Here is a 144,179-nt window from a genome sequence, read left to right as displayed (position 1 = left end):
GCGCTGCTGTGTGACATGGCTAAACAACGTTGACAAATCCAATACCTCTCACAGGCGAGCTTGTCTCTATATTTTTCCATCTTAGAGATATGTTTAGTGAAGATGTAGATAGTATCACTTAAATTGCCAGGTGACGAGTCAGGTATCATCAAGGGAGGTCAAGGCAGCAGCCTTGTAGAAATTATGATAATTTCCATATCATTAACAGACTGGTTGATGTAGTGACGACAGCTGCTGTAAGTCAGATTGGTAGCATGAGCCCTGACAAGAAGCGCTCTATAGTTCTCCACGCTCAATAACACTAGTTCTTCAACAGAATAATACTGTGCCAGCCCATTCGGGTCGCCAGCTGCAGGTGCATTGAGCCGCCGATCTACCTTACCAGCATACACGCTCACACGTTTATGAAGGGCGGGTGAGAGACTTCCCTTCCCCGATGGCGGCCGTTACATTTGCCCCCTCAGTCCTCCTAGTTTTGTATGCACCGTAGCTGAGGTAGGTAGGCATGTTCCCGCTGACCGATGTTCAGCAGTCAGCACTGAGGCTGGGTGTACCCGAGAACATGGCCAATCACTGTGTTACTTCATGCTCTTCCCATCACACGCAGCACCAGTGATGGCCTTGCTTGTGAAGTTGAAGAGAGCAGTTGTTTTGTCTCAGCCTCCCCAGCACAGGACGCGTGCTTCCAGGTCCTGCACGAGTGGCTGTTTTTTGTTTCTCTTTCTCTTTGATTCTCTCTCTCCTACCCACGCACACATTTGCGCTCTTGTTTCTCACTTTTCTGTCTCTCAGCCCCTGGCCTCATTCCCTATTTTTTTCCAATACTGAAAAAGCACCGTTGACAAGGCAGCGACGGTTTCTGTTAAAGTATTTATGGCCATTTGGGGAAAGTCACGCTCCCAAAAATCAAAACTCAACCTATAACAAACTATTAGGGATGGACAGGCTGGTGGCATTTAAAAGCAAACCGCCTGCAAACCGGGAAATGATCCAGTGCGAGTTCACATAGAAATAGTAGTGGCTGTTGTTGACCCTGTTCTGTGGCCTTTCTCCCAAGAATAGTGAGACGTCACGCCATCCATTTTATGGCGCAGTTTTACAAATACATCTGTTCTTGGTGTACAATGCATCCTTTGCAGTGATATGTGTTTCGCCACCTAGTCACATGCTTGGAAACCCACAGGGCCTATTCAGTCTTTCATCCCACCGAGGTCTAAAGAATGAGTAACCGCGCATTTTTTTTTTTCCTTTGGATGAGGGCTTGTAAAGTCCTTAGGATTTAGGAGAGCACTTTAAGAACCGATTTGGGGCGATGTGAGTGACTTGCGGGCACCGTGACCCTGTTACTGTTTCCGGAGCGGAGATTAGAACCATGCTTCATCACTCAGGCTGGGTAAAGACCAGGGCGGCCCGGCGAAGACAATAGGAGCATTGCCTGATCAAGAGGATGTGGGTAACTTTAGCTAATTGAAGAAGCAAGGAAGGCTGAACAAGGGCAGGCTCTAGCTGGCGAGCGGCGTACCATACAGAGCTGTGCATATACGGTCAGTGCTGGTAACTGTCGGATTGAACTCTCCAGACCAGAGACCACCACCACTGTGCGACGCCCGCCAACTGTTTGTAAATGTGAAGGCAAACATTCATCATGTCATGATTAATTGATTTGGTGCCGGGGCCAGCCCAGGGCGGAAACACTTACCTCCTGCAGTTGGTGGCAGTGGCATAAACAGGCTATCCAATTAAATTATGGCCGCTCCGGTCTGCTCCTCTCGCCAATAAAGCAGAATTAGCACGGCTGCAACGCATTCAGAACTCGGCCGCCAGAGCTGTGGTTGGCCTCCCACGCAGGTGCTCTGCCAGAGCTACTATACGTAATTTGCACTGGCTGCCAATTGAATCCCGAATTCATTTCAAAACCCTTACCACTGCATTCAAAATTCTTAACTCAGACTGCCCTGAACTCCTACGCCCGCTCCTTGTACCTTACACTCCTCAGCGTACCTTACGCTCACTGGGGCAACACCTTGTGACGGTCCCCCGACCCAGGCTCTGTAGAATGGGCGGACGTTCCTTCAAAGTCTTGGGGGCAAGACTTTGGAACTCTCTGCCTCTACAAATCCGCACTATAACCAACTTGACTGCCTTTCGAAAAGAACTAAAAACTCACCTCTTTTCCCTCTTCTAGTCCTCTGTTGGCTATCCCCCTCCACCCCTCAGGTACTGGTTAGGTCAGCGCCGGGACGCTCCGTTGCTGGGGCAGCTGTTTGCGCTTTAACAATTGGATAACATAACATAACATAACTTGTGATGCTGCAGCCTGTAGGGCACCAGTCACGCACAGTTTTAATTGCCCAATGCGCAATTGCGCATGCGGGAATTACATTAGCCGCACCCTAGAGAGGCGCGTAGACGCGCCGGAGGAGGAGATCAAGGCATAATTCTGCGCGCTGCGCACAGGCACGCACCTCCTCCTCCTCCTGAAACATTTGTTTAGGTTGCACTGCTTACACGGGTCAATCAGGCTTGCTGCTGTATTCACTCAGGCCTGTGCACTGCAGCTTGGAACTTGGAACACTTGGAAAGCCTGAGACTGTGAGAGTCTCAGACACGAGTCACACGACACCTAGTGACTGACGTGAGTAACGCTGTGACGGTCGGACCGAAAATCGCCCCCCCCAGCCACAAAACCGGCCCCCTATTTGAAAACCGGCCCCCACCCCTTCCAGCCGACCGGGGGATTGCCCGGTGCCCAAAAGCACCAGTCCGGGCCTGAGCACATCCGGTCAGGGACAGACTGGGAACTCAAAGCAGCCCTGGCAATTTTGTTGTACTAGCACCTGGTGGGAGATAGGGGGTGGTTGCAAGTGTGATGCACTGCTGCTTTTGTTACTAGGGCTGGATATTGCAGCACTGTTGCAAAACTGGCCCCCAGTACCAAAACCAGGGCCCACTGCTGCAAAACCAGCCCCCACCCTTCCAGCCTCCTGGGGAAATGCCCGATGCCTGGTAGCGCCAGTCCGGCCCTGCATCCATTTATTTAACACGGGCCACCCTACTGGATTAGATCCAGCCCATCTCCTCCCAGAAGAACAGACCGATGGGGTCCTGCACCGAAGACCTCCAGAGTAAATTTTTAGAAGGCCTTCCTGGTCTATGTATCCCCTCAGTAGGGCCACTTGAGGACCCCACTGTTGTGTTTTCTATGGTTCTTGGTTTTGCGACCTACCTCGCGCTGTCCCCTCGCTCAGGGTTCTATGACACTCCCCTTTTCTATTATAAAACCTTGGGCGAGGGTGGCAGTTGGAGGGCAGTTGGAGGAAGACTGCTGTTCTTACGAGATGCCTATGAGTGTCAGGGCTTACGCTTCAATCTCCCCATTGCGCAGGCATCGGTGCCTGCGCCGGCGCTTGGCAGCTGTTTGTGTGCCAGCGCAGGGGAGAGCACAGGAATGTGACATATTATTGTAAATATGTCACATTCCTTTGCTCTGAAAGTACCGCCGCATGGGGCCACGCTGTGGCACCTTCTTGTAGATCTGCCCGTAGTTTTCTGTTTGGGAATGGGCCCCAGGTCTGCAGGGAGAGGTGAATATGATTTGACAGCCCCCCGAATACCTAGGTGTCAGAAGTCAAATACTCCCAGTGCGGTGTGGTTTATACCCACCTCCCCCACCAATTCCCCCAGAGGGATTTGCTTTCTTCATTATGTCATTTCTATATGACATATGATAACTCATTTTAAAGAGCATAGTACTCACTAATTACCTAAACCAATTACATCTTAGGGTATATACCTATAGGGCTTAACAATATTTGGTTCAGTGCATAAGATGTGATAGTGATAGAGTGTATTCCTACTGAGAAATACATTTGCAAATTGTATTCTGACATCCTAATAATGTGTGTGAATCGCTAACGCCTTTACGCTGAGTCCCGCCTTAAATCTGTAAGAGATGTGATTGACATGCCACCCTACCGTGCAATGGGTCACCAAGCCACCAACTCTAGTGACAGGTTCCTAAGGGCTCTCACCTAGCAATTGGTTACAAAGCACTGTGCCCAACCTCGTGCTGCCTTCCCAACATTGCCAGGCACTATAACCAGGCACAACAATGATACAATCCTGTCTCTACTAATGAGGGGGGAATGGCCATCCTCCAGCCTGACAGCCATGCCTTTTCCAGTGACATTCCAACCAATGGTGGCTGTCGTGGACCATAACAACATATGCAGGGGACTTTTGTATAACTCAGCAGATCAGAGAACAAATGTATGATAAGGTTCTCAGTTACAAACTATACTGTTTGAAATTCTTATACTTTTCAATCTGATTTTATTTTGGTATGATCATGACTATTCTAATCCATATGTTCTTACAGGTTAGGATACAATAAGTAAACAATAATTATCTATCGTGTTTATACTTATCTGAGGGTGCGAAACGAGGTAGCTCCTTCTTATTTGCTGCAAGTTCTCTGGTAGGTCTGGTGCCCTACAAATGCTCTTCTTTCTGTGTCTATAGCCAGTATGTTACCAATACTTCACAATTTTTTACCTTGTTAGTGATGACATTGCATGTAAGAACTTCGGAAGTGTTTACATCGAGGGTAAGATTTCAGTACTTTACATTGCAGCACTTTACTTCACTAGAAAGTTAGTACTTACTTTGCAGGACTTTGCAGAACTTTACTTCACTGGCTACTTCACAGAGCTGGAACAGTACGAGGAACATGCAAAAGCCTTGTCACAAGATTTAATTGTGAAGAAATACCCCAGTCATCTAATATGGAAATCGAAAAAAAGAGCAGCTAACAATAGAGAAGCTCTTTTGGAAAAGACAAAAAAACAGATACAAACCAGAGACTCACATTTGTGAATACCTTCTCTAGCTTTTCGAATTCAGTTAAGAAAAGCATTAATAAACATTGGCAGTTTTTGAATTCAGCAGACAGTATACTTCCCCGTCCTTTGTTCGCATACAAACGGAGTGCTAACTTGAAGGACAAATTAGTTCATACACGACCACAATTAACAAGACATATCAGGCCACAGACAACGTTATGGAATCTTCCCCCTGTGGTGGGGCACTTCCCTTGTGGGACTTGTACAGTCTGCTCTCAGACAGAAAAAACTCTAGAGATTGACATTGGAACTACACGACCATGGAAAATCAACAAACACACCAATTGCGACAGCGAGCGACTGATCTACCTACTATGGTGTCCATGCATGCTCCGCTACGCGGGGATGACCAAAAGAAAGATAAAAACTCGTATACAAGAGCATAGGAGTACTATTAGATGTGGTAAACGCTCCACGAAAATGACCAATCATTTCCTGGACAAAGGCCACCTAGACACAGATTTACGCTGGGTGGTCCTGGAACAGCCATGGATTCCAGCACACCTGTCGGATCCATCCAAGTTCTTGTTCCGTAAGGAACAACAGTGGGTCTACAGACTGAAAACAGACAGAATAGGCCTAAATGACGAAATTCCCTGGGCATCACTGTAGAGCCAATTATTGGACAAAAATAGCACCAATGGATAAAAGAATACCACCTCAACATATATCGTTAGAGTGACTATATAGTCCTGTCCCTATGAGTCTGAATATCTGTTGAAATATACTTTATACAACCCTGCAGATCCCTGAGTACTTTGATGACAGAAGGTATCCATAGTGGAATATCATTTGCACTTGGGTTATGAGAGGAGCGATACATCCTTTCTTTTTTTAAAAGCTTTGGTGTCCTGTTGTAGTTTTTGAGCAAACAGCCACTTGGGAGATACTATTACCGATGTATGTACCTTTTAAGATTACAGGTCACCGTAAGTTTACAAGTAGCGGGAAAGACCCGTATGCAGCTCAGACGGGTTTAGAGACAGTGTACCTTTCCACACGCATGCGCCTGATAATAACTTACAAAAAACACAGTTGATGGACAGAATGCAGAACAATGTCTTACATTCACCCCAGTACAAAGATCTGGGCCTAAATCCATCGTTTTTTTGCACTCCACACCACCCTAGGTCAGACAATGGCTATATGCAAATCAGCCTTGACCCTGTGCCTCATGGGAACAGTCCAGCCCGAACTACCAAGCCATGTCTTTCCCAGACCGGAATCAAGCATCCAAGGACCGGTTTCTGGCTATCAGCCTTCTTCAGCCTGGATAGCTTGACCCCAGTGATGTGGTGAGCCTGGGACTCACGTCTGAGCATACCCAGCCCACTCGGGGTGAAAATTGCAAAAAACACAGTTGATGGACAGAATGCAGAACAATGTCTTACATTCACCCCAGTACAAAGATCTGGGCCTAAATCCAGCGTTTTTTTTGCACTCCACACCACCCTAGGTCAGACAATGGCTATATGAAAATCAGCCTTGACCGTGTGCCTCGTGGGAACAGTCCAGCCCGAACTACCAAGCCATGTCTTTCCCAGACCGGAATCAAGCATCCAAGGACTGGTTTCTGGCTATCAACCTTCTTCAGCCTGGATAGCTTGACCCCAGTGATGTGGAGAGCCTGGGACTCACGTCTGAGCATACCCAGCCCACTCGGGGTGAAAATTGCAAAAAACACAGTTGATGGACAGAATGCAGAACAATGTCTTACATTCACCCCAGTGCAAAGATCTGGGCCTAAATCCATCGTTTTTTTGCACTCCACACCACCCTAGGTCAGACAATGGCTATATGCAAATCAGCCTTGACCCTGTGCCTCATGGGAACAGTCCAGCCCAAACTACCAAGCCATGTCTTTCCCAGACCGGAATCAAGCATCCAAGGACCGGTTTCTGGCTATCAGCCTTCTTCAGCCTGGATAGCTTGACCCCAGTGATGTGGAGAGCCTGGGACTCACGTCTGAGCATACCCAGCCCACTCGGGGTGAAAATTGCAAAAAACACAGTTGATGGACAGAATGCAGAACAATGTCTTAAATTCACCCCAGTACAAAGATCTGGGCCTAAATCCATCATTTTTTTGCACTCCACACCACCCTAGGTCAGACTATGGCCAAATACAAATCAGCCTTGACCCTGTGCCTCATGGGAACAGCCCAGCCCGATGGGGATCCTGAACCTATTTTTCACAGTACCACTTCGTCCTAAGTGATTTTGCAGGAGAAACCCACTTAATTGACTTTAGAATCAAAAATAATTATTTTAATGTTTTTTTATTTTTCTAATTGGATTGCTAGGGCCTTGTGTAGACCCCATTCCATATAGTTTTCAATAAGGTCCCACCTGGTAAGTAAACATTAGGCACAATGGGGTTGGTTAAAATCTCGACCTGGCAGTCATCCCAGCCCGGAGGATCATGGATTTCAGGGTGTTGTGCAAAGCAATGGAAATGAGCTACAGGGTGACAGCTATAAAGGAGGATCTGCAGAGGTTCTACAGCTCCTATGGGAAAGAGAGACAAGGGTTAGGTTGGGCCTTAGGCCCAAAGATGGTGGCAGCAATAGTAGTACCAGGAACAAGGAGGAATCCTTTCACCCTAAAATCCCCAAAAGGACTGTCCCTAAGTTTTGTGATGGTGATGATATTGACAAGTGGTTTGCAGCCTGTGAAAGGGCCTAGAGAACGAAGCGAATAAAACACCATCACTTTGGGAGTTATTCTCAATGAAGGGCAAAGATAATCTTCTGACCCTTAATGAGGAGATATCTGAGTCCTATCAGCATATGAAGGAGTACTTGATAGAAGGATTTAGATTCACAACAGAAGAGTAAAGGGTAATGTTTAGAGACACCCATAAAGGTCAAAACCAGACATGAGTGGACTTTGTGGACTCTTCATTCACAACACTAGATGGCTGGATCTAAGGCAATGAGGTAGGCACTTATGATAGGCTGTATAATTTAAATATGAAGGAGTACATTTTAACTAATTGTACCACAGAGAAATTGCATTAGCATTTGGTGGATTCTAAGTTGTCTTCTTCCAGAGAGCTGGGTAAGATAGCTGACAAATGGGTCAGAACCAGGGTGTCCAGAAAGACTCATGGTGGGAGTGACGAGAAAAAAGTGTTTACAGACTTCCCAGCAGGGAAAGGAGGTGTGCAACAAAGAAGATAAATAGAAGGATTTCTTCAAAAGCCCTCAAAATAGTTCTCAGGATGGTGGGCCCGAGACTTCTCCCAGTCCAAGGGCAAAAGGTACTAGGGTAGAAACTGGGATCCAGCAAAGGCTTCTGGTTTATGTCATGAGTGTCATCAGCCAGGGCATAAGAAAGGAGATGCAGTATGTTCCACAAAGTACCCCAATGGTGGACAGTCCAAGGGATTGGCTAACATAGGTAGAAGTACACTCTGGAGAGGCCAGAGGTCACACAGAGGCTACTTTAGTTTCCCTGGCTGGGGTGGATTTTGAAGCCCTGGCTATCTTGCCTCCAAGCTTGAAGAAGAATATTCAAAGGTCAAAGATGAATGGCACTGAGGTAGAGACTTTGAGGGATACAGGTACCAGTGTCACTATGGTGGTAGCTAGAGGTAGTTTCCCCAGAACAAATATTGCCTGGTGTCAGTCACCAGGTTACCAGCACTGACAACGAGATTAACTTTGCGAGTGTCTAATGGACACGTGGCTAAATACTAGTTCAGGACAAGATTTTGAAATTGCAATGGCCGATGGCTATTCAATTTCTCAGCTAGATACAGTTGGAAGTGTCGGCAACTAACAAGTGTAGGAGGCGTGACTATCACTTATCTCTTTAAGTTTCTATACTCCATTCAGCATTCAGAGAAGCTGGGACAGGCCAAGGGACTTGCATTTTTACTTGAAATAGTTGATAATTTTTCCCCCTCTGGAACTCTCACCTATCCCACCAAAGGGTTACCCTCAGTTCATTGATGTTTTATATAATGTTATTACTACTCTCTTTTTACAATATCATTTTCCAATTTTATGGTGCTGGAAGTCTGTAATTTACATGTAGATGATCCTCACTGTATAGCTGCTGGGCATCTGATTGAAGCTGTGTCTGATTTTCAACTACTACAAAAAGTTAATGGCCTTCGCACAAGGGTGGGCACACTTTAGATTTTATTTATTCTAATCTCTTGTCATTAGAGGTGGGTCACCCATTGCCATTAGTTTGGTCAGAACACTTCTTAGTACCCTTTTACTTAAAGTCTTCCCCGACCTTAATGTCTACGAACAAGCAGTTAGTCATGTATGCGTCCTTGGCACCCCATCTCATAATCAGATCTGTACAAATATGTTTGAAAGTTACAGTGAATTGTTCAGGGTGAATTTATGAAGCAGTTAAAGCGTTTGATTCAGACCTGATGCCCCTGAGGGTAAGTTGACATATAAAGCCATCCTCAAACAGTTTAGGAAAAATATCAAGAGAACAAAAGCTTATATGTTTTCAAAACAAATTGCAGAAGCAGAAAATGTACTTAGAACTATTTCTAAAATAGTAAAAAAGAAAAGAATGCTGTTTCTGGCAAACAATTTATTTAATAATTTTACCAGTTTGTCTAGAACCTGTCGACCTCCATGAGAAAGTTGATAATATTTACTCTAAGTTTAAAACGTTAAGAAGTAAGAGTCGCTTAAGATAATGCAAGCACCAAATCCTCATTGTAATGACTCTTTGTCACTACCTTTGAGAAGATATGTTTAACTGTTTCAGAAGAGATTATTCAAAAAGTTAGATCTGGCTTCCTGTTGGACGTTTGTCCTCCATGCAATTTGTTGCGGTCTGTTAACTCTTTGTTTCATCTGTTTTTGGATTCTAGCTCTGATCCGTAGGCAGGAAAAAGGCAATAGTGGTGCCACTTCTAAAAGAAACTAATCTCCCTTTGATAAGCCCTGGTAACTATAGACCTATCTCTTTCCTTCCTGCCCTTGGGAAAATGTTAGAGTCATTGGTTAGCTGTCTGATTACTAGATATATTGAAGATACCAACTTTCTTCACCCATCACAATCCGGCTTTCACACCAGCTTCAGCATGGAATCAGCCCTTTTAGAGGTAAAAGATTTTATCAGAACCAAACTTGATCTAGAAAAAATCTCTAGTAGTACTCCTCAACTTGTCCGCCACTTTTGATACGGTGTCATAAGACATCTTATTGCAGCTGTTTGAAAAGGCTGGCATTGTTGGCTCTGCCTGGAATTGGCTAAAATCCTGTGTCTCCAAACTAAAAACAAGAGATTTATCTACCTACTTACACCTCCTGTTATAGGGAGTAGAGATGTGGTGTTCCGCAGGGGTCAGCCCTTAACCCTACACTGTTTAATATTTATAGGACCCACTCGCCCCTATCGTACACTTGTTGGGCTTTAATCACGTGTCCTACGCAGATGACACTCAGCTGATGTTTGCTTTCAATCAACTGGATGACTCAACCTCAGCTAACTTTCAGTTCGGCTTCTGGCAGTAGCAGTTTGGATGCCTTTGCCTCTACTCTGATAAACCTGAAATACTGGTTTTTGGCGCCTCTTCTACTCTTGATATGACCAGAATATGGCCACAGAGTTTGGCAACCCTCCTTCTCCTACATCAGTTGCAAAATATCTTGGGCTGAAAATTGATATGGCCCTTTTATTTAACTTCCACGTTAAGTCGACTGCTGGTGTTTGTTTTTCTCCACTGAAATCTGTGGGAAAGACTTTAAAATTCCTGTCAGAGGCTACTCGGAAAGATATTGTCTATGCATTGATTACATCAAGATTGGACTATGCCAATGTCCCTTTCCTTGGGGCATTGTTGAAGATGATTAATAGACTACAACTAGTAAAGAATGTGGTCTGAAAGTATTACATAGGCTACCGATTAGCCAAAGAATAAAGATTAAAGCCCTCATCACCTAAAGGACAATACAGCAGATGGGCCCAGCCTATATCCAGGACAAAATCAAAAAGTACAGACCCTCTAGGGGCTTTAGATCTTTGAGCCAAAACATTTTATGCATTCCTGGGATGCATAAAGCGAGAGATGGTGGTAGCTCTTTTTCCTTTCTGGCTCCCAACTTGTGAAATTCACTTTCACAACATATTTGCTGTGTTTTTTCTGTAAATTTTTAAGGCTCATTTGAAGACAGACCTTCTTTAAGAAGTATAATCAGACCTTTTGTTATTCAGAGACCCTTATGTTTAGTTTGGGGAATTAGGACCCTACTTCCAATATCAACTAGTGCCAGGACGCTCCCATTGGGGCAGCTGCTGCTCTTTATGACTTTGGTTCATTCATTCATTCAACTTCTGGAAGAGCACTTCACCGTAGGATGACACCTGGTGGCCAACAGAGCTAAGGCCGACATCCACTCCCACTAACCACATCAAAAACCTTTGGATCATCATCAAAAGCAAACTGAACATGACTGCTCTAATCAAAACTGGCATCGCCTCATGCTTCTATACCTTGAAGATACTGAGGAAGATTTTCATCAGCACTTGAAAAACTATCATGCATGCCCTGGCCACAAAAAAGCTGAACTAAAGGATTACCTTCTATGTTAAGATCAACAAAAAACTCACCAGAAGTCTGCAGACCATTCAGTACTCGACAGACAGAATCACTCTCAAAATCCCATGCTGCACTCACATCACGCCAGCCCTGGAGGAGCTCCACTGGCTCCCAATTAACAAACGAGCACTATTCAAACTCCTTAACCATCCTTTCAAGGCACTATATAATACTGGTAGGCAAAAGAGAGGCCCTTAAAATCAAATAGGAGAAGGCAAAATCCCAGGGATCGCGAAGTTCAAAGCAACAGAGCATGTCAACTCCACTTGTTTTACATGGCTATTAATTCATGACTCAGACATTCTCCAATTTTATTTATTATGTCAATTGCTTTTTAGGGCTCGCGAAGCGAAAAGCCCTCTTACTAGTTTTTCATAATATAACTTTAATTTCACTATTGTACAACAAACAAAAATACATAACCTTATTTCATATCAAAGTACTATTAATTTCCAGATTTTATTAGTTAGGAAGAAACACATGCACTTTTTGAATTCCGCAGGAGCTGAAGACCTGACTTTTTGAATAGTCCCACTAGGCCCTAGGTGTGCCTAGACTCACACCTGCTCCGTGCCAGGACACCCTTCGGGTGATAATGCCCCCCAAAAAACCTGAAAACCATAACAAAAAAACCATAACAGAGTGCATGATATATAAAAGTAGAAAATGTAAACGTTTAATGTTAAACATGTTCTTACTGTAACTAGCAACTCAAAACTATGTTCAGTGTAGCAGGGTTGGCTGATCCATAGGAAAGCATTGTGATACAATATTAAGTTTAATAAATGTTAGCTCCACCTAGGAAAGAACGTTAAATTGAAATATTTGACTTTTTGAAACATTTATTTGAAGCCTAATTCACTGGTGAAGTCAAATTTGTAAAACAATATTTAGGAAAGATTGCTTTTAAAAAGTAATCATAGTCATATAAACTTTATTCGATCTTTGAATAAAAATCATAAAAGTGTGCAGATGATACACAATTCATGAGCATCCATAAAAATACACACACTTCAATAACACATAGTACAGTAGATAAAACCATCAGTATAGTTATTAAAAGATAACCTGGAGAGAAATAGCTATTAGGAAGAAGGGGTCCCAAGAATTAATCTAAAGCAATTATTTTGATCCACAGAGTTTTATTCAAAATGGGATCCAGTGTCATAACTACACGTAGCAAAGCAAACAGTCAACTGTATTCATGGTCATACAGTGCCCCAGGAAGGAGAGGGAAGTGATCGTGAGAAGGTAGGGGAGTGGTGGGATGGCGTGACAGTAAAATCAACAGTTCAAAATATTGTTATGCTATGAATCACATAGCAGTAGGTGCCACAGGCTTATGGCAACATTATGTATAAACAGGCATACGACACATAATACAATATAAATGCAATTTTTCGCATGTGTGGTTGCCGTAATTGAAAAAGCCGTCGACGTTTCGACCCTCTGAGATTGCAGGAAGATTTAACCTTGCTGCGGGGTCTTCATCAGGACCAAGGAAGGGGCAGGGGACCTAGTAAACGAGTATAATTAACTTAGATTAGAGGGGTATAGCTTCAACCTCTATTTATCACATAGGTAGGAACGAGCGTGCATTTCAATCAACATTCTAAAACAGACTTGCGTGCATGTAAATCAACATTGTAACCAACTGTTAAATAAGAATGTAAATCAGAGCAATTGAATAAAATAAAATTAATTAGCGTAGAATTAAATTGGCACATTATTACCAAGGTCTGGGTGCCTGTGTGGGAAACTGGCGCAGTACAGGGCGGACAACCATTCGCCTGATAGAGATACACTCGATTGCCAAAATGAAGAAACATAAGAATGACCACGAAGGTCCCAAAGAGCCTAAAATTAGTTTTTTACGGTGGCTAACATTCTATGAACGTGAGACAAAGAGTAGTATAAAATTAGATAAATAACGGACATACCACATGGTCCGTAGTTTGCAATGTGGTCTTGTAGGTACTTAGAACATGGGGAGGTCTTAGTCAGCATCTAAAGCAATTGGTAGTATCAATTAGAAACGGGCTTGGGTGGTGGTGACAGAATACATCATAGAGATAAAACGGGAAGCTTACCGAAACACGGCATTGTGCCGGTAATCATTATTCAGTAAAGCAAATTGCGCGGGGAGATTAATCCACAGTCGAGCTGGGGAGACAAAGCATTAGGATCATAAGGCATCTGTTCACTGAACGGATTATATGTGGCAGAGGACAGAGCGAAACGGGGGATGGTACTTACTCGGTAACATTAGTTCACGGAGCTCCGTACGCTGGAGAGAAATAGCAGCATCACAAAATATACAAATAGAGGAGCGTTGCAAAGAGTTCACATGGAAGAAGTGATACTTCAAGCTATCAGGGGATTTAATGTCTCGAGCTAACCACTCCTGCCAAAAACGATGACACATAACAACAGATTTTGGGAAAAGTTAAAAGTTAAAAGCTGCAAATATACAAACACATGTCTAACCTGTCTAAACTCTGTCGATGTCAAGAGAGGCCTTATACATTTATGGCAAAGAGAATTTAATCTGTGGCATATACACGGTGTCTCGAACTGAGACCTTACCACACATACAGCAGGTAGATCAGACTTTTTATACAAGCACCATGTGCAAACATCAGCTGATGGAATTTTCCAAATATGAAATAAGTCAACAATCGGCAATGACGGTTAGATATTTCCATGTGAAGATAAGGTTCAATTCCACTCACTGACTTCAGCATAATATACTGGCGCATTGACTGCTTGGTTAATGCAGAAGTCTCCCACTCTGCTGCCACCCTAGATGGACATCATATAGTGCAGCCGTGGTATGTGAAGCATGTTATCCAACTCAGACAGTCACTGATAATTAGCCTATTTAACTTTAGCTCCTCCTTCAGCCAGACTGTGCCCCAGAATATAAGAGGGCAAATGCGTATAAAGTCTGATATTTATCCTATACCCAGTTCTTCAGGTGCTATCTCTGAGGGAGTGCCCTGAACAGCACTCAAGACTTTACTTCCTGAATCAGAGCAATGGAAGCATATCCCCAAATTTTGCATATCTCCAAATGTGGCTATAGTAATGAACTTCACTTTGAAAACATCTAAGAATATCTTGATAGGCTTTTGTCCCACCAAGCACACAAACCTCCTCTCCTCCCAGGCACCATCATTGCAAGAGGTCTGAATCAAAATCCTTAACTGTTTGTATTTTAGAGTACTGCTGAGATGTATCCTCATTGATTAAAGGATTGATGTTTACATTGGGTACCCGATGCGGAACAAATCTAGAAGCATTTGCATTCAAATGAGGCAAAGGGGCCTATGGAGCTTGCATTACCTTGGTTTGGGGCACATTTACATTTTGTACTCCCTGCCTCTATATTTGCTGTGCTGAAACATGTAATTATTTTAAGATTATACAAATCCACCATTCTGTACCTGATTCCCATTTGCCAAGTTACTAGTATTGAGACAACCTTCCTGCTTCCAATGCCCCAACTTGCCACAAACGTGGCAACAATTAGATTTCTTCAAAGTAGGCACATCAATCCCTGTACTCGGATCAATTGGTACAATAGGACCTCTATTTTATTGTTGAAATCCATTTCCAACTTGAATCACAGGAACTCTCTGCTGATAAACTCCCTGTATGGGACCAGTATTCCCAACAAACAGCTGATTTACACCTCGCTTTAGCTTTCGTTTGTGCCATCATAAATTTGTCTTTCAATTTCTTATATTTCATTTCCGATTCGTATTTACAATATTTTGTATATCTCAATATTTCATCAATTGGTTTACTTTGTCAACAAATGAAATACTGTTGAATCATCAAACTAATCTCAGGTTTCAATCAATGCACAAACCTGTACACAAGATGTCCGTATCTTTAGTCTCAATAGCCCCTGTCCCACTATACTGCTCAAATGCCTGCAAAGATCTCTCATAATAGGCATGTATTGATTCCTTGTACTCTTGAGTTGTTCTTTGAATCTTGGCAAAATCAATATCTTTAAGAGATATTTTTGATTTTAAAAATGTAATGACCTTATGATATTTTCTCATCACCCCTAGTGACGGAGCCTTTGATATGGGATGTCTCATAGGCTCCTTCTCAGGCGATTCCACAGCAATTTTGCATTCGACCCACAAGTTACCTGGAACCACAATTTGAAATAAGGCATTCAAATCTATCCGTAGAACCTTTCATATCTTTACAAACTGTCTGTACAAGTCCACTGGGCTTTCTCTCAATTTCAGAAAATCATTTGAGAATGACCCAATATCGATTCTGCTCCAATGAATAGCCACATAACTTCCACCAGGCACTTCCCTCATTGGAAGCATATGTATATCCTCATACTTTTCCTCTGCTCCCGCTGGAGGTAGCTGTAGCCGTACTTTCATAGGTTCCTTTTCCTTTGCTCACCTGCCTTCCCGTTTATCCAGCTCATTCCACTTCCAAACATAGACAGTTAATTCCTTGGTCTCTAATTTAAGTCCTGAAGGTGTCATGTAGAGAGATCCCGATCAATATAGCTTAAACAGTAACTTCTCTGTAAGGTTTTAGATTTCTGTAAGTCAATTTCATATCTGTGAGCCGATTCAGACAACCTTTCATGAGCCTGTCATGCACGTCTACTAATATTCTTACAATGAACAATAGTTCCTCACCCCATATTGGGACATGTCAAGATTACCAAGTATCATTTTGTCTTCTTCAAGTTTCAATCTGGCCACATCTTCTGTCTTCTCCCACATTGGGGTTTGAATACTTCTTCCACTTGGCCTAGGATTCTCACTACCAGTTGGGGTGCCTGTACCTTTGAACCAATTATCGAGTTTTTGAGCAGTAAGACCAGGTTGTTCTACAGGGGTATTAAGAATTATCTCTCAACTTTGAGAACCATGATTTGCATCAGGTGGTAAGTTCAAGAGAGACACGTCGAAATTTGGCGAACCCATAGGTATTACAATATTGGGGTTATTGTGATTCACACATGGAAGCACATTCGTGTTAGGTATGACAAAGTGTGGCAATCTTTGGGAAGACCTTCCAGTTGGGTCGAACCATGTCTGATTTAATGTAGGGTCTGCACTTGCAGCACATAGAGTATTTCCTAGTTCGGGACCAAATGATTTTGAGGAATTGGTCTCATTGTCGAGTCCACAGGATTACTTTCTGAGGTACTGATCCCAGTAGGAACAGTCAAAGTATGTGTAGTATTCCCAGCCAATCCAGGTTTATATAAAGGAACTACGAGACCAATTGTAACCGGAATGGTCAATGCATCTGGGGCGTTTAGAGCAGTCAAATTTAGAGGAACTGTCACCCAAGAAGTCTCTCTTATTGAATAAGAACTTTGTGCCGTAGGCACATCAAAAGTCCCACCGGTATGCACATTGCTCACGCCTCCAATTTGGGTCTTATTATATAGAGGTAGACAGTTTAATAATTTGTTTATAAATTCTTCACTTGAATCGGTATCAATACACTCAGCTGCATGCTCCACCTCATCTGTCTCTTTGTACTTTTTCTTATCCTTTCATTTACTTTTCCCACTTGTTATTGCAGGGTACAGTCTTGCTCCCTCGACCATGTCAGTTCTCCATGTTTTCTGTTCTGCATCCCACCTAGCATCCACATTAGTGCATATGGCTTTCTTGAACCTTCCTTGAAATTTCTCTCTCTGCCTAAGGTGAACTGTATGTTCCAAGGCATTAAGTGACTCATATTGTGTAGGTCTTGGAGGCGGTTTCATGTCATAAAATGCCCTCTGCAATTGCTCAATGATTCTCAAATTAAATGTGCCATAACAGAGAACCATCAAAGGGCCATCTTTCTCAGTGATTTTATGCCATTGATCAAGCCAAATACATATATGAAGACCCACATTTATTGGCATATAATGACCAGGTATATCTATGGGTCGCACTTCTTCCTCATTTCTAACAGGTACAGTCACATCTCCCTTCATTACACTTTGTAGTACTTTAAAGAATTTCTTTGAACAAAAATATGCAAAATTCAAAAATGACTTTTTGTTTAAACCAGGAAACGATTTTTCACATACAATTTTCTATTTGGCTATCACAACCAATACTGGCCCAGCTCTCCTTGCCTTAGCCAACCAGTACCAGCATGGCTCTGTACTAACCGACCAATACCAGTGCAGCACTTGGTGACGTCAAGCTCACTCTTTGCAGCAACTCACCCTCCATTACAATTCTTCAAAAACACACTCTTAACAATTTACGCACAAAACAAATGCAAGCAATTTCAACAACTAACTTGGTCTGCTACGGTAATGATATTAAAGATATTCATACACACAAGAAGCAGTACAGAATAACACCTTTCGACCTACACTGACATTCACTTCAAATGAAAACTCTACCACTGGGGTCTCCGTTGGATAGATACAGTTCCTCCCTGTGCATTGAGATTCACTATACCAACCACACTCACAATCATGCAAAGATAAAGTCCCTATTTCAGTTGTGCTGTGGGTGACGTCTCATGACTATCACTACAACACAGTGGAAAATTACACCACAAATGCAAGCAATTTCAACAACTAACTTGTTCTGCTACGGTAATGATATTAAAGATATTCATACACACAAAAAGCAGTACAGAATAACAACTTTCGACCTACACCGACATTCACTTCAAATGAAACCTCGACCACTGGGGTCTCCGTTGGATAGATACAGTTCCTCCCTGTGCACTGAGATTCACTATACCAACCACACTCACAATCATGCAAAGATAAAGTCCCTATTTTAGTTGTGCTGTGGGTGACGTCTCATGACTATCACTACAAAGTGGAAAATTACACCACAGTGTCTTCTACACTGATAACTTATATCTCATCTATCATGGGATCTTAGGCCACGTCGGACCTGATGACAAATTAAATTTCTCTGCATTAAGCACCACATTCAAACAACAACTTAAAAAGTCTCCACAAAACTCAACACAGTCATTGTAAAACGCAGCAAACCAAGCATAAGCAATTCCAATGGGCAACCCTGTTAATAGTCATTCCTGAGCCAAACATGGGAACAGTATTGCCTTGGTTAAATGCGATTATTTGTAACATTGATAAATGGACACTTTCAGTTGATGCTCAGACTCTCCATGTTCCTTGTCAAGGTCCTTTTCTCAGGATCTCTCTTTCTCTCTCTCTATCACTAGTACAGTGTTGTATCTGTTCTCAAATTAACAAACTATTTGAATGTCCATCAAGGAAAAGACACGCAAGCAGAATATGGAAAACAGTATTTTATGAAAAAGAAATACGGGGCTAGTCATGGCAAGTGAAGGTATTAAATCAAGGGGGGGGACATTTAATATGCATGTGCACATTCAACCACAAAAGGATAAGTGCAGTCAGTACCTTAGATTCATGTTATGGTTTCACAAATGGAAACTAACTTTGAGTACACATCTTCCAATATGACTAATAACTACATTATAAGTGCACAGATGAAACATTGGTGCACACAATGCATAAATCTTTTTTGTTTCTAAAGTAAATTAATGTTATGTGTGAGGCTGGTTTCTATCACATTTCTAAGACAAAAAGTCATTTTAAGACTGTTAAGGCACACAGTCAGCGACGGCTCGTGGAGGGAGTTACGGTGGGGCAGGAGGGTGGGGAGGGGGAGGGGCAGGGCGGAGGTTGCTAAAAACCGGCATATGGATAATTGCAGGTAAGTAAACAATTTAATTAATAAAACGAATTTCGTAGTGCGCCTTGCATCGCAAAATGCAATGCAGTGCGAGCTACGAAATTCGTTTTATTAATTAAATTGTTTACTTACCTGCAATTATCCATATGCCGGTTTTTAGCAACCTCCGCCCTGCCCCTCCCCCTCCCCACCCTCCTGCCCCACCGTAACTCCCTCCACGAGCCGTCGCTGCACAGTGTATATGTGACTCTCTAATCCTACAGTGAATGCCCTTCAATTGTGATGTCAAGTGCAACACTTTATATTAATGTGTTAGGACACAGAGAGTTCATGTGCTAAATGCACGTATATATTGCAAATTTGGGACGTGTAAGGTTGGTGCCCAAATTATGTTGCTCCACATTCAAAAGGTACCTTGGAGGCCACAATCAGAGTGCTTCAGTCACCTTATCAAACCCTCATCCGTTGAGTGCCTCGAGAGACCTCATTCGGACAATATGCTTGTGTCTACAAAAAAGCCAGGTCTGGTGGCTTAGTGGACTAATGCGTCCACTGTAGGGGCCCGTGTTCAACCTCATTGTCACAGGTTAAAATACAGGTTGGTGTACTCAGCCTTTCATCCTTCTAAGGTCGATAAATGGGTACCATTGAGTTGTGTAACAATAAACATATGTTATTAAGCACCAAGATATCCTTGGATGAACGTGCGCTTTACAAATACACATGTTATGTGACATCACAATTGTAATTTAGTATTCTATATATGCATCATGTTCAGCCTTACACTAAAATGTTTTTTGTGGGGGGGTGGTTATTGTCACATGTCTAGGCATGGACAACCTCTGTGTATTGTTATTTTTCCCTCACACCCATTTCCTTGTTTAGTAAATCAGGCATTTTTTATTAAAGATCCCATCAAGGCCTCTTCCCCAGTAACAGAGTTGGGATCCTGAAGGATATCCCCCAGGGCAGACTGTGTTTTAGGATTTTTTTAAACGTAGGATATTTTCATAGGTTCTGGAAGACCCTGGTGGCTCTGTGTGTCCTCTCAGCAGAATTTCTTCTTTCTACCTGACTTTTCAAGGCAGCACACTCTCAGCATTACAGATTGCTCTGACCAGCCATCCAATCAACATCCAGCCATTTAGAAAATCACAACAGTAGTGCACAGCAGTCAGACAACATACTGAAGAATGTAGTTTGGAAATGGAGCACTCATGTACCCTCTAAAACAGCAAAACTGAATCATGTCAATGAACTGGTAAGCACTACAGGAAATAAATAAACTGAGCTCTCAAGTTTCTTCCTTGTGTCTTAGTCAAACAAAAACAGACTGATCAGTATGAAAATGTCCATAACCACTACAATCAACTAATTGGAGGTAACTTGGATGTCCAACACTTTTGCCATTGCCCTTGCTTCTTGGATGGTCAGACCTAAAACTTTACTCTTATGTTTCATCACATGTTTCATCACAGCTTGAGCTACGGCCATGAATCAATCCCAACTTTCCATTACTTTTCATTGAACCCAAGCCCTTGTCACAACACATCTGATTCACACATTTTCATGAATCTGTGTGTCTGCACCTGAGCCTGTGAGCTGCCTGACTGAACCCTTTCTGTGCCCAGCTACTCGTATTTTGAACAACCTCTTATCTTTACCACCCTGAACGAGACAAGCAAGAAAGCCCCTTTACTGATATTTAAATCATCAGCTGTCACCACCCACGTCCAAACAATAATCATGGGTTCAAGGAAAATTTCTTTATTGGTTTCCAAGTTCCTACCTATTACCCCATGTTATTTAAATTCTACTTTTGACCATATTTATAACAATATTCTCAAACCTACTCTTTGTATTGTGTACTGCCTGCCTGTATTATGCTACAATTGTACGCATCACTCTTGCTGACTTCTGATGTAAGATTGTGTGACAGTGAAAGTATTAATAAAAACAAAATGTAATTAGTTGGGTGTAGGTATTGAAGCAACGGATAGGTTTTACTCTCCTTAACAAATTGTTCAAGAGAAAGGTTTAGCCTCATTCTCAGTAGGAGGGTTTCCAGAGGCTAGGAGCACTGATTTTCAGAGTTTGACTCCTGCCACTTTTTTGTTTGTTTTCTAGGGCTGAAATATCACTGATTTGCTAGTATCCAATCAAAGAAGGGGTATGAAGATAGCCAGAGAAGGACATTTTGTCAGATTGATCATCTGATTTGCTAAGACTAATTGCTTTATAACTCACTAAGGGTGAGATGTAGGTGGCCTAATACCGAGCGGTTCTGCTTTACCGACCGGTATTTGGCTGAGAGCAATGTAGCTGAGTTTAAACCTATTTGCAAAATAAGGAATCGCAAAATTGCGATTCCTTATTTTCCTCTTACATTTAAGGAATCGGAAATTGCAATTCCTTAAATGCAATGTAAGTAGCACAAAATAAATGCACTTCGGCCTTAAGGAATTGCTAATTACCACCAACTTCAAGTTGGTGGTAATTAGCGATTTCCTTTGAAAAAACACTTTTTTGCTTTTTTAAAAGTGCCATGTGGCGCACATCCATGCCCTTAGGGCATGCATGTGCGCCACATGTGCACTCATGTACATTTCAGGGGTGCAACAGAGTGTCCTTTTGACACCCTGGCACCCTTGAAATAGCTCCCGCTATTTGCGATTCCTTAATACCGAATCGCATATAGTGAATATATTCCCATTCATTCCTATGGGCCTCCTAGCCCATTGGCATGAATAAGTAGGTATTCCTTATTAACGAATCTCAATTAGCGATTCGTTATTAAGTAATATTAAGGAATCACTAATATTTTAGCGATTCCTACCTACATTTAATTTTGCGAGTCCTTAATAGCAAACCACTAAAATTCGCTATTTAAGTACTCACAAATTTGAATTTACCTACATCTGGCCCTAAGTGTATTTTACACCGAATGTGACCCTGAAGGGGAAGCCAGAGTAGTTCCCTGAAAGTGGGGTGGAATGTGTGCTTTAACCTAATTTGTGCCATAATAGTGGCGCAGGCATCAGTGAATAAGACTGCCTTTAGTGTGGCATCGTAGAGTCTGTTGTAATGATCAGAAACTCCTTTCCTCAAAAATGTGAAATATGACCAAGGAATATATGACGGATGGAAGCTAGATGCTGCAAGATGCTGCTGGATCTTGCAAAGAAGCCCCAAAGACCCAACAGGAACCAGGATATGTGTGAATTTTTGCTAATATGATCTTTGAAGAGAGTAATAGAAACGAAGGGGCCTATTCACAAAATGCACTTTGTAATACAGTTAATAGTACTACAGTAGTATTATACATTCATTACAAAATGCAGTTCACAAGCTTCCATGAAGAGACCTCTGCCTCTCTTACCTTTTCTACGCGGTGGTCACCGCCATTTGTGCGGCGATCTCTGCTCAGATAGATATATCTCTCAGTAGTAAATATGGGAGGAACCACGTGGACTGGCTAGAAAATGTGGAATGCCTACTACTGAAAGGGAAGGGGTTGGCGAATAAGGGGCTTAGGGAAGGGAAAGGAGGAGATTAGGGAGAGATATACAAAAACAAATACCCAGCCACAAAAGAGTAAACCCATTGCTATTCAGAACTGCACTTTTAAAGTAACTAAAGCCAAAAGGGACCGAAAGCAGTACTAAACGTACTTCAGACCAACCTTTGAGTAAGTCCAGCACCACACGTGTACTGTCTGCAAAACATTCCCACAGGAAATAATGGAGGTTTTGACTTAAAGTAACACCCCATAGGAAATAATGATAAGGAAAATAAATAATTTAGATTTCAAATTACAAATATATATTCAATTTAAAGTTATAATTTCAAATTAAATAAATTAATAGTTACATATTATTCAAAACTAAATACACTCGTTAAAGTTTTAATAAAACAACATTAGATAAAATGTTTAAATACTAAGGGCCTGATTCTGATGTGGTTAGGAAGGCCTCCTAACGACATTTGCTCCGTCCAAATCGGATTGGGATCGTGTCTGTCCGACTGACTCGGAAAGGTTCGACCGACCGAGTATGATGCGAGTTAGGCGTTAGGAATATCCCAATCCGATCCCGATGGCATTTGGAATGACCGAACCATATGGAGCAGAATCATACATCTCTATGGGCCACATTTCGGAATGACCAAGTCTAATGCTGGATTTGGAAGCCTTTCCGAATTGTGCCCTCCCACTTGAATCAGCAGTCGGAATAAGACTTTGGGGGCCCGTAGTGGACCCCATGCACCCGGAGCCTTCCCAATCGGGACCACGGGGGTACCCATGTGTCCCCCCTCACCAGCCATGCACAGTGTGGCTGGCCCCTGGGAGTGCCCGCCACAGGGTGTTCTATTTTTCCCAGCCACCTCTTTCTTCAATGGGAGCCTATGCATTCGGTCAGAAGAAAGGCTCTCTTTGAAGTCATTGGGAGGCCAACCAAATTGTATCTGGAAGCATCCGGATGCATCGTACTCGGTCGGTTGGACTCTCCCGATCTGATTCGGTCAGAAACCATTCCCAAACCCATTCGGTCGGGAAGCTTTTCAAACCACATCAAAATCGGGTCCTAAATAATAATGAAACATAAAAATGATGGTAAAATTAGAATTTTTTACAGTTATTTTAAATAATATTTATAAATTAAATTATTCACTTATTTATTTAATTATTTACTAAACATTTAATTTGACGGGTTCATGTGGTGTAACTTTAAATTTTTTCATTCTAGGTTAATAATAATTCTTTTAAGTCATTTTGTATTTTTGTTTTACATTAAAATATTGTTAATATTTTTGTAATAATTATTCAATTTTAGTACTTTTTCCTATGCTTACCATAGGGAAATCTCTGCACTGGTGGCAGAGACCTCGGCCTACATGTAAAAAATTACTAGTAGTAACTTTTCTTTCATGTGCACGTTTTGGTGTGTTTACATGTACGTATTGGTTATGTACTGGTGCATGAAAAACTTCTAGTTGGCCCACATAAAGTTTCAGCATAAAAGTGAAAGTTATTTATGAGAGCATGGATTCCTGGGGAACTCCATGATAATGATAGTGGATGAGACCTGGAAATCTCCATTCACATGTATTGATGACCTAACTAGAGAAATGCACAGAACCATTGCAAAACTCCCTCATTTTTTCCAATTTTGGCATAGAGGGGGTCTGTGCAGGGGTGTAACAAAAGCCCCCACAGCCTCTACGGTGCGGGGGGGGGGGACACCCAGGCTTAACATTACTGGAGGGGCCCCCCTTAGCCCCTACTGATGTGAGTGTGAGGAGCCTCTACAGGATTTCTTGCAGTGGGGGCCTTCATATTTTTGTTATGTCATTGGGTTTGTGTGAGCTTGGTGATCTAAGATTTGGAGCTCCGAGCACAAGTGAAGAAAGATGAGCAGGTGGTGTCTCCTCTACCTGTCAAAAAGGATCTTGAGGGATGCTGTTTTTACTACTGGACTGAGTTTAGAACTTTGATTGGTAGTCAAGCAGCAGGTCTTTACATCGAGATTCATTTTTCTCTCTCTATAATCTTCATTCAGGAGGGGGGGAGTGATGGCACAGTAGATGGAAATTTAGTTGTTGTCTAGTGGATATTTCTTCAGAAGTTGGAGTGTTTGTTTGATGGTTCAGTGGGTTGCTGTTGATAGAATGCGATTGTGCTCTTCCATTTGTAGGGGTGCATTATAATCATGAGTAGTTTGCACCTACACATTTTTCCTTTTATTGTATGACATGTGGTTATGAGAATGTGTTATGTAATAACGTGTAAGTGAAGTGATAGAAATATTGCCGTACAACTTGGAGAAATTAACATTGTAATCGTGTGCTATTTGATGAAGTTTTAATGTTTTGAGTTTTAGATATCACTAACGAGAATTAATTCATTTTCATATAACACATTGATTTAAACGTGCACAGTAATAATGATCATGTATATGTATGCTTAATGAAGTTTCATGTTATTTCTTATGTTAACCGATTTCTGTAGGCCTCATGTGGCTTTCTCCTGGCTCTCGAGATGTTTTTTTTAGTAGGATTCATGTGTATGCAGAATCTGTTCTTTCTCACATTTCTGTTGCAGGTGGAGAAATTCATCTTTGTTAGTTAGAATAACACTTCTGTTTTAGGAGTTAGGCCCAGGGAGGAGAGGATACATTTGAACAAGCGGTATTGTTTTTATTTATTTATTTTATTTATAGCATGGAAAATTACCTACTAGGAGGTGTCCAGATGGATTGGATGATAGCATGATGTGATGATGGGTTTGTCCTACGATTTTTGTTTTGGGGTTAGGGATAGAGTCTGGGGAACTTCGGCCAGGTCTGGAGAGTAGAAAGCATCTTAGAAAGAGCTTGGTAGCTTTATGCTACTTGACCCACTCAACGTGAGTGTACTTCTTAGGAAGTCGCAACATGTTGACACCTTTTTCTGTGCTTGCCTGTGAAATGCTAAGTAGGGATGTCATGATAGTGGTAGTGTAGGGACAGACTAATGATTTTTACTTACGAACCTCCAATGAAGAGAGCTATTGATGTTGACGCAGTAATTTTCGGTGTCACTTTATTGGAATTGGTCATCTTGGGTGTCTTGAGGTGGTCTTTTGTTGAAACATGGCGGCGGGCTGACACCGATCGCGGGAGCTCCAGGGCAGAGACGAGAGAAGAGGAGACAGAGAGGTGTACAACCAGATAAAATTATGTGGACTACATGCAGCGCGAAGTGCACAGACATAGCGCTAAGATTTAAAAATAAACAAAACTTTTACATAGATTTGAGAAGGTGTGAAGTGAGTACCGTTCTCCAGTTCCCATGAGTTTAGCGGCAGAGACAGGATATGGAGCGTGGTGCTGAGCAGCTGGGTTACTGCGCAAGACTAGAGCGGTGTTTGTGGCGGTTGGCTTCCGGGTTGATAGAGGAAGTGGGGTGAGATTGAGACCCGAGACACAGGGAAAAGATGCTGTGAAAGACGCTGAGATATCATCAGAGATCCGTAGAGACAACAGTCGAGACAAAGCTACATCTATATTTGTTTTACAAAACTTACAGAGTGTGCCCTCCCACTGGTGGCAGGCTATTGGGAGTAGAGGCGAGAAGGCAGAGACTATACAGGCACCAAGGGGGGGCCCAGAGAGTGAGGAGGTCGATGGAAGAGGTGTCCCCTAGTGTTGCTGAGTCGAGTCAGGCCACGATTCTAGATGTAGGGGGAGTGGTATTGCAGTTCCCCACTACAGTGGAAAGAGTGTAGGAGTGTAAATGAATTTCTCCCCAGTAACCCCCCATAAGCGAGCAGGGGCTGGGGCCATTGGAGCAAGCAACGGTAAGCATATCATTAGCACCGAAGGCTCAAGTGAGGAGCCGGTACCAGCTGAGATCACACCGGACGGGAGAAAAAAAGGCAAAGGCTGGAAAGGAGGGGTGACTGGGTACCAGTCTTCTGGGGAGGCTATTGTTGTTTCTCCAGTCACACCTAAAAAGGCCTCAGAAAACCCTGGCGGTGTGGCAGAAGGAGGTGCGAGCTCTAATGAAACCACCTCCATCTTTGAAATCATACTTTCCCTCTCCCCCTGAGAGTGCAAACTGGAAAGCCCTATGCCCCCCCCCCCCGACGCCCGTCACCAGTATCCCCCTACCTGCACCCTGCTAGCGCCCATATGCTTCCCTCCCACAGTTTTGTCCCCCCCCGTTCTCTGGTAGCACCACTATGCGAACTGTACAGACCCCGATCCTACGCCCTCGAGGCGGGAACTCACATGCCCACTGTTATTCTCCGTCCCCTTGACGACATACGTTTACTGTATCCCAGCCTGCAGACATATTTGCTCGATCTGTGCTGTTTAATGGAGGAAATACCTAATCGTACCAGTTATATAAAACAAGAAAACGTTGCACGCCTAGCTGATCGTGGCTGAATGTTGACGCCACGTCAGCAGATGATTTACACTGTACCCATATACTATGATGCAACAATAAAAAAAAAAAAATAAAAAAAAAATCTTTGAAGTCATACTTCAAAATTATGTAGCATGTTGCAAGCTCACAAACTAAGGGGAAGAAAGCCCTGATGCATATTAACCCAGCTCCTCTCCCTGTGGAGAATAGATTTTCTGCCTGTTCTAGAGGAAACATTTGAAGATATTGTGAAACGTAGCTGCACTTTGGAAGGGGAGGTTGAAACACTGTCAGCAACTGTTTTGGAAAATTCTAAAGATATAGAATGGTTAGAGAAAGAAAATAGAATATTACAAGAATATTTAGAAAGATTAGAAACAAAATCTCGTCTCAATAATCTAAGGTTTTTAAAAATCCCAGAGGGGGCTGAGAAGAGAGATGTCAAGACCTTTATGAATACCCTTTTAAGAGAAATTTTGCCTGAAAGATTGGACATTGAATGGGAGAGAGAGATTCAGAGGGCACATAGGGACCCTTTTAGGCTAAACCCAGAGAGGAAAACTCCAAGAATTTTTTTTATTAACTTTTTGAATTTTACTCTGAAAGAGCTGGTGTTAGGGAAGGCATTAAAAGAAGGTTCCTTAAGGCATGAAGGCTTTATGTATCAGATAAGATCGGATTTAAGTAAGAGGACAGCCCAGAGGCAGTGGGAGCTAGGTACAAGAATGAGTGAACTTGGAGGAAAGGGAGCGCAGGAGCAATTAAAATTTCCGGGCATGTTGAAAATGATGTGGTAGAATAAGATGCACAATATTAGCGACCCTTAAGAAGTTGATATATTTATACAAAAGATGGACAAATGAGTTATTGCACGTTGTTTTTGTTTTTGGAGGTAGCCTCCTCCGTCTCTGCTCTTTTGAGATGTGGGCTCACTAGGGTTTGTATCACCCAAAAGGTAGAGAAGGGGTTTCCTGGGGGGGGGGGGTCACTGGGTCACTGGGTGTGGGGTGCAGTGGGAGAAAAAAACTTTAAAAATTGTCGTCACTGAAGTAATTTTTAGTTATTTCCTGTGAGAGGAATTGGATGGGGTTGTTGTTATAAAGGGGATCCAGGACTTACTTTATTTGATGAGATGAGCATAGGTAAACCTAAAATAATTAATACATTAACATGGAATGTAAATGGATTAAGATCTAGGAATAAAGTGTCACGTGTTGCTGAATTTTGCAAGGATAGCGTGGCTCAAACAATATTGCTACAAGAAACCCATTTAGAAAGAATAGAATGTAAGCAATGCTTTGGAAAATTTAGATGGATACAGGAGATAGTTTGTTCTGACCAGAGTGGGAGTTCTAGAGGAGTGGCCATAATCGTTAAAACGAATCATGAAATAAGATTACTTAAATATGAATCAAACTTTTCGGGCAGGTGGCTGGTGGCAACTTTTTTAGTTCATGACAGGCCCTTGGTATGTGCCATTTATTATGGGCCAAATAATGATAACCCAGATTCTCTAGAAAAATTGGAGTCCTGTCTCAAGGAGACAACAGTCCCTATTGTATTAGGAAGAGCTTTGAATTTGGGTCTAAATAAAGGATTAGACAGGACATCGAAAGCATAATATAATAGTCCACCGAAAACCTTTTCTAGACTAACAAGTATAATGAGAGGATTTAATTTGGTAGATATATGGCATATAATTGAGAAGGATAAGAGAGAATTCACCTCTTATAGTAAAAAGTACAGACACCACTCCTGTATAGATTATTTTTTAGTGGATCAGGAGCTATATGGAGATGTTATTGAGGTGACCCACATCCCGGCAATACTTTCCGATCACTCTGCCGTGGTACTATCCTTAAGATATCATCAAATAGAGGCGTGTAGAAGGTGGACTCTGGATAGGGCGATCCTCTTAGACGAGAGGGTAGTCTAAGATTTGAGGGAGAAATCGGAGAGTATTTTTATTACTAATAAGGGTTCAGTAGAAGAGGATTTATTTTGCGATGCTTTCAAAGCATATTTAAGGGGGACCCTAAAATCTAGTATGATAGGAAAAATCAAGCGGAGAGAGAAGATAGAGAAAGTGCGACTCAAGACATTAAGAATAAAGAGGGGGAGCTACAAAAGGCATACATGGAGGACCCAAACAGAGTGAGCTATTTAACCAAGGAGCATTCCTGGCAAAAATTGATAAAAAGGATAGGTGGAAGGCGAGCAAACTTCAACATTTCACCTGTGGTGAGAACTATGGATCACTAGTAGCCTGGAAAGTAAAAGCAGATAGGGTAAGAAATACAAAACGGGAGCTGATCAGCGGAGAATCAGGTGCCCTTCTGAATGTTAATTCAGATATGTGTAAGGAGGCTTTGAGATATATGAAAGAATTATATAGTGAGGAAACATCACCCAGTCAAGTAGATATAAAGGATTGGCTCAGGTTAACAACTCTTCCTATCTACTGAGCAGTTGAAAATCTTAGAAGGAGAGATTAAGGAGAGTGAGATAAGAACCCAGTGCTATAAAATGGTTAAGGGAAAGGCAGCCAGACAGACCGTATGGTTTCCCTGTGGAAGTTTTCCTGTGTATTATAGACTCTGTAACCCCCGTTTTACAAATTGTTTTTATTAGGATATTCATGGGTGGAAAAAAGGTCTGTAAATCCTGGCTAGAAGCAACAGTTACCATGATTCAGAAACCTCATAAGGATCCACGGAAGATAGACTCATATAGGCCAATTTCCCTATTGAATACGGATTATGTTTAATTTTTTTGGGGCTAAGTATGGATCAAGATATGCAAATTTCTGCCGTAGAATCCGAATTTTTGTTTTGCATTTTTTTGCTGGCAAGACGGGAAATCTGTAAATTATGAAAATCTGGTAATCCCCCGACCTTTATTGAATGCCTTAGGAATATTGTATATATTAGCAAATCTGATATGGTGTGCGATCAAAAAAGCAGAGAGAAAGTGTGGGCTCTGTTGATAAAGTGGAGAGAGATGGCAATGTGAGTCCTATGATTACGCCACCTACTCTGTTGGCCATATTGTCTCTTTGCTTCCCTGTTGCCCCAGTTAGTATGCGGAGACGGAACTGGAAACAGCTGTATACTTGTGGGCTACTATTCCTGGGTCTCGCTCTAGGGTTTACGGTCAGGGTCCCCATGAAAAGACCTAGAGAGACTGGAGTATAACCCATCAAGATATTTGGCAAAATGGGAACAAAAAAAAAGATCTTGTGCGTCTTGCACCACTTAAATTTCACCTGTAGGTTAGGCTTTGTATTAGTGCCCATGTATTTTTACACCCTCGTCTTGAGGTGTTTGTATGTTCAGCTTTTCTTGGCTTTGTAATAAACCCACAAAATTCTGGATTCAGAGTCTGTTTTCCTTTAATAAAATGGGCTATTGGGATGCTAATGTATAATTGGCTAACAGGATTTCTCCCCTCCACACTTTTAAACAGGAAACAAAGAGCCATAAACCAGGGGTTCCAAAGTAAGTCTAGAATGTGAAACCCGGCTCCTTCACTGTGAACCTTCCTCGGGAGAGGGATGGGAGGTGGTTAACTAGAATGGGAGTTCAGGTCAACAGTTTTGATAAGTCCTGATGATGGAAGTTGTTATGTTGTTGTTCACTTAAATGGTAGCTTTGATTCTGAAGGCCTCATAGGCCTGAGTGATGTATTCAGGGTAGGACCTCTATATTGGATACAGGGAATTATCGTGATAGGCTGAGGAACAGGGATATGCTTTTTGGTGTAGATCGATGAAGGAATCTTCAGCTATCCAGCCAGCTAACAACCCTGAGCGTATACATACAATTTTACAGTAAAAGTGTATATAATTTGTCAGACCAAATGCTCTTGGGAACAGTGACACTCACACACTACACTCACACATTACAGTACAAGGCTGTTATGAACACATTTATCAGGAGTCCTTTTAGCTCCCAGTCCACCACTGGTTGTACTGTTGTTATGTGTGTATGTCTTTGTTGGTATTGTTGGATTGCTGACTAGGTTGGCGGTAAGATCCATGTTGTAACAAATATAACTGGTCTTGTCAATTAAGTGCTAGTTTTTCTCTGCACATTTCTGTACTGAATGAAGCATGGAGGTAGCCCGGAGGGTTAATGCAGTAACTCACTTGAAGAGAGACTGTTACTCTGTTAGATTGAAGTCGCAACCTAAATAGTTTTAGACATGTTGTGCCGTGCAAACTGTTTCTAACACATTTTTAACACATTGGGATGTTCATATGTCTCCGTTTTGTTACATTGTTTGTCAAGTCAGAGTATTTACCACCAAGATATATTGCTGATAATCACAGCGGGGTAAATGGCGTCACCATCTTTTTCTGTACATTTGAAGTCTTTAATTTTCTTCCTAACCACTTACCTGGAAGATACGTGTGTTCCATCAATTTATGTCATGGATCTACTGTCTGGGACTCAGGTTGCCTGAAGGTGATTCTAAACACTTGGGGGCTTATTTACAAGCCCATTGCACCTCCGGTGCATTACCCTTTATTGATGCACCAGCAGTGGAATGGGTTTCTCCATATTGATAAGGCCATGTAAAGTCACTGTGCATGACTTTTCGTGACCTTGTAAATATGTTTCCCTTTCACGCATAACTCTGAGTGAAAGGGGCATTCCATGGGTGTTGCTGGGGGTGTTCCAAAGCAACATCCATGGAACGGATTCCCAGATTTAAACATTTTGTAAACCTTGGAATGCATCAGAAACCTATGCCTCCCCAGGGGTGGCATAAGGAGGCACAACAAGGAGAAATACTTGTATTTCTCCTTGGTTCTTTTATTCTTTCTATGTGTGCTGCATTCCTGCCCTTTCATTTTGACGCACTGCAGCACAGCAGAAAGGCTTGCTGCGTTGCCCTGTAAAAAATATATTTTTGTACCAGGGGCTTTATTGAAAAGTGATGTAATGGCCATCCTTTTTGCATTCCATAAAAATAACCTATATTATCCCAAAAGCTAATGTACCCGACTGTTTTTTCACTAGTTATGTTGATATACAAGTTACTGTAAAATTAAGCATTATTTTTATCTTTTCGACAAGTGTTTTGCAAACAGTAGCTAGCGAAAGCAGATTTTTGGTGGGTTCCAAAAGTACAAACAATAAATGAAGATGCCTTCAAATTCTGTATTTATCTTCTCACATTCGCTGCATTTCAAAGGCAGAGGTCAAATGTCCGGCTATGCCTTCTGCTAGTTATTTTTTAGCATGGGGACTAGTGTTTAAAAACTCCTCTCACTTTGCAGTCAGAGAAAGAAAAGCAAAGTGAATTATGTGACAATCTTGCTGGGGTACATGTAGTAAGAAAGGAAAGGCTGTTGGGTGTTATTTTTTTGTAACATACAACAAAACATAAATAACAGTAAATGAACTGTATACATTCAGCAATTCTGAAAGTAAAAATGAAGCACATTTGTTGTCACAAATCTAGTTTGTGATAGAAACAAAGGGGCTGTTTTACAAATTTCTTGTGCAGCCAGTGCGTAGTGACGTTCTGGTGGCGCAAGGGGCTTGTAAATAGGCCCCAAATATTTTAAGAACAAATCAAGACACTTTACTGAACAAATAATGAATATATACTTAACCTGATTTCCACACATTATTATTTATGTAAATATAGTTTTGCAGGTAAAACCGTGTCTGTGCAAAATTAGTGACTATTTCAATGGCAAATGTTCTGTCTGTAAATGCAGGGGGCTATCACATGATGCTTTAGTTTCATAAAAAAATCACCCGCCTCGCATCCATTAAAGCTAGATGGTTCTCGAAGGTTTGTCCCCCAAAAAGTGGGTCATGGCTCTAAACATATTGGGAAGCACTGATTTAGACGAATCGAAGCATTAGTCCAAATTAACTGGAAAAACTACAGTAATCAGACTAAAAGTATAGCTTTGCAGAAACAATTTACTTTAAGGATCATTTGATCGAGGGGAATAGTTTATTTGTACGCAGAACTGATTGATTTTCAAAATCGTTTACATAAATATTTCTTGCAGTCTTCAGTGTGTGATATCCCAGTACTATTCAAAAGGTGGCGCTGCTGTAATGTCAAATAAAAAGCCGGCATTCGAAAGAGGTTTAAGGAGGGCTGCAGCTGCTGTTCCATGTGGCTCGTCAAGGGGTGGACCAGATTAACAATTGGACCCAGACCCTGAAATGTTCTTGCCGTGTTTTGAGTGTCAAGTCTCATGCTCTGGTCCAGCCAAAGACAAGTGGGCATATTATCAAGGGGGTTTAGCTCCGTTTTTTTGGCTTTAAAAGCCAAGAAAGCGGAGATAAAATTATCTCCCTATTACTTAGCTGTCGCTAACACCAGTTAGCGACAGCTAGTAGGAGATAGCGACCATCTTGGGCCCGCTTTGCATGTCAGTGATATTTATCACTAATGACATGCAAAGTGGGCGTGCCAAGATGTTAGCGACTGGAAACAGTCGCTAACATCGCTATCTCCTATTATCAACTTTTGGAGATATTCACGCAAAGTGCGAATATCTCCAAAAGCTAACACCTGCACCTGAGCAGTTCTTAGCCATGTTATCCAATGGGAGGTGGATAACATGGCTAAGAGCATTTGCTCTGTAATGCATGAATATCGCTGACTTTACAGCGATATTCATGCATTGCGGCAGATTTTTATCGCTTACGAGATAAACCTTCATAATAGCAAGGCTCCTAAGTGATAAAAATTGCCGCAATGCATGAATATCGCTGTAAAGTCAGCGATATTCATGCATTACAGAGCGAATGCTCTTAGCCGTGTTATCCACCTACCATTGGATAACATGGCTAAGAACTGCTCATCGCCGCTAAACCAACATAGCGATAATTATCGCTAGTTGTTGGTATTATGCCCCAAGACAATCCTAAACAGGCAAGAGAGTGTCGACTCTTAAGCAAAAGATGCTCAGAATGGATCTGTAACCTGTGTGAAAAGTCGAGATCTGTTTGTGAGCTACGGGAAAAGCGGTCCCCCGAATGACCTCCTAAAAGTTGATACCCTCTGATAGTAAAAGCATCGTGATGGGGAAAGCTCCTTGTAATGCTCTTTTATAGAGGCACCTTATAGTGGTGCCGTATAATAGAGACAGTCCCTAGTGATACTCCCCGACGGAGGCAGCCTCAGTGGCACTATCTGACAGAGACAGTGGGCCTCATTTGTGAAAAGTGCTGCATCGCTGCGTGAAAACAACGATGCATCTCTTTTCATTGCGCCCTCCTTGCGACATGCTGGATGCGTCATATTTACAGTATGACGCATCATGGCGCAAGGAGTTACAGATAAGTCAGTATTTCTGACGTATCTGTAGGCGCAAAAAAGACGCACTGCTAGAGTGTGTCACAAAAGTGACGCAACTCCATCAATGGGTCATTTCACATGGGAAAGTCCCATTTCAAATGTACCTGCATCAGTCTTACGCCTGCTGTGAGGCAGGCGTAAGATATTGATGCATTTGCGTCCTACAAGTGACGCAGTGAAATCTCATAGATTTCACTGTATCACTTCTACAAGGCTTACTTCCCCCAGAACGCCCACCCTGCATACATTATACCTTGCGCAGGTATAATTTGGCACAAGGGTTTACAAAATGATGCATCTACCTAAATACGTCACTTTGTAAATATGACGCAACATGGCACATTTTTTACGCTGCTGGTGCGTCACAAAAGTGACACACCAGCGGCACAAAAGTGACGCAAGGGCTCATAAATAAGCCCCAGTGTCTACTGAGACACTCTAAAATGAAGTAGAGGCTGGTGATAGAGACTCAATGATAGAGTCAGACCTTAGTGAAGCCCTATCACAGATGCATTTTGTCATGATACTATGGGGCATATTTACAATAGAATGGCAAAGCATGGCGTTAAGCTAAAATTGCTAACGCCACGCTTCTCCATTCGGAAACCACAGGGATGTGCCGTATTCACAAGAATACGGCACACCCCTGCATCACTTCTAGCGCAGGCGCTGAGTTCAGCAGCCTAGCGCCAATGTAGGGACCCTTGCACAATCACCCTTGCACCATAGTGCAAGAGTGCCTGCGTTGGAGGGAAGATTGTTTATGTACAGGAAGGTCCCCCTTCCTGCACATGAACAAACTTTTAATGCCTTTTCGTAACTTCTATGTTTATTGCTTAATGCAGCACACATAGAAGTTGCAAAACTGCATTTTTTTAAAGGTCCCCCTTCCTGCACATAAACAATCTTAGGCAATTTGCTGCAGAAACACATGGAAACAGCAAAAACGAGGAGAAATAAATAATTCATCCTCATTTCGCCTGTGTACGACCAGGTTTTTCCTGGTCTTAATTTTGGCGCTGCTTCCTATTTACGCTCAGCCACGGTCCGTGCAGGTAACAGCTGTGGGGCGGTTGGGCCTTGTAATGGGGGATTTCGAGGGACGATGCAGAGGGTAAATTAATTATTTATTTAATTTTCCCTCTGCAACATCCATCGAAATCCCCCTTTACCCGGCCCCACCACTCTAGTGACACCCTCTCATAAGGGCCACTCTAGTGACACCTTCTGATAGAGGCCGCTCTAGTGACACCCTTCGATATAGGCAGATCCAAGTCATACCTATGGTGACAGAACCGGGCAGTAAGATATTTAGGGTCTGTGGCATAAATTGCTCTCAAGACCAGAAAGATAATCTTAAATAGAGCCCTCTTATGAACCGGTAGCCAATGAAACCTCCTGAGTGCTTTAGAGGCAGAACTCTGTTTGGGGAGCTTAAGCACCACTCTGGCAGCCACGTGTTGGACCATCTGGATAGAGTGAGAACTTAGTGATGCCTATGATCGAGACAGCGTAAAGTGGCATCTTCTGCTAGAGGCAGCTTCTAGTGAAACCCTCTGGTAGAGAAAGCCTAAGTGAAACCTTCTTGTAGAGGTAGCTCCTACTGATGATGTCTTGTAGAGACAGCTCCTTGTGATGCAGTTTTGATGAAGCAGTTCCTAGTGATACCCTCTTGTAGAGGCAGTTCCTAGTGATACTCTCTGCCATAGGCAGCTCCTAGTGAAACCCTCTTGCAGCGGTAGCTCTAGTGATGCCCACCTTTAGCGGGAGCTCCTTCTGATAGTATCTCATGGGGGCATACCCTAGTTATATCCTCTGAGAGAGTGATCACTTAGCGATACGCTGTGATTAACGTAATCTAAAGTGATATGCAATGCCAGAGGCAGCTTCCAGTGATACCCTTTGATACAGGCATCACCTGGTGATATGCCTAACAGAGGGGCAGTTCAGGGTGACGCCATCTTGTAGGTCTTTGTGATAGCCTATTACAGAGACACCTACAGTGATATCCTATGATAAAATAAGTTGCTAGAGATACAGTTAAATACATGATTCTGTTCTAACAGATTAATGTCAGGGGACCTTCATCAATGCACCATGGCGAAGCAGCAGTAGGTTTACACAACTTCACAAAAGCTATTTTCCCCAGGTTTTGTATTGTGGTTGCTTTGGCAATGTATTGCACAATAGTGTTTGTGCAAAAGGTCTTTTTCAAGCAGATTTTGACTGTACATATTATGGGGGTTCTTTTTATGATGTATCGGTCATAAAGCGCAGGATAGCTCCTGACAAACTCAGGGTTCCTCCTTTCCCATTTACTGGTGGGAGAACAACAGGGTCTTCAACAGCAGAGCCTCAGTTGAATTTGCTGTCAAAAACCCTTGACTTTACGGGCCATCCACCACTGGGCTACTGGCCCATAGTGATTTTAGGGTGGAGTATTTATCACTGGATTTAACATCAATTAGTGGCCCACATTCTCTGTAAAGAAATTCAATGCGCACTAGGGAAATTGATTTTATTGTCACTGGATTTAAAATCAATCCCTAGCCCCCATGAACTGCGAGAAAGTTCCCTGCACATCAAGGTCACAACATTTTCATTTATCTGAAATAACTCCAGCTTTCTGGGATTTTAGAAATACATCTGCTAAGTAGGGCCATAAGACTATGGAGTACACTTGGCAAAATTCTTTGCCTTAAATGCATCTACCGTGCCGGTGCTGAGGATCTCAAAATATTACAGACAAACCTCCACCAGAGGACTGGAGGCCATGGCCTCTGCTTATGAGGATGGCTAGCAGGCCAACCACCAGGGTGGTTGGTTAGTCACCTTCATCTCCTTCTGTACTTGATTCATGGCAAGGTTGAGCAGCCAAATTGTGATTCAAGAAGTCATTTGGACGAATTGCAGCCACACTGCTGGTATATGTCTGCATATGGCACAACATTATTTCTGTGCACTTTTAGACTTGTCCCTGAACTTTCAGGGTCACATCTCTTAGATAAATGTATCTGTCTTACTCTCATTATAGGTATCCTATTCAACAGCTTATCTCCTCTGAGCTTGACATAGAACTGTCTCTCTTCTTTCTGAACTCCCTCAAACTCCTGTTGTCCCCCTGGGGGTATATGTCAGAGTATTGTTTGCAGAAATATCGTGTGACATAAATATTGTGTCCTAAATCTTGTTTACAAAAATAAAGTCCAATTTGGTGTATATTTTCTATAAACCACTATAAGGCTATGGGGCATATTTACATGTTCTGGCGCATCTCTGCAAATCAGCAGGGATGCGCCAGAACAGATGCGTCATGCAATCCCCTCCTTCCGCCACCACAGATGCGCCGCATTTACAATGCAGCGCACCATGGTGCAAGGAAGGGAAGATGCGTGACGCATCTTGTGGTGTATGGGCGGCGCATTGCTGGAGTCGCGTCGCAAGCGCAACGCAACTCCTGCAAAGCACAGGGGTCATGCATAACCAACGTGGTGCGTCACTCCTTACGCCTGCTTCAAGCAGGCGTAAGGATTTGACGCAGTAGCGTCGTAAAACTGACTCAGTGAAATCTTGTAGATTTCATTGCGTCAGTTTTACGGGGCTTTCCTGCGAGGGAACGCCCACCCTGCGACAGAACGCCCACATGAAACCTGACGCAGGTTTCATGTGGCGCAGGGCTTTACAACGTGACGCATCTGCCTAGATGCGTCACGTTGTAAATAAGTCGCAATGTGGCGCATTGTTTACGCCGCCGCTGCGTCTTAAAAGTGATGCAACGGCGGCGTAAAAGTGTCGCAAGGGGCTTGTAAATCTGCCCCTTTATTTTTTAGACAATACTTAGGATTTATTTGAGGCAACATTCTGACAAGGATGGTCTGGCATCACACAGTCCAGTTGAGACCAATTGTAGACACTGAGAGTTCCAATCCCACCAGGAGCAGGGACATAAGATGCGTCAATACCTCCCAGTTTCACCAAACTCAGGGGCATATTATCAAGGGGGTTTATCTCCGCTTTTTTGGCTTTAAAAGCCAAGAAAGCAGAGATAAAATGATCTCCCTATTACCTAGCTGTCGCTAACACCAGTTAGCGACAGCTAGTAGGAGATAGCGATCATCTTGGGCCCCACATTGCATGTCAGTGATATTTATCACTAATGACATGCAAAGTGGGCGTGCCAAGATGTTAGCGACTGGAAACAGTCGCTAATATCGCTATCTCCTATTACCAACTTTTGGAGATATTCGCGCTAAGCGCGAATATCTCCAAAAGTTGGTTACACCTGCCCTGAGCAGTTCTTAGCCATGTTATCCAATGGGAGGTGGATAACATGGCTAAGAGCATTAGCTCGGTAATGCATGAATATCGCTGACTTTTCAGCGATATTCATGCATTGCGGCCGATTTTTATCGCAGTTGCGATAAACCTTGGTAATACCAAGGTTTATCTGCGATAAAAATCGCAGCAGCTCAGCGGTAAATTTTTGTCTCTAACCAAGCAATAGCGATAAATATCGCTATTGCTTGGTAATATGCCCCAATATTGTCAAATCAGGCCTTTTTCACCATTGCTCGAGGGCTCTGGAAATCTATCCGCCTTCAACAGTGTTACTGGTCTCAAAAATGCATTTCTTCAAGCATGAGTTTTTACTTCCCTAACTGCATCATCACATTTACCTTGTTTTACACCTTTCTGTGTTCTTCTTTCACTTCTTTTCATTGTATTTTCATTTATTTTCTTTGATGCTTCAGATATTTCAACTTGATTTTATAATTATTGTGATTTTTTTTCACAGTGCATTGCTTGCCCTGGAGTTAGTACCTCAAATAAATGTTCATATTTATACCATGCAAGTGAAAATAAATGTGGCCCAAAAACATATTATTCCGAGCAACTGTGCCATCAAACACACATTTATTATTACAGGGCAGTGAAATGTTTATGAGAAACGCACTGTTCAGTGTCACAGATGTAAACAACTCAGACCTCTTCAATGTTATTAATTACAATACATAAATTTGACCTCCTGACCCTGGTTAAAAACCAAAATATACATGATAAAATGAATGGCATAAGGTATATATGCAAATGAGCAGCTATTAATACTATAATATATATATAACTTATTACTATTGTTGAGAGGAGGGGTGTAATGGCACACTTAAGAGCAGGGGGCCTCATTTATGAGAAATGACGCATCACTGCCTGAAAGCAGCGATGCGTTACTTCTCAGTGCACCCTCCTTGTGACATACCTGATGCGTCATATTTACTGTATGACGCATCATGTCGCAAGGAGTTACAGATACGTCAGTATTTCTGATGTATCTGTATGGCGCCAAAGTGACGCGTTGCTGGAGTGTGTCACAAAAGTGGCGCAACTCCAGCAATGCGTCCTTTCAAATGGGGCAAGCCGCATGTGAAAGGGCCTGCATCAGTCTTACGCCTGATGTGAGGCAGGCGTAAGATTTTGACGCAACGGCGTCCTAGAAGTGACGCAGTGAAATCTCATAGATTTCACTGCGTCACTTCTACGAGGCTTTTTGCGGGGGAACGCCCCCCCTGCATACATTATACCTGACGCAGGTATAATGTAGCGCAGGCGTTTACAAAGTGACACATCTTCTTAGATGCTCCACTTTTTAAATATGCACAACAGGAGGCATGTTTTACGCCGCCGATGCGTCACAAAAAGTGACACATAGGAAGCGCAAAACTGACTCAAGGCTTCATAATGAGGCCCAGGGTCTTTAAGCATAAAAGGTGCCAATTTTGCGACCGGATACAGATCAATGGGGCTTGGTTTCTGGGCATGTGTCCAGTACAGAAGGACATGATTGCATGGCACAGAGATGCAAAGCAATAGTTGTCCAGCACAAGGACTGTCTGTGACTGCTCTGGATGAATGAGATAACTGAACGAGCCACCCCTCCCACCTCAACAAATATCGGTGCTATTCTGTAATCAAATAGTAGGTTGAGTTTTGTTCATTTTGTGCCAACCCATAGGGGTGACATCATTGTGGCGACCTGATCTTATGCGAGGCTAAGCGATGAAGAGGAGGAAAGCACGTCTAAATGTGGCACCTTGTATAAATACCCCTCACTGGTGTAATAAAACATATTAGACGACCAGGGCGCTGGCTGAATTCTTCTGCAATGGCTACTGTACACAAAATGAAACAGAGGAAAGTAAGCCAATGCCACCGACTGCCAAAAAAGGGAATTTAGGAGCAGGAGCTATACACAGAACATCTAACATACCGAGAAAGTATAACAAAGACAGCCTGGCGACAGGAAGTGCAAGTGTAAAAGCGGTGGGTAAAATTACACATGCAAGAAACAGGAGCCCAAACAGACTCAACAACTAAGCCAAACTTGGCAGCAACAGTTTTAGTCCGTTATTTGTTTTTCACTTTTTTGAGAGCCACAATTACAAATGGTGTCAAAAATGCTTACCAACACAAACGTTGGAATGACTCCTATAATTATCCATTCAAGAGCATGCATGGTCTAGGCAACTGGATTGGGTACCTTTAAAATCACAGATATAAACATGTGTATGTCAGCTAGAGTTAAAGTAACAACACACTACATCTTGTTGCATTTCACTATCTATATGTGGTTTGCAAGGGCACTTCCTGGTCCTTTAGTTATCGGAAACAAGGGAGGCGTTTAGAGGCATAAGCCCATCTTCTATCCAGGTTCATCACCAGTGGTGGCTCCTCCGCAATGGCGAAGGAGTGTCGCCCCACTGCCTGGCTCAGAGCCAGTAAATGTAAATTAAAATGATGTTCGTGCATCGTTTTAATTTACATTTGCTACTCTTAGCCAGCTCTGTTGGGAGGGGCGGGCCGAGGCAAGGGAGGGGGGAGGAGGAGTGCTATGTGTACTCCACTCCCTAAGTGGGCATATGTGTTTTGGCCGTCCGTCTCAGGCCGACCAAAACACACATGTGCACTTAGGTTTTCTCCAGACCAGCTGCATTGAGCAGCCGGGCTGGAGAAACCCCACAGACTCCCTGGTCTGAGCAGGGCATCTTTTCTGCCTGCTAAGACCAATCACCGTTCTGCTCTTCAGCATGGGGATTGGACAGGGAGTCTGTCCTAGGGGCTGCTGGGACCAGCAGGCAGGAAGAGGAGAGGCGGCAAGAGAAGGAAGTGTTTCTTTAAATATATTTAATGCCCTCTGTTCGATGCTTCCCGTGCGACCCCAACCGCCTACCAGCCTTTGTTTATATCGGCCGCCACTGTTCATGACCACAGCCATTTTGTTTTCTATTGTACACACAATGTAGTTCCATAGGTGTGCCATCGGTCTACTATGGAGGCACTTCTTTTCCTCTCCATGTAAGCCATCCTTTCTGACAGGGCCCATCTATTTACATCTTGACTCCCTTTGTCAAGCCGGGAAGGGGGTAACGTAGCTCTCCAATGCTTTACTATGCACGGTTGGCTAATATCAGCAACTGTTTCCTGCTTTTTTGGGCTTAGAATGTAAGTCCAGTAGGCAGGCCTCAGGGGAACACAGTCCCTGCTTGTTCAATGGGTTCTCTGGTCTTTCAGTTGCTTCCCTCCAGAGCACTGTATCTCAGAACAAGCTCAGACCATATAGCAAAAGCCTGTGCAGTGATAATTACATCAAGGACAGTTCTTGGCTTCCCTCCCCAGTATTTCTATTTATTTATTTGAAAACTTTTATAGAGCGCTAACAAGACCCAAAGGGGTATCAGAGTGCTGTACAGAATTGTCGTCAGCAATTATACAAAACATAAAGAAGGTAAGTGAAATTACAACCTATGTGAAAACATTCAAGAATAAAGAGTAGGGTGTATCAGAGGGATCACTGACACAATATCGATGTCAAAAATATCGATATACAAAAATATCGAGGTAAAAATATAGAATGCCAAAATATCGACTTCCTATCTCCAAACAGGTAAGTACAAAAATATCGAATCCAAAATATCGATGTAAAAAATATAGATAGTCAAAATATTGACTTTTTTAAATAGTTAAAAGTAATTTAAAATTATTAACATAATAAATATAACTAACTTAAAAATACTTAAAATACTTAAATAACATTAAAACTAATATATAATTAATATAATGTAAAAATGTTTTAATACATATATATATATATATATATATATATATATATATATATATATATATATATATATATATATATGTATATATATATATATATATATAAGCATAGTATTAATGATAAAATATACAATATATTTACCATAGGATAGCGAGAGGGTTAAATTTACTATTGCCACTCCAGTGAGTGCAACAGTAGAAAAAAAAATGGATAGCGTAGCAGTAAACATTACTATTCCCACTCCAGTGAGTGCAACAGTAGGGAAAGCGTTGGATAGCGGGAGGGTAAGAATTACTATTCCCACTCCAGAGAGTGCAACAGTAGGGAAAGCATTGGATAGCGTAGGGGTAAAAATTATTATTCCCACTCCAGAGAGTGCAACAGTAGGGAAAGCATTGGATAGCGTAGGGGTAAAAATGACTATTGCCACTCCAGTGAGTGCAACAGAAGAAAAAAAATTGGATAGCGTAGCAGTAAACATTACTATTCCCACTCCAGTGAGTGCAACAGTAGGGAAAGCGTTGGATAGCGGGAGGGTAAGAATTACTATTCCCACTCCAGAGAGTGCAACAGTAGGGAAAGCGTAGGATAGCGTAGGGGTAAAAATTACTATTCCCACTCCAGAGAGTGCAACAGTAGGGAAAGCGTTGGATAGCGTAGGGGTAAAAATTACTATTCCCACTCCAGAGAGTGCAACAGTAGGGAAAGCATTGGATAGCGTAGGGATAACAATTACTATTCCCACTACACAGAGTGCAACAGTAGGGAAAGCGTTGGATAGCGTAGGCATAAAAATTACTATTCCCACTCCAGTGAGTGCAACAGTAGGGAAAAGTTGGATAGCGGGAGGGTAAAAATTACTATTCCCATTCCAGAGAGTGCAACAGTAGGGAAAGCGTTGGATAGCGTAGGGGTAAAAATTACTATTCCCACTCCAGAGAGTGCAACAGTAGGGAAAGCGTTGGATAGCGGGAGGATAAAAATTACTATTCCCACTCCAGTGAGTGCAACAGTAGGGAAAGCGTTGGATAGCGTAGAGGTTAAAATTACTATTCCCACTCCAATGAGTGCAACAGTAGGGAAAGCGTTGGATAGCGTAGTGGTAAAAATTACTATTCCCACTCCAGAGAGTGCAACAGTAGGGAAAACCTTGGATACCGTAGGGGTGAAAATTACTATTCCCACTCGAGTGAGTGCAACAGTAGGGAAAACGTTGGATAGCGTAGGGGTAAAAATTACTATTCCCACTCCAGTGAGTGCAACAGTATGGAAAGCGCTGGATAGCGAAGGGTTTAAAATGACTATTCCCACTCCAGAGAGTGCAACAGTAGGGAAAGCATTGGATAGCGTAGGGATAAAAATTACTATTCCCACTCCAATGAGTGCAACAGTAGGGAAAGCGTTGGATAGCGTAGGGGTAAAAATTACTGTTCCCACTCCAGAGAGTGCAACAGTAGGGAACGTAAATACTTCATATATGAATGAAAATTAATTAAATATTAATACCAATTACATTTTGTTAAAATAATTATTAGTTTTTTATAATAAATTAATTAATTTCAACAAAAACATCTACTGAAAATAAATTAATACAAATAACATGATTAACATATAATCAATTATTTAAAATTAATTACCAATTATATTTTAATTAATTACCAATTATTAATTAATTACCAATGAATTACCAATTATATTTTAATTAATTACCAATTAATAAATTAAATAAAATTAATTACCAATTACATTTTAATTAATTACCAATTATTAATTAATTAAAAATTTATTCAAAATAAATACCAATACATAAATTAACATCTTTAATGAATTTTAATTATATTACTTCCCACCCTATTCCCCTATAAACTCACAACCCGCGACAGAAAATAAATTAATATAATTAACATAATTATCAATTAACCAATTAATAAAATTAATTACCAATTTAATTGTAATTATTTACCAATTAATAATTAACAATTAATTAAAAATTAATACCAATAAATAAATTATATTTAATTAATTATAATTAAATTACTTCCCACCCTATTCCCCTATAAACCCACAACCCGCTACAGAAAATAAATTAATATAATTAACATAATTATCAATTAATCAATTACCAATTAAATTTTAATAATGAAATAACAATTAATTCAAAATAAATAACAATACATAAATTAACATATTTAATTAATTTTAAAATTAAATTACTTCCCACCCTATTCCCCTATAAACCCACAACCAGCTACTGATTTATATTACGCAAAAATAAAATACCATAAAATTAATTAAAATAAATTATAAAATAAATATACACTTTTCACACATATAGTAACATAAAAAACACTTTAAAAAATTGATATTAACTTACTTACCTCTAATTCGATATTTTTGTTGTCTATATTCTGTCCAGTCGATATTATGTCTATTCTATATTTTGGAATCGATATTAATGCTATTCTAGTCAATATTTTTGTAGTCTATATTCTGTCCAGTCGATATTGTGTCCATTCTATATTTTTTAATCGATATTAATGTAATTCGAAATAAAAAACTCGATATTTTGACTGTATACCGTATCAGAGGCGTCGTAGAGCACTCCGATTAAAACATCATACAATAGAAAAAAACGCGATGTACATCAAGGAATATTAACAAAAAAAGGGGAACAAGCCCTAAAATCAATAGTTGATGCAGTTAAAGGAGCTATCAAGGACTGAAATAATAAGAAGGTAAAAACATATAGAATATCATTGACAATACTTCAAGATTTTGGTTAGTAATAAAACACACAAGCATATAAAGAAGGTGAGTAAAATTACATCCTGTGGGAAAACATTCAAGAATAAAGAAAAGGGTGTATCCGAGGTGCAATAAAGCGCTCTGAGTGAAACCTCATACAATAGGAAGAACCAAGATGTGCAATGTGCATCAAGGAATATTGACTGAGAACGAACGAGCCAAGTCAATAGTTGATGTAGTTGAAGGAGCTATTGAGGCCTGGAAACAAAAGAAGATAACATTCTTATAGTACATCAGTGACAATATTTCAAGATTTTGGTTATTAGTAAAACACACGAGCATGATCAGTGCGTTAACGTTCGTTCATTAGTAGTCTTTTGACCAATTTTTTAAAGGAAGTAGTGGAAGGATTTGATCTGATCTCGGATGGCAAGGAGTTCCAGATTCTCTGAGTAAGACCGGAGTACGCACAGTTGTGTGACCTTTTCTTTTTGAATCTTGGAGGTTTCAAGAGAAGGGTGGACCTACTTCAGAGGTTCTGGCTGGGGCCTGATAACACATGTTTATTTGCTAGGTAGTATGGGGCATTGTGGTGTATGGCTTTATGAGTCAGACAAGCAATCCTGAGTCGGATTCTAGCTTCAATAGATAACCAGTTTAGCTGCAAAAGGTTGGGTGAAATGTGATCTAATTTCCTGGAACCTGTCAAAAGTCTGGCAGAAGCATTCAAGGTAGCTCTGAGTGGGGCCAAGCTGACTTTGGGAAGTCCTGCGAGGGTCACCATCCCATATTCCAATCTAGGGATAATCCGGGATTGGACTGCCGGCCTGAGATCTTCGGGGGGAGGAATGGTTTGGTTTTCTTCAGTGTGTTGAGTTGGAAATTGGCTCCACTGATGTGTGCTTGCATGTTTAGGTGTTTATTCAAGGTGATACTTAAAGATTTTATAGAGTCTACAACGTGAGGTGTGCAGTTCAGAGCAGTTAGGTGTTTAATCCAGTCAAGGGTAGGAGCTGAGTGGTTAGGTGGCGTGATCAAAAGAAATTCCTTTTTCCGTGTGATTAGTAGGAGATGATCCTGGGCTAACCATTGCTGAGTTTGGGCAAGTGCATCATTTAAAGTTTTTATGTCCCCTTGCGATGAGATCTTCAGGTACAATTGCGGGTCATCCACATACATATGGTATTGAATGTTGAATTTGTTCAGAATGACCGCAAGAGGCTCCATAAATAGATTGAAGAGAGTGGGCGAGAGCGTAGAACCTTGGGGGACTCCAATCAGGATAGGGGTACAGGAAGTGAGGACATAATTAACTTTGATCCTTGGCGTGCGGTTGTGAAGGAAGGGGGAAAACTAAATTAGTACCTGGCCTGGCAACCCCATCCTATTATTAGGTTTAATTTCCACGGGAAAACATATGTCATATGTAAGTAGCTAAACTGGGGGGCATATTTACAAATAATTGGTGTAGGGGAGCACCACAAGTAATTTTTCTGCGCTGCTCTACGCCAATTCGACAGGAATGCACCTTATTTACAAGATAGGGTGCATTCCTGTACTTACAGCCAGTGCTGGCACAGAAATGGCAGCCATGGGCCAACGCAGGCACCCTTGCACCAAAGTGCAAGGGTGTATGTGTTTTGGCAGGATTGTTTTTGTGCAGGAATGGGCACCTTCCTGCACAAAAACAATTGTGAGAGGAATTTTCATCATTCTATGTGTGCTGCAGAATGCAGCACACATGACAAGGGGGAAAACAAGAAGAAATTTAAACATTTCCCTTCCTTACACCTGCTCTGGGGAGGCGTAAGTTTTTGGCGCGGACCCAGATTCATGCTATGTTGTAAATCTGGGGCAGTGTCAAAATCCATGGGTGTTGCGTGGGAACACCCAAAGCAACACCCTTAGACTCCTCCCTGTCGTAATGTAATGCAACGTAGCGACTTGTGCTGCAAGACCCTACACCTTATCTACAAGGCTATGAAAAGCCACGCAGGTTAGCTCTGCATAACTTGTAGATATTGCTCTGCACTGTGCGCCATGGGGCATCAAAAAATGTGACGCTCTGGTGGTGCAACAGGCTTGTAAATATCCCCCGGGTGTATATTAGGCCCATATTTCTAAAAAGCTCCTTTATGCAATGGGCTTCTCCCATACTCTGCTGTCGAGTGCTTTGCTCATTGCCCATTTAACTTTGTTTCGTTATTTCTTGAAGTCATTTGTAGCACTGGGTTACTAGTTTACAAATATCACCTGTGAAAATGAGCCATAACACCAGTGCTTAATGTGGTTGCTGAAGGTGGTTGCAGGTGGGGCCCACTGGCGCACATTTTTGGTGCCCAGCACTACTTTTCATCATTAGATATTTACTGAGGGCAAGAAAGTGAAAAATACAAAAAGCAAAAGAAGGAGAAAGAGCTAGAGATAGATGGAAATACTGTCACACATGAACAAAGCTGGCATCGGCAAAAGTGAGATATAGGAGCAGGGAGTGTCTGGTAGTGAATTAATCAGGCATGAGGTAGATTCAAGACTACGCAGCCTTGGTGTTTGGCACACTGATATTTAGCACCACTGCTGGCTTCTGAGCAGAGCTTTGTGCACTGCCACTGATTCATTTACAAACCAAGCACTGAGTAGGATTTTGAGTGTGTCTGACTCGCAGGTTTGGGAATTATACTTGATAGTTTGAGTGATAGAGCTAATGGTCAAGAAATGGGAGGCCTCGTGGCCAAGCTCTTCAGTCAAACTTGTTAGGGGCATCAGTTCGGAGTTCGCCCAACCCACCAGCGAGTCCACCGACATTCCTCTCTCACAAGACCTCTGCGACAAACTCATATTTACAACAAGGGGTGGTGAGGGACAGAGTCTCTGAATTAAGCAGAAAGCTCTCACCCAGTCAAGAGATCAGGGCTAGATCCAACACCGTTTTTTAGCTCACTGCACCATCCCAGTTTCAGAACCTGGCTGTATGCAAATTAGTCTGTTCCTGTCCCAGTGCATGATGGGAACAGGGCAAACCAAACTACAAAAGCCAATTCTTACACTGGGAAGGAAACAAACTCCCGGGGACCGGTTTCTGGCATTACAGCCGTCTTCGGCCCAGTTTGCTTGAATCCTGATGGTGCAATGAGCAAGGGTCTCACATCTGAGAATACCCTTCCACGCTTAGGGTGGACAAAAATATTTACAACAAGGGGTGGTGAGGGACAGAGTCTCTGAATTAAGCAGAAAGCTCTCACCCAGTCAAGAGATCAGGGCTAGATCCAACACCGATTTTTAGCTCACTGCACCATCCCAGTTTCAGAACCTGGCTGTATGCAAATTAGTCTGTTCCTGTCCCAGTGCATGATGGGAACAGGGCACCCCCTTTTCTGAATCGTTTTTGGCCACTATAGGTGTGGCAGGGTATACTCAGACATGAGTCCCTTGCTCACTGCACCATCAGGATTCAAGCAAGCCGGGCCGACGACGGCTGAAATGCCAGAAACCGGTCCCCGGAAGCTTGTCTCCTTTCTGGTGAAGAATTGGCTTGGTAGTTTGGTCTGCCCTGTTCCCATGATGCACTGGGCCAGGGACAGACTAATTTGCATATAGCCAGGTTCTGAGCTGGAATGGTGCAGTGAGCTAAATAACGGTGATAGATCAAGCCCTAATCTTTGGACTGGGTAAGAGTGGTCTGCTTAATTCAGACACTCTGTTCATCACCACCCCCTTTTCTGAATCGTTTTTGGCCACTATAGGTGTGGCAGGGTATACTCAGACATGAGTCCCTTGCTCACTGCACCATCAGGATTCAAGCAAGCCGGGCCGACGACGGCTGAAATGCCAGAAACCGGTCCCCGGAAGCTTGTCTCCTTTCTGGTGAAGAATTGGCTTGGTAGTTGGGTCTGCCCTGTTCCCATGATGCACTGGGCCAGGGACAGACTAATTTGCATATAGCCAGGTTCTGAGCTGGGATGGTGCAGTGAGCTAAATAACGGTGATGGATCAAGCCCTAATCTTTGGACTGGGTAAGAGTGGTCTGCTTAATTCAGACACTCTGTTCATCACCACCCCCTTTTCTGAATCGTCTGCGACAAACTCAGCACCTTTTTCCACCACAAAATCAAGAGCATCTACGACAACTTCGACGAAGACAACCAACACATGGAACCCTCACCAACCACCCCCGACACCCTCAAGCAAGCGATTGACAACTGGACAGCCCTCACCACTGAAGACACACTGAAGACGATGAAGTCAATCCACTCCGGGGCCCCCACGGACCCCTGCCCCCACCACATTTTCAACAGAGCCGCCAACCCATCGCACACATGCTCTGCCACACCATCAACCGCTTCCTGGCAACCGCCACGTTCCCGAGGTCAACCGCCTCCTGAAGAAATCCTCGGCGGACCCCACTGATCTCAAAAACCACAGACCCATCTCCCTGCTCCCGTTCCCAGCGAAAGTCATAGAGAAAGCCATCAACAGCCAACTCGCCACATTCATCAAAGAGCACAACATCCTCGACTCCTCCCACTCCAGAAAAAAAACACAGTACGGAAATCGCCCTCCTGGCTGCAACAGACTACATCTGCACCCTACTGGACAAAGGAGAAACAGCAGCCCTCATCCCCTCGACCTCTCAGCAGCGTTCAACACAGTCTCTAACCACATCCTAATACGCAGACTCCACAACGCAGGGTTCCTAGACAAGGCCCTGAACTGAATCTGCTCCTTCCTCTCAGGCAGGATGCAGTGGGTCAGTCTCCCCCCTTTTCTCAAAGGACCCTACACCTTCCACCTGCGGGGTCCCCCAGGGGTCCTCCCTCAGCCCTACACTCTTCAATGTCTACATGGCTCCGCTCGCCCCCATCGTCAGAACCTACAGACTCAACATTGTGTCATACACAGACGACACCCAACTCATCCTCTCCCTATCCAACGAACCCAATACCTCCAGACACAATTTTCGAGAAGGCATGGGAGCCGTCACCAAATGGATGAAAAACAGCTGCCTACAACTAAAAACCAACAAAACAAAGTACTCATCATGGGCCCAAACCCCAATGCCTGGAACGACACCTGGTGGCCCCCCGCCCTTGGAAGCCTGGCCACCCTCATGGACCACGCGCGCAACCTGGAAATCAGCCTGGACTTCGAGCTCAAAATGGACCGCCAGATCAACTCTGTCTTGTCCTCCTGCTGCCGATCCCTCCGCCTCCTATGTAAGACCTTCAAATGAATCCCCCTCGAACACAGAAAGACCATCACTCACGCCCTTGTCACCAGCAGATTCGACTACAGCAACGCACTCTACTCCGGAATAAACAAAAGCCTCACCGCAAGCTACAGAACATCCAGAACGCCACCACAAGACTGGTCCTCGACCTGCCAAGACATGGCCACATCTCCCAGCACCTGTGCACACTCCACTGGCTCCCTATCGAAGCTAGAGTCACCTTCAAGATGCTCACCCACACCCACAAGGCCCTCCATGACACCGGACCATACCTGAACAACCGACTCAAATTCCACGCACCCCAGAGGACCCTACAATCAGCCCAGCTCTCCTATGCCGTGGTTCCCCGCACCAGAAAGACCAGATTGGGAGGCCGCTCCTTCTCCTTCCTCGCGGTCCGAGCCTGGAACGCCCTTCCGCTCCACCCTAGACAGACAACATCGCTCCCCATCTTTGCAATAAACCTCAAAACCTGGCTCTTTGACAGACGCCCCCTTGATAGACTGGAGCCTAGTCTGTTACCCCCCCCCCCCAACCCCCTCACCCCAGAGCCTTGAGACCCTTACGGGTGAGTAGTCACGCTTAACAAACGCCTGATTGATTGATTGAGTTTGCCATCTTGGTATAGTTCACCTACACTGGCCAGCCCAACCTGTGTACAGTGTGTCAGTAGATGAACACTGAAATGGCTTTTGTCGCTTGAAAAAACTACTAGAGATATTTTAGGTGCATATAAAAATGTGGATATCATAATCCAAACACACATCACTATCATCTCAGGGCCATTGCCACCAGGCTATTCAATGTGTTTGGCTTCTACTTGTCTTTCAGGAGTTGCACCACCAGAGCGTCTCTCAAAGCTATGGTTCCAAACCACCCTAGCTATTTAAATTTAAAAAATATATATTTTATTGTTTTACAGAACAGTAAAAGAAAGAAACATACATGCATTAATCCGACAACACATCCACAATCCCACTTCAGTATGCTCAGCAGACCAGCCACCTAGCAACTAGCATCTTAGCAAGCATTCCTGGCAGCATCATAGGTGCCGACCAACCAGTCTCTCCTCTATGTCCGGCATCATTATGACGAGGCCCAATCTCCTCGTGCATCGTCAAAGCCATCCATCAATCCGTGATATGCCTTCCAGTGCACCCAAACCTTTGTGAATTTTTATGGGCCGCCTTCTGTCATACACCACTCTCTCTGCCTCCATGCAGTGATTCATCCACTCCCCTCACATGGTCTTTGTGGATATGGTACCCCAACCCCCCAGCACCCGGCCAGATTGTGTTTGGCTATGACAAAACCCAACATCAAAACAGCAATTGCTTCCTAGGAATATCTACGTCATTGGTAATGCCCAGGGAAATCATTTGCGGTGATCTAGGAGTGTAGTAAGACCTGTGGAGAACTTCAAACTGTATTAAATGCAGTCTGGCTTTAAAAGCTACTTCCCGTGGATGAACCAGCACTGCTTCCCAGTCCACAGCCTCCAGGGCCACAATGTCCCTTTCCTATTTCTTTCACAGTTCCCCCAGATTGCCCGGTGAGTTCTTTTGTATAGTGTGGTAGAGGCAAGATACTGCTCTCAGAGCAACCACTTACCCCAACACCCATTTCTCCAGTGAGGATTAGGTAGGGAGGTCCAAACCCAGGACGTGGTCTCCCCTGAGAGCATGTGTAAGTTGCAAATATTTAAAATGTTGGGTCTCAACAAGAGCATACTCCTACTGTAGGGCCTCAAATGTCTTGACCTCCTTGCCCTCTAGTACGTCTCTCCTGGTCTTGATCCTAATGTGTTCCCATAGGCCAAAACTGGCTAACTTCCCATTCTCTGGTAGCACAGCACCCCTCCAAATTGAGGTGGCTAGGGTGATCCTACATTTCCAACCCATAGCACCAGTGGCATCGTCTCAGGCCCATAAAATGGTCCTGGTTGGTTCAAGCAGGTGCAGCCAACCTTTCTTCCCATAGACATAGTGAACATACGTCTGCCTCGCCATAGCCATATGGTCAATCCGGTAGGCTGGTTCACTTTATAAGCAGTGGCTTCACTCATTGAGGAAGAAAATCTGCCCTAATATCTGGGAGTGCCAGTCCCCTATTATACACTGATCTGTATAGGGTCTTCAGGGATATCCTTGGTTGTTGCAATCCCACAACAATGTACGAAGTGACAGGACGATCGAGGGTGCTCGTTCAGTACTGATACCGTGCACTTAAAAAAAAATGGAACATGTGGCAGAGACAAATTGCACGCCAATTTCTGACATTAATACTTGTAGAAATCCCTCAATCTGGAAAACACCACCTAAAAAAATCAACTCTTTTTTGTAGTGGGACTGCTGACAAATGTGTGATATTTCCATTTCGAAAAATTATCAGTAAGAACAATAATCTTTTTCTCTGTCCTAGAATGTTATAAGGACCTGAACAGTCAATGGACACTTTCTACAATGATGTGACTGGAATTTCTGAAGGATTGGAAGGCTCACTAATCACGTTCTAGTGTTTATCAGTACAGACACATACAGTGCAAGACTAAATATTTTTTCAAATGCAGAGTCTAGCCTTAGTCACCAGTAATGCTGCTTGAGCTTCTTCTTCGTGGCAGTAAATCCTGGATGACCCGGATGAGCTAGAATCATTAGTCTCTGTCTAAAACCATGTTGAAGAGCAATAAATCCCGCCTCAACAACATACCATGCTCCACACTAAGTTCACCTGCTATGTAACTGAAACTTTGTAAGTCAGGTTCCAAATTCCTAAATGGTGGTCAATTTGTAAGATATTGTTTGATAAAACCAATTAGACTGTCTTCCTCACACCGTGTGAGCAATTCAGATTACGTAATAGCACCACCACAATTATCAATCGTGTCCACTAGAGCAACAACACACCTGTGTTGATTCACCTTCTCTTCACTTCCCACTTCATTTTAGGGTAATCTAGACAAACAGCCCGCTGTGGAATTTTTCCCTCCCAAAAAGTGCTAATTACTAAATTGAACTCTTGAAGCCTAGAAATTAGTCTCACCAACCTTGATGAAGATTTATCAGATTTTCTCCCATCAATCATGTACACCAATGACTTACTTTACTTTTCTATGGCCCGCACACAAGCCAGGGCTTCTCCTCCTATGGTGCTATACTCCAATTCTGAACCCCTTAAAGCTCTAGATACAGAGGACACTGTGCTTTCTTTGCTGTTTGCAATTTGACTAAATAGCACAACCAATCCCAATGAAATAGCATCCACTGTAACATAACGTTTAGCAGAAGAATCAATTGGCTTAAGTGCAGGAGCCTGGATTATTAAAGAGTTGATTTTTTCAAATGCTTCGTTTTGTTGTGCAGTCCAAAATAAATTGCTCATCTTTTTTAAATAACTTACGTAGGGGTTCTGTAAAGATTTCATAGCCTTGAACAAACCTAGCATAATACTCTCCTAACCCTCAAAGGGATTTCAAGGAAATGCTGTCATCTGGTGTGATAGCCTTAGCAATGGCATCCAATAAATCTGTCCTGGGTTGGATAACCTACGTTGTAATTTTGTGTCTCAAATAGTCAGTTTCTTTCACCAAACATTTACATTTGTTTATACACACAGCCAAACCTTTATCCTCCAGAATATGTAATGCTGTGTCCAAGAACAAATTGTGTTGATGGATAGTCTTAGTAAAAATCCAAATGTCGTCCTGAAAGACTTGGACGCCACCAAAACCTTGAAAAAGTACATCCATTAAGTTTTGAAAAACACTGGCTGCAGAAGCCAGGCCAAATGGTAACCTTAAGTACCTGTAGGCTTCTTAAGGGAGTGGCAAATATAGTGAAGTCTCTTAATTCTTCAGCCAGCGCCACTTGGTGGAATACTAACTTGAGATCCAGAAAGAAAAATGTTGGGCTCCACTGACAGTTGCTAATAACTTTTGTATTGGAGGTAACATATGGTGGTCTTCTACGATATTATTATTCCTGTTTCTCAAATCAGCACAGAGACGCAGATCTCCAGTTTTTCTTTAAGCTATAACTACAGCTGAAATCCATTCAGAACTCTCTGTTGTCCTGGATACAAGTGTCTAGGTTTACACCAAACGCACAATTGGCTGTTAAACTCTAAGAGCAGCACCATATTCTTCTACAGACTCTTCTCCATACTGTTTTCTTTTGAAAAATTATGACATTCTATCAGAACAATAGGTTTTCTGTAAATTGGTTTTCTAGCCTGCAAACTGCTTATTTAAAAAATTCCCAATGGGAGCATCCCCAGCTTCCGGTGGAAGTATTGGCTGTACATTTTCTAAAATTTCCAGAGCCACATTACCTAAAATACTGAACAGTAATGCTAATTGTCTTTCAGCAGAAAATGCCTTACCATCTATGGCTACTAGATAGTTCTCATGGATTTAAATAATTTTTTCAAATCAAATTCGGTTTACCAGGTGTCTGAAGAAAAATTCTAGGCTGGTTAAACATATGACTGGCAGACATAGTTTATACACTAAGATAACACAATGTGAACAAACAAGCAACAAATATTTTATGCCAAAATCCCACGTTGAATCTTGACATAAGCATCAGCAAAACTGTATAAAGAATACTACAGACCACTGAAATACTGTTGCTAATGCATTCCCCAAATGTTAGTGTGCGTATCGCTGATATGCCATGTAGATAAAACACAGAAAAACAGTGTACGTGTCACTGACCTACTAGAAATACTTTCCATACATGGCAGGCTCAAAATATTAATGTGCGTATCACTGATGTTGGTACGTTTTGACAGGATGCCAACCGAATACTACTGTGCTTATCACTGATGTCGATATGCTTATAACAAAACAGAAATTCAGGCCGACTAAAGATGGCCACCACCAAGCGTTGTTTAAGTTGGTTTTCTGAAGGCGACAGATCCTGTCTTGCCACCTTATTCTAAATAAGTTCATCAGCACTTTGCACCTGCCCAATAGACCGTTCTAGCTTCAAATGCAGCACGCTCCACCAGCATCCGCCACACACAAGACAGATTACGCTCTATGGACAGCGCGCTCCACCAGCAACTACATGCAGGAGACTTGCAACAGGGTGTGGCTGGGCCTCTTGCGCAAACCTAGTATATATTCTCACAGTGCACGTTTATCCAATTCCGTGGTGCTTCAACGGAGAGAGCGGCCACCTGCACTCTCACAGTGGCTGACAAAACTCAGTCCTTACAATATACAGAAAGGCCCGAGCAACTAACTCAAATAACAATCATATGTAATAAATAGGTTCAGCGCCAGGGCGCCCCTTTGCTGGGGCAGCAGTGCGCTTTACAAGAACAAATTCATTTCAAATTCATTTAATTTCTTCTTGGTTTCAGGTTGATTTATTCTTTTAATCCATATTCTTTAGTAGTCTCCTGTAGCCAACACGTGTTTCGTCAGGTCGATGTGTGAACATCACTGACTTCATCAGGAATCATTCAATGTATCGTCACAAGTATTTCTAAGAGGTAATACCTCAGTACCCAATTCTTGTCTCTTGTACGACCACTGTTCTTAAGCTGATGCATTAACCCTTATGTAGGAGAGTACTCCTCGGACTGTCCATCCCGGTGTAGTAGATGCAGGAGACTTTACCAATGGTTAGAATATTGATAAAGTGGTGTACAGTACCTTTAGCTGAATAAAACAATGGACAAATGTTACCATTGTGGCACAAGTCACGGATTGCTGCCATTCTACACAAGCACATACACCACATATGCCACCTGTATGCTCCTTGCACTCTGTGGGCACAAATCTCCAGTTCTCAAGTATAATCCAGTATAACTTCCAATACTTCTGTTCGTCGCCAATTGTAATAGTGGTATAAACAGTATCAAACACGTTGTGGAGGTAAAGATGTTTGTTTCAGTACAAATAAATAGCCCACGATAGAAGAGCACACAACGCACCTCCTTCTTCGTTCCCCGACTACAACTGCCTCCTGATCGCCCCTCAACCGCATTCCACCCCCAACTTTATTATATAGAACCATAAGTATGTGTCCCTACAACACAAATTTCCTGCCATTCTTAAAACTTTGCTCTAGCTGTGGTGTGGAGCTTCTGCCTTAGGTCAATGATGGACAAGAATACTTGGCTCACAGGATATTCACCAACAACAGCATTAGGGGCTAGGCCTACCAGACACTCCGACTCTGTGCATCTCCTAAAATGTTGTGGGGAATCAAGTGAGCCAAAGTGCATCAGGTGCTGAGTGGGATTAACGTGCATTCTATATTCTGCTCAGTGTTTCTCATTCCACAGGGATAATGGCATTCATTCTGTATTACAACCAGGAATGTGTTTGAGTTGATGCCTTCCCTTGGCAGAGCTAACCATTGGAAGTTGAGCTGAACAATTTTGTACATATCTTTTGTTCAGGTGATAGCAGTGGCTATGCCGCTGACCAGAGTTTTTATCAGAGTGATGCTACTTTAACGGCCATTGACTGATTTGTCCAAACTGTTTTCAACCTATTAGGTGGGCCCAGAGAGGGCGCCCATATTTTCAATGGAAGAGTTTATTAACCCAAAGCAGACACACATCAATCCACCAACCTGGCTGCAATGGCCTGCGCAGGGACGATGGAGTGACATCATTGGGACAGGCAAAGGGATGTAGGAAGATAGCCATTGCAAGTCTTACAATTTCTAACATGGTAGGGTCCGCCTTGAGGGGCTACCCTGTCCCCTCATGTACTCCACCACATACGCTCATCTCACTCTGAAGGATGTGAGGCGGCCTGGTCAAGCTAGACAATATAGATTGATCAGGTAGAGCCAGTACTTTCTGCCTCCAACTGGAGGAGCCGGTAAAAGGCAGTGCATTTCACAACAATTCAACACATGGCAACAACCATAAGTTGTGTCGGTGTGTGGAGCCAAACGCTTCCAAAATATGTAGAAAACCAGCCAGGTGACTCGGGACTTGAGTCTACTGTGCAGGAAAACACAGTGGATCAGTCTAACCAGAAATGTTGAAATGAGGAGTGATGAAGGTCAGGATTAACCAATGGGCTTTTTATCTGTGCATGGGTGACAGTGGCTGGGCATGAAAGCTATGCATGGTTTATGTTTTATAAGGGCGTAGGAGCTTGTACATAGCATGTGATGCTTAGGCATATGGAAGTACATCGGAGATTATGTCATACTGGGCATATTAAGACAGTGACCAAGTCTCAGAATCTTTTCCTTCCTCATGATGGCTATATCTGGGTTAATGGTGGATACAGCTGGGAATTTGAGGTTAGACTTGGGGATAACAGGCAGAAACTGAGCGCATCCTGGCTGCAACCAGTCATAATATTCTCCAAATGATATTAGATAAAGTCAGAATTATTTTGCTTTGCCCATGCGTTTTTAACCAAGAAGATTGCTTTCGTGATAAATTCTGTTCACCGCCTACAACTATTCCACGTTTCCTAAAATAATTCTGCACCATGCCTTGGCTAATTGTGTTTATTTCCTAAATAATTCTAGGCATTGGTTAAAAGCATTTTGGACAAACCTTTGAACCCTCTTACATAATTCTGTGGAGCTTCTTGAAGCATTTGACATACTTTCTTAAAGAATGCAGTGCTCGGTTGCAAACTTCTGTGCGTCTGCTTAAATAATTCCGCACGCTCCCAGAATACATTTTTCATGCTTTCATATTGTATTTTATGAGTTTTCGTGAAGAATTCTGCATGCTTTGCTAAAGAATTAAGCATGCTTTCATGACGAATTCCGCTTCTTTTCTTTTTTTTAAAATAAAGAACGAACTGTGCTTTTAAAAATATGTCTGTGTTCTTTCACACAGAGTCATTCATGCTTTTAATTCCGCTTCCGCCACCCTTTACCCCTTCTACATCCTCAGTCTCCAGGCTTGTTCCCATAAAACTGGTAGAATCAACACTTCTTGCAATAAATGTAATGGGAAGGTTCAGAAAAGCTTTTTCGAAGCGTTAAGTGTGACAAACGTCTAGAAAATGCTGTTATGTAAACATGCATAAAACATGCACAAGTCACAGCGCATGAAACATGCCTAATGCATGCACCTGGATTGGATTTATGTGTTCATGGTTGATCTAACTCGCATGGGAACACATGTGAACGCCTGAAGCACTTGTGACCTAAAGCGAATAGTAGGCGTAAACTACGGGCAGTTGCCAATGTATGGTTTTCCTTTCCTCTATGATATGGTCCAAAATGGTTAGTCATTGTTTTATTAGAAATCCTTTAATATTCATTTGTGAAATGTGGCTACATCCGTTTGATTTCAGGAAAATGTAGTAAAAAAACAAATTTTCAGCTGGTTTACATAAAAAGCTCTACATGATTTTCTTAAGTACTCGTAAATCCGTTTTTTCTCCCTCCCAAAAGTCTGAGATCTCGGGATAAGCAGGTCAGATAAGCTTTTTGTCCTGGTTAGGGAACAGTAACTATTGAAGGCAGGTCTTTAAGTGGAATGAAAAAGCTTGGAGGTCTCTCAAAGGGGCGTGGCCGATGTAATTAAGGGCGTGGCTTAAATATAAGCAAGGTAATAATCTGTGCTTAGCATGGTGTGCCGCCCAGCTGGTATTTTGCTGCCTCTGTTATTGCATACAGATACGTAATACTGATGGAACAAGTAACATTACACCTACAACAAGCCAGGGCTATTGGCTTTGCCAGTGGTTGTTGTTTGTGTAAGATAAATCAGCAACAACGATGCCTTTGTTGTACAAAATATTGAAAATGCTTCAGTTCTGAAATGATGAGACTGCGAAAGCACTATAGCAAGTCGATTTGAAGTTGCCTCAAAAGCAGTGAAGGGTGGTACTGCTGCAGAGGTAAGATTATATTTCACCCTGAGGGCAAAACTGGAGAGCCCGATAGAGATCTGGTTCGGCACCTGCTTTATAAGACTGCTGGTGCTGAGCACCGGCAAGACCCAGCCCACTTAAAGCCCTGATTGAAGGCCAGGTTCAGTGGGTGCCCTGCTGGCACTCGAACCACGTCTTCACATATGCTGACTTCCCTCTTAGGCCATGGATCAGGGACATGAGGTAGGAGCAGTGCTCAATTTGTTAAAACAATAAGTGCCAGGGCCCTCGTCAGGAGGTCACTTCCACTTGCACCCTGTTGTGACCGATGCAAATTACAGTAAAAACACAACTACTAACCATCACAATGGTAGAAGTGTGACAGTTCTGACTATTCCAGGCTCCCAAAGCTATAAGAATGGCTTCAGTGGCAGATATTAGTCATTTTAATGTATATTGAATTAATACACAACTGTTGTTGTTCGCGTCTATAAATTAGACAGAAAGCTCCACCATGTGGTAGACTGTAATAAATGTCCGTGTTGACAATTAAGCGCCGGCGCCGAGCACCGGAAACCACTGGTTCAAATTAAGCACTGGGAGATGCCTTTCATTTCTACTCTTTCATCACTAATTTTAATTACCTGTCATTAGATACATCTCTGCCAACTTGCTCCTGAAACTCAGGAGACTTTTCTGGTTGGAACAGTATAAGGGCCAGATGTAGGTAGCCGAAAATAGCCATTTACCGATCGGTAACGGCCGAATTCGGCCGTTACCGACCGGGAAATGGCCATTGACATGTAGGGGCCCTTAAATGTTGCATTTTCGGTAATTTTACCGATTCGGTAATTTTAACGAATCGGTAATTTTACCGAATATGCAAGATTGAAATGTGGGTAGCCAAATTTCCATTGGCACATGGCTTTCAGAATCGGTATTTTACCATGGAATACAAATCCATGGTAAAATACCGATTCCTGTGTACATGCACATCTGTGCATGTACACATGTGCCATGTGACAGACAGACGTGCCCTTAGGGCATGTCTGTGTGCCACATTGCACACATGCCCGTTTTGGGGGTGCTAGAGGGTGTCAAAGTGACACCCCCTGCACCCTTGACAAATTTGGTATTTACCGATTCGGTAAATACCGAATCGGTATTTGAATTGAATCTATGGGCTTCAAAGGCCCATAGGATTCAATAGCAAATACCGATTCGGTATTTACCGAATCGGTAAATACCGAATTTTTAAGGAATCGGTAAAAGATCCAGATGTTGGTACCTACATCCCATTTACCGATTTTGAAATACCGAATCGGTAAAATTCGGTAATATTCGGTATTTCAAAATCGGTAAATGTGATTTACCTACATCTGGCCCTAAGTCTCAACGGAATACCGGCAGGAGTTTAGCTTTCATTGGTGAAGCAGGTGCAATGCACCAGTGTCCAGAGGCCTGAGGGGCACTCTGAACTCTGGCTATTGCTGTATTTTATCATTCAAAGCAGCAGGCAGTCAGAGGGTTCATTTCCCTCCTTGCTCTTGGGTCTATGACACACTGGCTACTCTACTGAAGGCCGGAGCGGCTTTCTGCCTTTTAATAGACTACAAATTAAATGAGTGTCTATCTCATCAAGATTTTTTGCACTGATTGTGACTCAAGCTTATCGGCTTCCAATCACTGACTCCCAGACGATATCTTCAAAACAGCCATCCATGTTCTACCATTGTTCCATCTCGACAACAATCTAGGAATCCTTGAAACCCGCACATCTCATCGAAGTTCTATAGAAAACTGACCACTACAGTCAGGGCATCATTTAGAGTTCGGCAGAGCAGAGGCCCAGCCTTGGTCCATTAGTAGATTTCCTAGCCGAAGCCCAGCATGCAGGCAGAACGCTCCTAAGCAGGTATTACAGGGTTGGACTGGCCTACAGGGCAATCAGGCAGTGCCCAATGGGCTGGTCTAACAGATAAGTGTTTGGGCCATTGTTTTAGCAGTTTATGAGACTGCTTTATAGTCAGGTAGGCCAGTTCGTATTGTTATTTACCTGATATTACCACAAACATTGCCTGCAGCAAACAAAATGCATGCAGTCTCCCATATCTTGCAAAATACCCATACAGTGTGTCTTTACAAGTTCAAAACTAGCCTGATTTACAAATGTGGGCCACTTTTTTGTCTATCTGGTTTGCTAATGGGACCACTTTTATTTTGGGGCCCATGTCTGTTTTTGTCCCAGTCTGATCTTGGTAGGGATCATGCACCAGCAGCTCCCCTGGAGGCATAGAAATCCTTACACATGCCTGGTTCCTTTGACGTTCTTTGCTTTCTCGGTCTGCGTTTGCTTTGAAATACCTGCACAAAGAAAGAATCATGAAGACTGTTCTAAGATACGCCTAGTTGCACTACTTTGGTGTGAAAACTGCATAAAACAATTCTTGGTACTGTACATAGGCCATAATAGTCATATGAAAGAATGTAGTTAGTAGCATTGGCCAACAGAGAATCTGACAAAAATACACACATTGCCCAAAGTTCTCGACAAGACAGCTGATTCCAACAAAGAGATAAAGATTGACTCTGCTTCTTTGGCAGAGGAGTTTGTAATTGGACTATTTTTATGGCTACTTCTTCATGTAAATGAGTGGGTTGTATGACAGACCACAGAATAGTCAATACCATCCAAGTCTGTGTACAGTACTAGAAATGTTTCCCTGAAAACTGAATGACCTAAAAAGATTCGCAGACTCCTGTATGAGACACTGAGTTTCTCATAAAAGTCCAGGCCCCCAGAGAGTGTCTTGATGACAAGTGATTCTTCTTGTGGTGAGACTGGGGTGTCACATATGCTTAATTCATATACGATAATAAATAAGTGTCTCTGACTCAGTCCCTTTCACAGCACCTAAGCGCACCCATTCCACACAGCACTTGGGCATAAAGAATGGCCTTGACTTGAAATCAGTTTACTTTCATCACCTTTTCAGCATTTAATTGCAGTCCCTTCTGAAGTTCTCTGTTGCTCCTGGATTTAGGATTTATGGAGCTCACATCTCAGTCAGAGATCTGTCTGGAAGTTCCACTCCAGCTTTTCTGTAGATTACTGGAAGATTAAACACATGTACATTATCGAGGACTACTACCTTGGCAAACAATTTCTGCCATAAGAGTTTTGCAATAAGTCCACTTAGGCACAACTATAACTGAAAATTCATTTGGTAGCAATATCTTTGCAGTGGACCTAAACTTACTTCCACCTCTCTTTCAAGGACCCCAAATCAATATCTTCGTTTTTTTGGAACACATTATCAGCTCAAAGTTCTTCAAAGTCGCTGTAAAGGGGAAGTCCTGCAAAATCCCTTAATTGAGAATTGTTCACCTTGTCTTAAATGTTGTTAAGCAAACTGCTGTGCATGACTCTACAACAAGGAAGAAATCCAGTTATGAGTCGACTCTTTAATTTTTTTGGTGAAAAATGGTAAGGATAATGGTTCTGTTACAATTTCCTGCCTAACTGAGCTCCTTCAAGAGTGTCAGTGGTCCTGAATGGATTCCCTGGCCCTGTCTAAACCTTACTTTAGATAGCACAGCAGATGACTGATCTCAAGAAATGCCTGCAGGTTTGGTAAAGGCACACGCCATACTCTGTCTAGGGTCTGTTGAGTTCTATATGGAGGAACATTACTTTGGGGCATATTATCAAGGGCCTTATCTCCGCCATTTTGGCTTTAAAAGCCAAAAAATCGGAGATAATGGTTTCGCCCCTTTTACAAGGCAGTGCTAACCTGCATTAGCGCATGTTAGCAGCCTTTGTAACAACGCCTCGCTTTTCTTAAAAGAACAACAGGCAAAATATTGCTAACAGCGCTTCTCCCTATTAACAAGATGGTATAGGAAACCCATAGCGATAAAAAAAGCTGCGCTAACCGCGGTTATCGCCATTAGCTAACGTCTGCAGGGGCATATTACCAACACACAGAGAAAAATATCGCTGAGCGCGCTTAGTGCTATTTTTAGTAACGCCGGCTATTGCTGGATTGAAATGCTGAGATAACGCTGTATGATCAACGTTATCTCCACAGCATTAAACAATCCGGCGATAGCGGCAGGATAAGGGGACATCACTAGAAATCCAACGATACAAATGCGGCGATAAGGGAATCCTTGTAAATAGGGAAATGTGGATTCAGGCTTAGAATCCACCTCCCTTAATAAATATAGCTAAGTCTGACAATTTGCAGACGTTAGCTAATGGCAATAACCGCGGTTAGCCCGGCTTTTTTTATCGCTATGGGTTTCCTATGCTATCTTGTTAATAGGGAGAAGCGCTGTTAGCGATATTTTGCCTGTTGTTTTTTGAAGAAACGCCTACTTTGCATCTCAATAGAGATGCAAAGCGAGACATCGTTACAAAGGCTGCTAACATGCGCTAATGCATGTTAGCACTGCCTTGTAAATAGGGTGAAACCATTATCCCCGCTTTTTTTGGCTTTTAAAGCCAAAAAGGCGGAGATAATAGCCCTTGATAATATGCCCCGCAATTTGTCAGACTTAGTTATATTTATTAAGGGAGGTGGATTATAAACCTGAATCCACATCTCCCAATTTACAAGGATTCCCTTATCGCCGCATTTGTATCGCTGGATTTCCAGCGATGTCCCCTTATTCTGCCGCTGTCGCCGGATTGTTTAACTCTGTGGAGATAAACGTTGATGAAACAGCGTTATCTCAGCATTTCAATCCAGCGATAGCCGGCGTTCCTAAAAATAGCGCTAAGCACGCGCAGCGATATTTTTCGCTGTGTGTTGTTGATATTCCCCTTTGTCTGCTAGAGCTCACAATTTTCTAAAAGAGTGAAAATCTCTTCTTTCAGGAACAGTGGCCAGGCCCCAGTGATGAATGTGGAATTAATCAGCTGTGGGACACCTGTGGCAACAATTTCAATTATTTGAAAAGTCTCCCTGGGTAGATACCATTTTAGGTCAAAGAAAAGCGTCTTTTTGTCTCTATCAGGACAATCAGTTCAGCGAGGTTTAAAGTGGTGTTGGACTTGCAAGCAATGGAAGGCTTCGCTGAAGTTATCAGGGCTTCGTTAGTAATGCAGATTTGATCCTCACTCAATTTTTCCTCCGACAATTCCAAGGAATTTTTTAACTAAGCGAACCAGAAGCCAATAGTTTCTGAAATATCCAAAATATGTCTTTTGATACATTTATATCAGTTTGAAATCTACAGTCATAATGTTTGCCTTCTGAAACCAGACCCTATGATTCTTCTGAATGACTAATCGGTCATGGCCTCTCCCTTCATATGAAGGATTGGAGTTTGCTTACTGATATGACAAATCTGTTGTTGAAACTGTGGCTGTCATCAATGAGGCCAAGTCCTCCTTCCATCTCTTACAGCATCCTTTTTTAATGGGCGATATCCTCTGTATGGTGGAAGGCCACACATTCCGTCTGCTGAGTAAGATTCTTCCCCTGCAAGAGTCCTTGAGACCTTTTAGAAGTTGCTCCTCACTATTGTGTTATAGCTTCAGAAGGGTCTATGTTTCACGAACTCCTAAGTCCAGGTGCTCACCATGATCCAACCCAAGAAGTGCTATACTTGGCTACATCTAGGAAAGTACTGCTATCCGAAAAAGAGCCCCCAGTCAGCCTGAGTCCTTATTTTTTATGCATACGCTTCTGGATCTGTCTAGTGTTAAAAAGAACTGTACTAGTGACCGCCCTTTTCTTTGCCCTACCAAAGTTTTGTTGATGGGGTACACCATGGGGTCTCTGCAACTCTGCAGAGGAAGACAACTCATGTCACACCAATGTCATGAAAATAAATGATAGTTCTCTTGCAGGTGGCAGACAGGAAGCTGCTTGTCTATACAAACCCAACAATTATGTTTTGCGTCAAACTCTACCTGCCCCCCAAAAAAGATTATTTATTATTCTTGGACGGGGGCGTGGTCTTGCCAGCGGCAAGGTGGCTGCACCCTGAGTGAGCTTTGCCAGGCGAGCGCAGAATCCCCCAAAATCTGGGAAGCAGCGCGCCCATACAGACACAAAATTAGAGAACATGTGCTGGTTACACTTCCAGGCAGCGAGGCAGCCTGCTTGAGGAGAGCAGCAAGTCAAAGACAGGGAGAACGCCATTACTCTACGGCTGGGCCAGGAAGACATCAAAGCTGCATGGATAGCTGCAGTTTGCGAGAGCTGTGACTCGCCAACTGTCAGCTGCCGAGGCCCTCCTGTGACACCTACATCGGCTTTGTGGCCGCGCGAGGGGCCGCCGGGACGCCTTGACAACGGAGTCAGACGCGGCCCCTGCTGCTCAGATCTGCGGATATTACTACAAGTAAGGAGGCGGGTGTGAGGGAGGCGCACTGCCGCACAGTGACTACCTGGTCGCTGCACCTCGTGACAGCTGGGTCCTGCGCTCCTCGTGGGTGGGCTGCTGGGTCCAAGGGGTCCTATGCCCCAAGTGAGTGCCTACTTTAGGCTGGCAGCATTAGAGAACTGCAATGTAAAGCACTATTGGTGCATTGGCACAATAGAGCGGCCTCTACCAGGTATACACGGCTGGGCTGCGGTTGCCTCTGCCCAGCCCCCACTGTATGCGGCCCTAGCTGGAACAGGCATTCAGGCCGGGCCTAACAAGGTCGCACCCATATGCTAAGACTACAAACCCTCGCAAAAACCTGCGCCCATGGGAGTGGAGACCACCTGAGAAGACAGCCAACCTCCTCAAGGGCAAATCTAGTAATTAGCTGCCTGCATAGTCGATATCGACACCCTGCTAAGCGTCCCGCAGCTACAGTGCACATACAGCCAGTGCGTTGATCTGATACGGACCTGCTGAGGACTGGGGCGAAGATCTGCACGCCTTCTCGGCCGTGTGGGTCTCACCAGGGCCGGACTGGGAACTGAAACTGGCACTGGCAAACTGCTCGGCCTGCCCCCCTGGGGGCTGAGGGGGTGCAGCCGAACTGTTTGCAAGGGCCGATTTCAGCTGATTTTGTTACTGGGGGCCGATATTGCCAGCCCCTGGTAACAAAAACGCCCCCCCCCCCAGGGGCCCCAAACCGGCCCCCAGCCTGGCGGCCCACCGGGGAAATGCCCGGTGCCCGCTACGGCCAGTCCGGCTCTGGGTCTCACACACGAGGCGACTCTTGAGGCGGCCGTTCTTGTGAGTGACCTCTCCCTCCAACAACTTCAACAATAGCACATCCGCTGATAAATCCACTAATCATGGCCATCAGTGAACACCCCTCCCAATACCAATTGCAGTGCTTGCACGGGCTTGGTGTGAGAGCCTCGAAATCAATGACCTAGATCACCACTCCACTCATGATCGATGCCCCATAACTCGAGCCTGCAGGGCCCACGGTGTGGGCTCCAGCTGGCGCGCCCCTCGAGAGTGGACTCTAATACTCAACCACCTAAGTAGCCCAGGAGAATACACAGAAAACCTCTGAGGGGCTCGATGAATGAACACAACATTGCATCTGTAACATATTAAGAACCCCCGGGCATTTCTCGCAATCTCTGTGCCCCAATCATAACTGCAATGGGGAAACCGGACGCTAAGCATCCCAAGCTAACCTTTCAGGGCCGCCGAACTGGCAAATGCGGTGACCCACCCCAAGAGGCAGGGGAGCAGGCCACACAAACTCACTCATCCGGGGAGCAGGACGAGGATATACGATCCCTGCTCCTTGAAGTAAAATCCAGTTTGATAACTATTGACTCTAAAACTGACCACCGAGCAACCCGCCTTGACCAGGTCAAGCAACGTGTGGATTTGCATGATAATCAGACCACCTATTTGGAAACCAGAGTATTTGATTCAGACAACACCAGCTCGGAAAACCATCAATGCCTGCTGAAGATGGGCAAGATACTAGAGTACATCGGTGCTAAAAACAAAGTTCTCGAGTCCCTCTCCTGCAGGAACAATTTCCGGATCTCTGGAATCCCCAAATCCACTGCCATATATAAAATGGAGGGCTACCTATAATTGCTGCTGCGCGAACTATTTGGCACTGCCAGGTCTGGAGTCATCATCGTTGAAAGAGCTCAGCGGTCTCTTGGCCTTCGGCCCCCCTTGGGCCCCCTGCACATCCAATAATAGCATGCATTCTTAATTACTGAGCCCGCAACACTATCCTCATGAAAGCCAGAGAAATGGGCGAGGTCAGACACTAAGGAAACACTCTCTAATTTTATCCTGACTTCACCATGGCTGTACAAGCAGCAAGACGAGACTTCGTACCAGCCAAACGGACGTTTAAGCAGCTTAATATTCCATATGCGCATATGTACCCAGCCAAACTTCGACTAGAAACTGGTGGTAAACCTTGCTATTTCAGAGAAAAAGCGGCAATGGCATATGCTAAACAATTACACAAATCTCACTCGCGCTACCCACACGTAATATCTGAAGATGGTCCCACCAGAGACAATGATTAACCAACTCATCATGTTGTATTGCCCGATTGCACTAGGATGTATCACTGAATCGCTAACGCACCAGTGCATTAAGCAACAACATTCTCCCGGCACCTGTCTGCGGACAACAAACCAAGATTTCATGTACCACTTCCAAATGTACAATCCCGCTCGGCCACCCTGCCCTTGAGGCGGGGGAGGAGACCTGCTGAGCCCATGCACCCTAAAGCGATAATTCCCATTAAGTCTCTCTATGTTCTAAGTTGGGATATTTTGGATGTGGGGGATTGAGTCTCAATCTGATTGGGGGGTTCGAGTGGGAGGGGGGTGGTTATGGGTAGTTCAAAGAGGATACCGGGAACTACGACCATATCCCTGGATGTTAAGTTTTTGTTTCTGTACGGACTTGAATATGTTACTATTGTACCAAATGGCAGTACCATTGCGTTTAATTACACATTTCCTTCCAGCCCCAATGTCAGCACAATAGTGCGCTGCACACATTTAAGGTTCTATGCACGGCTGAGGTGATATTTTTAACCTGGAATATAGGAGGCATGAATTACCATCGCAAATCCCGGCTCATACATACCTACCTTGCTAGACACAAAGTTGACGTCTGCTTCCTTGAAAAGACTCACCTCTCCACTACTAACACTGCTAGATGCACGCGCTCTTGTGGGGCTACTCATATTCTTCAGTATACTCGAACTATGCAAGAGGTGTCACCATCTTGCTAAAAAAATCTTCCCTGGCGCAATACGCACGCATACGTCGATGCAGCAGGCAGATACTTTGTACTGACAGGCACAACTATTAATTATGGCGGCCATATATGGACCAAACACAGACGACCCAGACTTCATCCTCCACATATGGAGGCTACTCTCCTCACTCGGCCCCTGCCCAATAGTATGGGTGGCGATTTTAACATTGCACTGCAAACCACAATAAATCACTCAGGTGCAGGATTACAGCACCCCCAGGCCACCGCTACACTACACTCACTCATACAGGACAATACCTGAGGGCCTGGAGCCATGGCCATCCCAACAGTCGCGAGGGCACCTGCTTCTCCACCACTCATAGCTCCTGGTCCTACATAAACTTATAGCTGGTGACCCGCGATGTAGCTGGCTGGAACTCCTCTGTTGAGCACATGGCGTGCACCCTGTCTGATCACTTCCAGTACGTCTGACCCTACAGATCCCACAAACTTTGCAGCAAATGTTTTCATGGCGTCTGCCCCCTTTCGCATGGCGAGACACAGCATTCTAAGAAGAATTAGCAGTGCCATAATTGATTTTTTTTTATTAAATACGGATTTGGTGGAATCTCTCTCAACTCTATGGGAAACCTTTAAGGTAGTGGTCTGGGGCGTGTGCATCGCCAAACAATCCGGGGTCCTCCGGGTAATTCGTGGTACCCTGGAGAGATTAGAAGCAGAAATTAAAACACTTGACCACATGTACAGCGCCAACCCTGCCCCTGCCACACTAGTGAACAAGAGGTGAGCTATCTTGGCCGGGCGGCGCAAGCTCGCCAGTATGGAGAGGGGGTCACTCTGGCAAAACACTGGCAAACGTGCTGAGGAAACACCAAGCATCCTCATATGTGACAGAACTGCTAGACGACAATGATCACGTTCCCTGTGGAGATAGTACCAGCAATCACCTCCTTCTACTCCCAACTATATACTGCCAGGGCAGAATACACCCCAGACACCCTCCAACAGTATTTTCATTCAATTGAGCTCTTACGCTGGACCCTGGGCACCGGGATTACCTGGATGCCCCATTCAGGATGGAAGAACGCAGCATCCACAAGTTGTCGCCGGCCTTCCTTGTGATAAAGCGCCAGGGATGGATGGACTCACTCCTGAATTCTACAAAGAATATGCCTCTATTCTGGTCCCCCATCTCACAGTCGCTATGGGAAATCTCTCCCCTTCTCTTTGCGAGACGCTTATCACACTCATACTAAAGCTAGACAAGGAACCCGAATGCTGCAACTCGTACAGCCCCCTCTCATTAATTAACACTGACAAAATATATGTGAAGCTCCTGGTGAATCAACTTTTCCCGCTCATGCCTCTAATATTACACCCTGATCAGTCTGGCTATGTACCAGGTTGCCCCCCATCATGCAATCTACGTATACTATTCTCAGTAATGCACCAAATCAATCCCTCCCTACCTGCAGTGGCAGCTCTCCTTGATGCTACCTAGGCATTCTACTCAGTAGAATGGCCGTTCCTCTCCTCACTCCATGGCCGGCTAGGTTTTAGATCGACTTTATCCACATGATTAGGCTACTATACACCTTACCCTCAACGGGCAGATCACCAACCCATAGGCACACAACAGGGATGCCTGCTCTCACCGATGCTGTTCACGATAGAGCCGCTGGCAGCTAGGCTACGTCAACACCACACGAAGCATGGCATCAGATTCACGGCCGTAGCCTGGTGACTGTCATGCATGCAGATTATGTCACGCTATATGTCCAAGAGCCACGAACAAACCTAGCACCCAAGACGAGGGAAGTAATCCAATTTGGCGGCTACTCCGGTGTGCACATCAATTGGAACAAATCCATTTTATTCCCCCTCACCGACACAACGCTTCTTTATCCCACAGAGTACACACTAAAATGGGGCACTGAACTAATCAATTACCTAGGCGTATGGCTGAGCAGAGACCTGGATGAACTCTGGCAAGCAAACTACGGCCGGACGGTGGAATGGCTAGAAGCTAATATCCTGGTGTGGAACAAGCTCCCACTCTCCCTGCAGGCCGTATTGTGATAGCCAAAATGGTGATCTTGCCGACATTTTTATATCTTTTCATAAACGTCCCACTCCCCCTTATGATGCAAATTTTTTAAGAGACTGTGCTCTGACACTGTCACGCTAACATGGGCAGGTCGACAGCTGTGTATCGCCTATGAAACTCTGACGTTACCCTTCTTGCTTGTTAGACTGGGGGTTCAAGACCTCAAAATGCATACATATTGCGCTCAAGCCGGCTTCTTACACTTCTGACAACACCCAACACCCTTTCAGCCACATTTGGCAGCTGAGACGGATATGGTATTCCCCTGGCCACTTCAGATGGCACTATGCCTGCCATATAAAGCACCTAGAGAAGGAATCAACACAGTGGAGTGCAGCGGGAGGGTATACGCTAACAGACTGGTACCAGCCCTTACATTGCACCATCAATGAAGCTAATAGAGAACCCCTCCTTCCCTCCACTACGCAACAAATGGATGGCGCGCCGTGCCAACTCCCCGGGCTTAAGCATCAACACAGACCTTTACCCAGATGGACAGTTCCTTCCTCTCCCCACGCATACTGCTGCCACAACATTCACCCCGCTGGACACCTCTACTATCAAATTCGGGTTACCTGCAGAAACACAAATAATGCTTTTTCGAGCCCTCCGCCAGTAAATGCGGCACTTGAATACATTCACACAGCTACATCGCCTCGTAAACTCATTACCAGGCTTTACTCGCTCACGTTAGTTTAATGCCCAGCATAAGTCAGCATTCTAGTGCTGAGCCTGTAACTACACTGAACACCCACCCACCACTGATGTCACTGGTAATGTGACACAGTACTAATAAAAGAGGCCGAGCCCACGTGCTCTGGGCCGGTTGCACAGAGTAAGCAGTGTGTCCTGTAGTCCAGTCATTACTAGCATGAGGGCCTAGGCCCCACACTTTACAATGGCGACGAGGGTTTAGCTGTGCCCATACGTGCCAGCTAAGTGAAAAAACTTCAAGAAGGAAAAGGGGAAGAGAATGCTGCTCGCCTGAGAGCACCCCCTGCGAAGAATCGAGCCAGCTGCCGAGAGGCCCGTGGGGCGTGTATCGAGCCCCGGGCCTGGAGAAAAGGAGAAGGTGACCGAGAGCCCACCCCGCACCTCTCCAGCCTGCCGTGCCGCCCTGCCGTGGCGGTGCCCTGAAAAGACAAGCGAAGCCATCGTGGTGCCCACCCACGGAAGAACAGGCCCGTCGGCCGAAGGTGAGCCCCGGACTGTACAGCACCAAAAGCGGAGCCCACCCGCCATAGACATAAACACTGACTGTGCCCCCAAAAGGGCGAGCGGCCCTGACTACTGGCCCCCGCAATCAAGACAAAGCTCGCGGAGCCCACCCGCGGCCTGCCTGCTGCGACGCGGCGTCGGCCGCAAATGCCCCCGAGGATAAAGCAAGGCTCGCGGAGCCCACCCGCGGCCTTCCTGAAGCGTCCCCCGCCGCATGTATGAAGTGGGGCGGCGGGGTGAAAAAACTTTACCGTAGAGCGCCCGCAGCGTGAGGGGATCTGCCAGGCGCCGAACAATTGAAGCGGAGCCCACCCGCAATCAACTGAAGTTTCAGCGGAGCCCACCCACTGTAGAGCGCTAACACCCCGCGCCGCGTGTGAGGTGTGGCTGCGGCAGTGGGAGAGACGAAACGGCAAATCCAGCACCCGGCCCTCAGCCAGGAACATCATCAGTACACCCCGGCGCAGCCCCGATAGGAGTGAAACTCACCGCAAAAGAAGGAAGCCGTCCAGCGCACTGCCTGCCTCGCCCTGTGACTGAGGGTGATCGAGGTGGCAGCTCCGCTTAGGTGGGTGGCCGGACAAAAAAACAAACGGCCCGGAGACCAGCGCTGACACCCCTCCCCGCCACACAGTGTGGGAGGACTAAAGCTGCGGCGGTGGGGTGCAAAAGAACTAAGGCTGCGTCCGGCCGGTAGCGGTGTCAAAAGTGCGCCCTTCCCAGCGTTTGTATCACGGCACAATGGGGGAAAAAGTTAAAAGCCAATAGTAAGGAGGCTGGAGGCCGCGACTGCCTCGCCCTGCCCTCCAGCTCCTCTGCCATCAAGAGCTCGCCCCTGCATGGGATAGCGAGAGCACCCAGTTGCGCACCAAAGCAAGTAGACTGCAATGAAAAGAAAATGGTTGCGCAGTCAACCCGCAGCATTGAAGATTCAACACAGAAGCAACCGGACCACTCAGCATGGTTACAAAGCACAAATCCGACCAGCCAGATGGTCGCACCACGAATCCTACCTGCCAGACCTCCGCAGAAGGGACCAGCACAAGGTCCAAGAAGTTCAGACAAGGCGCGGTCCGAGGACCTGGACCCACGAACTTCAACCACATAAATTAACGAGAGCAACAGGAAGAAGAGGTGAAGGTTGCGACGCCAACCCTGGAAGTGAGTGACAAGAAGACAGTGTCCTAGGACTAGGACAAGACCAGGAAGACACGTGCAGAGTGCGCGCGCTGCATGGGGAAGCCTGGCCAGAGAAGATGAAGAAGATTGGACCAGAGTACGTCGCAAGAAGAAGGAGAAGGAAGAAAGATCTAAGTGGCCACCGACACTAAGAAGAAAAGAAGGAGGAAGCAATCAGAGTGGCACGGCTGTCAGGTTAAGAAGAAGGAAGAAAGAACAGAGTGGCCACCACCACTAAGAAAAGAAAAAAGGAGAAGTCGGAATGGCACGCTGCCACTGCAAGAAGAAGCCACCCCTGCGGAAAGAAGGAAAGTGACAGGCATTGGAACACCTGAGTGCAATGGAAGACAAGCCTGGCAAGAGCACCGGTAACGCAGACCAAAGACAACCACCTACGAGCCATCCATCCACATGGCGATAGCAGAAGAGAGCAAGATAGACTGTTAGCGACATCTACCTCTGGGGTTGAGCGGAAGATTGAATGGCGAGAGTGCTCACACATCCAGCTGATGAACTGACCACTCCACACCGACCCGTGGCAACCCAAGAAGCAGAGGCCTCAAGGAACTCTGGTGGCAGCAAGTCCCGCACGGGAGACAGATCTACAGAAGCACGTCTGCAGGACCCAAGAGGATGAAAGCCTCGAGAGCAATGAAGAGAGTCGACAACTCAACCTTCAGGTGGAACTAGGACACAACTGTGAGGCTCGTGGAGCGCCCTGCTCACGGCCCGAAGGCTATGGTAGAGCAACGCGACCAAAAACACCAGTCCAGTGGAAACCTGGCAAAGAGGTCCTCCCGGACATCTTGTGGCAGAAGAAAACCGGCGAGAGGGGCATCCTAGTGAGAGGGATGTTCGCACCTACTCTCTTCACCTGCCAAGAAACACACTGAAGCCTGCCCGGAAACATCGCACAACCAGCATGGAGAAAAGAAGCCGGAAGACAAACAACAACCATGTCATCCATCTCTCTTTAACTATTCGTCACCAAGAGAGCAAAGCAAAATGCAGGGTGGAGAACAGCGGACAGACAGCACAGACAAAGAATGAACCCGCAGAACAACTGCGAACCGTGCCACCAAGAACTGTTAATCCAAAACGCAAGAACTATACTGCCTGCGGCTTGCAAGCAGCCAAAGAGACTCGTTTTGAAAGCGCAAGTCCAATGTTATTTTCTGTGTTTTCTTTCCCCCACAGGTTTTTGGACTTTTCAAGTTTGGTTTAATTTTTAACCAATTTGGGAAGGGATGTAATGCCCAGCATAAGTCAGCATTCTAGTGCTGAGCCTGTAACTACACTGAACACCCACCCACCACTGATGTCACTGATCATGTGACACAGTACTAATAAAAGAGGCCGAGCCCACGTGCTCTGGGCCAGTTGCACCGAGTAAGCAGTGTGTCCTGTAGTCCAGTCATTACTAGCATGAGGGCCTAGGGCCCGCCCTTTACAGTTAGCAGCCTCCCAGTCGACACTGAGCATGCGAGCTGCGCCTGGGCGGCAGACTTGACCACTGGGCTATCACCAGAACAGTGGAAATACTGCTGTAATCAGTCTGAATGGCTGTCCCCCAAATACAGGCTGAGACTGATACACCTCAAATTCTTACACAGGCTATATCGCACCCCAGTGGCTCTTCACAAAATGGGCTTAACTGCGGATGCAAGAGCAGCGCGATGCTCTATGCCAGACGCCGAATTAATACACCTGGCATGGACATGCCCAAGAGTGGCCAACTACTGGCAAGAAGTATGCAGAATCATTAGCTCATCCCAGCTGATCACATTATACCAGACCCGCTCACGTGCCTACTGGGCTATGTTAAAGAGATCCCCGATTGATGACGATGCTGCTGGCCAGGCGCTGGGTGGTGATCCATTGGGGTCGCAAGCAGGCCCGGACTGGCCATAGAGGGCACCGGGCAATCCTGGTGCGCCGCACGGGTGGGGGCCGGTTTTGGGCCCCTGGGGGCTGTTTTTGTTACAGGGCGATTTTTGCAGCGGCAAAGAGCTCGGCGGCACCTCCTCCCCAAAAGTGGGGAGGGGGGGCCGGCCGAGCACTTTGCCGGGGCCGGTTGTGGTTCCTAGTCCTGCCCTGGTCACAAGCCAGCACCATTGACTAAGACATGGCTCGCAGATGCAGCACACTGCCAGACGCACCTAACTGAGTACTGGAATCTCATGCCCCTCGCAAGCCAGCCACACACTATTTGGGTCCCTCTGGTAACATATTTCCACCGTCTAGACGACACTGACGAACAACCAAGCTCCCCAGGGGTGACCTCCCAATGCAAGACACTGCGCGCAGCCACAAAGGAAGCACATCCATAAATCCCTTCTCTGTGATGTCATACACCATGTATGCCAGATTGACTCAACCACACTCACATAGCTTACTATAGGAACTGTCACTATGTATCTATACTATTCTGATGTCACAAATATATACTGCCAACTGTCTTGTCCTAGATTGCCCCAATTGAATGCTTCTATTGTAATTTGCATAAAGATCAATAAAAACTTTAAAACAAAAATATATTATTCTTGGACCAGATGCATTTCTGCAGGATGCTTGTACTATGGCAAATGAACTCCAAGCCACGACATGATTTTCTAGAATTCAGAGAGGCGGTGTTTTCGTTGCACAACTCATTTGTTAAACAACACTTTGAAGGCTACACAGTTGGAAATGTTAATTTCAATTCAGATACATCTATTTTAGCTCAAACATTTGGAACTCATGGCTACAAATGACATTTAACGGACTTGCTGAAAACTGCCTTTCTGGTGGACAAATAGGCGAGCTTAACTTTTTATCAAATAGCAAGTCTTATCGTATTTTTTCTCTGAGGCATATTGTTTCCTTTTTAGGTTTAGCTTAATGAATGCAGCTTGTGGGTTTCACATGCCAAAGCCTAACTGAAGTGTATGCCAGCAGCGTGCTTTGGCAATTGAGTTTAGCTCCTGCATTAGATCAATTCTGCAGCTTCGAAGAAATCATTTTAGTTCTCAGTTCATTGCCCAAGTTGGAGATTATTTTGTATGTCACGTGTTCCATTTCAATGATTTATTGTATCGTGCATATTGTGTTGCATTTAAAAGTAAGCACTGCCTATGGGAATGTTTCAAAGAAGGAGGGTAAATTGAAATAAGTCAACTCGATATGTAAGACATGTTTCTATTTGGAATGGAGAAGCTGGAAACGTGGCAAACCAAAACAAACCACACCTTCAACATCCTAAAGAGGAAGTCCATGTTTTTATTTTATTTTTTATTTTCATTATTCTATCAATGTGCGTGGCTGGCAGTGGGAGTGTCATCTGGGTATACACCCGTTACAACGCATCTTTTACTCCGCACTACCATTACAACGCGACTTTTACAACGCATACCATTACAACGCATTGCGCTGGGGGGCGCTCTAGGATAGGGAATAAGTATAATTTACTATCCAACACCTTCCCTAGGGTCCACGGGGACTGGAGTTAGAATAGTAAATTATACTTACCACTATCCAGCACCTCAAAGCGCTATGCGTTGTAATGGTATGCGTTGTAATGGTCGCGTTGTAACGGTAGGTAGTTGTAATAGTATGCTTTGTAACGTCATACATCCGTCATCTGTGACATCTTGAGCCAGTTCAAGCTTTTTAGCACCAGGAAGGTTTATTCTTGGACCTGTTGGTGTACTTTACATTAGAAAAACATATTTACTAAACCCAGAATGCCAAATGCTGATGACCAAAGTCCTGAGACAGAATACAAGGGGTTTCCTGTGTGTAGCTGTGACTCTGATTTGTTCATGTCGGTAAGAGTCTCCACCCATCTGACTCATGGTTGCCTGCAAAAAAACAAGCTTTTTTGAATGTGACATCTACCCACAAATAGGTTTCTGCCCCTATAAACAAAGGCTCAAGATGTGCTTTTTTGTGTTCCAGTATCTGGGAGGGGCTGGGAGAATACTGGACAGTTTCAAAGCTCACTTGCATTGTGGTCCTTCGTTGTCTGTTGGGTTGTCTCGTGTTTGCTCGAATATATGACGGTTACAACGCAAACAATTACAATGCATGCTTTACAATGCGGTTTTTACATCGCAACTACAATTACATCGCATGATTTTACAACGCATGCCATTACAAGGCATTTTTATAAACTACCATTACAACACATTCCATTACAATGCATTCCATTACAATGCATACCATTACAATGCATAATACTTTTAGGGCAACAGTAGGGTAAGTGTTGGGTAGTGTAGGGGTAAAATCTACTATTCCCACTCCAGTGAGTGCAACAGTAGGGAAAGGGTAGGATAGTGTAGGGGTAAAAATTACTATTCCAATCTACCCCAAAACCCATACCCACCCTAAAAGAAAAAAAAATCTCCATTGCTTACCTTATAATGCTTTGTAATGGGATGCGCTGTAATGGCATGCGTTGTAATGACATTTGTTGTAGTAAAATGCGTGGCAATAGCATGCGTTGTCATAGCACGTGATGTAAAGGCAGTTGCGCTGTAACAGTTGCTTTGTAATGCTTTGTAATAGCATTGCGATGTAATGACTGTGTTGTAATGGATATTTCTCGTTTGCTGGGGTGTTACAAACACAAGGGCCATGTGTACTGATACCTAAAGGAAATCTTCGTTATCTAAGTTCAATTTTCCCAAACGAAGTTATTCGAAAAGCATGGACCTGGTGTATCACGGATGGTGCTTCTAAGAATTATGACATCTCGCTTGATGAGCCCATTAAAAAAAAATAGTTAGCCGTCTGTGTTCTTGTAATGCCACAGTGGCCTTGTAGGATGGTTGTTATGAGCAGGCATGCCCTGCCCATAGCAGAGGGATGCCATTTTTCATGCCATGGGCAGGAGCCTACCAGGGGTCTGCTTTTCATCTCACAAAGGTTGTGGCGTCATCCAGGGGTGCTTAAGCGAGCAGCGGGCCTGAAGAAGGAGGTGGTCCTAGAATGCTCCCTCTTTGTCCCACAGCCACATGGCGGTCAACCTTTCTGGAAGCTCTGGACATGCGGTGGAAGCTGCTTCATAAATAAAGGTGAGTCTGGAGGTGTTGATGAGTGTTGCCGTGGGGCCTCCCTTGACATAGCAATCTGTAGCAATATAGGTAACAAAAGGAACATTGGATAAGCGTGTGTACCTGGATTGTCAACTTCTGCCCTAAAGGCGTCTTTAGTGCTGAGTTTATCCCCATATCCCCGGTCCACCGCAGTTTCCGTTTGAGCGGAGAGAGCCAAAACTCACTTGCCTCTTTCAGTGCACTTCTGGCTGGGGTAGCAGTGCACTGCCCATAAGTTCCACCAATGGGTCGGACGCGCAGTGGGCGTGCCGCTGGCGCACCTATGGCGCAGCTAAAGCAAGCCCGTCTGTGTCTGGACCGCACCCAGCGCCAGAAACCCTGGCATTCACCACATAAAACATTCACAAGCCCGCAGTTATACTAAAGGACAACTTCTTGCCCTGCGAGGGAACGAGAAAAATAAATGCACAATACCCATGAATTCTAAAGCACACACTAAAGAGAGTAGGTTTACTTGTACTGGCTGCTGCCATCAATTTACATCCTCTAAATTAAATAACCCTCATGTTTTGACCCCCTCCCTCTCTAAGTCAATGTGGGACCACACACACAGGGTTCCTGAATAATGCCAGATCTTTAATTAAAAATAAAACCAAATTCTTTGAATTCGTCCCCCAACAATTTTCTGACTGGGTATTTATCACAGAAACCTGGGCCAAAGAATCCTTTGTGTAGGAGAGTAGGGTCTGCTGTTAGGAATTAGGCAGTTGTTTCTTTCTTTCCTTCTTTCTGTTTGCCTGATTGCACCCGTGTCCTCTTTCTGTGTCCACCTTTCGGTAGCCTCCGCCCCCTTTTTTCTTCCTATCTACATAACTAGGTGCCCGTGCCATTGATCGGGGCTTGGTTTCTTACCTGGTTGGAGTTCGTCCGTTACCAGAACGAGTTGTGGGGATTTATTTTTAATCCCGTTGGGTGCGTTCTTTCATTCCCTGCGTTGTTCCGCCGAAAGCAGAGCTGTGCAGAACGAGGCTTCGTTCTGCGTCCCGGATACTCGACGCTTGGAACACCTTCCCGCTGGTTGTGTGCAACGGGAGTATTACATTGCGCTTCTGGTCTTGGAAGTGTAAAAAAGACTTGGGACATTTAGTTGTTCGTTTTTGTGAGATTTTTGGAGCTCTTCCTTAAAACAGTGAGAGTTGTGGCGGTGCCGATTTCCGGGTTTTTGAGTACCCGATTCGCATCGTTATGTGAATATTGGGACCTTTTCACGAAGCTTTTTGCTTCTGGCGTTTCTTTAAGAACGCGCTTTAGTTTGTGGCCACAAGTAGGATTTATTTAATGCAAATACGGCGATTTAAGCTGGCTTCCCTTTAAAAGGGTTTTTTTATGTCAGGTGTATGACTTTTTCCCCTTTTTCTGAACTAAACGCTTGCAATTGGGAGTTTTTGTTTGCTATTGCCTGTGGGACTACTATCCACTCATCTCCCTTTGGAAGAGCCGTCTATGTCACACAAGTAAGGAGAGAAAGGGGGTGTGTTGGGCATTGGTGAGGGTGAATGGAGGGGGATTCAAGTGAGAGGACACTGGGATTGTGAGTGACCTTATGCTTTCTTCTCTGCTTCTTGTCTTGTGTTGCTGCAGGTTAGAAGACTTATCCCAGATGCCAATACAGAGTTTATCTGGCTGTGACATAGAAAGAGCCTGGGTGTTTCTCTTTCTTTGTTTTGTTTTTTCCTACCTTCTTCCTTTGTTCGGTCCACAGCCACGCTGAGATAAAAAGGGCGTGTTGCGTTCCGAATAGGGGTAGAGGAGTGGGGCCATCCTCGCTTCCGTGGTGTGGGTCCAGTTGGGGAGAAATCCAACAGAAAACCAAGCCTATGAACTTTACGCCACCTGAGCGAGAATGGACGAGGATGGGAATGTTCTAGAGGAGAGGGCCCCTACGATGCAGGAATTGATGGGGGCAGTTAATGCCCTTCAAATCAAGGTGCAGGAATTACAACAGGAGAATCAAGGGCTACGACAGGAAATGAGTGCAGGGAAAAGTAAGGATCCAGTTTGGGGAATGGGAAAACCCTCTGTAGTCCAGCATGCTACTTTCCACTTTGATAGGAGTACAAGTGTTAGTACTAGTAATCCCCCTTTTACTGTTAACGTTACTACACCTACCCCTGTCCCGTTGGCGGTTCCAGAGAGGTTTACAGGCGAATCCAGTAAATACAGTGTGTTTATGAATCAGTGTCCTTTACACTTTATGTGTCATCCTGCTTCATTCCCCAACGACTCCTCTAAAGTGGCGTTTGTTATTTCATATTTGGCGGGAACAGCAGCCTCTTGGGCGGTACCTTTGGTGGACAATGATGATCCGGTTTTGTATAATTATGGAGCATTCAAGGAGCAGATGCGTTGTCTATTTGCGAAACATGCTTTTATGCAAGCCAGTGATGCTGAGTTGTTAAAATTGAGACAGGGGAAACAGGATTTATTGACCTATGTGTCCACATTTAATCGTTTAGTATCTGAGACCCACTGGCCCGTTGATAAAAGAACCTCTTTGTTCTATCAAGGGCTGTCTGAAGACTTGAAGAACATTGTTTCACAGGTGGTGAATCCCCCTGAGGACTGTGTGGAGTTCATTGACCTAGTAGTAAAATTGAACCACAGACTACTGGAGAGGAAAGGTGAGAAAATCGCTTTCAGTTGTCCCGAGTAGTTCCTACTAGAAGTGATGTTAAGAGTACAGGAGAGGGCCGAACAACTCCGGAACCTATGGAGATAGGTGGAGTAAGGGGTCCCCTGTCTGCCGAAGAGAAGAGTAGAAGACGTTCTCAGAATTTGTGTCTTTATTGTGGGCAGGGAGGCCACTATGCCAGGGATTTTTCTGTAAAACCGTCTTCAATTCCTTCTAAGAAAGTAGTGGCATGCGTACATCCATCTGAGGATTCGGTGGTAGACAAACTTAATCCCTCCTATCAGATTACTGGTATAGTAAAGAGAGTCCCTAAACATTTCATGATTACCGTTTGTTTGGTTATCTCTAATAGTCATAGGGCTCCTGTATCGGCATTATTGGACTCTGGTGCCACGGGTAATTTCATGGATATCCGGTTAGCTGAACAATTAAAGGTGCTTTGGATCCTGAAAGACCAACCCGAACCTGTGAGGGCCATGGATGGAACTGAGTTGTCTTCTGGTACTATTACTAAACAGACTGAATCTTTGTGGATGATATGCGACAATGGACATTCCGAATACCTCGGATTGGATTTGATTGATGCTCCTTCTTTTGGTATCGTGTTGGGGGTGCCTTGGTTGCAGTCACACAATCCTAGGATTGATTGGTTTCGAAGAACTGTGACTCTGGATTCTGTATATTGTCTGAAAGGTTGTTATAAGGTAGCCACGGATTGGGTTACTCCTTTAACCTGTGCTGTTGGTGATGGGTTGAGGTGTGACGTGCAAAAGATTCCTGAGGCATATGTTGAGTTTGCCGAGGTGTTCGACAAAGGAAGAGCTAGGGACTTGCCTCCACATCGCTCGTTCAATTGTAGAATAGATTTGATTCCCGGGGCTACTCTGCCATGTTGCTGCATCTATGCCTTGTCCGAACCAGAAGAACATCATTTGAAGGAGTATATAGATGAGATGTTAGCTAAGGGATTTATTCGTCCTTCTTCTTCTCCTGCTTCCTCAGCTATCTTCTTCATTCCTAAACGTGAAGGTGGCCTCCGTGCTTGTGTAGACTACAGGGCGCTCAATAAGGGTACAATTAAGAACAAGTATCCTCTTCCCTTGATACCTGTGTTGCTAGACCAACTGAAGCATGCTACGGTTTTCACAAAATTGGATCTCCGAGGGGCATACCATCTCATCCGAGTCCGTGAAGGCGATGAATGGAAAACTGCCTTCCGGACCAAGTTCGGTTTGTATGAGTATTGTGTTATGCCCTTCGGATTGTGTAATGCTCCGGCTGCTTTTCAGTTTTTTATCAACGAAGTTTTAAGGGAATATTTGGACTTGAGCGTGATCGTCTATATAGATGATATATTGATTTTTTCCTGCACAGAGAAAGAACATGAGACCCACGTTCGCCAGGTCTTACAAACCTTGAAAGACCACCAGTTGTTTGTGAGGCCAGAGAAATGCAGTTTCCATACAGATAAAGTGGAGTTTTTGGGATTTCTTGTATCTGCTAAGGGTATTAGAATGCATCCACGCAAAATCGAGGCTATAACATCTTGGCCGGCGCCTAAATGTGTAAAAGAGGTGCAGGTGTTGCTTGGATTCGCTAATTTCTATCGGCGGTTTATCTCCCATTTCTCTGAGATTGTGGCCCCCATGACAGTTTTATTGAGAAAAGGAGTTCCTTTTGTGTGGTCCTATTTGGCGCAAATGTCGTTAGATCAATTGATCGAACGGTTCACTGCAGCCCCTGTTCTTGTCCATCCTGACCCAGCGTTGCCCTTTTTTGTTGAAGCGGATGCTTCCTTGGGGGCAGTGGGGGGCGTTTTGTCTCAGCGAGATGTAGAGACGGGATTTATGCATCCTATAGCTTTCTTTTCAAAGACCTTGTTACCTGCCAAAAGAAACTATACGGTAGCAGAACGTGAATTGTTTGCCATCAAGCTTTCCTTTGAGGAGTGGAGACACCACTTGTGGGGAGCTCGCCATTCCATTACCATTTTCACGGACCATAAGAATCTTGAATTCTTCAGGTCCGTGCGGGCTTTGACCCCTAGGCAGATGAGGTGGGTTTCATTTTTTAATGAATATGATTTCATGATTACTTACAGGCCTGCCGCTCAGCAGTTGAAATCAGATGCCTTGTCTAGAATACATGTGAAACAGAATGAGTGGGGGACTGATAAAGACAGGGGGTCTTTCATTGCACCAGAAAAGATTGTAGGCAGCGTTTCTTTGGATGACTTTCTGACCACAGTAAAGGATAGTTTGAAAAGCATGGACCTGACTCCTTGGGATTCTCTTCCTTCCTTTTCCATGAGAGACGGATTGTTGTATCACGGTACACAGTTGTTCATTCCTCCTGCTTTGAGGGATACCGTGTTGCAATGGTGTCATTCATCGGCTTTAGTAGGTCATCCCGGAATAAAGAAAACCAGAGAATTCTGTTTGCGTTGGTTTTGGTGGGAATCCTTGCCACATGATGTGCAACAATTCGTGACATCTTGCCCCGTATGTGCCGTGAGTAAACCATCTCATTCCAGTCCCTCTGGCCTGTTACAACCTTTACCGGTACCCCCTGCGCCTTGGCATACGATTAGTATGGACTTTGTTACAGATTTACCGGAGGAGTCAGGGTGTACGGTGATTTTTGTTGTGGTTGATTCCTTCACCAAAATGGCCCACTTCATCCCTTTACCCAAGCTGCCTACTGCGAAGGAAATGGCTTTAGTCTTTGTGTCATCTATAGTGAGACTGCACGGTTTACCATCTGCCATTGTGTCCGATAGGGGGGCGCAGTTTGTGTCCCGTTTCTGGACAGAGCTATGTGAGGCTTTACAAATGAAAATCTGCCTGTCTTCTGCCTATCATCCTCAGTCCGATGGCCAGACTGAGAGGATCAACCAAACGATGGAGCAGTATCTGCGTTGTTTGTTGACTTCTTTGACATGTAATTGGGTGCTAGCCCTTCCTCTTGCGGAATTCGCATACAACAACAGCGTTCATTCTGCTGTGGGTATGTCCCCCTTTTACTGTTCTATGGGGTTTCATCCCAAGGCCATCCCTATCCAACCTACGGGTCTAGTGCCTGCGGTTGATTCCTTAGGAATAGCATTGGGTAGGATTTGGGGCATAGCTCAGGAACATCTGAAAAAGGCAAAGGAGGACATGAAATGGCAGGCCGACAAACACAGGGTACCTTCCCCCTCTTATGTAGTTGGTGATCGGGTTTGGTTGTCAACAAAGAACTTGAGACTGGAAGGCTCCAGGAAACTACAACCAAGATATGTGGGTCCTTTTCCTATAGCACGAGTGATTAATCCTGTGGCTATGAGGCTAGAGTTGCCTGATGAATATTGTATTCATCCGGTGTTCCACACTTCATTGTTGAAGCCATATAGAAACACCGATCAGACCTTACCTCCTCCCCCTTCCGTGATAGTGGAGGGAGAGGAGGAATACGAGGTTAATGCTATCCTTGATGCTAGGAGGAGAAGGGGGAAGTTGATGTACTTGATTGATTGGAAAGGGTACCCTCCTGAGGAACGTTCCTGGGAACCAGCTACAGGGGTGCATGCCCCTCGTTTAATAAGATTGTTCCATCTCCGTCACCCGACTAAACCCCGTCCTGTTGGGAGGCCTTTGAGGGGAGGTACTGTTAGGAATTAGGCAGTTGTTTCTTTCTTTCCTTCTTTCTGTTTGCCTGATTGCACCGGTGTCCTCTTTCTGTGTCCACCTTTCGGTAGCCTCCGCCCCCTTTTTTCTTCCTATCTACATAACTAGGTGCCCGTGCCATTGATCGGGGCTTGGTTTCTTACCTGGTTGGAGTTCGTCCGTTACCAGAACGAGTTGTGGGGATTTATTTTTAATCCCGTTGTGTGCGTTCTTTCATTCCCTGCGTTGTTCCGCAGAAAGCAGAGCTGTGCAGAACGAGGCTTCGTTCTGCGTCCCGGATACTCGACGCTTGGAACACCTTCCCGCTGGTTGTGTGCAACGGGAGTATTACGTTGCGCTTCTGGTCTTGGAAGTGTAAAAAAGACTTTGGACATTTACTTGTTCGTTTTTGTGAGATTTTTGGAGCTCTTCCTTAAAACAGTGAGAGTTGTGGCAGTGCCGATTTCCGGGTTCTTGAGTACCCGATTCGCATCGTTATGTGAATATTGGGACCTTTTCACGAAGCTTTTTGCTTCTGGCGTTTCTTTAAGAACGCGCTTTAGTTTGTGGCCACAAGTAGGATTTATTTAATGCAAATACGGCGATTTAAGCTGGCTTACATTTAAAAGGGGTTTTTTATGTCAGGTGTATGACTTTTTCCCCTTTTTCTGAACTAAACGCTTGCAATTGGGAGTTTTTGTTTGCTATTGCCTTTGGGACTACTATCCACTCATCTCCCTTTGGAAGAGCCGTCTATGTCACACAAGTAAGGAGAGAAAGGGGGTGTGTTGGGCATTGTTAAGGGTGAATGGAGGGGGATTCAAGTGAGAGGACACTGGGATTGTGAGTGACCTTATGTTTTCTTCTCTGCTTCTTGTCTTGTGTTGCTGCAGGTTAGAAGACTTATCCTAGATGCCAATACAGAGTTTATCTGGCTGTGACATAGAAAGAGCCTGGGCGTTTCTCTTTATTTGTTTTGTTTTTTCCTACCTTCTTCCTTTGTTCGGTCCACAGCCACGCTGAGATATAAAGGGCGTGTTGCGTTCCGAATAGGGGTAGAGGAGTGGGGCATCCTCGCTTCCGTGGTGTGGGTCCAGTTAAGGAGAAATCCAACATCTGCTTTCCTATGGTCACCCGACTTTTTGCTTTTTGCTTTTTGCTTCAGTGGTTTTCGACTTAATGTGGCTGTGGGCCTGCCAATCAGACCCACAGCCCAACTGTGCTCTCTCTAAATTCAATACAATGTACTTTAGGTACATTACCATTAGGACATTGGGTCACCTTATGAGCCCCTGTACAGTGTACTATAGGTACCCAGGGCATAGGTGCAACCAAGGCCTACCAGGGGCTGCAGCATGTATTATGCCACCCCTGGCTGGCCACTCACATTGACACAACTGGCTGATCACTCAGCTGGGGCAAGGTCGTGTAATCACCCCTTGCTTGGATATAGTATTCCTATATCTAACCTTATATCTAGACACATATACACCTATAAGTCCCTCCTATGGCAGGCCTTAACAATCCTGGAGGCAGAGTGCTTGGTTTAATGTGAGATGAGGCTCTAGCATGAGCTGAGCATGTCTGCTGCTTTCGGAACCATGTCCTTATAGCTGTTCTAGGATATAGCCATACAATATACTCTTAAGTGCATTATGAACCTCGCGGTTAAATGCTAACTATGGTTTGGTTTTATCAAAACATGTTGTGTAAGGTGTCTTACGCTTTGAAATACTACCCCCTCCCCAGTTCTGGCGACGGGGGTAGAATTCCACCCTTCTAGAGGGAGAAGACATGTTGTTCCTACTAACCCCAGTTAAAATTAACCAGAGCCTCAGCATCACAAAATGGATGCTGCTGCCACAGACACAAGTCTGACCTCCTGCTGCTGGGAGTCCTTCCAGCGAGGCAGGCTTGGACAATAGGTTTCCTGTCCTGGGAGGTGCGAGCACCTCCCCAGACAGGCTATAGTGTATTGGGGCGGGGAGGGCTGAATGAAATGAGACACTGCCTGGGGCACACAAGGTGTCCCATGCATAGTCCAGTTCAAACCGGTGCTGGGGCACTCCATCCCCAGCTCTGGCGCAAAACTGGACAAAGGGAAAGGGGTGTAACCACCCCCTTCCTGGTCCCACCCATAGGAGGGACCTAGCAGGTAATCCAGCCCCTAAATTTGGTATATAGGTAGGAGCTGAGTCCCAAGACTTTAGATTAATCCTGACTGGAACTCGAAACGAAACTCTGGACCTTCGACGTTCTACTTGAAGATAGAAGACTGAAGAATCTCCCTTGTGGTCAAGGAGTGACCACCCTGCACATGCAGGCACCATCAAGTGATCAACGGTTTGCTTTGTCGACGCTCCCGCCGGAGCCCGAGCACAGAGCCTGACAAGACCTGGACTTCCAGACTTCCTTCAGCCCAATCCACAGTCCCAGCAAAGCTGAGACCCGTGGAGGCGACGCGAGACGTGGGACCGGCCGTCTTGGAAAGCCAGCAAATTGCTTTCCGTGCAACTTCTGAGGAGCCCTCGAAGGTGTGAATTGGGGACTGAGAAGCCCCAGCCCCGAGCATCATCTGCACCGAAGATCAGCCCTCCACACTCCACGAGTGCCGCGTGGGGCCCTTCAGCATTTTCCTGCTCGACGCGTCTGTCCGGTCACTTGCCCGTTGGCTAGTGGCCATCTTGACGACGAACCTTTGAATTTACACTGCTGGTCTGGTTGCTCCAGACTGGCCCTTGCTTCCCTGAAAAGGAGAAGCTCATCAGACCTTGCTGATCAGATTAAGAAGCCATCTTTGATTCCTGCATGGGTTGCCTTAGCCAAGAATTGTTGACTCCAATCCGGAAGCCGACACCGCCGACAGCAAGAGCCTTCATGGGACAGTCCGTGCCTGACTCCTGGTAATCGTCGACGCCTCCTGGTCCACGTGGCTACAGAGACAAGCTTCACGACATCGCCTGATTGCTTCGCGACATTGCCTGGTTCCTTCCTGGTTCCTTTCTGGTCACTGGCTAGTTACCCAGACTCTGTCCCCTCTGCTTTCAGGTACTCTTCATCCTTGATCCGACCTTGGATCCAACCGGACACTTCTCTCTTGGTCGCCTGCAGCATCTTTGTTCAAGGCTTCATAGGATTCAGCAACGAAACCCGACACACTTTGACACCTATGCACCGGCTTCCTGTGGGTGAGGTAACGTGAGTACTCCGGTGCTCCTGTGGGTATTGACTATCCTAGTGTCCCAGTTTCAAGTAGCTTTCTGCTAGTCCATCCGGAAGTGACCTAAAAGAACTAGGGCCCGATGTAGGTAATTAGTATTTACCGATTCGTAAATACCGAATTTTACCGATTCTGTATTTACAAATCGGTAAATGCTATGTAGGTATTTTTACCGAATTATTTAACAAATCTGTAACATTAAGTAATTACCGAATCAGTATTTACCGATTCGGTAATTGCCATTGATTCCTATGGGCCTTGAGGCCCATAGGAACCAATGCCAATTACCGAATCGGAAAATACCGATTCAGTAAAATTACCGAATTGACAAGGGGGACAGGGTGTCACTTTGACACCCTGTTGCACCCCTGATTCAGGCTTGTGTGCCATGTGACACACATACATGCCCTTAGGGCATGTATGTGTGCCACATGGCACAGGTGTACATGCACAGATGTGCATGTACACAGGAATTCGTTATTTACCATCAAATAGTATTTGATGGTAAATAACGAATTCTGAAGGGTCTGTGGCACTGTTTTCAGTGCCACCTACATCACAAATTACCGATTCGGTAAATTTACAGATTCGGTAATTTACAGAATCTGTAAATTTACTGAATCTGTAAATTTACCGAATCAGTAATTTTAAAGCCCCCTACATCTGGACCTCCAAATAACGGTCGGTAACGGCCGAAATCGGCCGTTACCGACCGGTATTTGGCCACCTCCATCTGGCCCACAGTTTCTAAATATTTCGTTCCCATTCTAACTCTATGGTAACTTGCGTGTGTGTAAAGACACTGCGCACGCCTCCCGTGGGCCTCCTACTTCCTATCCCTTGGTAGTACAGTGTAGCCCCAGCGATTCCCTAGGCCCTAGGCCTATCCTTTGTTTGTGACGTGGTTCTTATACCACTATTTTAGTATATGGTTTAGGGTGCCCCTAGGGCCCTACTGTATTTTGTGCAACTTATTGTATGATAATTGAGTATCTTGTTATGTGCTTGTGCCTCTGACCTCATAAAGAGTTCAGAGGGGTTGTGTTAGAAATAAATACATATATATTTTATATATAACCTGTGTGGTGTCCTTCCATTTGGTATTAAAGGGGTTACATATGGTAAAACAGCTGGCTACACATGCCCTCTTGAGTTTAGCCTAAGACTGCTTTGTCCATGCTACCACTAGGATAGCTGGTCTATAAGGTTGACTTTACAACCACCACCATAAGGGTTGTTTGGACTGATACAGGGTGCCCACTAGAATAGTGGACATCACATATCAGGCCAACTTCTCACACTTAGGTCCTGACCTGGTTGAAGTAGTCCCACCAAATGATAACCTCTCGAGGTTAAATAGATTAGAGAAAAGTGGAGTTGGGCTAGCAGTCATTCTTAAGGAGTCTTTTTCCTGCCATATAAAAGCCTTGTCAACAGCCTGTACGTTTGCAAAGCATTATCATTCACTATTAAAATTTCCTCAACAGAATCTTTTGCAGGAATTTTAACTTATCAACCACCAGGACCTAGATCCCCCTTTATCACGCAGTTTACTGATCTCATAGAGCCCCATTTGGGCAAACATAATCTTACCCTATTTGGAGATTTTAATTATCATATTGATAATGCTTCCTGCAAGGTTTCATAGACATTTAAAGTGGCTATTTTGAGTTGTGGTTATTCGCAATTAGTAGACTCTGCCACCCACTGTGCTGGACATATTTTGGATTGCATCTTCACCAATGATATGCGTATTAAGGTTGAGAAATCCCTTCCTTTGTTGTGGTCAGATCATCATGCCATACCGTTCTCTTTGATGCTCCCGATAACCAAAAAAGCTGACATAAATGGAAACAATAACGTGCTCAAAAGAAGCTTTAAAAACATCAACACTGAAACCTTCTCTCAAGCCCTAAAACAAAAACAATGGACAGAATGTAGTGATCCCAATCAGGCAGTAATAGAGTATTCCAACTGGTTAGATGCAGCAGTTTACCCTCTAGCACCCCTTAAAGAAATGTATGTGGGAAGAAAAAATCCACGTCCCCCTGGTTCTCGGATAGACTTAAGCTACTTAGGCAATCCTGTCGGTGCCAAGAATGCATCTGGCTTAACAGTATGACATATCAGAAAAAGCAAAATATAAAGCTAAGCTGGCAGAATATAAAATAGCCATCAGAGCAGAAAAAACAGCCTTCTGTACTCCGATGACATCAACTCTCATGTCCACTAGAGACCTTTTCAGACTGTTCGATAATTTATCAATCCCCTCCTCCTCGGGCCATCACAAGAGTACACAGGCTTCCTGTGATGGTATGGCTGATTTCTTTTTTGTCAAAAGTTGCTAAAATGTACTCCTCATTGGAGAAGAGTAATGACATGGCCCCACATCGAGGACCATAATACTAAGCCTTCAGCTGCTTGCCTTCCCCAGCATCTGGGAAGCGACCACTCCCGTACAGCCTTTCTTCTCCTCTCTAATGACCAGACAGACCATGGGATTAAAGCTGGCTCCCCTCTAGAGTCATGCTCCACCAAGTTGATGCAGATAGGTAGGGAGATTGTTGTTCCCCATCTAACAGAGACTCTGAACCTAGCCAATAATTTGGGATGCTATCCACTGGTCTGGAAAACAGCAGTCATTAAGCCTTTATTAAAAACGACAATCTGGATCCCACCGACTTAAAACATTATCAGCCATCCTCCTTACTCCTGGTACCAGATAAGATTTTGGAGTAGCACCCTAACTTCCAACTGAGTGTATACTTGGAGCAACATCATCTTCTTGATCCGTCCCAGTATGGATTCAGATCTTGCCATGCAGTAGAAACTGCTTTAATAACTGCAGTTATTAACATACACATTCTGGTCGATGCTGGGCAATCCGCGATGCTGATCCTATTAGATTTGTCCTCAGCGTTTGATACCATCTCCCCCAATAAGTTAATCAATCAGCTTCAACAAATAGGTGTCTCTGGATGTGCACTGAAGCTGCTGGCCTCCTTCTTGACTGACAGATCACAAAAGGTTAAGATGGATCAATTCATATCTGACCCTTTTCTAAACAGTTGTGGAGTTCCTCAGGGGTCCTCCTTGAACCCCACACTGTTCAATATATATGTTTCCCCACTTGCACAATTAGTTAGATCTTGAGTTAGATCTTGAGGGCTGGAGGTAACGTCTTACACAGATGATACACAGTTAATAGTGTCAATCACTCAAGATGTAGAAGCCCCAGCCGCCAATTTGAATAACTGTATGAAGTTGGTGGCTCTCTGGATGAGAGACAACTATCTTCAATTAAACAGTGACAACTCAGAGGTTCTAATGTTCGGTAACCATCACCCGGAATGGACCCACTCATGGTGGCCAGAAACATTGGGGTCATGCCCCTCACTGGTTGAATCTGCAAGAAACCTTGGTGTCAAAGTTGACATCAGTCTATCTTTCAACCACCAGGGTTAATAGGACGGTATTCTCCTGCTTTTGGATCATAAGGACCCTTATAAAGATATTTCCATTTCTTTCCTTGGGTGCACGGAACCAAGCTGCTGTATCACTAATTCTATCTAAGTTGGATTATTTCAATGCCCTCCTTTTGAAAACCAACAGGTCTTCAATCAATAAACTCCAGGTGTTACAGAATGCTACAACAAGACTATTTATTTATTTATATATTTATAGATTTACACAGCGCATAGCTGCCCCAGCAACGGGTCTTCCCAGCGTTACCCAAGAGACAAATGCCAAGTACCACTCCAGCACACCCCAGCAAATTAAACCGGGAAGAGCCAGTTCTTTAAAGCTTTACAAAAGGTCAGGTGATTCCGAAGTCCTCTAATAGCCACCGGGAGAGAGTTCCAAAAAAAAGCCGCCAGGACCTTAAAAGATCGACCGCCAGCCCTGGCTCTTTGAAAATGGGGGGTGCACGCCAAACCCAAATTGGCAGAACGAAGGGAACGGTTCGGGATGTACTGAACCAACCGATCCGCTGAGATCAGAGGGCCTTTTTGTGACAGACTTTTATGCGCTACGCACAAGGACTTGAACTGAATTCTTTTGGCTATTGGTAACCAATGAAGTTTAGATAAAGAATCAGATACCGAACAAAACTTGGGCAGTGCTAAGAAAGCACGGGCAGTGGCATTCTGGATTCTTTGAAGGCATAAGATACAGGATTTATTAGCTCCTAAAGAAAGGGAGTTGCTGTAGTTCAACCAGGTTAAAATTGTAGCCTGTAGGATAGTTTGGCAGATTTTTGGTTCAACATATCCGAGTTGGGGTTTTAACCCCCTAAAAAGACCAACGCAAACCCCAGCAAGAACTTTAGATTGGGTATCGAAGGAAAGATCCCTATCAATCTAAAAGCCAAGATTCTTAACCGCCTCTTTTGGCGGTGGCGCTGGTTTGAGTTTGTCTGGCCACCACTGTTCCGATCACAGCGCACTGTCTCTCCCTAACACAAGAATTTCAGATTTGTCAGCATTAAGCTGCAACCAGTTGGCTGACATCCAGTTTGCAATTGCAGACAGGTCCTCCTTACATTTAAGGAGATTATTTTTGCGCTTATTAGAAAAGGTAATAACTAGCTGGGTGTCATCGGCATAAGAAACCAATGACATCCCTCTACTTCTTGCTACCAAAGCTAGAGGTTGAACATATATGTTAAACAACGCAGGGCTCAATATTGAGCCCTGTGGAACCCCATGCTTAATGGCATACACATGTGAGTGGTGCGGTGGTACAGCAACCTGAAAGGTTCTGCCTTCCAAAAAAGAGCGAAACCAGGCCAGGGCCTACCCCCTGACCCCCATATCCTCAGCCTACATAACAAGATGTTGTGGGAAACAGTGTCGTAAGCGGCACTTAGATCCAACAGAATCAAGGCCGCAGAGTCACCGACATCTAGGCTGCCCCGGATATCCTCGGTCACGGCCAACAGCGCCGACTAGTACTGGACATTCCTAAATACCACTCAATCTCAGCTGCCATCAAGAATCTGCATTGGCTTTCAGCCCGAAAAAGAATTTTATTTAAAACCTTGTGTATTGTGCATAAGGCACTACACAATATAGGACCAGAGGGGATTAGGAACATCTTCCACCGGTATTTCAACCAATAAAAATCTGCTTTTTGTTCCAAGATACAGAAGAGCATGATGGGGAGGAAGAGCTTTATAGGTCGTGGCAGCCACGCTCTGGAATACTCTTCCTTTATCTAGATCTGGCCTAGAGTTACACCTTTCTTTTCATAAGGCTTTGAAGACCTAGGGGCATATTATCAAGGGGGTTTATCTCCGCTTTTTTAGCTTTAAAAGCCAAGAAAGCGGAGATAAAATTATCTCCCTATTACCTAGCTGTCTCTAACACCAGTTAGCGACAGCTAGTAGGAGATAGCGACCATCTTGGGCCCCACTTTGCATGTCAGTGATATTTATCACTAATGACATGCAAAGTGGGCGTGCCAAGATGTTAGCGACTGAAAACAGTCGCTAACATCGCTATCTCCTATTACCAACTTTTGGAGATATTCGCGCTAAGCGCGAATATCTCTAAAAGCTAACACCTGCCCCAGAGCAGTTCTTAGCCATGTTATCCAATGGGAGGTGGATAACATGGCTAAGAGCATTAGCTCGGTAATGCATGAATATCGCTGACTTTTCAGCGATATTCATGCATTGCGGGGATTTTTATCGCATTTGCGATAAACCTTGGTAATACCAAGGTTTATTTGCGGTAAAAATCGCCGCAGCTCAGCGGTAAATTTTTGTCTCTAACCAAGCAATAGCGATAATTATCGCTATTGCTTGGTAATATGCCCCCTAGATTTTTGCCTTGGAAATTTGGGGGCATATTACCAAGCAATAGCGATAATTATCGCTATTGCTTGGTTAGCGTGAAAAATTTACCGCTGAGCTGCGGCGATTTTTACCGCAAATAAACCTTGGTATCACCAAGGTTTATCGCAAATGCGATAAAAATCGGCCGCAATGCATGAATATCGCTGAAAAGTCAGCGATATTCATGCATTACTGAGCTAATGCTCTTAGCCATGTTATCCACCTCCCATTGGATAACATGGCTAAGAACTGCTCAGGGCAGGTGTTAGGTTTTGGAGATATTCGCGCTTAGCGCGAATATCTCCAAAAGTTGGTAATAGGAGATAGCGATGTTAGCGACTGTTTTCAGTCGCTAAAATCTTGGCACGCCCACTTTGCATGTCATTAGTGATAAATATCACTGACATGCAAAGTGGGGCCCAAGATGGTCGCTATCTCCTACTAGCTGTCGCTAACTAGTGTTAGCGACAGCTAGGTAATAGGGAGATAATTTTATCTCCGCTTTCTTGGCTTTTAAACCCAAAAAAGCGGAGATAAACCCCCTTGATATTATGCCCCTTGATCTTCCATACTCTGCTCCTCCAGTTAGCTCCAACTGCAGTGGCGCCTAGACACCTTAGAGTACTTGTACGCACTATATAAATAGTTCATTCATTCAGTCATTCATTCTGAAGGGCAGGCTTTACTGAAATAGTTTCAGATGCTGCGCCTGCGATTGTGGAAGGGCAGAGGGTCAATTTAAGGCAGTGAAACTGGCGTGTTACTTTCACATGTATGAAACACAGGTGGGTCACTAGTGACTAAAAAGATCCATTTAAGGACTGGCTGGCTATCTTGTGTACAAAGTGCATGCAATGCGACTGTGAAATACAGGTACATGTCTCATGCAATAAGTGTGCATAATAAAATCACTAATGGCTGGAACTTGAGCACTCTTCCTGCAGCCAAATCTTCATTAAGATTCAGTAGACGAGCCATTGTAGGGCTTAGAATAGCAGGAGGACACCTAGCCATGGGCTCTACCTGAGGAAACAATGGAAAGGAACTCTCCTCAGACAGGTATTCTATCTATGGCGGCAGACACAAATGCTGTATCACTGTCGCCCAAGCAATCGCAAAGGTACGTACCTCTTCAGATGCGATAAATATAAATTGTGCATCTCTCTTACCTGGTTTAAGTCAAACCATTCCATCCATGACCCTTTGTGGTTTAATTAGTCCGTTTTTTAATGTTATCAATCTCCTATAAATGAAATCTTTTACAAATAAACACGCCTAAACAGACAAACATGCTAACGAAAAAGCCCCAGTCAGCTATTATAATGTGCCCTCGTGTAATATAACTGGTGCTCATTTAAATATCTCCAATACCCTTAGGTTGAGCTCGCGCTCTATAAGTTGCAAAAAAAAAAGCTTCTGATTGAGCTAAAAAGCAAATAATCCATGGTTTTGCTCCTGCTAACATATGTCCACAGCATGTAGCAACTTCAAGTATTTAGATGAAAGGCTAATGAACATTTTTGCAAAGGTGAGTCAGCCTCAACTTGTTTAACAAAGGTATATGCTCAAATTGCTGGCATGGTAATTTATGTTGTGCCCAGGTTCCTTTGACAAGCCAATAATTTATGGGGAGTTTGGAGCTCATGCCAGGGTAGGTGGAATAGGAAAATATATTCCTTTCAAGTACATGTGTACAATTAGGGACATTTGGGCAGCTCTCAGCAACCTTACAATTGCTGCATTACTCGGAAGCCAATATCTATGGCAGGGTAATGCCTATCCTCCCATCCCTGGACTCCTGGCAGTGTCCCTGGCAGCAGAATAAAGGGGATACCCTAGAATTGATTTCTGAGACTGGACTGACCCCTGGGTGGAGTGTAGATTTGTGTGGGTAACTGACCTGTTGGTGGTTCTGAACCCTCCTGATCTACTCCACATCATCTGGTTGGTACTTATTGGGGGCTTTGCCTGTGTTCAGGTACCCCGGCAGCCCTAGGTTTTATAAAGCTCAGGTTTGCTCACCAGTGTTCTTCTGACAGGGCACCTGGTCTGGTCGGGATGGTAGTCGGTGCTTGTCTGAGCGTACATTTTTCCTGTGAGTCCAATGAGCACGGTCACTGCAATAGGGAGGTGGCAACCATGGTCCTCGGGGGATCAGCCTTGTAATGTAAGCCTTGGAGGTGTCAGTGACTTCGCATTTATATTTATCGAAGGGGCTTTTTTGCTGTCAAGCATACAATCACCTGCTAGATGAACTCATTGGGGCGACCATGCCTGGACTGGCGAATCAGGGGAGTAAACTGCAACGGCCTTTGGTCCCTCACGCTGAGTACAAGTTGGTCAGGTGTAATCAAGGGCTAGTCCACGCTGTTGGCCAGAATGGCAGTATCCATGTTTGGCACATTATGAGCCATGGTAGAGGAGATTGAACCGGGTGGATCCTCAACGGCGTAGTTGAATAAGTCACCGGCATATTTCTCCGTATCTGTTACTATGGGTTTTGGCTGAGGGCAGTAGGATGACTATCCCATACTATAATTGGATGTCTGTGGGAGTGCACCTGATAATTCCAACACTCTGGTATATCCAGCAAAAGGTCCCCTCTGTTTCCTACAGGTGTGCCACTACTGAAATTAGTAGCAGTCCGGGCGGGAGGATATGCATATCTAAAGGAGAGATTTTATTTTCATTGGAAGGAATCGGTAATGCAGGGTCCATGACAGAGTAATAGCCCGGCAGTGATTCTGAGCTACAGTTGAAGGGGTTTATCAATGAGAGTGGAATATGCATCAAAGCTGATCTGGTTCAGTTCACAGGGAGCAGATTTGGTTCAGCACGCAGGTAGGGACCATGATTTTGCATGCACTGGTAAGGGGCCTATGACTGACATCAGCCGGTAATGACTTTGGTGGGCCCAGGGAAGGCTGGAAGAGGGATTGACCTGCTGGTGGTCCTGGCCTTTCAGTCCTACCCTTGGTTGCCTGGATTTGAATAAGATGGGGGCTGCCTGAGGTTGGTCAGAACACATGCCTCCCAGCAGGGATGGTGCAGTATGTGGCTCCCTGGTGATTGGTATCAAATTGGGAGCATTTTCCATCTCTAGCCTAGTCAGAGGTGACACATTTTAGATGACGGTCTGGAAGCAGGGGAGTCCTACCTTTTTACAGCGGTGTCCTTTGGCAAACAGTATGAATCCGACTCCACTGGAGATAGGGATACCACTGGGTGCAGTCGGCTGAACAGAGCCCATCAGTCTGCTGCTAAGGACATCGAAAAACAGACATAAGAGGCCAGGGAGTCTTGTGAAGCCAACTTATGTAGCATTAGAATAGGTAAGCAGTTCCACGGACCCATGATGGGGAGCGAATGAGTGACTCTGGGAGTTAAACATAAAGGGTTGGGCATTGGGTGGCCTGATGTTAGTTTACCGCTATGGCCACCTGGATTATTGATTGTCAGGATATCCTGGTAATGAGTGCAGAAGTACCACCAAGTCCTCCGTAGGGAGTCAGGCATTTCTGGTCTTTTGTTTTGCATCACTCTCAGTAGTCAAAAGGGGGCCCCTTGGAACATCATTTATGTTGCTAAGACGTCATTCCACAATTGGTTGGACAAAGAGCCCCCCATAGGGATACGCGTTAACCAAATAGGAGTCAGTCACTCTGTTCTACAGATACTGTCAGGGTCTTCGGTAGGTACTATCAGGAATATCTTGCTCCAATTTAGGAGGGGGTGAGTTGCTACATAGTGAAAGGGTGTACCTTGTTCTTTGGGGCCAGTAAGTCTACAGGCGAGCAATCATGGGGAGGCTGTATATCCAATAAAGTCAGGTGCCGATAGGAGAGTTCATCAGTGCCCCCACTGCCCTGTTTGAAATTTGAGCAGAAGAGAAAAGTTCAACCCTAGAAATTGGCCTGATTGGCCGGCATTGACCCCTTGATGGGTTATTGATCTTGTTGGACACGGAACTACCTGGAGGGAGGATGGACCTGCTGGTGCTCCTGGTCCTACTCCTTTCAGCCCTACGCTGAGTTCCCTGGAGTGGTTTATGAATGGGGGCTTCCCTTAGAGGTCCATCAGGCCCCAGGTACCTCAGCAGGGATAGTGCATTTTGTGGTGCCCTGGAGTTGTATGCTATGGCTATGTATGCTATGTGGCTAACTTTGTGTGTGTTAATACCTCACCCAGCCAGAGGTGAAAGCTTGTATGTAGGAATGTTGATGACATTTCCCCAAGATCCCTTAGTGGGGAATGAGAAATGTGGGCATCCAGTGCCTACCCCTGCAGGGGAGGCATGTGGAAAGAAGCTGTTGGCTACAATACATGTGTGAACTGTTTATCACTGGAATGAGGAATCTTGAATAAATGTGTTTGGTTTATTTATAGCAAGTCAATTGCTGTACCATCTGTGTGTGGTCTTCTTTTTTTCCATGTGTTCACATCTAGCAGTCACATCATTTGTTAATGTTGTTTACCTTTATTAAACAACTATGTCATGGTGATACCAGATAATTGGAGTATGCCTCTCACTCGTCTTGGGGGTGGGATGGTTCTTTGGGGTGGTGAAGGTCTGTGACTTGCGCACACTAAATCAAGACTGGAAGAGGGGGAGTGGGCTTAGGGGTAAGTGCACATTATTCTCCAATAATGGTTGAAGAACTTGCAAACACACCCACCTACCCTAATGTAATAGTGCTTTTCCCCAGGTGGTCTTTACTCAATTTTACCTCCTCCATGTTCACAATGAGCAGTGGTGGCTCCTCTGCTAAGGCTGAGGAGTGTCGTCCCACTGCTAATCAGCAGTGTAAAAAAAAGGAAAAATAAAATTTTAACTCAACGTTATTATCATTTTATTTGTTCCTGCTGCTGCAGCTTTGAGGGTGGGGTGGGGCGGGACAGCTCTACTCCCAGAGCAGGGGGAGGAGTGGTGGCACTCTGTAAGTGTGCATGAATGTTTGACCAGTCGTCTCGGTCTGGCCAAACAGTCATGTACACTTTGCATGTTCTCCACCCACGCTGCATTACAGCCTGGGTGGAGAACATGCCCGGGCTCCCAGTCCCGGTCTGAGAGGCTTATCACGGCGCTCAGACCAATCACAATGCTGCATTGTGATTGGCTTGGGGAGCCTTGGTGCTTTCTGCTTCCAGCCCGACGGGAGAGACAGCGGAGGAGAGACACGGTGATAAGGTAGGTTTAAAAAAATTAAAAGTAACACCCCCTCCGTCCCCTCGATCCGTGTCAGCCGCCACGGACAATGAGGCCTTGACATCTCATAATTGGGCAACTATCCGCAGACAATGCACCCGCCAACTGTAATCTCTATTTGTATGATGCCTGCACAAGAAAGGAGAGATATGGGTGTGGTCAGCAGGCACACGGGAAATAGGGGTTGGATGTGGGTGGTGCTGCTGCAGAGTCTGAGCTTTAAAATGTAACCTTTTATATGCTAGGAAAATATTCTCCGGTTCGTTAACCGTTGGCCATGTGCAGCCCACAAGTATGAAGGAGGAGGGACTATGGTATGGGCGTGATGAAGTCTGTGCTGAATACTTTTTGCTAATCTTGGTCCTTGTTTTAAATAAACTAACATGCTAACTTAAAGTTTTCTCCCCATTCTACATGCTTTCTTTAAAGATGCTGTTTTTTCATTAACGATGCACAGTTCCACAATAATTGCACGTTTTTTTAAAGGTATTGATATTTCAGGTTTTTTTTTTAAACATATTTTTATTGACAGATTGCACACATAGCGCAGCACCCTGTACTCCGGAGTTAACTGCCAATCAAATATACAGCATCAAAGAATTGGCAATCTATGCATCATTTTTAGTCCAAAAATAATATCAAACTTAACAAATCTACACCCCCCCTCGCCAACCCCCTCATCCCCCAATTCCCCGCACCCAGATCCCACCCTCCCCGGTCGCACAACATCCTCTCACAGTTCCTACTAACCAAGCTTTGGTCTGATAATGTACACACACCTTGCTGTTGGCACCCTTTATGCCACATCCAGAGCAACCTCCCGTTCCACTGGAGGCTCCAGCCACAGGCCCCGATCGTCGGCCCATCGCTTCCATATCCGGTAGTGCTTTCGTGGGCAGCCTCGGGCCACAAAGATTGGCTGTTCCAGCCCCATACAAAAGTCAAGCCCCTTCTTCCACACCAGAACCGAGGGAGCTCGGGGATCCTTCCATGCTTTGGCTACGTCTCTTTTGGCCAAGGTCAGGCCCAGTAACAGTAAATGCCGCTTATACACGTTACCCTCCACCCCTTCCAACACATGCAGCAGACCTATTTGCGGTGGGCATGGGAGTTCCCACCCTAGGACCTCAGGCAGACAATCCCACACCCCATTCCAGAACCTAGCCAGTGAGCTACAACTCCACACCGTGTGGATCAACGTCCCCACCTCCCTGCCGGGGATGCGATGAGGCCTGCCCGCCACAATCTCTCTCTTGTAAAGTAGACCCTGTGCAGGTATTTGAATTGGATGAGCCGCAAGCGTATCGCTATGGCCACGCCTCTAGGGGACGCCAACGCCTCCCGCCAGTCCTCCTCCTCAAGTGCCCCCACATCCCTCTCCCAGGACTCCCGAAGCTTCTGCAGTATTGTGGAGCAATGTGTGACTAATGTCTGATAAATACGAGATATTTTCTTATCCCCTAGGTCCCCCATAAAGACCTCAGCCTCCAATGGACTAAATTCTGGGAGGGAATCAAGACCTACCAAGCTAGGTGTTATGGCATGGCGGAATTGCAGATATTTAAAGAATTGGGACTGGGGCATATCATACTCTTCGCGTAGATTCTGGAAGGATTTGAGTGTCGTTCCCGACATTACATGTCCTAGTGTCGAGATTTCAATATCATCCCAACTCTGAAACCCTGGAGAGACGCCAGAGCCGGCAGGCGTCTATTATTCCACAATGGGGTCTCCTCAGTCAACGTGCCCCACCATCCCATACGACGTAGTGCCTGTCTCCAGATCCAAAACACTACCTGGGTGGCTGGCGGAAAACCCCTTCGCAACTGCGCCGCATACAAAACCGCATGTAGAGTGTTAGAGCCCATAAGATGTCGTTCTAGGGCATATGCTGGGTCCCCCCTATCCCCATACCACCATTCATTCAGGACCAGGAGATGGGAGGCTTGATAGTAGGAAAGGATCAGAGGTCCCCAAACGACCACAGTATGTTGACAAAAAACAAGTGCGCAGCGCCACCCGCACCACTTCTCCTTTCCAAAGAAATTGCCCCAGCGCCGAATCCACTTGCCGGAACCAATGGGGTGAGATCGGGTAGGGGTGGTTTTGTAGTTGATAGAGCAATCGGGGAAGGGCCACCATTTTAAAGATGGCTGACCTGCCATGGATAGTAAGGGGCATTCGGGACCACGTCTTCATCTCCGTCCGAACTCAATCCCAAACTGGCACCAAGTTGCACTCCCAGGAGATCGCAGTTGATATTTCAGTTTTATAATGAATATATTATTTTCTGAAATGGGTCTGTATGCTTTCATAAATAATTCACCGTCATAAAGACGTTTTAGTAAAAACATATGTTTGCTCTTAAAAATATATTTTCCCTAAATAATTCCCTGTTCCCTATAATGACGTTTTAACACGGCTATCTTTGAGGGGTCATAATGATGTTTTTTCAACGAATTCTGTGTACTCCAGGTTGACATGCTGAACCTGCAGATGTATGTGGTGTAGCCCTATGAGGTAATCAATATAAAATGTATTTCTCGTTTTGTGACTATTGCAGTAAGTGCCTGTGCGCTCCATTTTACTAATTGATGATCTTGCAATTAGTTTTGTACATGATGTGCTTTATTGTTAAAAAAATAGGTTTGTGAGATTTGACTGTCAAGTCATGGCGCGGGCATTTTTCTACGGGGTTTGCATTAATTACACCTTGATTAATGGTGCGTTTTTCTTTCCCAAAAGCTCTGAGGTGTATTAGCCAGTCAGAGACATTTTAATCTCTTTAGCTTGTTTGCAAAGAGACTTGTGATTAGAGGATTTGTTTTTTAAGAGGGAGGAATGGCAGGAGAGAAGGAAGCAGGTGAGGGGAGAAGATGACAGGCGAGAGAGGATGGGGAGGACATGGCTAAAATGAAAAAAGCCTTATAACGCAGCCAGCGAAATGTGCTTTTTATTTATTTTAAATACAGCATCATAGGACTTCTATTTTTTTTTAATTCATTTTAGCCATGCAGCATTGCCGCCACGCTGCTCTTCAGCATGTCTACTAAAGTGTGCCCATGCCAATAGGTCTCATTGGCAAGACCTATTGGCCAGTGCTAGTTTTCAAAAATGGACATACAGCATGCAAAACTATCCGTATGGCACTTTCCCGTGTATTATTTCTGCATTTGGTTAAACTGGAATTGCACATGTGAACATACAGTGCAGTTTTACCGCGAGTGATTTTTTATTGCTATATTCTTTTATAATACACATGGGCCCGATGTAGATAAAATTGATTTACCGATTTTAAATTACCGAATTTTACCGATTCGGTAATTTAAAATCAGTAAATCAATGGGTCCGACATGTAGGTATTCCAGATGTGCTGGAATACCGAATCGGATGAATTCGGTATTTACCGAATCGGTAATGCCCATTCATTCCTATGGGCTTTGAAGCCCATAGGAATGAATAGGCATTACCGATTCGGTATTATACAGAATCGGTAACTTTACCGAATCGGTAAAGTTACCGATTCTGTAAAATATTGCACCTACATGCCAAATCATGTATACCGGTCGGTAACGGCCGAAAATACCGATTTTCGGCCGTCACCGACCGACCTACATCTGGCCCCATGGTACCGTAACTGAACAAAAGACTCATTCATGCAAAATCCCACCATTAGTCTGGAGCATGCCAGAGCTCAGAATTGCAGAATAAACCCAGGGCAGACTGCCCTCCGTGGATGGTTGCACCCTGCACTACATGCACTGCAGAAGCCTCTAATCAGAAGGGTCACTGTGCCCTTTATTTGTGTGATGGGTTGAAAATCTATTGGGGGCAGGGAGAAGGATGGAGACGGGGAAGGAGCTATGCTAGTCTATGCATCAATTTCATTTTTAAGTGTGACCTAGAGACATAAAAGGTCCACCTCATGTAATAATAAAATCATAAAAATATGCACTTTCGCTTAGTCCTCTCTATCCATTGGTCTATTTAGCTGTCAATCACATTTTGGTCCTGGCCACCACAGCATACAGCGTGGGTCATGACACTTCAGACATTGGCTCCGTTGCACTGTGAGTGACAGCATTTTACCTGAACACGTGCCCAATTGCCTAAAGAGACACCCGTAGCCATAGCCAATCAGAGCCCTCAGAGCCAGGCCTGGTGGGTTGACACCTTCATTTGCTAATACCCTTTTCTTTCCATTCCTTATTTATTCTTTATTGTTAGTCATCCTTGTGTGATTCAAATAGTTCTTCCATGTAAATAATACCCTTTCCTAGTGACAATAATGGTTTGCACTAAAGCTAAAAAGGTTTTCTACACTTGTTTTAAGTATGCTTGCATGAGAGCACCCTTATTTTTTCAATTAAAGTAATATGTAATGATTACTTTCCCACATTTTAACTTTCTGTTACAAGCATATATGTTTCTACATCTGCACAGTAGCATGTCCTCATTCAATTTTTCTTCTTTTTATTTTTGTGGTACATGCTTGCGATACATTTTTTTAACTATTGCACCGTCTTGTCAAGACCAGACCTACTGGCTCTGCAAGTGCTTGTTTTACCTTGTATTTCACCGACACTATTTGATGTCTGGATGTAATTACCATGGGGTTTTGCAGGTTCCCGTGAGTTAATTGCTACAACACGATTAAAAGGATGGTGAAAACAGCATGTGTGGAGCTGGAGGTTCTCTCAAAAATAATTTGCAGAAAAGGAAGAGATCTGAATAGGAGAAGAGTCAACACATGTCATCACGTCTGTATCTAATTATCATAGAAGTTTTCAACAGCCTTTATTTTATGCTCCCTAAAGGAATTACATTTTTTTAAATCAGTTCCACAAATATACTCTAGTTGTCCCGAGGCTCCAAAGTTTGTTCCACGAGTGGGTGTGACATACTTGAGGAAATTCAGGATTAAGCCATAATGAGGCCAAGAGTCAGTAACAAGCAAACTCTGTGTTTTTTGTTAACACAACTGCTTGTCAAACTACCTCCTCCCTCTGTGCTTGGCACTGACTTATTTATGTGAAGATCTAAAAGTGCCGGCTGATTTTTCCTAAAAATGTAGCAATCAAGAAACTAAAATCTGATTAAGCGAAATGGGAAAGGCAATGCTGAGGAATGCCAAAAAGAGGAAACCGAGATCTAAGAAGGCAGCTATTTATCTCTGCCATCACGGTCCTGCCAAGGCTTTTAAGACGAACCTGTGTAGATGGCAGCATTTCTGTAGCGGAGCCACTTATACAACACACATTCGGTGCATTGGAGGTTGAACAGAGTCATGTTTGATTCAGAAAAATGTTCAAAATAATTGGCCAATGTGCAAAATATTTTGGAAGTGAACAGAACAAATGGACTTGCTTTTAGTTTTGGAAAAGATTGCTGGAGGTCAGGCTCAGCGACCTCTGCTCCACCACTGCAGATACCTGATAATATCCTATCATCAGATTAACTTTGTATCAACTGTCTGCAACTCTACCATTTTCTTAACAAATCAACCACCCTTTTTGGTTCTAATGCCCCACACATTTGCCATTGCTCTCACATTGCCTATCAACTGGCCTTTAACGTTTGCAGGCCTACCAGTAACATTCGGGCTTTTTGGCCTACTTTGTCACTGGATCTTGACCTATCTTGACCAGGTCCATGTGCCAGCTCGCACATGGACCTGGATTGCTGATGCCCCCTATTCCATCTCTTTTTTATTCCCCCTTTTTCCAACCGAACCAAACTATGTAATGCCTGATTTTTTTTCCCTCTTAGCCTTCCTCTAACACCAGAAAAAACCTTATCCAAGATATCCTTTCTGTAACCTGTTGTGTACCATCACACTTTTCAACCAGCCTTCCGCCATTCCTGTCAACTTCAGCAAATATGTCCAATTTCCTACAGGTACCGAAGAACCCGGTCCTGTCTGGACAACATCAACAGTTTGCATAGGATGTGATCGGGATTCGCTGTGAATGCCCTTTTTCTTCAAAACACACCTGTTCTTTTTTGCAGTGATAAATTATGCTGGTTTTTGCTACTCTTTCCAAACTCTCTTAATAGGTATATCAGTACTAGGACTTGCCATCTGGCCTGACAATCTTCAAACTCCCCTTCATCAATTTAATCAGATCCAATACCACCAGATCATTTTAGTCCAGAAGCAATAAGATCAAATCCTTCTGTGGTCGTACAATTACCAGTTCCAAAAACCTGAGCATTAATTGCCCTCATGGCATACACCCTTGTCCATAATGGTGCATTGTCTCTTCTTCAAAAGACCTGTATATTTGTGTGCACTATCGCCCATTTATCAATGGAATGTCTACGTATCCATACCTCAAATATCTGCATCCCTATCACCTTTGCCTTAAGAGACATAAGCATTAATCTATTGTAGACCTTGATCCCATATGCTTAAACTGCGTACATATAACCCCTGACACCAGCCAACCTCCATCTGCCATTCTCACTCCTAAACCCTCTATTGATGCTCCTATCTGAAATATATGTGTTCCAAAGACCCCAGGCACGAAGGCGTGAAGTTCTGGGACTCTGTGCCTTTCATGAATCATCCAAACATCTGCACATTGCCATCTACTCCAGTACAATCAAAAATGTCTCATGCTCACATTGTCTGACCATATCTCTATCTCCAGTTTTGCCAGGCCTGCAGTCAAGCTGTTGTGTTGTTATACTCTTCCATAAACATCTGTCATGGCCATATGTCCCTCCATACCCTTTTTTGTCAAACTGATCCAAAGGTGTACCAATGTCAAGGACAAGGCCAGTTATCTATATAATGATTACCTACTGGTAATAGCAATTAGGTAGATATTGTTAGGACCAACTATTCCCATAGACAAAGCGTTATTTTTTGGCTAATAACTTTGATGCAGTTTGATGAATGTTCTCGAAATTTTCAAAACTAGTACGCACGTTAGTTCAGCTGCTGTGTGGGATGTTTCGGTGTGATTCGTCAAGCTCGGGCTGAGAAAAAGGGGGGGTCCCAAAACACTTTTCCCCCATGCAATGTCTATGGGGATTTTGCAGTTTCTAGACACAGCTGTAGCCCGAACTGCTGAATGGCAAGCTAAATCTCGGTTCCGAAACAATGCTTTTTGTTATTTTGTGTAAATCTATTCAGTAGTTTTGCAGTTATTAAAGGAAAAAGGAATTTGTATATCTAGGGACGTGAATCCTTCGTGGATCCACTCACGGGGAATCAGTGGATCCGGGGGAAAAGCAAGGCCCTTGTTGGCTGGCAGCAACCTGACAGGAAAGTTGCTGCCACCATTTTTTTTTGTTGCTTGCCCCGGGTGAAGGAAAAATAAAGTGTGAAATCACATAAGGGGTCAGGATACAAGTATCCTGGCCCCGTAGGACACATGGAGGGATCCCTCAGGGAATCCTCATTGGGAACAAATTGCCCCAAAATTTGTTTTTGGGGCGATCCGCGGCTCCACCACAATGCGGCCCTCAGTATTACTTCGCGAATGAACAGCGGATCTGAAGCCCAATGGAAAAAAATACACCACACACCAAACTCCGACCCCGCATAGCCAAAGGCCATATGCAGCGTGGACTTGGGTGCATGCGGCCAACCCCTGGCATGTACGTTATATTAACAAACGGCAATTATATATTACTTTACGCTAAAAAAACATACAAGTTCACTGAAAAACAAAGGTTACAGGGATGTTATAGTAATGTTCACGTTTTACCCGCACAAAACCATAGAAAATCAGAAATAAGAGTTATACTGATAGTTATACTAATCTGAACAAACTATAACTCGTGCCGTTAAGTAACTTTAATACTGCTGCAACAAATGATGGATGGAATACTGAATGAATCAAACATTCACCCTCAGTCAAGGGATCTGGGTTAAATCCAGTGTTCTTTTGCTCACTATGCCCCCACCCCAGGTTGGCCTAGCCATATTCAAATCAGTCTTGACCCTGCTCCTCATGGGAACAGTCCAGCTCGAACTGTCAAGCAAGTTCCTCCCTGGACCATAAATAAGCATCCTGGGACTGGTTTTGGGGTATTACCCATCATCACCTAGGCTAGCTTGAATCCAGTGGCACAATGAGCAAGGGACCCATGTCTTGTCTGGGCACACACTTAGGGCGATAATGCTGCGATAATGCTGTGGATGTGAGGGCCATGGTTATATTAATGTTCGGTAATTATATATTACTTTACTATTAAAAAAAACATACAAATTCACTGAAAAAACAAAGGTTAACGGGATGTTACAGTTAGGTTCACGTTTAACCCACACAAAGCCATAGAAAATCAGCAGTTATTGTTATACTTATAGTTATACGTATCTGAACAAACTGTAACTTGTGTCGTTAAATAACTTTAGGCCCTGAGTTACAGTTTCTTAACATAAGCATAACTATAACTGCTGAATTGTGTGGGTAAAATGTGAACCTAACTATAACGTCCCTGTAACCTTTGGTTTTTTCAGTGATGTAGATATAGATAGAAACTTTCTGGGTACAATTCAAATGCCATAGGACCTGTTGCACCAAATTCAGGTCACAAAGTTTCTTTGATATCACTTCTACCATTAACTACCTCAGTTTCCACAATGTGTCATTCAGCAGTAGCCTATGTACCATTCCGAGGAGTTCAGGTCCATCTGTAGAAAAGGGTGAGTCGTGGCTGGGCCCTCCACTTTGTCAGGTACACGCGATATGCCAAATGTCTCCACTAAATCCCCAAACCCCTAAATGTAGGGGCTTTTACTCACCATTTTCACCAGCCCTTGCTTCTGAGACTAAGAGACTATTACTGCATCAGTTTCTAGTTTACTCCCCCTTGTTTGAGTAGGGACTTTGACAATGAGTAATGATGTGTCAGAGGTCAAGGCACAAGGATACGTTGTCCCTGAGTAGAAAGAAGGACTTAAGATACTGCAAAACTAACCCCAAACTCCTCTGGATTTTTTTATTGTTTTAGTGATTCTGACAGTAGTGATTTTTAGAAAGACTCTGTCACATCAAAGGGTTTTAAAGGAGCAGAACTTGTTTCATTTCATCTGGAGCTGGACCTGGTAATCCTACATGTCTGTATCACAAACTATCCCAAGATTTACTTTAGTGAGGTTGCTTGTGAAACACAAGGCAACTCTTTGCAATGCAAACTGTATTGCTGACCAACATTTGTGCCTAAAAAGTTATTTTGCACCAAATGTTGAAGGAACTGCAGTACCACAACAATTGCTCGTGTCATTCCTCTACTATATTTACATTGGGTTCAGCTGAGCAGGAATAGCATAAACAGTCATAGGTTTTCACACACAGCCATAGTACCAAAATAATAACGTGATCTGGTGCAAACAAGACAAGTCGAATATTATTAACACTTCGCAGGCTTAACATCATTAATACTGTTGTGCAAAAATTACACATTTCATAAGGCTTACCCTTGGCAGGTTATACTTGTGTTGAAATGTGTGCTCACGTTCAAATCTCACTTGTGACACCGCTGCTTCACCTTTGTTTAGTGAAATGCGTAGAGTTGAGCCGATAGGTTTTTTGGGTGTGAGCCCCACTAATAATATTAATATATCAATGACTCACAACTATTTATAGATATGATACTTCACAATTTTTTACTGCTTGCAAAACACAGTGCTATTTTTGTTGAATTTCTAGTTAGGTAGTTATATAGTTGCTTGTTAAAAAAAAGAAAACAGAGTCATAAATAAATCAGAAGGGAGGAGTCACCTGCATATATTCTTCAGGGAATTCTTACAGTTTTGAAATTATATCTCCAGATATTCCTTAAACCAGCCTACCTCACCATGACTGTGATCCATGTTTTCTAAATGCAATACATTATATAATAAAATGATAGATGAATTTAAGGTAGGTCTTGGTTCTGTAATCAAGGAAGGTACATGCCCTCTTCTGACTCATCCAATGGCCAGAGATACCTATATTACCTTACTATTGCTAGTGTGATCATACAAAATCCACTAATCAAATTCAACTATTTAACCCCAAACAAGCTCCTAAACCAGTTTGACTGTTATCAACAGTAAGCATGCATTTATGACCGATCTTCTAAAGGTGACAGTGCTGAAGCTTCAATAATGAAATCTTTGATTTTTTAACAAATGCATTGTTGACATACCTAATCCACTCAAATTTCACACCTTTCTTTAGGAGATTGTGCAAGGGTTAGACCACTAGAACATACCCTTGGATAAACCTGGAATAATACTTCCTCATTCCTAAGAAGGACCTTAAAGTGTCTTCATCTTTGGGAGGTCCAATTTTGTTTATCACATATATAAGAGAGAATGTAGGTTTAATCCCATTAGAGGTGATACAATACCCTAAATAGTTCAGTTCTTGCGCTAGGAAATAACATTTTTCACGTTTAAGAGTGATGCCAATCTCTTTGAAGACATTTAATACTCTTTCTGGAATCACATTATGTTCCTCAACTGACTCTGCAAAGACACATTTTCATGTATGTCATCTTGGTATGCTTGAAGTCCATCAAGCCCTGTTAAATGGTATCCATCAACTTTTGGAATACACTGGCTGCGGTTGCTAAACCAAAAGGTAAGTGCTAGGACTTATATGCTCTGAAAGGTGTAATACATTTGGTTAAGTCCTGTGATTCCGCAGTGACTGGTATTTGATGGAACGCAGAACGCAAGTCTAACAAGGAAAATAATTTTGAATTGTCAATATGAGCCACCAAATCTTGGATATCTGGCAAGGGTTGACAGTTTATGATTAAGTGTATGTGAATCTGTACATAGTCTGATGCCTCCTGTTTTTTTACGTACTGTCACAATGGGACTGACCCATTCTGAAGAGTCAGTACTTGCAATAACACCGTCTGTAAGTTTGTTCAAAAGTTTTTTTTTAGACCTGGTTTGGCACATAAAAGTACTGGTCTAACTTCGGGGACAATTGATATCACTTTTTGTAGTTTAATCAGAAGTTCAAAACTGTGAATCACACTAACTGTAGTATTAAACACTTCTAGAAATTTAGGTAAAATTCTATCTGTATTTTTGTCAACATTTTCTTCTATTAAAGCAGTGAATGCATTGTTAATAACTACAGGTGTATCTGAACCAGGAACAAGCATCATACCTAATTTGGACAAATCCTGCCAACCTACAATGTTTTTCCTTTAATTGCCACAAATACCTCTGCTACGTTTACTCTGCCAAGGCATACTAATCAGTTCCCAACATATCAATATCTTGATCTGCCTTGGGAGAAACGTCTGTTGGATTAAGAGATTTAACTTGAGCCTAAAATTGATTATATAACACATCTGGTATTACCATAATAGGAGCTCCAGAGTCCCCCGTCATGTTTAACTTAATCTCTCCAATATAGACACTGCACAATGGACCTCTGACAGGTATCATAACGGAGATATCAGTATCAAGTATAAGAACCAATTGAGAGAAGTCATGTGTACATTCTCCAGTATTAATCTCCACATTGCTTATTTGTATATATTTACCTATTGCTTTTGTACACACTTTGAAAGTGACCTACGTTGTGACACTTATTGCAGCATTTACCAGGCGCTGGACATGAAATATTGTTACTCAGATGTGTTCTAGATCCAAATCTAAAACAGAATGGAGTATTTTTCCTCTGAAAACGTGTTGTAGGTCTTTCCTAGAAAGATAATAGAGCCAGCTTCTTGTACAGAATTATTTGTGGGTAAACTGAATTCAATTGCTATACATTTATTAACCGTTATAGACCATTCTATGTTTTCTGCTATGTCTATAACTTAAAATAATGCTGGATCACAATAGCTCAACAGATGTTTTTGTATTTTGTTTTAATGAAAACTATATCTGATCGGTCTCTGATGTTTATATCCAAGGAACTTCCAAAATTGCAGCTTGATGGCAAATTTCTTAGTGCAGAAATGTACTAAACTGTCTCTTTTTGGTTTTGTCTTCTCTTGAAAAAATTAAACCTTTCTAATCAAGCATTTGGATATTCAGTGAATTTATTTGTGAGCCCGGGAATTGATGCTGTGAGTTCATTCCAATCCTCTAATTCAGATGTTAGTATGATCTCAAGTAAATTGTCAAATACATGTTGACCCTCTTCACCTAAATGACTGAAAAGGAGAGCAGCTTTCCTTTTTGGATCGATTTTTTAGCTTTGATTGCTATCAAGTAAATTTCAGAGGATCTAAACCACATTTTCCAGGGCAATGGTGGCTTTGCAAGATAGGGTACGAACGGTGGGATCTGTATTAATTGATTTGTGGGACTTGTGTAAATAAAAGGTGCGGGTTAAAGAATAAAGACTGTTTTGCAGGACTGAAAAGCTGAAGAGGAGGCAGGCAAACAGGTGTGCAAGGTGGTTGGAGTCTGTACAACTTTGAAATGGCTCAGTCAGACTTGCGCAAAGACGGCAGCACAGCCGGAGGTCTGAGCCATTCGTGAGGACAAAGGGACACACATAAATTAGCAGGGTGTGCACCGGGAGGCACCAAATCCAGTGGGGATGAATGTGCTACCAAAGTGTCCTCCGTGAGTCCCATAGATTCATACTTTGAAGCTGCAGATGTTGCCGAGAGGATGTCTCCATGACGTAAGAAAATAATAAAAATGCGGAGCCTCATTTATGAGGCAGTGCGTCACTTTTACGCCGCCGGTGCGTCACTTTTTGTGACCCACCAGTGGCGTAAAAAATGCGCCTTGTTGCGCCATATTTACAAAGTGACGCATCTAGGTAGATGCGTCACTTTGTAAACCCCTGCGCAACATTATACCTGCTCCAGGTATAATGTATGCAAGGGGGGCGTATTGACGCAAGGAAGGGTCGTAGAAGTGATGCAGTGAAATCTATGAGATTTCACTGCGTCACTTTTAGGACGCCGTTGCGTCAAAATCTAGCGCCTGCCTCACAGCAGGCGTAAGACTGACGCAGGCCCTTTCACATGGGGCTTGCCCCATGTGAAAGGACGCATTGCTGGAGTTGCGTCACTTTTGTGACACACTCCAGCAAAGCGTCACTTTTGCGCTTACAGATACGTCAGAAATACTGACGTATCTGTAACTCCTTGCGACATAATGCGTCATACTATAAATATGACGCATCAGGAATGTCGCAAGGAGTGCGCACTGAGAAGTGACGCATCGCTGCTTTCACGCAGCGATGCGTCATTTCTCATAAATGAGGCCCGCAGAGTCTACAAGGTTTCCTGACAGCGGGCTCTTGGAGTGGTTCAATTTAGCTCATCGCTAAATTTTATGAGAAGATCACACCAAAGCGGGTGAGATAAATAATTACTTTCATTCTTGAAAATAGAAGCCCACATCCAGCAGCTCTTCCTCCTGCGAGCTCCAACTGCAGCCGACCAGTTGTTTGAGTTGGACCCCAAGGAGAAAGAAGGCTGGAACTTGGAATCAACACAAAGGAAAACATGAGGTGAAACAGATCAGCATATAAGTACATAACATAAAGGTAGGACTACATCCAATAAACATAAGTCTACATGTTTTGCATTGCATCATTGCACTGTAATGCCACCTTATTTTCAGGAAGTAATTCAAAGCATGGTTGTTCTCCTGTTTCTCTTATTAGGCTTTAAGCTTGGGCCTGTTCATTGTTTAGTGCCAGGAAATTCTTTGTGGTGTGTCTGCTATATAAAAGTTATATTTGAAATAAACTGGAAATAATTTTAAACTGGTTCAAATCAAGTGGAAACCTCACAGCACAGCAGCTATGGTTAGAGATCCTTGGATACCTGACCTTGTGTGACTGCAGCCTGAAGCATTTTAGAGAGGGCGTTTTAAACAGGATACCCAAAGCTGGGTTGTCCGATTGAATCTATCAAATCATCAATGTTTGGACTACAGGAAGAGAGGAGTAAGAAAACACATTAGGGTCCAATTCACATAAAATACATTATTTTTCAGATTACACAGCTAAAAATGTACAGAGGTAACATGCTCCTAAATGATTTGGCTCCTGTAATACTGGCTAAAATTGATACCTGGAATTCTGGGCTGGCATGTATGCCCCTTATTTCCAGACAGGCTGAGCCTGCATATATTCTTGTTATTGGTTGCTACAAGGTGAATACTGTGATTTATGCTAAATCTTGGCACACTCAAATGTAGTGGTGGAATCACCTTCTGCAGTCCAGAGGAGGACATTTATCACATTCTCATGTATGTAGTCAGCATTAAAATCAGGCTTCCTAAATTGTGGGAGATCCTGAGGACTTCCACTGCTGTCCATGCCCTGCCCCGCTTTTGCACTTGACATGCCCCCAGACCATACATCTAATTTGCTGGCAGACCTAGCCTGCACTGAGTTGGAATGAGTGAGAGTTATGTGGAGAAGTGTGGCTCACTGGTTAGAGGAGGCAGACCCTGATGCAGAGGTCAGACCCGGGACCAGGGTTCAATTCCCAACACAAAGATGTCCACAGACTCGATAATTCCCGCCTCGGTGCCTACTCGATTCATGGGTTCACACTCTGCAACTCTGGGCAATAGCTTGCTTAATCTCCACTACGGCCCCACCGCGATGGGATGCCTGGTCTTCACCTTGGGGATGCCCAGTAGGGGTTATCTCGCAGGGAAAGCCAGGACGGGTTCCCAAAGCAAGCGCTAAGAGACCTGTCGGTGATTTAGCGCTATATAAGCCAAAATTAACATAACATTCCTTAGAACTGCACTAATACAGATCATTTCTTTACTTTATGTGCTTTTGCTTCTTGTCATGGCTGTGTAGGAAAACCCTTCAATGCAAAGACAGTTTTCATAAAACACTGCTGCACGCACCTTGTATCCGACTGGTAGCATGCGGATCATTATTAAAATAACTGTTTACTGATTTTGACGCAGCTGTGTACATAGCCTGAGAAGCAGAGCAGTTTCAAGGAAAAAGAAGTGGCTTGGAAGAAGTGTTTACTTAGCTTCACAAAACTTTCTCGAGGCTCAGTACCACTGCCTCTGTACAGTATAACCAGCCCACCCTGAAACCAGTAGAGATTACAGCAGTCACTTCCACATGTTAAAAATAAAGCCTTGTGTGCAGTGCTTAATTTGTAAAAACATAGCTGCCAGGCCTCTCGTCAGGTGTCCACTGCAGCTTGCACCACACATTGCCCCTGCCATGCTGCCAATGATATTAACAGCACAATGACTAACCATCACACTCTACAAGTGTGATAATTCAGATTATTCCAGGTCCCCAGAGCTATAATACTATCTTGGAAGGCAGGTAATAGTCATTTTTAATGTATGTTAAATTAATAATTAACTGTTGTTGTGGTCATCTCTGAATTAGCCAGACAAATCCCACCTAGTGGCAGGCTGTGACAAGCGCCAGTGTTGACAATTAACTGCTGGTGTCAGGCACCGGAAACCACCGGCTCAAATTAAGCACTGCTTGTGTGGAATTATAAACTTAGCAACATAATGATAAGCAAATTATTTATACGCAGTTCATTGAAATAAATGTCTTAATGTTATTCACTTGAAAGGTACGCTGGCACTGATATTTTTTACTGGGCAGCAAACGCAGATGTTAATGTTGGCACACAAATTCGTCCCAAATGATCTTACCAAGACCATGCCATTGGCTAGGACTGGGAATGGTGTAGTCCCGATATTGACTTGGCTGCTCCTCGATTTGACCCGTCACTGGCTCATTCATGATCGCCTTCAATAATTAATGCTGAAACATTGGTATAAGAATGACAGACAAGAGTTTTCATTTGAAACATTATATAAGGAATTATAGGCAATATACATGAATTAAGCCGGTAGTAGGTTTAGTAGTAAGGTGCACAAATCATAAGTACAAAGAACTCAGTACAGTTCTACGTGAAATGCGGCATAGGTTTGCATCTAAAGGTGGGGAATAGGAGTTCCGGGGTACAGAAAAACACACGTCCTTTTATAGGACTTCATACAAAGATTTACATACATTCTACACATGAACATGGTTCTCACCAATAAGGAACAAGCAAGAAGAAACATTTCACTACAGAATACATTCAGAGATCTTCTCATGGTAGTAGGTTTCAGTCAGTCGCACAGTTTATTCGAGCATGCTAGTTCATACACTGTACGGCAATAGCCTGAGACGGTTGGTATGTCCTTGGTTAGGTGCAGTGCAGGAAAGTCTCTGGGAACACTCTCTGTTTATTAGTATGAGTCTCACAAGTCTTTATTTAGACCAAGAAACAACAGCTGCAGCCGCACGTGATATATTGTGATGTTGATGCAAGATGGAGGACAGTGTAAACACACTTTATGTTAACATAACTCAGCTTATGATTAAGGCTCCCTATTTTCCGTTTTTACAGATAAATACAGACATTTATTTTTAAAAGTGGATTCATACAGAAAATAGTGCTTCTTTTAAGTGACTCTCCATGCTGCCTTCAATGAATTATAGGCCATCAGCTGACCATATGGACAGCATGGAAAATTAAAAAACATGATAAAATGTATTTAAATAACGGCATATGTCAAAATACATTTATGGCGCGCCTAAGGCAAGCCCGTCGCCCCCTCAGCGTCCCGGAAGCGGCCAGCGCCAGTTATGCTGCCCATGTTCCATTAGAGCTGTCAAACACCGGCCGGACCTATAGCTGTACAGAAATGATGACTATGTGGGACTGTATGGGTAAGTGTAGGCAGCAATGGGCGGTTTTAGACAATATGTGTAACTCATGCCAGCAATGTAATTTTCGATTTAGGAGGGACTGCTGCTCCACCATCCGAATTAACAATGCCCCTGTGGCCACACAGAACGGCCAGTGCATACGAGCCACTCTTATCAATGCCCGGTCCTTGGTGAAGCATGCTCCTGACATCTTTGATCTTTTATCTGACGTCCAGTTAGATATATTATTTATATCTGAGACATGGCTTAATGAATCTGCAGCCCCAGCCATTGCCCTGGCTATCCCTGGGGGGTATAAAATAGCAAGAGTAGACCGTAAAACAGGCAGGGGCAGTGGAGTTGCAGTAGTGTTCAGAGAAACTTGGGCATTTATGCAGGCAGAGCCCTGTGATGAGGTGAGGGCGAAGCCCTGGACTTCTCCCTCACCCTACCTCCTCACTGCACGCTGGGGGCCACCCTGATCTATCACCCCCCCCCCCCCCCGGACCCCCCAGTGCCTTTTTGAAGGTTTTAGATGAAGCCATCATGCCTAGAGCTCTGCAATATACGAACTTCTTACTCTTGGGGGACTTTAACATCCATTTAGATTGTGCGGAGAACCACGACACAAGAGAATTTAGTGACTCGCTGAGTGTGGCCCACCTGACCCAATGGATTAACGCTCCATCTCATAGAGAAGGACGTATCCTTGATGCGGTGTGCTCCAACTTCCCTTTAGCTATCCAGTATCCACTTCCTGCTGTCCTGGGCAGACCATTCTTTAATTTACTTTTCCTGGTCCATACAGACTTCTTATTAGACCCTGAGGTCACCTAAGAATAGCTATTCGTATCGAATAGAGCCAGCCACCCTGGATAGAATCCTGTCAGCCACCCGCCCACCAGTTTCTAAAGATCTGGCTGATGCATTGGGGGGCTTTAACAATTGAATCTCACAGGCTGTAGATCGTCTTTCTTTACCTCCGGGGACTAGGAGAGTAAGAAACACTCCATCTAAACCATGGTTCTCTGACTTTCTTAAAAAGCTAAAACAAGCATGTAAAACGCTAGAGTGTCGCTGGAGACAAACATACTGCCCACTGGCCAAAACAGTATTAAGGAGCTCCCAAAAAGATTATTACACGGCTACTAAAAAAGCCAAAGGCAATTTCTATGCAGAGCGTATTGCCTAGTCAAAAAATAACTCTAAAGAGTTCTTCTCCATTGTCAAGAGTTTCCTAAAGCCTGGTGCAGAACAAATCCCCATGCCTGCTTCTAATTCTTGGTGCGAGGAGCTGTCCGGGTTCTTTATTGACAAGATCCAAATGATCCAGGACAGCTTCGGGCCCCCTAGTCAAGTACGGGGGGACTTTCCCTCGCAGACTATCTCAGACTGGGATACAACCAGCTTCACCCTGTCAGCCTTCACTCATATCTCTTGGTTGGATACATTGGCCATTCTGAAATCCCTTAAATCTGGTTCACCAGCTGACCCCTGTCTTGCTAGGCAGCTAGCAGCAGTGGCAGAAACGGTAAATAATATCATTAAACAATCGCTTCAGACAGCCATGGTGCCTTCCGAATGGAAACAGGCCAAGCTACTCCCCTTGTTAAAAAAGCCGCCCTTAAACCCTGCCACACTAGCTAGTTACCGTCTTATCTCACTAGTCCCGGCTGTGGCAAAGGTGTGTGAGAAGGCAGTACATAAACAAATTTCCAAGTTTGTAGAGGCTTCTGGCGCCCTCCACCCAAATCACCCAGGCCAGTAGGGATTTAGGGCCGCATATAGTACAGAAACAGCCCTGGTTCAGATGTCAGACGCATTAGGTAATTAGATTCAGGCAGCAGAGCGGCCCTGATTTTATTGGACCTCTCTGCCGCCTTCGATGCTGTGCCACACCACCAACTTCTGGCCCGTCTCTCCAATATTGGAATCTCTGGGGGGCATGGGACTGGATTAAATCCTTCTTAGAGAATAGGACACAGTAGGTATGGTTGCCTCCGTTCTCTTCGGCATCAAGAAAAGTGACGACCGAAGTCCCCCAGGGCTCAACTTGGAGCCCTCTTCTTTCCAATGTATATGTTATGCCTCTTATTCATCTATCTGGCGGAGGAGCTGGGTGCGAAGATCATAGCTTATGCAGCTGATACCCAGCTCCTCTTTACATGGAAGGATAACGACCTGTCCCCTGTTTTAGCCAAAGACTGTCTTGCAACAGTTTTTAAATGGCTGGCGGAAGCCCAACTCAAATGCAACGAGGACAAGTCCGAGATACTCCTCTATTGTTACATTGCTATTTATAGTTCTATTATATTTCCCCTTCCCTTTAAGTCTCTTGTGTACTTATGACTGTGGCATATGCAATAATGATGATATCTGGTTTTCAAAAACAGTGGTCCTAAGTTAACCACATGACTGCTGGCCATTTTCCCCCCCTGTGCTGGATTTTTCACTTTTGCTGGCACCATGACGAGCTCAGCTCGTCATCAGCACACGACACCCGTGGGTGATGACGAGCTGAGCTCGTCATCAGCATCGAAAGGGTTAATATTCCAATGTTCTATTAATGGGGCTTCCTGGCATCTGTACTGTGAATGGACTTAGCACTCAAAGTAGAGCACCAGGAAGTTATTGAGTATTAAAGACCTCTATTCATAAGTATCAGAACTTCTTAGTAGCAACATCCTTAGTCCACCAACCCCCTGGGGTTGTGGCACCCATTTGCCGACTTGGACCAACAGTATTAGGGAAACTACATTATCATGGCCAGGGTCCTCCCACACTTTTAATTTGCAATATTTTAGAAGCTACCGGTCATACCTGAATAATTCAAACATTTCTAGAATCACGATGACCATCCTCACCAATGGGCTTGACAGATCTTAAGTGAAAGGGAAAAAGTTGTGCGCCTCCTGAGCTGAGTGAGGGCGAAACAGGTCACCACAAAGTCAGGCTGACCAACAGGGTCCAACTAAACATTCCAGGCTGCATCTATACATGTTGCTCTCACACTCTAGGAGGCCGTGACGAAGGCAACTGGTCAACATCCTGTGCAATCTCTGGAAGACAGCATGGACTACGCAAATGGAGCCTCTGCAAATTTTTTAAAGCACCAGTGCAGAGAAAAGAGGGAGGTCACAGATAGCTACATGTATGTGTATCAGAAAATCAACGGAGCAAATATGGGAAGGGTACACTTTAAATACACCCCAAGTCCAGCAGAGGCCGTCATGCTCTGCAGCTGAACATGGACAAAAACATTGAAGATCTACAGTGGCAACAGAGATAATGAGTCCAATTGGATCAAACATGTGGACAGTAATTAATTAGAATACATGGACACAGTGGTGTAGTAGTGTTCACAGTGCTTAAACCTATGTCCCTGCACAAAATGGTACCCATTTATATAATATAGTAATAATTGGACAGTGTAAATCAGGTGGAGGCCCTATGGCAGAGTTCTTCAAACATTTTTGTTCAGAGCGCCCTAACCGAAATGTTTGGAAGTCGGGTTCCCCTTCAAAACTTTATGACAAGGATTGGGGTAGAGGGGGGAGCGAGTCTGAGCGCACAAGGTGGGACTTATTATGAGATCATTTAAGTAGCATTTATTCTGTAGTTCATATTTCACACTAAATATGAGATTTATAAAAAAGTAAAGGCAAAAAAGAAAAACAGAAATTTATCAACAAACAATGCTTCACATAATTTGGGTGTTTTGTGCCCCTCACACTCCTGGACCCCAAAGCAACTGCACCTGCTGCACTAGAGATAGCTGCAGGCCTGAGCAGCAGCTTGAATTCTATGCCTCTTCTACCTCTTCCCCACCATTCCTGGCCATCACTCCAGTCTTGAAGCAGGCTCTCTGTCCCTTTCAAACAAACTATTAGCTCCCACAAGTTGACCCTTCCTTGCAGCAAAGGTGTACCCTGCTCCAATGCTACACGGTTCCCATATTTTTTGTTAAAAAACTACTGCCCCATCCTGAATGTTTAATGTGAACCTTCAGGAACTTCTTGCTTAAGTGAAGGTGGAAGACCAGTTCTCCTGTGGTCTGATGCTTAGGGAGTGACAGAGAGCTAAAGAAGAATCAGGCCTTCTCACCAGGGTGCCTTGCACTTGAAAGAAGGGTAAATGTGTACTACTGGTTCTTCAGCAAATCTAAAGGCTACTGGGGAGCCAGTATGGGTTTTAATTGATGGAGTTACTTGAAGCTTCACCCTGACAAATATTAAGTCTTTCCGAGAGTTAATATGAGAATGTTATCAACTGAGTTATGCAATGTGTCTTTTTAATTAACACTTATACAAATGGTGGTACTAGGTACAGTCTGATATGTATTACTATAATATCTATTTTGAAAGCATGTTTTATCTTAAACATAAACTGGCAGATTTACTATGGTTTTGCATCGGGTTGCGTCACTTTTGTGGCGCAACCGGACACAAAATCTATTTTGGCATTTACTAAGCCATACAAATCCACTTTGTGTGGCTTTGCATGGTTTAGTAAATACAAAGTAATGAGCGTTGCCTTGCGTTACCTTGCATTTAGAAGGGGTTCCATGGCCTGCAAACAAAGGCTCCCATGCATCGACCCATGGATTTTGACGCATTCACAGATTTGCAAACACTTTTAACCCCTGCCATGCTGCCGTCGGCCATTGGCCCGACAGCAGCACCACCTCCCCAGTGCTGCCGTCGGCCAATTGCCGACGCGGCCCCGCCCGTGTTTTCTGGAAGTGCTGCGCTGCCGCGAAATCGCAGCAGCATGGAAGGGGTTAAACCTGGGAATGTGTTCAAATGCTACGCCTTCCCCAGTGAGGCATAATGAGGAGAAATATCGTTATCCTTGCTATTTCCCCTTTCCTGGTGCGCTGCATCATGCAGTACTCATAGAAAGATTATTATGTCTCTTGGATTTTTTTTGTGCTGGAAGGTATCCTGTCCTGAACAAAAACAATCATGCCTGTAAGGCCGGCACCCTTGCGCTGTGGGACATGGGTTTATGCTTTGGGTGCATGGGTTGGCACTAGGTAGCACATAGTGCACCAGTGTAAGAAGGAGCAGAAATGCTCCATAACTTTGTAAATATGAAGCATTTCTGTTCTCCCACTTTCACACAACATGGCTCAAGAAGTTCCCTTGCTGCACCGTGCTGAGTGAAAGAATAGTAAATATGACCCTAAATCATTGTGGGCCAGATGTAGTTCGGCAAAGACCGGTCGGTAACGGCCGATTTCGGCCGTTACTGACCGGCATTTGCAAATGGAGATGTAGGGGCCTTCAAATATACAGAATCTGTAAATTTACCGATTCGGTAAATTTACCGATTCTGTAAAATACCGAATCGGTAAATATACCAAATCGGTAAATCCAGATGTAGGTGGCACTGAAAACAGTGTCACAGGCCAATACCGATTTGTGATTTACCATGTAATTCTATTGCATGGTAAATAACCAATACCTGTGTACATGCACATTTGTGCATGTACACCTGTGCCATGTGGCACACATACATGCCTTAAGGGCATGTATGTGTGTCACATGGCACACAAGCCAAAATCAGGGGTGCAACAGGGTGTCAAAGTGACACCCTGTCACCCTTGCAAAATCGGTAATTTTACCGAATCGGTATTTTCCGATTCGGTAATTGACATCAATGGCAATTACCGAATCGGTAAATATCGATTCGGTAATTACAGAATCATACAGATTGGGTAAAAATTACCGAATTTTTACCTACATCTGATTTACCGAATCTAGAATACCGAATCGGTAAAATTCGGTATTCTAGATTCGGTAAATCAGATTTACCTACATCTGGGCCTTTGTCTTATAAAGTGCGTCATACAATTTCAAAATAATGACACATATTCACTGTGCTTTCAATCACAGAATGTGAACTGGGAACAATGTAAATACACAAGGCACTGTTCCATATGCACCAAACAAGATTTAATTCTGTGATTTTTTTGGTCACATAGACACCTGCAGTGATCACATTAACCAACCTAAGGTTTCATAATGTAGAAGAATGCATTTCCCACTGATTCATTTAATTTGCATTTATTTTTCATTGTATGGTTACTGGTTATTTTAAAAGCGTTTACCTGAAGGTGAAAAAACACAACAAAACAGCTACACAATATTTTGTTCTTTTTAACCATGTCTCTTGCCTGCTACCACACTCACTGACACCTGCCTCCAGTGCATTTAGGATTAATGTTCCCATGTTTTTACATGCAATTAACACCACTAAAGGAAGAGGGTCTGGAACCGGGGACAAATAAACAAGGTCACACTTCCAGGCCACCTTAATTTTGCAAGTGCTTACTGAGGAATTTACGCCCCCCTGGGAACACGGTCACGGACACCCAGTGGGGTGCGTGCCACAGTTTGCTCCCCTGGGAACATAGCCACGACCCCCCAGGGGCTGCACTCACAGTTTGAATGCCTCTGCTCTTGGTTATAGTGATGTTGTGTTTCCCCTATTTAACAAAACACTGGACACCGCCATACATAACATACAGCTCATCATCTTTCACCACTCACCCAGGGGAGCCGAACCTGTGTCTTTTACAGCATGTGCCACATCTGGGTCCTATTTCCAGTATTAGGAATTGCCTCTCATGATTCTCATTCCTTACATGAGGAACTGTTACACGTGTGTCCATACAGTGTCCAAAAAAGGCACATCCAAGTTTGAATTTATGGGTTTGGATCAAATAAGTTTGCTTACAATTAATGTAAATTGAACTCACTTATTCAGTTAGTGTTTATTTTGAAACTCTGGATTGTATCTCGCCCTCCTGGACCTAAACCATGCTCTCCTAGACTTTTTATTTATTTATTTATTTAATGCAATTTTCCATAGTGCGAACATTACCCGAAGTTGTCAGAGTGCTTTACAAAAGGACCAGTTGCGATACATAAGGACTTAGGATTACATGAGTTACATAAAAGATACAAACAGGAAAAAAAATTGCAAATGTACAAGTTGTAAAGTCACGCAGGGAAGAGATACAAATAGAAAAAATTGCAAATGTACAAGTTGTAAAGTCACTCAAGGAAGAGATACAAATGGATAAACTCTAAGAATCACATTGGAATGATAGTGAGTACAAAGGTCTACTACATATACTAGTGGTTAGAGTTATCTCTATATACATATATATACAAATAGTAGATTTTCTCAGGATTCCATTTTACCAGCGATTCGGCTTGGACAAGTATATATCACATATTTACAGAGTGAAAAGAGAAATAAGAAAAAATAAAAAAATAAAAATTCAAATAAAAAGGGGTAGAGAGCGATATGTGGGGGAGAAGAGTTGGAGGCTGAGATTGGTGAGAGGAGAGAGGGGGACCTGAGGGGGAAAAAGAGATAAGGCAGCCCAGCGTAAGAGAAATGTCTGAAGGTCAGCAGGATGGAATCCAAGGGACCAAAGGAAAGGACAAGAATCAACAAAATGGTGGACCCAGGTCGTGGGCATCGATGGAAACCATCTCAACATGGCAAGATGCACCCAGGGCAAGAGCGACAACAGGAGAGGGTCCCAAAATGGGAGGGCGCACACTAGTTCCAGTCCAAAAGTTATGAGGGCCAAGTCCAAAGCAAACCAGGGAGCCGACCCAGCGGAGGAAGAACAAGAGGGGGAAAGGAGCCAGACAGTCAAAAGGAGGAGCATCTTCTGTATTTGAAGCTCCTTTCACCACTGCTGCACACACATGATCCCTGGTCTAAATGCCACACGCTCCTGTACTGGGCACCACAGTCAGTCCACCCGTGTCATTAGCTGGAGGGGTGTTAAAACAAATCCCCAGGTCTCTACCCAGCTTTCATGCTCGACAAAAAGCTGATGCTTATCTTGGCTCTCCCAGGGGGGCGTTAGCGGCTTCGTCATATGTAGGGGGTGAGCGCTGTAATTAAAATCCTCTCCCGGTCGTGTAACCTGTCCCGCCCTTCCGCTGTGCCACGGGCCCCCATCCACACACTGCGGTCGGGCCACACAGGCGGATGGAGGCTGCAGATCCGGCGATCACGGGCTGCAGCAGCTGCGGGCGCCCGCCAGGGAAGATGAAAGGGCAGCAGGGGGCCCGCTCCTGATGTCGCGGCCCCCGCATTGTTACCTCATAAAGTGGGTCCGTTTCACCGCGGCCCCCCCACTTCTACCTCAGTTTCACCTCAGGCGCCATCTTGAGGTGTTATCGCCAGGGGTGGATATTGCCGATATCACAGCAGAGCAGCCCCTGAAAGTATCGGCGGCCCCAGTGGCAGACGCTCCAGATCGTCCGATTTTGGCATTTGGCCCTTACAGATAATTTAGTGGAGCATGGAGGGCCGCTTTAGGATGTTGTGCGCGAGGTTTCCACGGAGCTGAAGCTCTGTGCAGCCATGTTGGAATTGGCTCCTCCCTCCAGGGTACCAGGAACTGCATTAGCTCCACCTGACATCCAATGTTGGGAAGTTTGAGGGTAAGACTCATCATTCCCGCACACATGGGATTTTATATTATCGGTTTCCCCAGCACCATTACTTGTGCCCTTCCAACGCATACTTCCAGGCACTATATTTCTCTTTTTGGTTAAGCACTCAATGATTGTGCATGTGTTTTCTAGCTGTCTCTCTCGGGTAACTCAATTCCACACTACGATACACATTGGTTGTTGTCCCTCATCTGTGTGCTTCTCCCCTTACACCTCTGTGATGTGCTCATCCGTGCGTGTTTCTCCACTCAGTATTGCTTTCTAACCTGCATGCTTTTCCCTTCTAGCTCCACCTTGCTCTCACTCTCACTTGTTTGCTTTTCTTGCCCCGCCCTCCACGTTCCTCTTGATGCGTGTTGTTTGCTCCCCCAACCCATGTACTTTTGGCTTCCAGCCCATGTCCCGTGTGTTGCTTCCGCCCATTTCCCCGTGTTGATTCTACCTGCCCCACTGTGTTCCTTCCCTCCCATCTGCATTAAAAAAAAGAAATGCTTTTCTGCTTTTTTTTCTTTTTATCTACCGATCATTGCAACTCGTAAATAAATGGCACAAAAAGCACCTGCGTAATTTTGTATGCACATGCATGCAAGATGCCCGCACCTACAATATGAACCAGCCAGCCACGTCAGAGGATTTTTTTTTTATATTCCTCCTTAGCCATGCTACCAAGCCTTGACGATGGTGCACAGCATCGCTAAAAACATTGGCTACCAAATAGGTCCCAAAGGCGATGCCTATTGGGTTTGCCAGTGGTGTTTAATATTAGGATGGACTGTTCAGGGTCGGATTGGTAACGCGGGCATTCGGGGGCTGCCCGAGGGGCCGGTGTCCGAGTCCCTGCTGTGGGCGGCTTTTTTGAGCAGTCTGGGGCCGATTTGGGCGCTGTCTCTATTGTTCGAATAGCCAGCGGCCTAGTGGGTGTCTGGGTGGCCTTTCTATAGGCAGATGGGCGCTCGTTACCTCCTGTTTACCAATAGACAGAGGTATGACTCGCTTTCTCTTGCTGGGCCGGCCCATTAACGGGTGCATACTGAGTGGGGGCAGGGGGCCTGAGCAGAAGTGGCCTCACCTCACTTGTTTCCAGTTGTATTTCAGCAGTGTAAACTAACGTGTAAATTATTTTTTACCCCCATTCTCTCCCCGAACCGCCGGCACCCCGCCCCCCCCACCCCCCAAGCCGCTTTTCTTTTTTTTTCATAGGATTACATGATTAGAAGATTACGCCGAAGCAGTCATTTAAGGAAAGGCATTATTCAAATGTGGGCCGATTTTTTTTTTGCGTGCCCGGGCCGATTTTAAATCCCAATCCAACCCTGACTGTTATGCTGTGTTCCGCGGCTTTCCACTGTCTGGCAGAGGTGGCATCTCAAACATGGCCTCTAAATGCATGTATGTGTCTGTCAGCTTCTTACAGTTAGAACATCAAGGCTCCAAAATAAACGAATAAGATAAAAATACATAATTTTCCAAGCAACTGATTTTCCCTTTCCATACCAAAAATGGAAGCATTAAACAGGGCCTTTTATAGATGCTGACACGTGTCTGCTTTTCTGGCAGCAATAATGACACACAGCACCGTCCAGCCTGCGGGAGGCCATGAGTTTGTGTCAAGCCTGTAGGAGGGTGGTAGCATATAGGAATACGCCTCTGACTCGGAGGTGTGTGAGCAACTTGCACAACTCAACCGGTTTGAACTTGCTGGGGGTAGTGGTGGAAAGTGAGTCTGCTGCTAAGATTGCATCCTTTACTAATGAATAGCTAGTATTTCAATACACAAAAGGGGAAATATATTTTGGAGGCTGTAAGGTCACAGGAGATGTACCCTATATGAATCATACACAGAAAACCCCCTGGACCATATACAAAATAAATGAGATAATAGGGATTCCTAGCAACAGGACGGAAGCTCTCACCCACCATGACAGTGGCATGCTTCATCATCAAATAGATCCAAGTCTGACCTACGACCTCAAATAGGGAGCTGTGGAGGGTTTTTTAACAGCCATTAAGAATCAGGGTACCCGTATAATGCCCCGGTTACTTTCCGGTAATCTTAATTACTCCGAGTCCTTGTCTTCCTCGCCACAGTATTAACACGTGAGCCTCCGGCTCCCACAGAAACTCCAAGCAAACTTTAGCGTTCTAGTCTCCCTCTCCCTCCTCCAAGATGGCCCCCAGTGGCTACAGCCAATCCCATAAAGGGATACAGAAAACAGCCTAACAACCTGAAAACCAAGCCGCAGACATGAAGCCATCAAGAGGGCCGGGAGGGAAGGGAAACTATACTGTGGCGAGGAAGACAAGGACTCAGAGTAATGAAGATTACCGGTAAGTAACCAGTGCATTACCTCCTCGTCCGTCTTCCTCGCCACAGTATTAACACGTGAGCCGATACCAAAGCATAGCAGCTTCATGCAAGGAAAACAGCACACAAGATGAAGGCAGCAAAACCATATGTTTATTAAACGAGAGGCAGATAAAGAAATAAATCCCCTCAAGGAACACCATCAGTCAGCATAGAAGAGGCAAAGGAAACAGAGCCCCCACCCCCAACCTGTAGGCGGTAATGGGACATGAAGGTATGAGGGGACGACCAAGTGGCAGCCCGACAAACATCCTCCATGGAGAACCCTTTAAACGCCGCCCAAGAGACAGCCACAGACCTGGTGGAACGGCCCTGAACAGGAAGGGAAGGAACCTCGGAAACCGAACCATATGCCAACAAAATAGTCTCCTCAATACAACGACTGACCGTGGAAAGGGCAGGTTTCAAGCCTTGACGGGACAAACCAAAATTGACAAATAAATTGTCCACCTTACAGAAGGAAGACGTGATTGACAAATATACCAACAAGGCACGCCGAACATCCAACAGATGCAAAAGACACTCCTCAGCCAAGGAGGGATCAGGGCACAGAACAGGAAGGACCACCTCCGCAGACCGATGAAAGAAGGAATCAACCTTCGGCACAAACATAGGATGAGGTCGCAAGACCACACGATCCAACAAAATAACCAAAAAACGAGCAGACGGCAGGAAAGCCCCCAGCTCCCCAATACACCTGGCAGAAGCAATAGCCACAAGAAAGACGACCTTAAGCGTAATAAACTTCAAGTCAATCGACTCCAAAGGCTCGAAAGGAGCCGATTGCAAGGAACGTAATACCAAAGGAAGGTTCCAAGGAGGAGGACACAGGATAGGACGGGGATGCTGGAAAGACAGAGACTTAAAAAGCCTTGCCACCAAAGGAGCCACCTAAACCAAAGGAAGGACATGAAAGGCCTGATACACTGCTCACGAAGTGTAGAAATGGCCAAACCCAACTCAAAACCATCATTCGGAAAATCAAGAATGCGAGCCGGGTCCAAAGAAGCCACTGACAGATCGCGACAAACACACCAAGAAGAAAAGTTATCCCAATGCTTAGTATAGGATTTCAGCGTAGAAGGCCCCCGGGACTGCTGAATAACACCAGCAACAGCCAACGAACAACCTCCACGGATCAGCAAATCCCTCTCAAGAGCCACGCCCGCAGACCCAGGGACCGGAACACAGGCAGAGGAAGTAGAGGGCCCAACAGAGGGTAAGGCACGAATGGCAAGGTCCACCCCGGTGTCGCAGCCAATTCCAACAACAGGGGATACCAAGGGCGACGACACCACCCCGGAACAATCAGAAGAACAAAGGACCCCTCCCTCTTGATCTTCTGCAATACCGCCGGAATCAGGGGAACAAGAGGAAAGGCATACAAGAGGCCCCTCGGCCAAGGGAACGACAGAGAATCCACTCTCCAAGCATCCAGGCAAGGCATAATTGTGCAAAAGCAGCGGACCTTGGCATTGGACTGGGAAGCAAAGAGGTCTACAATCGGAGACCCAAACATCCGCCTCAACCTCCCGAACATCAAGGGCGTCAGGGACAAAGACCCCATGGATGGAAACACCCGGCTCAGACAGTCCGCCACCGTGTTCTCCCGACCAGGCAGGTAAATCACAGGCATGAACGCCAGGTGCAACTCCGCCCAAGAACAAATCCGACAACTGAGGCAACAGAGGGAAAGACCCCTGAAACCCCCCTGACGGTTGACATAAGACATTACCACTTGATTGTCCGTCCGGGCCTGCACATGGTGACCCCGAAGAAGATCCAAGAAGGTCAACAGACCCAAAAAAACCGCCTTCAGCTCTTTGTAGTTGGAAGAACATGACATCACCGAGTGAGACCAGACCCCTTGGGTCATCGAATCCCCCAGAGTAGCACCCCAACCCAGGAGACTGGCATCTGTAGTGAGAATCCGAGTTGGAACAACCAGAAACGGGCGACCCGAGACAGATGAACCTCGTCCATCCACCAACCCAGGACCACCCAAACCTCGGAGGACACAGGGATCAAAACATCCATATCCAGTTAACAGGGGTCCCAATGCAACAAAATGTGGGACACCACCGGGAACATGTGAAGGCGAGCCCACGGTACCGTCAACAAAGACGCTGACGTCAGACCCTGAACTCTCAACCACAGGCTCACAGGATGAGAAGGCCCCAAAAACAGGGAACGAACAGCAGACATCAGGGACAGAATCCGAGCAGGGGGCAAGAACACCATCCCCAACTGAGTCCTGAATAGAGCCCCAATGGAAGTCAATTCCTGTGCAGGAACCAGGGAGGACTTCGGAACATTCACCAGGAATCCGTGATGCTCCAGTACATGGCACACCCTCCGGACATGCAACTCCGCCTTAGAAGGAGAAGAAGCAGAAATCAAAATATTGTCTAGATAAGGAAAAACACTAATGCCCTCCCCATGTAAATGGCCAATAAGAGGAGCCAGAACCTTAGTAAAAACCCTAGGCGAAGAGCAGAGCCCAAAAGGCAATACCTGGACTGATAGTGGCGACCCAGGACGCAGAACCGCAGAAACTTCAGAGAGTGGGGGTGAACAGGCACATGTAGATAAGCATCCCTCAAGTCTATTAAGGCTAGAAAATCCCCCTGAGACACCAGAGGAAGGATCACCTGGAGCGAAACCATTTTGAACTTTTGATGACCAATGAAAGTATTCACCCACTTCAAATCCATCACAGGTCTGAGATCCCCTGTGCGTTTTGACACCAGGAAGAGAATGGAATAAACGCCCAACCCCAACTGATCACCGGGCATGGGAATTACTGCCTTTTTCACAATAAGGGACTCGATGCCTTCCAAAAGCGCCACCTTCTTCAGAGCGTCCCTGAGACAAGGAGTGGATCTGAAACAATCTGGGGGAGTCTGGGTAAATCCAAGATGCAAACCCTCGGAAATCACCTGAAGCACCCACTGATCCGACACAGTCTTGCGCCAAGAGTCCAGGAAGGACCTGAGGCGACCCCCAACCGGACCCACACCAGGAGCAATCCAGTCATGATTTTGAAGCCGGAGAGGTGGAGGCCGAAGCACCGGAGAACTGGGACTTGTCAAAGGAAGGAGCACCCCGGCCACGCCCCCTCCCACGAAAGGGCTGACCAGCACGGCCCCTCCTTGAAGGACCAAAAGCCCACTGGGAACCAAAAGCACGGAAGCGACCAGGAGCAAGCAGCTTACGGTCCTCCGCCGTCTTCTTCACCGTATCCTCCAACGGGGAACCAAACAGCTTAATACCAGAAAAAGGGATCTTCATCAGCAGACCCTTCTGTGTAGCATCAGCCTTCCAGGAGCGGAGCTATAACTGCCTTCTAGCAGCGACAGAAGACCCAGCCGCAAAAGCAGCCGCCCCAAATGAATCAAAAGAAACATCAGAAAGCAGCAGAACCTGTTGTTCCATCATCGCCAAAGTAGAAGATACATCCTCCCCCTGGTCCAACAATTCAGCCAATGACTGAAAATCCTTAAGCAAAGACTGGATTGCGGAAGAAGTATAGGCCGCAGCCCGGATGGAAAAATTAGCAGCCACAAAAGTGAGCTTCACCGCACCATCCACCTTACGATCCACAGGGTCAGCAGGAGAGGAATCCTCAGAAACAACAGTCCCATGAGATGACATACTGGCCATCAAGGAATCGACCTTAACGGAGGAAGGAAACTTCACGGAAAAGTCCTGCAGAGGATAGCGTTTATTCAAAAAACGCGGAAAAGAGCCCTTGTCCACATCCTTCCACTCCGTTTCCAAAACTTTCAAAACAGAAGAATGAAGGGGCAAAGAATCAGGCTCAGGACGCTGATATTGAGAGAACAAATCATCCTCGAGAGTCACAACAGAATCAGGAAAAACCAAATTCTTGAGAATGTGACCAAGCACCACCTTAAGGTCGGCACCCTACACAAAACGTCCCTTGACGTCAACATCCTCCTCCGTCTCAGAGTCAAGATCAGGAGCGTCATCAGCCCTCACCTTTTTAGTAGGAGGAACAGTCACCTTATCCTGCAAAGCAGCAGCCACAGCAGAATTAATCATCTTTTGTAATAATTCCATAGAAGGAATCCTCACCCCAGAACCAGAAGACAAATCCAAGGAACCAGGAGTAGCCATATCGGATGAACCACCCTCCATGACAGCCACACACGAGTGAAAAACACAGGCAATACACTGAAAACACGCCTGGTAAAAAAAGGCCGGAGGTTGCTAGGCAACCAACATAAACCTCCCACTGCACGCCCACAATAGAGCATAAAAGCGTAGGACGTCCCGCGTGCACACAGTAAAGAATGCCCGGACCCACCGTGTACAGAGAACAGCATGAGAAGCCAAGTCGCGCCTCCCGTAGCCCCCGAACAACAGAGGCGGCAGAAAGGTAAGCGCGTGTCACCGGGAGCCTCCGGCTCCCACAGTAAATCGCACCCGGCAGCGCCACGTCCGCTAAGCAGGACGCGCGGTCGGGAAAAAGAGCTTACCCAGCAAACGATCCGTCTCAGCAGGACCCTAGGCGCGCCCACACGGAGTGAGGCCCAAAGTGACCCAGCACTCACAAACACTCCCAAAGTCCGCTAGAGCAGGACACAGAGCGTGCAGGCAGAAGAAGGGGGGGAAACACAACTTTTAAAAAACAGTAAAGTAAAAACACACAACAACACTAACTTCCCCCCTTCCAGGTACCGAAGGCCATAAGGGGCTGCTCCAGCAAGGCCCCAGCACCCACTCACCTGTACATCAGACAGACAGCACGCGGAGTAGTGCAGAAATCAAAAAACAGGTTGTTAGGCTGTTTTCTGTATCCCTTTTTGGGATTGGCTGTAGCCACTGGGGGCCATCTTGGAGGAGGGAGAGGGAGACTAGAACGCTAAAGTTTGCTTGGAGTTTCTGTGGGAGCCGGAGGCTCACATGTTAATACTGTGGCGAGGAAGACGGACGAGGAGGTAATGGCTCATGATGCTGAGGGGTGTCAGGAGTGATGCTATAACTACCATATCAGTGGAGATACGGGTGAACTTTATTTGGGTTCCTAATAGGTAGTATTAAAAGGAATGGGGGTTAATTCAACATATTATTTATGGTCAACATGTTTCTGCCCTTCATAACCTTATGTGCAAGCTTTCTTCAGGACCATACAATTCCCTCTTTGCTGTGAATTAGGGAGGTATATGACAAAGAAAGAAAATTATAACAACCTTCCAGTAGCAGACCGACTTTGTTGTAACTCCATATGCCATTAATGGAATCTTAGTTCTTTCCTGTTAAGGAAGGTCTGCCTCTACTCATTTCGGAATTGTAGGATGTGTGCTAATGAAATGCTGCTCGATCGCCACCAAAAGTGTGTATATAGCAAATATTTTATAATTACATAGTAAATACATTCTATTTTTACATGTATTTATATTTTTTTTATATTTTAATTATTTAAAACAAATATTCAATTTAACATTATTTCCTGATGAGTTTTATTTTAAGTCCCTTCCTCTAATATTTCCTATGGAAGGGTGTTGCAGTATCATTGGTTGGCAATGTGCAGTGCTGGAATTACGATAAAAGTGAAATAACAAAAAATAGTAAACTTACTCAAAAGTGCAGTTTGTGAATAAGGGCCAAAGGGTTTGTGTGCAGCCTGCACCAGGAGTTTGTGTGCTGCATGCAGGGATATGATATGTGCGTGAGGCCTACATTCATATGGCAGGGCTATGGAGTTACCGTGAGGCTTACATTGGTATGGAGTTTATGTGCAGCGGGCGGGCACATGGAGATTGTGTCCAGTTTGAAGGCATGAGGTATGTGTGTGACTTGGAAATCGTGTCTACCTAGTACGATTATGGAGTTTATCTCCAACCCGCGTAACATGGGGAATGGGTCAAGTCTGGTGGGATGAGAGGTGTGAAGGATACCTGCTGGTCAGTAGCATAGCAAGTGTGTCATGTGCCCTTTGGCTGTGGTTTGCATTATAAAATACAGCAATAATCATTGTTCAGTGGGTACCTCTGTCTTGCCTTACTTAACGTAAGGTAGGCATTCCATTGGAAAAACAACCATTACATTGCATGCATTACAACGCATGCAATTACAACGCAGCTGTTACAACGACTGCGTAGTTACGTTGCAGTACATTACAACACGAGTCGTTACATCGACTTGCTGTAAGGGGCGTGCTAACATAAGGTATAGTATAATTTACTATTCCAACCCCTTCCCTACTGTGGCACACACTGGAGTTGGAATAGTAAAATATACTATTCCTAAATCCACCATGCCCCCTACATCAAGTCGATGTAAAGACTTGTGTTGTAATGTACTGCTATGTAACGACGCGGCTGTTGTAATGATCACGTTGTAATCGCATGTGTTTACAACGCATGAGATGTAAAGTGTCCTATTCATTCCATTGTTTATGCATGGGCATTCCTGTGCACCCACACATGGAACTTGATGCAAACCTATATCTGCAAAGTCTTATACACTTGTTTTGTTCCAAAATGGAGCGCCTGCCTTAGGCTGACATAATGAGATGACATATCTTTATTTCTCCTTGTTATTTCTCTTTGCATGTGTGCTGCTTTGTGCATTGGGCATGACGGTACATTTGGTTTAAAACTTGGAATGACATTCTTACCTATCACAAAATCAACAAAATATGCTGAGAAGCTGTATGAAATATGGCGGCTGCTAACCAAACTTTCTGTGCCTTCAAAAGGAACCATGGTGGAAGCAGATCCTCTACAGGTATAATGATCTCGTCCTTGTAGGCGTAAATCTGCAAATGTGGCAGATGGGAGTTCGCCAGGGCAGCGAAGGTTATTACCCTCGTCCCTTGGTGCAAGGAGGGCAATTTGCTGTGCCACCTGCACACGAATAAATGGCCCCGTAAATGTTTTCTTCTGCAGAGAAATAGCAGAGTAACTTACCCGACCAGCCATACAAGGAAGTCTTGCCGTATTAGGGGCTTGTGGAGGAAGATTCATCTTTCGCATGGCCATGTCTTGGCAAGGAAGATTCAAAACTTGGAAAGGAACAAGCAAGTTCGAATGGCTCTTCCAAACTGTGAGAAGCAGACAAAACAAAGAGAAGAAAGCACAATAAGCTGCACTTTGAATGAAATCCAAACGGCAAACTCGTTCTCAAGTGAAAAACTTCTCAGGCTACTCCAAGTCTGTCTCGCCAGACTGACTAACTGTCTAACTATCTTATTTAACAGCTTCGCAGCAGATCTGCAAATCAAGTGACCCATGGATGAGCAGGCAGCTGGCCAAGCACATGTCGAGTCATCGAAGACAGATAGGCAAACACACCTTCAGATAATTCCCATACCAGTCAAGCCACAGATGACATCACATTTCACTACGTTCTTACTCCTTTTACAGACAGCCTGCATGTACATGTAGCAGCCACCAAGTGGCGCTCAAGCGCTCTATCGAGAAACTAGGCGATTTTATAGGTCCGCAGTGAATTTCATCAAAGCCAGCCTACCGGGAAGAATTGCCAAATCCATGTTTTAGTGGATGTCGGCAGTGGCGTCACTAGGGTTGGTGTCACCCGGTGCGGGTAACTCATGGTGTCACCCCCTCACAACTTACCGGATGGACCATCGCACCCTCTGCCTGCACCATCTCACCCCCTGCCTGCACCATCTCTCCCTCCGCCTGCACCATCTCACCCTCTGCCTGCACCATCTCTCCCTCTGCCTGAACCATCTCCCCTCCACCTGCACCATCTCTCCCTCTGCCTGCACCATCGCTCCCTCTGCCTCCAACATCTCTCCCTCTGCCTGCGCCATCTCTCCGTCTGCCTGCGCCATCTCTCCCTCTGCCTGCACCATCTCCCTGCTGCCTGCACCATCTCGCCCTCTGCCTGCACCATCTCCCCTCCGCCTGCACCATCTACCCTCCGCCTGTACCATCTCTCCCTCTGTCTACACCATCTCGCCTCTGCCTGCACCATCTCCCTCTCTGCCTGCACCATCTCTCCCTCTGCCTGCACCATCTACCCCTCTGCCTGCACCATCTCACCTCTGTCTGCACCATCTCACCCTCTGCCTGCACCATCCCTCCCTCTGCCTGCACCATCTCACCCTTTGCCTGCACCATCTCCCCCTCTGCCTGCCCCATCTCCCCTCTGCCTGCATCATCTTTCCCTCTGCCTGCACCATCTCATCCTCGTTCTGCACCATCTCACCCTCTGCCTGCACCATCTCACCCTCTGCCTGCACCATCTCTCCCCTCCGCCTGCACCCTCTCCCTCTCTGCCTGCACCATCCCTCCCCCTCCGCCTGCACCCCTTTCCCCCTCCTGCAGCTCTTTTAACCCTTTCCTCGTCGCCTTCTCCCCCCAACCCCCCATGGTTTACCCCTCACAGTTCTTGGCTCTTCAGAAAGTGACTAAAATAAACTTATTAAATGTGCTTTACATTCGTGCACTGGCAGCAAAACAATATGAAACTGCTGCCTACGTTCTCACAGGCAGAACGGACAAGATTGCCCTTACAAGTTACCAGTCTTGACTCATTGGCAGTGGAGTGAATGTTAAAAACGAATATCACTTTGCCTGACGCGCAAAATATATTTTGCACCCTCAACTTTCATATATTAAAATTTTTCCGTCAACATGGCAGTTACTTTGGGGACTTTTTATTGTATATAAGATAATAAAGCAGACTTACAGAATGCGTCCTACACTAATCCTTAGCCAACACACCGACATCAATAATTTATATCAGTGAGCGTTGGTTCTGCGCTCCGCTTTGCTTATGAGGTCAGGCTTAGTGGGTTGTGGCACTTATGAACCATTTATTTAGCAGAGAGTGCCTTTTTTTGCCGAATAAAATCCATGCTCTGTTGCGCTATATTAAAATTTTCCAAATATTTCTTACTCCTTCTGCGCACGTTCCCTTGCACGCAGATAACAAATGGTGCGTCATTCCGTCATTTTATATGCTCATTTATGCATTTCTAAGATGCCAAAAAGGTGTTGCAGTTTTAATAGGAGACATGTGTTCCTGAGTATGAACGCATGATTAGTGCGTGCGACACTTAGAGGATACATTTAAATACACACACACATAGCTGCCAAGGTTTCAGAGCACGATGTGTGACATTTTCATAATTTAAGTGTAATTATGAGTGACATTTCAATGACTATGAGTGACACTTTCTCCTGAACAAAAGCAAGCAATGAATGATATACATATCAAAAATTACACCCATTTGAGTATAGCTGCTAATGTTTCAGATTGTGTATGTGTGACATTTTTATAGATTCAGTAGATTTATGAGAGACATTCAACAACTAAATGTGTGGCACTGCCGTGCGATCAAAATCATGCAATGAACTCCAGGGAAATAGACACATATCAGAAATCACAGCAGGTGATTTTAAAGCTGTTATTTAAGTTCTAAATAATCAGCACACTCCACTCCCTGCTCCAGTTAGCAGCTGAAACATATGTAACATAGGAATATCTGTGACCCACTGAGTTATCCACATACAATACAGTTCAATACAATATGCTGGGAGACCTTCTTTGCAGTAGGCATATATAACCCTCTACCTTACCTAATGGTGAGAGTGAAAACTGCCAGTAGACAAATCTCTGACCTCTCTCCAGCGGTAAACATTAATCACCTGCCTTATCTCTGACTTAGCAAGTTCACCGCGTTGGGAAAATAAAGGCTCTGCTGCTTCGAAGTGTCACTGTCCAGCGAGGATGTTAAACACTTTGCACTACTAAGAAATCAGCAAAACAGCTAGTTTAGATAAAACTTCCCCCTAAGATAGCCCTGCATTCACAGTACGGACAGACAACATTAGTTTGCCCATTTCCAAGGAGCTATGTTGAGCTGAAGCCCCCTCCCCATTCTCGTAACAAACATTTATAATGTCAGCAGTAGCAGATTAATAAATTCATATCTGACTCGCCTGTATCTCTTTACAGCTGTCAGAATGATTGATCCACGGAGAGGAGCTGGTGGCGTGGCACAGCGGAGATCGCTTGCCTGCTTCTTTTTCAGAGAGTCAGAGAGCGAGCCCTGATGCACTGCCTTAGCCTGTGGTACCTGCTCTCACTATGAGACGTATGCTGGCCTAGTGAGTCTGGGACAGAAGTTGGGTTCTGCCAGGGTAGGGGCACAGCAACAGCAACAGCACAGGTCCAGGTCTGGAGGAAGTGAGCAGGTGGTCAATCCTCTAAATCTAGGTGATGCAGCAGGGGATTTCCTGGGTGCCCTGGGGCCCGGCTGGCAGCAGGAAGTTCGACATCCCGCCACAGCACGCGCGCCAACCGTACATGCCTCCTCCGCAACAATGTGTCAATGTGGGACCTGCCGTGACCCGGTGAAAAGCAACGGAAAGCAGCTTGGCGGCGCAAGTTTAAAGAGCTTCTTGTTATAGTAAATAAAGTATTTTATGCCACAAAAAACAGACCGGCTAATTGATGCATTTCGGTAGGAAGATAGGTGCCGCTGCAGACAGCACTTACACACGAGCAGCAAGCGTCTCTTCCATGGCACCGACACTCCGGTGGAGAGAAAGTATGGGAAGGTGTGAATCCTCAATCCGCCACCCTTGCTTGTCCCTTATAACATTTCTACGATGGAAATCATAAAAGCAATACGCTGCACTGACTGTCTACTACTTGGAAGTGCTGCGCTTTTTCCAACCACCGGAGCACACTATATAGCAGGCACAATTCATGTTATCAGAGGAGCAGTTTTAACACTGTGACAAGGGATCTCTGTCACTATATTCGCACAGTAGCCGCCCGCAAACTAGTTGCGCTGCACATCGTCTTGAAAGTGGTCATTAATTATGCTGCAGCGCGTTTCAGGTACATTTGAGTTAAACTGTAAGCAGTGAGACACACAGAAGACACACTCGCCCTCACCTTTGAGCAGAGCTGTGTTACACAGCGTAACGTAACCAGATGGTGTCACCCCATGTGAGGGGTGTCACCCGGTGCGGTCCGCACCCCCCGCACTCCCCTAGTGACGCCACTGGATGTCGGAACACAAATACTCCCCAAAGGCAGACACTGTGGGGCAGATTTACAAGCCCCGTGCGCCACTTTTGAGTCACCTTTCCCATGTTAAAAGTGACGCAAAAATGGCGCAAGGGGCTTGTAAACCTACCTCTAAAAGTTACTGTTCTCCATGTATTTACGCCGCAATTCGCCTTCAATTCCACGTGGGTGCGTGTGAAAGTTTTGAGACTATTAAATCTGTTTACAGTGCGTATTTTTTAGACAGCAGTAGTCACCTTTCAGTCAGAAACGTTTTACATTGCTCTGTAGAGTATGGTTTGTGATATCCAAAACTTCAAATGTGTTAGTAAAATGCCTGGAAATGAAATAGATATTGGTGTGGAAAACTTTCCACTGGAATTTGCGTGCGAGATGAAGAGGGCTAATCCAAGTGACATGCCTGTCCGCTTTAATCTCTCTTGTTAAATTAATTGCGCACAGAGGGCACCAGTGCCCCACATTCCCTTCTTTAAAGGCACATGCTGTCTGCCATGTAATACGTAATCTCTCCTAGTTTAACTGTTCATCCTATTTCATTCATTTGCATGAACTCACATAGGCCCCACAAATAATAATTCCCAGATTTTAATAATTTAATCTACCAGAAAAAAATGGTAGTAACTGCATAGAGTGGTTTCTTTGAGCACACAAAACTAATCCTAATAGCCAACAATAATCAATAACCGCTGGATTAACCACTGGCCTTGGGTTCCTGAGTAGAATGGTACTCGATTTAAAGCGCTGCGTCAGGAGTAGTAGTAACCGCTATACAAAAGGATTTTGACCTTTTGGCACCTGGCTCATAGAACAGTGCATAATCTGTTCTTGGGCCATATTTAACCCCTTGTATGCTGATGACGGAACCGCTCCGTCATGGCCCGCCCGCCGCTCATGTTCGGCGTGAATTTCGCGCCTGCGCTGAGCGTTCTATTGAGCGGGCGGGGCCATGACGGAACCGCTCCGTCATAAGCACAGCGCAACCGACGCTGGTGACGGAGCGGTTCCGTCACCAGCATGCGCCCGCCGCTCTTCCGCCCCGCCCCCTTAGCACAGTGGCGGAATAGCCGCCGCAGTGAAGGGGTTAATCAAAAAAGCTTATGCCACATGGATACCGTGATGCTAAGCAGGCCCGGTTCCAGGAATTTTTATCTGGATGGGCCAAGGGTTCATTCGGGTGGGCCAATGTGGGGCCAATTTTTGCCAATTCTGTAGATAGCCTATAAGGGCAAAGTTTACATCATATCTTCTTCCAAGCAGGCATACAGAGCATCTATAGAGTTATTTGAGAGTAAGATCTGATGCCTATACTCAACTGCCCAACTTTTATCATTTCCAGCAGGCTAGGCTTTAGCACCAGCACCAGGATTCCAAGCAGATTGTAAAAGAAGTTCATGGTTAAGGAGGTCCCTGTTACCACACCTAAGCCTTGGCATTTCGCATTCTGAAAAATGGCACTAAAAGTTTGATCCAGGCCTAAACCTGAAGCCTGGCTCTGGCTCAGCTTGAGTTCCTGTTGGAACTTCGAGCCCATAATGAGCCGACCTTTCATGTACCTTCAGCTTGCCACCCTCAATCTACCCAGGATGTGGCATTACTGCCAGAGCTTCCAACTTTGGAACTGAACAAGCTATGTTCCAGTCTCTCCGTTGGCTCAAGTTTTTGTGATTCTGGGTAAATCTCCAGTGGCTAAAAGAAATGAATGTGACCTTGTATAATGTAACTGGTGTTCATGTAAAGTGCTTTAATACCTCAAGGTCAACTTCACACAAATTAAAAACAGCAGAAAACACACCAGGAGGTAAAAACAAAGCATTAACATAAAAAGGAGAGACAAGTAGATCGTTTTTTAGTAGCTGATTTGTAAAAAGTGAAAACACAAAACCTGGATAAAATCCAGCATCCCCCACTTAAATTGTGTGACCGTGGGCAAATATTTTATTTCCCAAAAACTCGTTTTTCTTTATATTTGCACATGAAAGCGCTTCAAATTTATGTATCAGAAAAACAACTATACAAAAACCTACTGTGTTTGATTTAATAGACTAATGTTGCTCTATAATAATCTGGAAGCAAAAGACACACAATTGATGATCGGAATGCAGAACAAATCAAAACATTCACCCCCAGTCAAGAGATAGGGGTTAAATCCATAATTCTTTTGCTCACCATGTCAGCCCAGTTTAGACCTGGCTATATGCAAATCAGCCTTGACCCTGTGCCTCATGGGAACAGTCCATCCCGAACTGCCAAGCTAGGTCCTCCCTGGACCGGGAACAAGCATCCTGGGACCGGTTTCGGGGTTCCACCCCTCATCAGCCAGGGTAGCTTGATTCCAGTGGCACAGTGAGCCCAGGACCCACGTCTGGGCATACCTAGTGCACTTATGGCGAGAAAGCAAAAGACACACAAATGATGAATGGAATGCAGAACAAATCAAAACATTCACCCACAGTCAAGAGATCTGGGTTAAATCTATCATTTGTTTTCTCACAATGCTACCCCAGTTTAGACCTGCCCATATGCAAATCAGTCTTGACCCTGTGCCTCTTGGGTACAGTCCAGCCCAAACTTCCAAGCCAGGTCCTCCCTTGACTGGAAACAAGCATCCTACGACAGGTTTTACACCTCATCAGCCAAGATAGCTTGATTCCAGTGGTACAGTGAGCCCAGGACCCACGTATGGGCATACCTGGCGCACTTAGGGCGAGAAAGCAAAAAACACACAATTGATGAATGGAATGCAGAACAAATCAAAACATTCACCCCCAGTCAAGAGATCTGGGTTAAATCTATCATTCGTTTGCTCACCATGCCACCCCAGTTTAGACCTGGCCATATGCAAATCAGTCTTGACCCTGTGCCTCGTGGGAACAGTCCAGTCCGAACTGCCAAGCCAGGTCCTCCCTGGACCGGAAACAAGCATCCTAGGACCAGTTTTGGGGTTTCACCCCTCATCAGCCAGGATAGCTTGATTCCAGTGGCACAGTGAGCCTAGGACCCACGCCTGGGCATACCTGGCGCACTTAGGGCGAGAAAGCAAAAGACACACAATTGATGGATGGAATGCAGAACAAATCAATACATTCACCCCCAGTCAAGAGATCTGGGTTAAATCCATCATTCTTTTGCTCACCATTCCACCCCAGTTTGGACCTGGCCATATGCAAATCAGTCTTGACCCTGTGCCTCATGGGAACAGTCCAGCCCGAACAGCCAAGCCAGGTCCTCTCTGGACCAGAAACAAGCATCCTAGGACCGGTTTCGTGGTTTCACCCCTCATCAGCCAGGATAGCTTGATTCCAGTGGCACAGTGAACCCAGGACCCATGTCTGGGCATACCTGGCGCACTTAGGGCGAGAAATCAAAAGACTCACAATTGATGGACGTAATGCAGAACAAATCAAAACATTCACCCCCAGTCAAGAGATATGGGTTAAATCCATCATTCTTTTGCTCACCATACCACCCCAGTTTGGACCTGGCCATATGCAAATCAGTCTTGACCCTGTGCCTCATGGGAACAGTCCAGCCCGAACTGCCAGGCCAGGTCCTCTCTGGACCAGAAACAAGCATCCTAGGACCGGTTTCGGGGTTTCACCCCTCATCAGCCAGGATAGCTTGATTCCAGTGGCACAGTGAACCCAGGACCCACGTCTGGGCATACCTGGCACACTTAGGGTGAGAAAGCAAAAGACACACATTTGATGGACGGAATGCAGAACAAATCAAAACATTCACCCCCAGTTAAGAGATATGGGTTAAATCCATAATTCTTTTGCTCACTATGCCACCCCAGTTTAGACCTGGCCATATGCAAATCAGTCTTGACCCTGGGCCTCCTGGGAACAGTCCACTCCAAACAGCCAAGCCAGGTCCTCTCTGGACCGGAAACAAGCATCCTAGGACTGGTTTCGGGGTTTCACCCCTCATCAGCCAGGATAGCTTGATTCCAGTGGCACAGTGAGCCCAGGACCCACTTCTGGGCATACCTGGCGCACTTACGGCGAGAAAGCAAAAGACACATGTTAGAATCGGCTGTCTCTAGTTGGAAGAGGTATGCACTTCTGACAAATAGGGACACACCTTTTCTAGTCAGGGCAAGGGGATCACACCCTTCGATAACCCCTGCTCACCCCCTTGGTAGCTTGGCAGAGCAGAACAGGCTTATCTCAGAGGCTGTGTGTTAAGCATTTACGACCATATACAGTAACCAAGTGAATACACTACAAATGGACACGGCACAGTAGTATTATAAAAATAAGGATTTTTATATAAGGCTTAGCACAAGACCAAATAAACGACAAAAATGTACACAATCTTAATAAATACTCTGGGAAGGGGAAAAATAGTTCAAGGTAGTTTCTTCTTTAGGACACAGTCTTTTGTAGCAAAAGCAAATCTTCTTCTTGGAAACACAGTTCTTAGCAACCGGGTAACCCACACAGGGGCTACACGACGTCGAGGCAAAGTTAATCCAAAGGTTCGGCGTCGACCGCGAGGAGCGCTACGTCGAGCCCGGAGTCACACGGACTCCCAACAACACAGTACCTTTGGAAAATGAAGCACACGATGATCAGCGACGTCGAGCAATCCGGCGTCGCGTCTTCGGTGTCGATCAGGCCTCAGCAGGCGTCGTCGTCGATGATGCGGTTGCACAGAGTGAGCAGCGCTCACGGCGTCGAGAGGGCACGAGGGCGATGCGATCAGCAGCGGTGCAGACACAAGGTCCCTTGGAGCTGGAGCCGAACTCACTACTCACTGGCGTTGCTGCTGGCGTCGGTCGGGCCCGGCGGCCGGCGTCGAGGGAGCGGGACACTTGAGCCGTCACTCACGGTGTCGAGCTGGATTCGGCGACGTCCGTCGGCGTCAAGGTTGCTGGCTCTTTCAGAGGTGCTGGATTCACAGGTTCCAGCAAATAGCCCTTTAAGCAGATGAAGTCCTTTAGCCCTGTGACTTCAGCAGGAGACTGGCACTCTTCCAGTCCTTGGAGATTTTCTTAGCAAGCTTGAGAGTACACACACAGTTCCTCTCTCCTGGTTCCTTGGCAAAAATAAAGAAGCACTGCAGGATTCCCCCCAGCAAACAGCACACTGGCAGAAGGGGTAGGCAAGTCCTTAGATCAGCAGGCCTCTTGTCCTTGGTTACAGGGTTCCTTGTCAGAAGTGATCTAAATTCTTGGTTCAGGGGTCCTTCTCTTATACCCCTTTTCGGCTTTGATCCCTTTGTCCATGCAGGGGATTTTTCCAACATCCTGGGTCTGTTGTGGGTGGAGCCAGGCAGAAGCACCTGGCCTATTCACTGAGCAGGGCTGGGTCCTCAGACGCCCAGCAGGAGGTGGAGCCAGCATTGACACTGGCAGGAGCAGAGCTATCAGCCTCCTGGCAGGAGGTGGGGCTAGGATCGTCCATGGCAGGCACAGAGCCATCAGCCGCTTGGCAGGAGGTGGAGCCAGCATTGTATCAGGCAGGGCAGGCTATCAACAACTACTCTCCCCCTACTCTCAACGCAAATGTCCCACTCATCCCACACTGACTCATCCAGACCTGTGGAGCCACCCAGCTCCTGTCACACACACGCAAGACCAGCAGAAACCAGATATGGTTAGACAAGAAAATAGACACTTTCTAAAAGTGCTATTTTCAAACCCAGAGTCCAAAAACCATCCACACCAACGGATGCGTAATTAAACCCCGAGTTCAGGGATACCAAACTCGACATTGCACCATGCTCCCCGAGCCAGCTAGGATCATAGCATTAATAATCCCGGCGGCCCATTCTACCCAACGGAGAGCAGGCTACCTCGCAATAGTGAAGAACGAAGATGGCGGTAATTCACTATTAGGACATGCCAACTTGGTCAGGCGTGTCCTACCTTATACTTACAATGCACCCTGCCCGTGGGCCTACCATAGGGGTGGCTAACATGAAGTCAAGGGAAGGTTTGAGGGGCTGGCAAGTAGGTATACTTGCGCAGCCTGCGTGACAGCACTAGGCTGCACATGGGTCTCGCAATGACTGACCCGTAGACATTCTTTTACGAGGCCGCTCCTGTGGGTGGCACAACACGCGCTGCAAGCCCACGAGCGGCATTTGTATTTACAAGCCCCGGCACTCCTGGTGCACTAGACTAGGGACTGACAGTAAACCAAATAAGCCAAACATGGATACAATCGATACATCAATTTAACATCGGGAGCACTTGCGCTGTGGCACTGATCAGCAGTGGCACAGCGCCCAAAGCATATACCAGCAAAACATCGTAAAACAGTGGAGGCAAACAGAAAAAATGGAGGAGAGACTCAAGCCAATGATGTCAGGTCTAACACGTGTCCCCTCCAGCTGAAATGTGGGGAGAACTACCCTTGACCTAGGGAGTCCTCTTCATTAAGGCGGAAAAATCTGGACAGACCATCAGCATTGGCGTGATCTGTACCAGGGCGGTGTTCCACCGTAAAGTCCATCCCCTGTAGGGAAATGGACCACCTCAACAATTTCGGATTCTCACCCCTCATCTGCATCAACCATCTGAGGGGCCTGTGGTCTGTCTGAACCCGGAAGTGAGTCCCAAAAAGGTAGGGTCTCAACTTCTTCAGCGCCCAGACCACAGCAAATGCTTCTCTCTCTATCGCACTCCACCTCGTTTCCCTGGGAAGTAACCTCCTACTGATGAAGGCTACAGGCAAGTCTCGGCCCTCTTCATTCACCTGAGCTAGAACAGCCCCCACGCCATGCTCTGAAGCGTCCGTCTGGACAATAAATTCTTTTGAAAAGTCGGGTGCCTGGAGTATAGGTGCTGTGCACATTGCAGTTTTCAGGGTATCGAAGGCCGTTTGACAGGCATCAGTCCAGATCACGTTTCGTGGCTGCTTCCTGGAAGTCAGCGAAGTCAAGGGGTGCACAATGTTGCCGTAATCCTTGACAAACCTCCTGTAATAACCCGTGAGTCCTAAGAAGGCTCTCACCTGAGTTTGGGTTTTGGGCGGTGCCCAAGCCAG

Source organism: Lissotriton vulgaris, chromosome 9 (genome assembly GCF_964263255.1).
Source record: "Lissotriton vulgaris chromosome 9, aLisVul1.2, whole genome shotgun sequence".
Taxonomy (NCBI): Eukaryota; Metazoa; Chordata; class Amphibia; order Caudata; family Salamandridae; genus Lissotriton; species Lissotriton vulgaris.
The sequence above is the reverse complement of the archived record's forward strand: the minus strand, read 5'-3'. Positions refer to the sequence as shown.